The 144179-nt window shown below is 36.2% G+C and overlaps 2 protein-coding genes across 3 annotated transcripts in view; one reads left to right on the top strand and one right to left on the bottom strand.

The window, feature by feature from the left end:
• Positions 1–28328, bottom strand: part of Rheb (Ras homolog enriched in brain) — a 146220-nt gene extending 117892 nt beyond the window's left edge. The window contains exons 1-2 of the mRNA XM_090402874.1: positions 28180–28328; positions 8911–8982 (exon numbers count right to left, since the gene is read on the bottom strand). Coding sequence (XP_090259000.1) covers positions 8911–8982; positions 28180–28228 — 121 coding nt within the window. The 5' untranslated portion in view covers positions 28229–28328. The remainder of the gene's footprint in view (positions 1–8910; positions 8983–28179) is intronic.
• Positions 28329–51386: 23058 nt separating this feature from the next.
• LOC150100299 (FAST kinase domain-containing protein 2, mitochondrial-like) lies at positions 51387–142822 on the top strand. Of its 2 annotated transcripts, XM_090402970.1 has the most exons (10): positions 51393–51520; positions 53462–53617; positions 59937–60121; positions 72306–72435; positions 76915–77311; positions 89648–90281; positions 108034–108267; positions 113531–113639; positions 130096–130210; positions 142620–142822. In XM_090402970.1, the coding sequence occupies exons 3-10, from the start codon at positions 59941–59943 to the stop codon at positions 142746–142748; spliced, it is 1929 nt and encodes a 642-aa protein (XP_090259096.1). In that variant the 5' UTR covers positions 51393–51520; positions 53462–53617; positions 59937–59940; the 3' UTR covers positions 142749–142822. The 2 variants fall into 2 exon arrangements, with proteins under 2 accessions (XP_090259095.1, XP_090259096.1); XM_090402969.1 differs by lacking the exon at positions 53462–53617 and having other exon boundaries at positions 51387–51520.
• The last annotated feature ends 1357 nt before the right edge of the window (positions 142823–144179 follow it).

The raw sequence follows: 144179 nt of genomic DNA, 5'->3' as shown, positions 1-144179 counted from the left end.
GAAATGCCAGGGCTATCTCAGATGCTATGCAGCCCCACAGCAAGCAAGATCCAGGATCATGGGGGGTGAGAGACTTATTGCAACACCATTGACCCTTGCAGGCAAGCCCACTCAAATGATCCTGACTGGACCCATTCAAGACCATCCATGTTGCTGAAGCAGAGGTCAAAATAGTGCAGGACTACCAGGATTCTCCCCCACCCCACCCCCCCTTTCCAGGTGTCCACAGGTTGCACCGCATGGCAAACATAGCAGCAGGGCATTGGATCCCAGTGATGGTGGTCTGGAAGAAAGGATAGTAAAAAGACTCATTGAGGATTACTATTTATCGAGGAACTTGAATGCAGGCCTGATCATATCCATTAGCAATCAACGAATTTTAAATTTTATGTTACTTAGTTCCTCCCAAAGATGGGATAAAGCAGAAGAGATAGAGAGTTTGGTACAAGAGAATTTTGGTAACATCCATCTTCTGTAATAGATACAAAAAGAAGTGTACGTATCAGCTAGTAAAATATCAGAAAAATAACACAGACAATAACTCTGTTTACAAAGTTAAACTGTTATTCATTTTTAGAACTACTGTTTATATATAAAGGTTTAATCATAATAGCTTCTGTTTGAACATCATGTTTTTCACTTCCCTTAAGAGTAAGGTCTGTCTTACACCTGATTGAATATTAAACCATTTGTGCATATCATGAAATACTATTTTCCAATTTACAAGCTATGTGTTGCTCTAAGATTCCATTTATATCATAACATTGTGTTTTAAATGGTTTATCCCATAGTGCTTTATCACAATTTTTGAATATCAGCAAAACTTAAAGTTCACTAAGTCTGCACTGTGACAACATCACTATGCCTGGCTAATGCACGGAGCATTGAGAATCCATGGTTAGTACCTGACTCAAGATGTAAAATTATGTTGTTCAGAGAAACAATAAAGACCAACTGGACTGACCATATGGAACTGACTGATCAGACAAGGAAATCATAAACTTTGAAACAACATGACAAACATAGCAACTCCACTTGGAACGTAAGATCATTACATTCAAAAGTTGAACTAATTGAAGAAATTAATGAAAGAAATATTAAAATAGTAGCATTATCTGAAACTAAAAACGAAAGAAAAGAAATGGATTCTTTGTACAAAAATAAGTAATAGCATACAGTCCACTAAGGAAGAAAGGGCAAATGTGGGAGCAACAAGGACACTGAATTAACCTCCCTACCGGCCAAAATGGATGAAACAGTGAGACCAAATTCTTATCCATGTTATTCAATGGGTGTTACAGAATCGTATCCAGATTTAGCTGGGCATCTATAGCCGTCATGGCCAGTTGGAGGGTTAACAGTATCAGTTAAACATAACAGAATGTAACTACATATCAAAGAATCATTCATATATGATTAAAGATAAAAGGACAAACTTATAGGTGTGAAGAGGAGAAACCAGAAACAGAAATAAATGCATTCTACAAAGAATTACAATAAACTATAGATAAAATAAAACCAACAGAAATTTATTATATCAAAGATTTAGATGCACAAATTGGGAACCAGATAATACTGGGAACAAGCCAAAGATTTAATGAACCAGTGCAAAATAAAAATGAAATTAAATTACTGCAGTTCTGTACAGATAATGAACTGAGAATAAATATTACATTCTACCAACATAAAGAAAATCACAAACAGCATGGAGAAGTATCTTGGGAAACTTATCAACAATAGATTTATAATGAATAGAAACATTAAACCTGAAGAAATAAATGCTATCTGAGTTCTAACACCTGCTAATGTGGGAACTGACTGTGTATTACTTATTGGAAATTAAGATTCAGAAAAGTAATAGATTAATAAGATTAAAGGGAGAAAAAAGTTTAAGGTATATCTTTTACAGGAAGAAAGTATTAAAGCACTATATCAGCAAAGAACAGAAAAGCAGTTTAACAAAAACAATTTTAATGAAAACAGAACTGAATGAAATCTGAGAAATCTTTAAACATAATATTAAATATAGAGCATATGAAGCCTTAGGAGAGAAACAAGTTGGAAATAATAGAAAGAGAAAAAAAAAAGAAGCCTTTTTAACATATTTACAATATCTTGTAGATATGCTAAAAAGGCTTTTTTTTTTCTAATGAAGAAAAGTATAACAGACAAAAGAAATTAAAACAACTAGTAATAAAATCTGGAAAATTAAATAAGAATTATGGGATAACTATTCAAAATAGCTTGAACGTGACTTTTATGGTACACAGAAGCAAATATGTGGATTAATTAGAACCCAAAGAGCTGAATTATGTGTATATAAATTCACCTTAACTGAACAAAAATGTTGGGTAGAACACTTTAATAAACATTATGAAGACAAAGAAAAGTGTTACCTTAAAACCTGAAAGATGAAGAAAGAAATAACATCACAACAAATAGAAAACATTTTAAGAAAAAATAGAAAAAAAAACAGCCAGAATAGACAAAACATAGAATGAGTTATTAAATATGAAGAAAAAGAAACAGTAATTCAGTTAAGCTATTTAAAACAAAAAAAAAAAGAAAAAAAGTGCATTTTCTGAAAAACAAATACCAGATGAATGAAGAAAAAATATCAGTGCCAGTTTTTAAAAAAGAATATAAAGCAGGTCCAAATAATTACAAAGGAAAATCAATCTATTACTAACCACCTTGAAAATCTGTACAAAACTTATCCAAGAAATTATAAATGAATCTAATATTAAACAATGAACAACAAGGTTTTAGATCTCGAGGATGATGCACAGATGCAATATTTGCTGTGAAACAACTGACAGAAAATTCAATAGAAAACATAACATTCTTTTTATGTATTATTTAAATTAAGGGGATATTAAATCCCACATTATTTCAAAGCTGAATAAGAAACTCAACGATCGGAATCAAAGAGTTTCATGCCAAATATAGTAAACTATAAAAATTTCGGCGGATTGTAGCGTAAGCTAAAGCACATAGTTCAACACTAGGGCAACTCATTGCAAAAGTGGGTAAAGTTCTGATCACTATTCTTAGTATTACCCATAATGTAAAACCCATCTCCTAGGAGATGTATGATGTTATACATTATGGTGGAAGGTCACTACCCAGATTTCGACCTTTATTGAGGTCTCATCAGTGAGTAGGTAGACCAGGTAATACTGAGGTTATAGCGAAAAGAACTTATATATTTTGCTATACGAGTTACCTATAAATTACTTAAATAAAAGAGCCAATAGGCTTCACTTCGGCGATGTATCACATTATTTAAATTAAGGGGATATTAAATCCCACATTATTTCAAAGCCAAACTCTTTGATTCCGATCTTTGAGTTTCTTATTCGGCTTTGAAATAATGTGGGATTTAATATCCCCTTAATTTAAATAATGATACATCACTGAAGTGAAGCCTATTGGCTTTTTTATTTAAGTTCTTTTTATGTATTTTATAGATCTACATAAAACACTCAATAATATAAAATTACAAGATATTTTAAATATAATAGTGAAGAGCTTTATTTTTTAAAAACGAAGATAGTAAAGCTTATCAAAGATATTTGTACAGATAATAAATGTGTAATAAGGTACTGCAATAATGAAACAAAAGAAATTGAAATGAAGAAAGGAATTAAATAAGGTGACTCATTAAGTCCTCCACTGTTCAATATTTTAATGGATGAAATAGTAATAGATAAGTTAAATGAAATAAAAACTGATAATAGTATACTAAATCTAATCTGCTATGCATATGATGTAGTAATGCTAGCAGACACAGATGATTTACAAAGTGGCATTTCATTTCATTTCTAACAGATTTGCCAAAAATATAACATGGAAATATCAACAGAATACTAATCAAAAGTGTTTTGGTTTGATCAACCAATCAGGTGTCAGCTGGAAATAAACAGAAAAATAATTGAACAAGTGGTAAATTTCAAATATTTAGGAATTCAGATCAATTCAGAAAGAATAACACAAAATGAAATAAAAGAGCAAACACTTATGGCAAACAAAATTTCTGGATGTTTAAACAGACAACATGGAAAAAATAAGAATCTAAATACTGCAACCACTGCACTAAATACTGCGAGACAAGTATAAATAAAAGTATTAATAAGACCAATTTCAACTTATGCATCTGAAACATTTAAGATCAAACAAACACTACTACAGACATGAAAACTCTTAGGAAAATTGCATGAAAAACAAAATTTGATAAAATAAGAAATGAAGAAATATACAAAAAGGTGTCTTACAACATAAATAAATGGGGAAAGAATGCAAAAAGAACAATCAGACAAATATAAAAATGGAAACCACATAGTGAAAGACCACAAAAATGGTGGAAAGATGGATTGCAATAAACATTGTCTTAACAGGTATGAAACCTGAGGTGGAAGATGAGACTCACATTCACTTTTTATGATTACTTTTTTTTTACATTTACTGATATGATGTGAATGCTAATCCAATCAACTTGGATTTGATCTCATGACCAAGCCTTCTGGATTATGTAGCAGTCATAAACTCCATTACTTTTAGCATTTCAAGTTTAATATTGATTCCGCTGCTTTTTAAATTTATTCACCAAGGCTGTAATTATGTGTATGATTATATTTTTAACTAAGTGGATTACATGTTTATTGCATGCACATTCTTCAACATGCATACAAAGAAACTGTCACCAAACAGTGTGTAACAAAAATTTCTTACCTAACATCACTCACTAGTTCCTATTTGAGGTTCAAGCTTATTATGTAGATTGTTACTCCACTGAAGAAAGTAAAAATGCGATAGACTTTTTCTAGAATCTACTTCAGCCCTCAAACTACCCAAATCCCAACGAACATGGCTGCATCAAAGTTGCATTCTGGGAAATTCTCATCTGCAGGAAATCAGCCCAACAGCCAAAAATGTATAATCAAGCTCAGGCCTTCCTGTATTTTTCTCCTTTCTCAGTCTCACCTATTGATACTGATGAACTTTTGAGTACATGTCTATACTATTATATAGTTCCTCCTGATGAAGCCAATTTAATTTGTGAAATATCAGAATTAATAATTAAATCTTCCAGATTATGTGCAGTCACAAGGATGACAAATTGTAAACTATTACACTCTTAGGATAAAAAAAATAAAATTATACGGCTGTCAATAAGATACCCAGGTTTTGGATATGGATAAGTATCAATGAGATTAATGTTGCAATAACATAGAAGAACCTCAGCACTCTCTTGAAGAGGTATTTAACTTTGAAGATATTTAAGAATCTTGAGAATTATGCAAGGACACAGACTTGTGATGACACTTAAAACGAATATATGGTTGTTTTAAGATACATTTTTCTGAGATATGTTCTTGTAGCTAATCATATTTTGGACAAATGAGCTGATCAACCAGTTAAAAAATTGTATCTCACAACACTAATCATATGTGTCTGTATGTCTGTATATTGATTAAATGTCAAGTTTAGTCCTGCAGAAGATGAGATGAGTACTACCACAGAACTCTTTGGAATGATGCAATTTTTAAGATCCTACTAGTGTAATAATTATCAACCTGGTGCCTTTGCAATTACACTTAAATGGCCATCATTTATATCACATACTTTCAGTGTATATTTGAATTTTCTACTGTTCTCTACACTGAAGATAGTTTGCAATATACGAACTGAAATATCTATGTTGTTTCAATTGAAACAGCTTAATTTTATTAAAATACCTCTACTGTAATTATGTATATATAACGATATTGCATCAGGAATCAAAAGATGGCAATCTTTACAACATTAGCTTTCTTTTAACTTTATAACTTCAAAAAGTATTTCATATCTCTATGAGCTATTAGAAGTTGCAACAAAGCAAAAAGAATTGTTAAATGAAATAACTGTAATGTAAGTGAGGACACAGATAACTAGAGGTTAATAGAACAACATTTGGGTGAGTGGGTCTGTGTGTGCAATGAATACAGATATGACAGAGGCTAGTTTCTGTGTTGAATAAAACAAGTGGATAAGAGTGCTGATTTAAATGAAATTACTCTAATATGAAAGTTTGATGCTTTAAAAGAACAGCAATGTAGATAAAACTCAACAAATTTCTTGCATTTTCTTCATTACAGTCCATTACAGAAATACTCAAGGAACTTATGTTAATGCAAACACAACAGGTGGTGTCTACCTTCCTACCTGCTGAAGAAGCTGTTCTTTTTATGTTTTAAACTGGCTCACTAAATACAGCACACCCTCCCACAGACAATCCACTGGCAAGTTCAGCTCTTCTATGAAGGAATTCCAAAATGCTTGGAACTGAGACATGTAATGAATCTTCTGATCATTAAATATCTGTATATAAAGATGTGCTATTATTTTCCTGTCCTTTATACTTTGTTACATTTCCCTAATATTTCCACACCTAGAGAAATGGCACACTGCACATTTACAGAAATTTGATGTTAAGTGAAGAAATACTACCTGTGACCTCTTCATGAATGATTAAGTTAGAAATCACTGCAACAGAAGAATATACAGAATGAAATATAAGTAATTAGTTTTCATTGTCCATCAGCAAGAATAATGATGTTTTTCAATTTTATTTTCATGTTTTTATTACTAGAATTTGCATAATATAAACAATGCAAAACATAGAAATAAACTTAGAGAATTTTTTTTATTTTATTGCTGCAAGCAAAATTAGACAAATATCATGTAATATTTGAAGTGAATAATTAATCATGGTTTGAACATGAAAATGCAAGACATTTATTATATTGTGGCCAAAAGTAAACAGTTTGAAGTTTACAAATAATGTAGATGGAACTGTTATGAAGAAATGAAAGTGTCATAGATTGGTTGTCATTTCCTCGAAATGTTTGTAGTGATTGTGCTATAGAAAATAGAGTTTGATAGGAAGAAAAGTAGTTATTTACACAGGCTAAGTTACTTTCAGGAAGGTCATATAATTTCTCTTTATAAAAAGAAAAAAAAAAAAAAAAACTCCATATTATCAGCATTACCTGTTTTTACAATTATTTTATGTGTGCAATATTTGCCATTTTTTCTGGTTCTCACTTTGCTTGTTTCTTTTTCAAAATTCATTTTTGTTTTCAATTTTTCTAGCATTCTGTGTGGCAGCATGCCAATCACATGCATGATGTCACTTATGGTGACATCACACATCTTTGACACACCTTCACAATAGCTCTGTCAACTCAATCATGTGACTTTGCTAATTTAGTGAGTATCAAAGACAGGACCATCATATAGCAGTACTGAAGGACACATCAATCCTAAATGTGTTCAAGATGAGTATGATAAGTAATGCAATCTCCACAATGAGATAACTGATTCTGTGGAGACTTGGGAATAATACTAATACAACATTACTACCATCTTCAGATTAACATTCAATAAAGACTTGTTTAGCCACTCAAAAGACTTCTTTTCCATCAAAGAGTTCACTAAATTAATCATTCATGTAACTAGCCTTACACAGGAACCACTACATCAGAAAGGAAGAACATGGATGCCACAGCCTTTTTATTCACTGCACAGGTCTTTCTGAGCATGACTTGGAAACACAATATAGCACTGACTGGAAAAATACTAGGCTGCAGCATTGCACCAAGAAATTACATGAAAGAAAATTCAAAGAAGCACATGAAAATTTCAGATGGACTTAAGATTCACTCTACACACATCTGATCCATTTAATAAATCAAAATAAAACAGCATGGTGACCAAGTTTAAGATTTCTGTAACGTTTGGTTATAATAATGAGAATCCTTACTTCTAGTATCCACATACTCTGTAACCCATAACTAGCTTATAGACTGATCTTACCCCCCCCCCTTATATATAAAGGACCAAGTTGAAGCTCACAACAATAAATTTATTAATGAAATTTATTGTTGATAGCTATCAACAATAAATTTCAGCATAACCTTAAGCCTGAGAAACAAATGTACACAACACATCAGTTTGTTTCTCAGTCCTAAGCTTAACTGTTAGCCTAAAGAGCAATGTCTAGTTGTTAAAATTTTAAATATGATGAATTTTCTTTTATAAAACAAAAAACTAAGCCTTCAATTATAGCTCAATCACATTTGAAACTTTTTACCACTGGCTGTGAAGACTAATCTAGATTGTACAGTTTAGCCATATTGTAATTTACCATCATGCCATAACTGATTAACTGTTGTCACATGTGTGTATATATATTGTATATATGTATGTACTCCATATGACAACCTTGATATCCAGATCAAGGTTGAAATGTTCGTATAATAATTTTAATGGAAGTTGTGTCTACAAATTTGTTGCAATGCAAGTAGCGAGAGAGAAATCATACATAAAATCAAGGCATGTGTAGTCCTTGTAGAAATGGCATTTCCATCCATAGTGCTAGGCTGTCCAAAGGTTCCAAGTTCGAATCTAGTTTTCAATTTTCCCAGTTTTTTTTTTTTTTCCCCCCAATAAACTCAAGAAAATGGACTACAGAACACACACTTTTTCAAACAAAAATATATTGCATTTGGGACCATGATGTGCAGGCACTTTCCTGCCTCTTTTCACTGGATGCCATTAAGTTTAGTGATAATCTTGAGCCAGCTATTTGATTGGCTACAGTGGAGATTGACAGGCAGTCCTTCAGTCTCCAAAAGTTAGGTCTAAAACGTCCTATTTCCTACTCTCTTATGGGGAATAAAATGTTTTTTTTTTTTTTTTTTTTTTTTTTTTTTAACACATAGGTCAAGTAACTGTTACAGGAGAATAAAGACCAGTATATTTCCACATGCATATTCACACTGATACACTATATTAGAACAAGTAATGAATGACCTGTGCTATTCAGAATTTTGTTGTTTTTTATTTAAAAAGGAAAAAAGCACTTACTATTTTCAATTGTAGGTTCATATGAATCAACAAATCTTCCCTCTACAAACTGTATTGTTAATGATGATTTTCCTAGAAAATAATCAGATCATTCATATATACATTATGAATCAAAGTAAGTTTATAAAATCACACTACATAAGAATAATAACTTTCCAACAACTGCATTCAGAAGTTCTGCATGTGATCACCACTTTAAGGTGTAAAATATGTACCACCTTACACATTTGAAAATTAAGATTTCTAAATAAATAACAAAAACTGCAGCTTTGATTATGTTACTGCCTATTATGAAAGAAATGTATTGTATCATTATAGATATTACTGCTACATGGATATATCCATGGAGTCTGTAGACTCATCGAGGGAGGATCTAAATATTATGCCAAGCATTATCCAACATTCACATCATATCTATTATACTCTGCTTTGAACTCATTCATAATTGCAGCACCCACAACAGATGGCAACCTATTCCACTCCACTCATTCACTACTTCTTTCACCACACATCATTCCTGCTTCCTATGCAGGGTTCGCGTGTTACTTGGATGCGACTTCTTTTTGTTAGTACCACTCCAAGACCGGCTAACTTGGCTATGGCTGAGGAAGGTCCTCAAATTCCTCACGTCTTTGACAGGAATCAAACCTGGGACACTCCTTCCCCAGTCATATGGTTGTGAAGCGCAAAGCCACTAGGCTAACTGCACGGACCCACTCATTCACTACTCTCCAAGCAAAAAAAAAATCTAACATCCTTGCTATCCATACTCCTGCTCAATTTCCAAGATGGACCTAGTTCTGCAAACACCAGACCTGTTCTGAAAAATTTTCTCTGTATTGATCCTGCAAAAATCCTTCAGAAATTTTTGAGGAATATTTTTGTATATTTCAATCACATTACCCCCTTGTTTGCCCCATCAACCAATTTCTGTAATCCATAAACCTTTAACCTATCCTCCTAAGTTACTTTCTCTGGATCTATCACATTAAACTAACATCCATTCTCCTTTGCCCATACCGCTAGTCTATTTAAATCATCCTGCCACCATCTTGGTCACTGGCCTTTGGATCCTCTCCATCTCATTCCCAAAAAACCAGATTTGTACACAGTAATCAAGAAAGAAGCCTTAGAAATAAGAATGACTTCCTATCTCTGCTTGTTAGTGTGCTCTTCAATAATTGTATTCCTATGAGTTATCCTGACCACTTTAGCAATATGCTCCCCAAACTTCAGCTCTATATTTACTACATCCCCAAATTCCTTGCTTCTATGTCCTGGAGTACAGCTCCATGAATATGGTACACTGCTGTTAATCTTTTCACCATAAAATCATAACCTTACACTTTGCTACATTAAACTGACATCCATTCTCCATTGCCCATACTGCCAGTTTATTTAAATTATCCTGCAAAATTTTTAGCATTTTTGTTGATTATTGCTCTACTTAATTTTGCATCACCAGCAAACAACTGAATATTTCTTCTCATACCATTCCCTACATCATTAATGTATAAATGAAATAATAGTGGCTCAAGTATAGAGCCATGCAGTAAAGCAATAGTCACAGGACTTATAATTGACTATTTTTTAATAAATGCCTGGTATCTCTCTATTGGCTTCTTATGTGCATTCAACTTCATATCTAACCCCCCATTTGCTGAAATTTACTCATCAGAATTTCATACAGTACTTTAGCAATATGCTTCCCATTCTCTTTTCTGTTCATCTTTTGTAACAATAAACATGAAACTAAGGCTAAATAAGTACAATGGCTTTGCAGTTAAAAAAAAAAAAAAATAAATAAATAAAATAAAATAACTCAAAAATCACACAAAGCAAATTTTGCATATTCAACCTTACCATCACCCATGGCATCAGCACAGTGGCGTAGCTAAAGCTGTTGCTGCCCCTCTCAATACACACCAAAAATACTACAAAAAGTCAAAACGACGTATAGGGAAATAAATTAAAACACTATGTTTATTTTTGAAGTAAAACTTTAATTTCGACATTCAAAAATTTATTTTTCTTTCTTTTCTGTTAGCAAAATCAATGACATTGTCGAAATCTATGTCATAGTAATGTAGGTAATTCTTAATCAAATTTTATTTAGAAAAACTGCTCTCACAACTATCAACACTTACAGCAATTGTGAGGAAAATTCGCAGTAGTATTACAATATTTAAAAATGAGTTCTCGAGACAGTATTTTAGAATTAACTGCAAAGGTTCAAAGTGCTGCCCGGGGCAGACCACCTCCCCTAGCTACGCCACTGCATCAGCAGTAACTTAAATAACATGCATCATCATCTTCAGTCATCCAAACCCAATGTTCTGTTTCTGACAACTTCAAATTTCTACTAAGACAACCATGCTCATCTTAACTGCCAAATTATAACCTGCATGCTTTCTGCCATAAGGGAGGTGCCTGTGCTTTTGTGCATTCTGATATTCCTTGCCAAAAGGATGCCTAACCTAGAATCTCACCTTTTTGACCTACAGTGGGGTTTTAAATTTCTTTGCCATATTTTGTTTCCTATCTGCTGCCTCTACTGGAATCTCAATTCTGAAAATCATTCTGACTTCTTTGATTCCTAAAGCTCTATTTCATTCAGTCAAAATTTCCAAACAGTGAAGTCATCCTTCTTAGTGATTCCAATGTCCACAATTCTAACTGGCTTCCTTTTTCAAATTTCACTGATCAAGCTGGAAGAGAGGCAGAAATTGTTGCTGTAAGAAATAACTTAAAACAGATCATCTCCTACCAGAATTCCTGACAATCTTCTTCACTCATCCAACACTGAATTTCTTCTTAATTAGTTCTCCTTCCAGGTACTCTGTTCAGGTGACTGCTCCTCTTAGCCATGGTGGAACATTCTTCCTTCAGCCATTCACAACCTTATATGCTCTGGTTGTGAATTTGCATTACAACAATGCAAAGTGGAAGGACTTACATGACTTCTATTCCTCATTTTCATGGTCAGACTAATGTTTTCATTCTTCAGATCCAGATAGTTGTGATCTTGTTACAGAAATAATCTATATTGGAATGGAAACTTTCATTCATCACTCTGTTCAAATTTTCCCACCCATATCTAAATCATGGTTCTTCCAGCGCTGTCCAAGAAAAACAGTCTTTCCCAAGTGGCCAAGAGACCAAAACGTTAGTTTTTTTCACAGCTTACATAGCAGCCTGCAACTTGTAAAACCCCCATTAAAAGGGCAAAGTCTAAATTCAACAAGGATAAACATAGATAATTCACACTGCTTGTGAAACTGGCAGTGTCTTCTGGTCCCTCACCACAGCTGTTAGGCACAACTTTTGTTCCTCTATGATACCTCCTCTATCTCACCCTAATGGTAGCATTGTAAAATCACCTAAGAGACAAGGCTGATGCCTTGGCTTTGTTCATCTCCTCCAACTCCTACATAGATTACTATGGTAAATCAGCTCCTTTGCCTAGAATATTGCACCTCATGCCTACTTCAAGTTCCACCAAAGACATCAGAAAAATCTCAAATAACTGACACCACAAAGAGAGCTGGTCTGATGGAATCCCACCCACTGTGCTCCTGAACAAACACCTGTTCTCCATCATCTAATCACTAAACTGTACTCAGCTGGCATCCACCCTTCAGCATGGAAGAAAGCTCATAAAACCAGTTTGCCATCAAGCTATCGACCTATTGCTGTTACATCAGTTTTGTCTAAAGTAATGGAGAAGGTTATCAACAGTCAGCTTCTTCAACACATTGAAAACTGCTATCTAATTAGTGATCACCAGTATGGATTTCATTACTCCAGATCCACAGGAGACCTCTTGGTCTAAGTCATGTACCTTTGGACCCATTCCATGGAAAAGTTTGGAGAAATCTTTATTGACATCTCTAAGAATTTTGATTGGATAGCCATGGCATCAAGGGCTTCTCAGTAAACATCATTTGGACTGTCTTCATCCTTGTGTAAATGGATTGCCAGTTTTCTCTTATTATCATATGAGATAATTGTGGAAGAGACTTTCCTGTCAATACTGGTGTCCCTCAGTTTCTGTCACATCATCCACCCTCTTCTTGATTTATATAAACAACCTGCTCTCACTGACTGCAAACCCTATTAATAGTTTTGCTAATGATAGCACACTCCACTCTTCTTACTCATATGACAAGCCTTGCAAATGCCTCCCATTTCTACAGGAACTCTAACAGCTGCTCTACATACCTTTACAATTGAACTGCATACTCACTGAACCTGCTACTCCCAGTCATCTTTCATTTCTACCACCCAAATCCTGTGGAACAGCCTCCCTCATAAAGCATTTCCAAAAAAAACTATAATCTCCAACACTTCAAGAATATCAACAGATTACTCTACTCATGACCCTGCCTACACAGCATTTTTTACTATAGGCTTTTGTCTTTTGTGTATGGGAAAAATATGGAAGAAAAAAGTTGCTTTCACACTTATTCTTTATGCATTACATGTTGATCATTAGATATGAAGGATCTTGCTCTTCTGTCTCACATAAAATTTTGCAATCTATTAATAAGTCACATGATCAGATACATGGAGAATTAAAAAAATAATTAAATATGGTGCCATTATCCAAAGCAGCACACTCAGTTTTATAACTGCCTCTAATTATATATGAATACAAATATATATTTGTATAAAATGACTTAATGAGGAGCACTGCTTTGCACAAGTTCAGCTTTTATATTAACTGAAATTACCCAATGTATTAATATGAAAACATTTCAGAATGCTACTTTTATTTTATTTTCTAAGAATCTCTATGAGTAAGAATTTCATCATGAATTTTTCATTTAATACTATATACCAAATAGATGGGCCTCCACAGCTCAGTTGGTATTGATGATTTCCTTTGGATGGAAAGATCTTGGTTCAAATTCCATCTATGATATGAAGAACATTTTTGTAAAGGCTACAAAAGCTTTTCAACTACAGGTGAACTAAAAGCTGGTCTCCTATAGAGGTGGCAAGATTTTTCCTCTTGTAAACTCATGTTTTTCAGGGCACAGGTTAGAAGAACACATACAAAATTTAGTCATAATACAACACATGACCACAACACAAAAGTATGGTCATAAGATACTAATAAAGCCTCATAGTCTTTGTTGCTTCATTGTAAACCCAAACAATCAACATATAAAACAAAAACTCTTTCCATTTTTTTTTTTTTGGCAGGCAGTATACCAAATAAAAACAAATATAGGCCTATTCCTCAGTCAATTGAACATACAAGAAATATCAAGGTAGGTTAAGATTGAAAAAAGCTTGTCCAAATAGCAACTGCTTCTGCTCTCTCACCAAAGCTGTTGGTTGTAACATGCCTAATTGTTCCCATCCTCACTACACTTGAGTGGTTCAACATCATCAACAATGGAATAAATCAATCTCCTGGCTTCTTAGTTTTCCTCCAATTCTTGCATAATTCACTATGGCAAACATCCCACTGCCATCCTCACACTCGACATCTGAAAATTAGCCCATGTTCCCTATTCCTAAGGCGGCTGAAAAATTATCAAATCACCATGCAATTTTTCTTGCCTAACGTTCCCTGCTAAGCCAGGGAAGCAAAGGTGCAAGTCACATCTTCTGAGCAAATTGGTTGCCTTGGGCAGTGGAGGGAAGGAAAGAATTTTGGAAAAAAATTTCAAAACATACTTTATATTTATAAGCTCTCAAGTTATTATCAAAACAAATTTAAAAAGTAACTTAGCATGAGCTACTATCAGTTCCTACCTGTTTTTATCATTTGACCATGCACTTCATTAGTGTCATTTCTGACAAGTGAAAGACTGAGTTGTGCATGGCCACATAATGGCCACCACACAACATCAGCAAAACAATTGCCAGTATGAATTCCATCAGTTGATCGAAAGAAACAATTTAAGTAAGCAGAACCCATCTTTTGACAAATATGATTTTTTTGCCACTAAGTGGTGAAGAATGCTGTGTTCAAGATCGCCATGAAAAGACAAGTTTAAATTTTAAAACTGTGTGTGGCAGTAGTGATAATTTGTTATTTAAATGCTGCTGTTGTATGATAACTGTGATCGGTAGGCTGCATTCAGTGTAGTTCAAGTTCTGTATTTATTAATTTCTTTGTGTTTCTGGTGTGTAGCTTTGAGCATGAATAAAATGGCAGTGAGACAAACTGATGCAAAAGATGAATGCAAGTGGCACGGTACCTCACCATTTTTTTGAAAATGGTGAGGTACCTTGAATGCAACATGTATGCTTGGAGAGAGAGAGAGAGTGAAGATATTTATGTGGAGAGGATTAATAGGAAAGATGAGAGTTTGGGTGTGCAAGAAATGTAACATGCATATGGATTATGAGATACTGAATGTGAGTAGCAGCAGGCAAAAGATGTTGAAGCTACAGGAGTAAATGTTGACAGTAAAACAGAGGGTAAAAGTTCAGGCGAGTTAGCAATCCTGAGTGGTAAGGCAGTATGCATATATGGCAGCGTTAGCAGAGGCAGTTAATAAGAGAGCAGGCATAGCTGGCGGCAAGTTAGTAACGATGAACAGTAACACACCATAGGTGCAAGGTAGTGAAAATGCAATTGGTGTAAATGGCAGTGAGAAAGTAATTGAAAGATGACAGTGCAGTTGGTAAAGATGAGTCAAGAGAATGAACTGAGAAGAATTACAGATTTGCATGGAAACGCAAGGAAGAATGGAGACAAAAGATTTGAAAGAAATATCAACTCATTTGAGAGTAGCAATGTATGAGGATTCAATAATTATTTAGTGAGTGAAAAGGTGCACATGGTTTGTTTTCTGGGAGGCAGAATGAGCAGGGTGATTGAATCACATAAGAGGAGTAAAAGAGTTAACAGTGGTAGATGGCACAAATGATTTGACTGGTAACAAGGAGAAAGTAAGGATAGATGTCAAGAGGCTCAGTCAAGCATGTTGCCCAGGTATGATGAGTGAAGGCAAGTGAAGATTATGGTATGCTAGCAGAGTTGCATGAGGAGAAAGGAGTTCATTTTGTGAACATGTGGAAAGAATTTGAGGGATGGATAGAGCTATATAAAAGAGATTAGCTACATTTAAATGGATGTGGTGCGAGTCAGTTGGAGAAACTGAAAGAGAATAATGGCTGAAGTGAATGGAAGAACTTGGGAAGAAAGATGTTGTGGAAGAGCAGGATAGTAAGGTAGAAGATGTTTGTGAATGGAGAGGTGAGTGGCACAAGTGAAGAGAATGAGAAAGAAGAAACACAAGGTGAACAGGAAAATGGAAGGTGGGGAGGGGAGTCATAGGTGAACAGAGAGACACTGTGTGAGAAGTGTAGATGATGGCTTTGGGAGTAGATATGCGAGTACACAAGAATTGATTAAGATTCTCAAGGATGCACATCCAAGAAGTGGGATCAGTGGTACTTATTATAGGAACAGAAACAAGCTCATGTATATGTTTACAAATGTTAGTATTTATTCAAAATAAGGAGAATGAAACTGTAGAATTGATAGTTCATTTTCCCAAAAACTGTTGGAATAAGTGAGACATGGTTGAACAAGGATGACATTCTGGAAATAGAGACTGAGAGATATATAGTCTTTTGTGAAGACAGACAAGGCAAAAAAGGAAGGAGCACTATTGATGATGGCAGAGGAGTTGTATCCATCTAGGGTGGAGATGAAAGGAGCAAATAGTGATACTGGTTTTGAAGCCGTATGGCATGAAGTAGAGGTGGACAGGATGAAATGTTAAGTATGGTGTTGCTATAGACCTAGTAAGGTGGAAGGCAGTGAGAAGCAAATGTTTAGGCAAATTTGTCTGGCTAATAATAAAAGGGCAATCTTTATGGGTGATTTCAATTATAGTAATATAGACTGGAATGCTGGAACCAAAGAGAATGAATTTGAGTTTTTGAGGGACAACTAACTTAAGCAGTAAATAACAAAGGACAAAACATGGGTCAAGGGTCTTGGATGTGATCATCTCATCAGAAGATATTATTGTAAATGAAGTATCACATCTTCTTCCAGTTGGTGACAGTAATCATGAAGTGATCACTATGGTGGTGGCTAGCCATATCAGGACTTTTGTGAGAAAAGGTTATACATGGAACTATAAGGCAGGTGATTATGACAAACTCAGGAGGTGGACTGTAGTGATATCAGGGAATGAGGAACTGGAGAGGAAGGAAATCAGTGCTACCTGATACCCACTCAGGAACTATCTAGAATAGACAATGACAGAGTGTATCCCAAAGGTCAGGAGATTAAATAAGGTAGGGATAAAATGATGACTGAAAAAGTAAAGCTGCAAACTTGTTGAGAAAAGCATTGTGATAGCAGCACAAGATGAGTGGCAATAATCCAGCCTGCTTGGCCGAGTGGTTAGTGTACCCACTCTCCAACCAATAGGTCGCAGGTTTAAATCCCACCGTGGGTATGGATGTTTGTAATTGTCTTCAGGTGAGAGATGAATTTCATCGCCCAGTGTGAGACCACCTCCCCGCTTATTGGAGGCCTGAAGTGGCTTGAAAAAGTATTATGTTTGGTCCCTAGAGCAGTTTCCAGACTATGTAAAAATAAATAAAACTCTAAGCCCACCTACAGTGCAAAACATACTGTAGGTTTATAATAACCTTTTTTGGGTGGGAACCACACATAAAAAATCATGAGTACAAAGAGCATGCAAGGAAGGTGACTCACTTGGTAAGGGTAGTAGTGAAAGTGCAGTATGAGCACCAGTTAGCAAATGAGGCTAAAAGAAATCCTAGGTAGTTTTTTTTTCAATATGTGGCCAGTAGAAGGATGAATAATTATGGGAGGATGATGTTTGGTTAGTGATAATGGGAGAATGGTAAACACTGAGGAGGACATAGAAGAGATGTTAAATGAGCAATTCATTAACGCATCCCTTCCTTGTGATTGCAGAACTTGAGAGCAATTGGAATGGGAGAAGGAACAACTGATGGCAAGTGAGTGAGCAGGAGGTATATAAGAAATTGAGTAAACTTGATGCTAACAAAGCAAAGGGACTTGATATATTACTGCATATCATGATGGAATGTTTCAGGGAGTTAACAACAGCTTTAACTTATTTTTTTAACATGAGTATTAGATTGTCCCAAGTTCCAAAGGAGTGGAAAGAGGAAAAACTTGTTCTACTACCTTTAAGCAGTGATAAGATGAAGGCTTCGAATTATAGGCCAATCTGCTTGTCTGGAGTGATTGTCAACGTGCTAGAGAAGCTAATGAGGATAAGGATTGACAACTGGGTTGACAGCAACAGAATTTTCTCTTTAATAGATGTGTTTTAGCAATCTGATTACTTATTATAACGATGTGATGAATACACTGGACAAGGGGGGGGTGATGCATATACAAGTAGTATATTTAGATTTTGCAAAGGGGGTTCAATAGATTCCCACAAGACAAGTAGTTAAATTGCTGATGGAGTTGGACAGGAGATCAGTGCATTGGATTGGAGATTGGCTGATAGATATCAGCAATTTTGTATGTGGGAGTGATATCCCAGAAGAGTAAAGTCAATAGTGGTGTGTCCCAGGGGTCTGTTTTGAGATCATTATTGTTTAATTTATATGTAAATGACATTGCAAAGGGCTTAAATGTTATATACAGTAGTTTGAAGATGATGCAAAGTTGAAGAGTTATGACAGATGTAGCCTGCAAGAGGACTTGAATACTGTATGAATATGCAAGTGTGTGGGGATGTCAGTGTAATGTAGCAAAGTGTAAGGTTTTAAAATTTGGGAAGCAAAGATGAGATGTCCGAGTATAGAATTGATGGGAATATCTTAGAGGAGTGAAGGAGATGAAAGATCTGGGGATGATGGAGATAGGGACTTTGAAATTTCGTGGACATTTTGCTAAGATTGTGAAGATAATACACAGCAGATTATGAAAATGATGCAGAAAACACCAACATGTAGGAGTAAGGATGTTATGATTCTACTGAATAAGGCTCTGATCAGACTGCACATAGATGACTGTGCACAGATTTGGTCAATGGGTCTCAAAGGGATGAAGACATGTTGGAAAGGGTTCAGAGACAATTGGGTGGGTTTCTGGTCTCAGGGATGTAGAGTATGAAGGCAGATTGAAGAAATGCAAATTGCAGACTCTAACAGAAAGAAAGGCGGGGGGGGGGGGGAATGACTGAGATATAAAAGTTGGTAAAGGGTTACTTGATTAATGTGGATCAAACTTTTCATAGAATGAGTGGAGACGAGGAGAACAAGAAGCCACCCCCAGAAGCTGTAATAAAAGGGGTGAGGTGTAGGTTTTTTTGCATGAAGAGTTGCAAGTGATTAGAATGCACTGCATGAAAGTGCAGTGAATGCATTTAAGTCAAGGTATGATGAGCTATGCATGTCAGAGCAGGACCTTCACCATGAGTGTCTTAACTACATGGACTTTTGATGATGATAATAACATATCTCCAAGGTATTTAATCAGGTCTGAAACAAAGGTCTGCTAAATAAGCTTATATCATCCAGCCTGCCTTCTGTAAATGGATTGCCAGCTTTCTGAGTGGATGCACATTATGTGATGTGGATCATTATCAAACTTGGCAAATAATGCTCGGCTGCAGTTTTGCTTATGACAGTACACTGCACTCCTCTTAATCTGACTAATCCTGCACCACACAAATTACTGCAATCTCCAGAATAACTTTAATACATTAAATTCTGATCTCTAAACCATATTACAAAGGAGTAAAACACAAAATTATTGTAGGAGTTTTTTAATATGTATAATGAAAAATATCATGTACAAAAAGAAGTTTAGATGGTATATACTATAATCAGTGAAAAAAATAAATATTTATGGAAAGTTTGTTCACAGAAATTATGTCTATGAGTTTTTGTTATGCGAATATTTCTGTATATACAGTAAAACCCCAAAGTTAAGGGGTAGGCGGGACCAACAAAAAGCGCATAAGTCGAATTCGCATAACTCGGGGTATAATTTTGCATGTAATTTATATATACAAACATACAATTGGGACTAAAGGTTTACAAAAACACCTATATTTTTTAAGAAATATAATCATAATTGTAGTTTTTCGTACATAAAAAAAGAAAGTTATTTCGATGTCGGTGGTTTCATAAAATCTAATAGATTTGTCTGACGGCATAATGTCTTTTTCTTGGAATGCAAAATTTCTTCATAGTAAGCCAATGATTTTTTTATTCCTTGCCTGGTGGCTACAATTCGTTCCTCGTTAGAATCTATGTCCTCCAAAATCTGTAAACCTTTATTTTATGATTGTTCTTACTGTGGATTCCTGTAGATCAAACGTCTTTGCTAGCTCACAAATTTTCATTCCACCTTCAAAATCCTTAATAATGTTGAGTTTTGTTTCCAAAGTCAATGTTTTTCTTTTCTTGTTAGCTGTAGAAGAATCGGACTTGCTTCTTTTGGATGACATTATTATTTTTTGTGATAAAATTTTTATTAAGAACATAACATTAAACAATCACAAGGTTTGTATACTATAAAAATTGTGTATGAATGGAGACCGCACGAAACATGTCAGTGCTTGTTCACAGCATGTGCGACACTGGTGAATGCGGCCGGCGCCTGAAAGATACGACTAGTGGTGAGGCATGAAGTGGGATGGGAATACATACATATAAGAAAACCGCATAACTCCGGATTCACGTACGTTGGGGTATGACTGTATTTCTCTATTCACACATGATGATGAAGGGAAAATATACCTAGTCTGTGAAAGGTACTAATACTTTACAGTTTTAGAACTTTGAAAGTCTAATAAAAAAAAAAGAGAAAAAAAAAACTGGACAATCACCTAATTAAGCAAAGTGAGACAGTGGATGTCTACTGTGGAGAGAAAAACTGAGATAATGTTTCTTCCATTTTAATTTTGATTATTTTTTTTAATACACTGGTGTGTCATTTCATTATGTAATTACATTTAATTTTATTTCAAATCACTTAACTTTAAATTTGGACTTTAACTGTAATCTTATTTATTTTAACCATTCACTAGGTGGCATCCAGGATGTGACTCAGCTCTAAGTAGAATTAACATTCCTTGTTGTAGCTTCATCTTGTGATCATGCCAATGCACTAATGATGATCAGTTAGTTTCTGTTTCAAATATTTGCAGTAATAAAATTACTATATTCTTGTGAATACTTATGTATAATAATACATTTTTAATGTCTGTGTGTTAGGGTAACAGAAGATCATGAGAACTAATCCTAGTGGTTAATGTGGAATATTGAAAACAGGATCAAGAACTGTTTCATGAACATTCACATCTGAGAATTTACAATGTTCCACAATCTCTATCAAAGTAAATTACATGGGAAAAGCCCTGGAAGTAATAGAAAAAATTATAAGCATGCTATGTTAGACACCACTGATGATAGTTTATCTATAGCAACTAGAATTATATCAACTTATGATATTGTAGTCATCTAAAAGTAAAATTTTTGCATTTTAATTATTTGGGTTGCATAATAACATATCTACTAAAAACAAAGGTATCAATGAAAAAAAGAATTACAGAAAATCTGTGGAACAATTAAAAAAAAAAATATTGAATAAAAAAAAATTAAAAAAAAGACAAACTCAACTTAAATTTTATAATAAGGTAATGGTCACTCCCACTCAATGATATAGTTCAGAAACATGGGCCGTTAAAAGGAAAAATCAAAGTAAAATACAGGAAGCAGAAATGTAATTAAGAACAATTACATACAAAATTAGATCATATAAAAATGAAGACATTAGAAGAGAGTTAGGTATTTACAACTTAAATATCAAGGAACATAGAGAGAGAGAGAAAAAAAAATGGAACAGATATTTATTTAGGATGGAAAGATAGCAACTGCCAAAAGAAGGAGCTTCTTCTGGATAAATATAAAAAAGAGAAAGACCAGCTGCAAAATAGGAAGACCAATGAAGCAAGAAAAGTTAAATGCCTAATTCTTGATGAAAAAAAAAAAAAGATTATCTATTCAAAGTGACAATGGTGGATTGTGAAGGACATCTCCTCTATTCTAATCACTATTGCAGTCAGGATGCAAGTAGTACATTTTTTATTAATTTGGCATTTTGAAGACTTGGAAAGAAATATATGTTCATTATTTGTAACTTAATTCAATTCTAAGTTTGGAATAACTTAATTGCAAAGAGTACACAATACCTCTACAGGAAATGTTTGTAAAGAAGAAGCTCCCATCACAACTATGTATATACTGAATATCCTTGCTTTGAAGTCAAACTCACTGAAAAGGTCACCCACAGTGAGCCAAGATTTTTTAATGGCATCTCCTCTATCCCAAAAGCCTAACCTAAAGTCTTCTAGACTGGTTGAAAATACACACTTTTGATACCAGTATGAATACCTTTCTTTGGACATGGTCATTCTTTCATACTTCACATTCTACATATAGGTACTGGTGATTATTCATAATGTTTCATTGTATTAACAATACAGGAAAATAAATATTTATTGAATTTAATAGTTCACTAGATTTCTAACCAGCATCTGAGCACAAATTACAACTGCGATAAACACACAGTATTCAATCAGATTGTTGTATAAACAAGTTCAAACAATACATCCAGCTAGAAACACTCATCTGTTCTCCTAAGTATTAGTAGATATACATATCCTTTATACATATCCTGAAATGTATAAAGTTCCTTGTGCCTGTAATAATTTGGCCTACTTTAGATGACTACTAAATCTCTTACATCTACCTTGAACATAAAAACTGCATCTGTACAGCAAGTCACAACTAGAAGACCATGTTCTAGATATTTCTTCACACAGAAAGGAATGGGGGGGGGGGAACTGTGATATATAGAAGTCTCTATATATCACAGTGACGAACAGTATGGATTCCGCCACTTGTAATTTACAGCTGATCTTGTTGCTTTCACCACTCACCTATGGACTCAAGATCTGGTTGCAGAGCAGGGAAGGCAGACTATAGGATGGCAATTTGGTGAGAAACTCATGTGGCTGCCCTTGACATTTCAAAGGCATTTGATCGAGTTCAGCACACAGGCCTACTAACCAAATTGCCATCCTATAGTCTGCCTTCCCTGTTCTGCAACTGGATCACTCACTATGTGTCATGGTGGATGGCTTACTCTCCTCAGATTTCCCCACCAATGCAGGAGTACCCTAGGGTTCTGTTCTTTCACCCACCTCTCCTCCACTTGTATATAAACAAGCTGCTCTCAGAGATTTCCAATCCTATCCATACTTTGCTGAGTGACAGTACACTCCATTCTTCTTTTTCATTCGACAAACCTGTTAGTGATCAAGTATTACAATCCTCAAGATTCACCATGAACCTGAACTCAGATCTAGCTATATCTCAGTGGAGCAAGGACAACCTTGTAAACTTCAATGCCACCAAAACTCAGTTCTGTCTCATCTCTTTCAAGAAAGGGCTTGCATCCCTCCCACCTTACCTACAGTAATACTCGGATAACCAAACATGATAAGATCTCTTCTTGGACTGACTTGCACCTCTGATCTTTCCTGGCACAACCATATTTAAATTTGGTTGTGCCAGGTTGTGCATATAGCTTCCGCAGCAGCCAAAAAAAACTGTACTTTTTCGCTCGCACAAGACACTACTTCACACCTGCTAATGATCTATACAAAGCTCAAATCTTCTTAGCCATGGAATATTGCTCCCATACTTGAGGTGGTGCACCAAAATCCTCTCTAAGATCGCTTGATTTTATCCAGAAGAGGGCAATCTGACTAGTGAATGATTCCTCTCTCAAAGACCCACTACAATCCCTCTCTCATAGACGTTCAGTTTCTGCCTTGTGCCTCTTCTACAGGTACTTAGGTACTTTCATGGACAGTGCTCTGCTGAGTTGGCCACTATTATTCCTCCACTCTCCTCTAAAATCATTAAAACAAGAGCCACTGCTAACTAACACCCTTTTACCGTCCATCTTGAAACTCACTGAACCAACCTCATTGCCTCCTTTTTCATTCCACTTACTTTTGTCCTTTGAAACAGTCTCTCCCACACTGCCTTCCCCAAAGATTCAACCCTCAGCTGTTCACACAAAATGTTAACAGACTCCTACTTTTTTTTTTTTCTATTTCTCTTGCCTATATCACACTAGTGTGGGCAAGTTAGCATTTAGTGTGTAGACCACACACATATATATATTGGGTAAAAATTTACAGTCCTTGTGCAGTTTTAAATTTTCATAACCTCTGTTCTATACATAACGCAATCTGTAAAAAATAGAAACATAATTTAACAAAGTTTAGCATGTACCAAGTGTAATTCATTTATTTATTGCTTCAAAGAAGAGAGGGAGTAAATGTGCTGTGGGTGGCTGAGTTAATGTCAGTACAAAATATTTAGAACCCATTACAAACATGTATCACACAGGAATTCCATAACTAACTAGATGAATAAGTTTAAAGCAGTGGTTCCCAAAGTGGGCAGTACTGCTCCCTTGGAGGCACTGGTACGATCCAGGGTAGCAGTAGTGGCCTCATGAGCAAAAGGGGGCTTTGAATTGAAGTAAAGGGTGGTGAAAACATAAAGGACAAATATTAGGTACTAAAAAAAAATTTTTAAAGTTATATCATCAAAAATTTTGATAATATAACTGTTGTATAACGTACGTAAAGGTTGTAATGGTTGCTTTATTTTCCAAGGAAATGTACAAATGCAAGTTATTACAGCCAATCAGCACTGAAGTCCAACAACAGATCTTAAGTGTTGGTAGGCATGCACTTTCAAGTGATCAGGATTTTACAAATCTAGTACACATCGGCAGGAACATGTGCATGTTATAACTTGTTCACTGTATAATACTATAAATATGTGAGACGTATGACATCAGTTTTAGATTGTTTCTGAATTGTGTGACAAGCAGTTAGCAATTTGATGTAGTGCATATTCAATACCTAGTCGGAATCTTACTTACACGAATTACACACAAAGCAAATTATTGTTGTCCCAATAAAGTTTTTTTTTTTTTTTTTTTTTTTTTTACAGATACTATCATGGTGAACCCAAGAAGAAATATAGATAATATAATACTGAATATTTGAAATATGGCTTTATTCAGTCACCTACAAACAAAATATTGCCAATGTGCCTGATTTGCCAAAAAGTTTTTTTTCAAATGAATCTATGAAGCCTTCAAGACTAGATAAAAAGTTCATGCTGATAAAAAAGATAAGGATTTATCGTATTTTCAAGCACTTAAAGAAAAATTTTTGAAACAACCAACATTGACAGTATGTTTTCAGTAGTATCCAAACTAGATGATGATGATTGGTTGTGCGCCACTTACATTTCCTTACTGATTGCTAAATCTGGAAAACCACATAATGTTGATGAAGAACTAATCTTACCTGCTGTTAGTGAGGTCATATGTACTGTACTGCACAAGCCAGCCTCTGATATTATCATGAAAATTCCTTTGAGAAATAATACAGTGCAACGAAGAATTGATGAAATGGTCCAGGATGTTGAACACTCATTCTTCTTCTCTTCTGCTCATGGTGGGTTGAGTTCTTCAAAGCCAAATTTTTGCCATTTCTTTCTATCTGCCATTCTTTTTATGAAGTTCTATTATATAGTTTAAGTGGGTGCTTTCTTCAATGGTGTCAATCCATTTCTTTCTTAGTCTTCCTCTGCTGGGCTGTCCTTCAATTCTACCATTTAATAACATGTTTGGTAGTCTTTCTGGGTTCATTCTAGAAACATGTCCAAACCAGCTTAGTTGGCTCTTTTTTAGTGCTGTAATTATTGTGTCTTTAAAGTCAAGTTCTTCTCTGACTTTTTTCATTTGTTTGTTTTTTCTGTCCAGTTCGTTCTATTGCTTTTTCTTAGGCATTTCATTTCAAAAGCACTGAGTTTATCCGTTTCTTTTTTTCCTTAAGATCCAGCATTCTAAGGCATAGAGTACTGTGGGAATTATCATTGTTTTATATATCTTTAATTTGAGTTTTTTGGTTAATCTTTTATTGTTCCATATTTTTTGTAGTCTGCCCATTATTATCCATCCATTACTGAGTCTGTGTTTGACGGTTTCAAAATAGTTTAGATCTTCGGTAATCACTGATCCTAGGTAATGGAACTGCTTTACTTGTTCTATAATATTGTTTCCTATTTTCATTTGGATTGCTTCCCTTTTTCTTCCTATTACCATTAGTTTTGTTTTACTAAAATTGATTTTCATATCATATTTGTTACTTGTTTGATGCAGCTTGGTCAGCATATTTTCTCATTTTTCTTGGCTGTCTGTAGTGATAACTATGTCATCAGCATATTTTAAATGTGTTATATTTCTTCCATTTATAGTTATGCCTTCACACAACTGTAGTCCTTGGTCTACTAGTTCTTTTAGGTACAGGTTGAATAAATATGGTGACAATGGACAGCCATGCATAACTCCTTTTTTAATTGCTATTTGATCTGTTTCTATGTTTTTGTAATTCACTATTGCTTATGTTTCTGAATAGTAATTCTTAATACAATTTAATAGGTATTTGTCAAGCCCTCTGTTTTCTCGAATTTTAATGAGTTTGCTTCTGTTTATTGAGTCAAAAGCTTGTTTCAATAAAACAGCAGTAGTTTTTTATTTTTGTCTCTCATAAGATCTGCTAATCTGTTTAATGACTCATTATGTATTTAAAAATAACCCAACTCTCTACAACTTGTCTACTTTACCAGGAAATGAAGCCCTACCTTTAGCATATGTATGCATAAAAGAAGAAAAAATTTGTCAAGAATTATTAATTGCTAAAAATTTGCTAATTGACACAGAATCAATATTTCATGCATTGGAAGAGTTTTTTTTAAATAAAAAGAAATCCCTCTAAATAATATCTTGTCAGTTTCTACCGAAGATGCACCAGTGATGGTAGGGCACTATTGCGGTTTTATTGCATAGTTCAAAGAGACAGTGCTAAATGTATTCACTGTACAGTGCGTGATTCACCGTCAACATTTAGTTGCCAAAGGATGCCCGTTTAAATCGATTTTATACGCTTTCACTCTGCTACAGTTTTTAGAAAACAGAGATGATTCTTTACAAGCTAACTTGATTAATTTTAAAAGTGACATAGCCTATTTGACTGACTTGTATAACAAATTTAATGAAACAAATCTACAGCTCCAAGGAGATGAGCTGAATTTAATAAAAACAAAAGATGTTATTTCTGCATTTGTGTCAAAACTTGTCCTGTACAGACAAAACTTAGGACGAGGAGAATTCAGCCAGTTACACATTATAACACTGAATTGACAACCATTGTACTCTGCTCAAGCTGCCAATTTATTTAAATTAGCTTGTAAGATATCTATATCACCTTAATCAACTACTGTTCTCCCTAGTTTTGCATCATTGGCAAACAACTGAATATCCATCATCAAATCTTCTGCTATATCATTAAATTTTGTTTCCAATGCATGAAATGAAACACGTCTGAACTACAGTTTATCCTTCGAATGGGGATGATTTAGGTTGGAAGCGAGTACTGGACTATAAATCTTTATAAAGGTTTCAAATGATGGAGAGTTAGTCAAACACTCAGGATTTTTAATGTAGTTTAAAATGGCCTCCCAGAGTCTTCGGACTTAGTGGAGGAATCACGTAATAAAAACAATTTTCATCACTGCTCAAAACATTAACACGCTCAATTATGACACTTTGTTGCTCTCATTGTTTTTGCATCGGTCGTAATTACAATTTTTTTTAAAAAAAAACTTATCCAGCTCCCTTTTTCCTACATTTACGAATTCTACATTCGAGATATTTTTTCATTTATTTTAAAAACTGATTTCTAAATTAATTCGCAAAAGCTAATTAATGCACATTAAAAAAAAAAAACAGCTTACATCCATAAAATCAGTCGTATTCTGGATATGCAGACAAGCATTTAGATTAATTGTTTATATTACATCATACTACAAGCGATCTAAGTGGCGTACGAGAAACATCATCTATATCATCATTAATGTGATTAGCACTAAAACCAGTTTACCGACGAAAAAAATACTCTGCATGAATTCTACATTCTTCTTAAATGAACACTTCGAATGTCAAATAAATTCTCAATTTACAACTTTCAGTTCTAACAATCATTTTCTCAAATAAATATAAACTACGTGGTTTTCCTGCAGATCAAAGGTAGGCATTAAAGACGAATGCAGAACGCTCCTGAGATCCATGAGATTAAAAACATATTTAAATAAAATGCCATTAAAACTTGCCTACTGAACGAAATCCCATTATCGCTATTTTTCTCTGTTTTGGAGGCATATTTGCAAAATCACTTTCAATTCCTTTTACACAATTTAAAAACACATTACAATTAAATTCTTATGTTTATGTAACCCACTTCCAAGTGGATATAAAACCTTGATAAGTAACATACAGCGCCACGTGACTGCCTAAATTCTCTTATGTCTATCTCCATTCGCCAGAAATAATTCTACAAGATAAGAGCAACTAACTCAGCAGAAAATCGATTTCATATTTATATATAATATGATGATAATATGTAAATATATATATATATATATATAATATTCATCTAAGCTTGATTTGCTTCTTCAGTCTTAAGTAAAAGGCTAGTTATATTTCACTAATTCGAGCCTTACCCAACGGCGTATGAGTTGTGGAAATATATATATATATATATATATATATATCATGGCCCCCACAAGGGTAGGGCTGACAGGGCTCTAGCCTGGGGACCAGGAATTAGGGGGCCTGTTTTGTTGGGTCGGCCAGTTAAGTGAGACTAACAAAAGACAAAAAGAAACTTTATAAAATAAGAATGAATATGTGCTGAGAAGGACTACTAGCTTTTTGAAATCGTTTCCAACCCATTTTCCATCTTTTCAGACTTATGGTTACGCTTCTGAACTTCCAAATCGAAAGGATTTACTTTAGTTTTCGGTTTTCGTTAGTCTCACTTTCTATGCACGCCGTCGTTTCAATGCCGACGCTGCCCCGATGTTACCAGCACACTACCCTACCGTGCCTATGCTACGGATGCTGAGAGAATTTTATTTTATTCATAAAAGATAAAGCTTTATTTGATAGTTTTAGTAGGTTAAGTTGATCTCAAGAAACTGAACATTTTCTACAAAATTCTTTATTTGAGAAGGATTTGTCTTATTTGATTAAAATTTTGCTAGTTAGTAAAAGAAAATATAAAGCTTTTTCAGTTGATTTTTTTTTATGAAACAAACTTAATTTTTTTTTCCGACGCTGCACTGATGTTACCGGCACACTTCCCTACCGTGCCTATGCTACGGATGCTGAGAGAATTTTATTTTATTCATAAAAGAGAAAGCTTTATTTGATAGTTTTAGGGTTAAGTTGATCTCAAGAAACTGAACATTTTCTACAAGATTCGTTATTTGAGAAGGATTTGTCTTATTTGATTAAAATTTTGCTAGTTAGTAAAAGAAAATATAAAGCTTTTTCAGTTGATTTTTTTGTATGAAACAAACTTAATTTTTTTTTCCAGATCATACAAATTTGAGATATTAAAAATATTTAAATAAATTGCTCTTAAGCAAGCAAAGATGTTCTAGTTAAAATAAATAAAATCCCAATGTCTGATTCAAAGTACAAACATAAGTCCGGAGCTCAGAGGAGGAAACTTAAATCCGAGAGAGAGAAAATCGAAAGCATCACGGGGTCATCAATTCATAACCAAATTTTTAAAATCTGAAAATGAAAAGGATATAGTTCACAGTACTGATCATAGTGAAGGTGGTGATAATGTTTTTGACATTGAAATCCAAACAGAATATCTGTGTCAAATCGAAACGATAAAGCAGTCGAAAGTCAAGCGACTGTTACATGTGAACCTCTTGCAACTGAAGAAAAGGCCGCAAGTGAAAAAACCTGCAGGAGAAGTGACTATGGAAGAATATGATACAGTTGATGCTTCAGTTGCAGGCCCTGTTGAAAAATCTGATATAAAATATGATTACCCTAGTATTTGGCCCAGAGTAATCTCAAACAACATGCGGCAAGAGATAGTATGAACAATCAGCTTTCAAGAATTCCAAAATATTTATAGGGAATTGCCAAGAGATCTTAATGGTATGAAATTTTAAGATTTTGTGCTCTATACGAAAGATAAAAGAACAAGAGATTATTTTCCAAGAGAATGGTTAACATTGTGTGTATCGAAAGAAAATCTTTATTGTCTACCATGTCGTATTTTTTGAGACTCTAATAACGAAAACTTAAGCAGTTTAGCCCAAGAAGGATTTTCGCCTAGATATAAGCATTGGAAAAAGTTGTATGGTGTTGCCTCTTCACGAAAATAGCCGAACACAGAAAACAATATCTGGCTTGGATATCCCTTTTGCAGTCGTTGAAAGGACATGGAATCGATAAAGACTTAGAACTACAAATTCATTATGAAACAAATAAGTGGATTGCACTTCTGCAATGGATTGTAGATGTAACGTTATTTTTATCATCCGGAGGCTTAGCATTTCAAGGAGAGAACACGAAGATTAGAGATGTTCATAATGGGAATTTCTTAAGTATATTAGATATAGCCAAGCACGGCTTAATCCCCTGGTAATTTTCTGCATCGAAAATTATTTGGCTAAGCTTTTGTGTTATCATTTAAACTAATTGATCATAAATCCTGTAGAGCGATGTGGTGTCCTTAACCTGAGAGACAGGTAGGAGGCCTGCCAAAAATCCTGGCCTGAGGGGACGTTTCAGGATGTGGGGGCCCTATTATATATATATATATATATATATATATATATATATATATATATACAGAGGGGGCTAAAAAGTTCAATAAACACGTAGAACAAAAATTACATTCAAGCAACTGATATAACCACAAGAAACAACATATTTTAAAATCCTTTAACTCCCATGTTTCATTAAATTCTTTGTTCTTTTAGGATATTTTAAAAAAATGTCATAGTGATTATCACACTTGCGCTCTCTTAAAGCTTCTTAATCATCTGCTACTGAACAAACTTTAGATACAAATACTTGGCAAGATATGAAAGATATGTACTAACTAGAAAATTTGAAGATTTAAAGTTAGAACTTCAAAAGTTACTCTCATCAAAATTTCACATCTCTCCTTATAAGAGTATTATTAACAATTCCAATTACTATCTTTCAAATGTTGGAAAGGTTCTCAATAAAGGTCTTAATTTTGTTGCGTCACCAAGATGTATTCCAAAGGAAATGTTACTTACAAAACCAGAGAAAGTAAGTTCATATTTTCCACCTCAAAAAGTCAATTTACTTAGTATGGAATCCATCTTCACAATTAACGATGAACAACCTCCGGTAGATAATGTTACTATTGCAGAAAGTCAAGCAGTAAAGAATCTCCAGAAAAACGAGGATGTTAAAATTCTTCCTTCAGACAAAGGTAAGAACTCTACTGTAATTCTAGATACGGAAGAATTCAATAAACATGTTACAACTACTACAAAAAGATACGTATTCAATTCTAGAAAGGGGATCCAAATCGAGACCTTCATAATCGCACTAACAATCACCTGAGAACCATTGCAGAATTCCTTCGATTTTTCAGATTATCTCTTTGTTCACTTCGTCCTCTCACCCCACCACCACGATTATATGGTTCGCCTAAAATACACAAGGAAAACACTCCACTAAGACACATTGTGGAAGACATTGATTCTTCCACATACAAGCATTAAAACATTTGGCCAATATCTTAAAGAGTTTATCAGGCTCGAGTGCCTCCGTTCTCACTTTTGCACACGTAGATTTCTGTGGTTAGGATGTTCTGTGGAAAGTTTTCGGTATTGTGACTACATTATAATATAAGGAATTTATTAAAAATAAACAAATAAAACCCGACAAATTTCGTGCATCGTAAGAATTACATCATCAGGGGTAAACATAAAAGTTTTACACAATAAAAGTCTATTAGCTATTAATTACACATATAACATCACAATTGTTAATTAATTGATAAACCAGAATACTAGTGATACATTTGTTACTGTATGCGTATTGGAACATTGCTAGTTATTGCTATCATGTTCTGTGGTATCATGAGTGCTATATCCTAGGTCCGTCGCAGTTAAATGGATGAAAACAGACCATAGTTGATATAAAATTAAGCCTTGATTTTTATTGCATTGTGTAGGGCAGTGGTCTCCAAAGTGTGGTACGCGTACCCCAGGGGGTACGTCAAAAAAAGGGCGACACTGCACACATAATCGTCAGTGGCAAAGCTGTCATGTTTGTTAAAACTAGGGAGTAAATCTCTTACTTCTTATCACTGCCTTTGTTTGTAGAGCATCTTGACAAGCCCAACTAGAGAAAGAAAATTGCTTAGTTAGCCTACTATCTACAGGTGACACCACAGTTGTATTAATTATCGAATTACCAAATATTGAAATAAATTAAACTTGGAACCAGATCTTCGTATCGCAGTATCAGAAGCCATCAAACCAGAATTTCAAGAAATTATGAAAGAAATGCAAGGCCATTGTTCACATTAAATATTGTAATAAATATGTTTGTAAGCTGTTAATAATAAAAATAATGTGTAAAAATATCTAGCTTTTTTAATTATTATATGATGATACAAGGCATATTTCCTCTTTATAATACTTATTACAATAGATTTTTTCTCAATCAATTGGGGGTACGCGCTATTTATTTTTTCTGTCTTGAGAGTACGCGATCAAATAGGTTTGGAGATCAGTGGTGTAGGAAACGTAGGCATTTGTGAGGCTTCTTTAAATTTTTTTGTGAAAGAGTTACTATCAGTATATGATATTTTTGTTTGTTGCCAGAGTACTGCATGACCAATAGTAGTTGTGTGGAATGCCAAGCTTGATTGATGCTCTGTTTTTTTCGACGTCTTTTACGTGTTCGGACATGCGGATCCCGAAATTCCTGTCTGGCCTACATAACAAATGTCACAAGAGCAATGAATCTCATAGACGCCTACTTTTGTTCATTGGATGATGTGGAGGTTTTGGTGGATGTAGGAATCTTAAGATTTTTTGTAAATGTAAAAATAGTCACTTTTATGTTGTACTTGCGGAGAAAAGCAACCACTTTATCCGTGACAAAAATCACGGATAAAGAATGCAATCAACGTGACTGCATTCTTGAAATCTTGTTTAAGTATCACTTAAATATCAGTGTTATTCCCCTCTTTACTAATGTCCCCACAGAAGAGGTTTTAATTCTTTTAAAAGATAGGTTATTAAAAAAGTTATATCATCCTAACCCATTGCAAAAATTCTGGTTACTTTCTTTTTAGAAATATTATTTACAAACAGAACTTTGTCTAGGTCATGAGTAAATCATTATATCTCATCTCATTCATCTTCCTTTTACCTTGCGGTGTCGAGGGTTTATTAATCATCGGACCTCAAACCGTTCACAGGACAAGGTGGTCAGCCCTATGTCCCGGTGTACCTATGTCAGTAGCGTAATCGAATCCAGGACACTCCCTCCCCAGTCATATGGTTGCGAAGCGCACAGCCACGACCCACTAGGCTAGCTGAGCTGACATCATTATATCTTATATTACTAAATTTATTTTTTGAACTTTTGAGGAAAAATCAATCATTTCATTCCCATTAAATCCAAGAGTTATAGTATATTGACGATCTTCTCTTAATTTAAAGCTATGGACTAGATTCTTTAAAAGAGTTCCTGAACCATCTGAACAATAAATAGTCGCTAATGCAGTTTACCTGAAAATTAAAAATTTAAGGTTCTCACTCATTCCTGGATGTCAAACTCACTCATTTCTCAAAAAAACTGAAGATCCCTATTTATAGAAAAGCCAAACGTACCAACAGATATCTTTATTGCATTCTCATCATTACCTCCCCAAAAGCTTGGCATCATTTCTACATTAGGTAAATATGCTCAGTCCTTCCTATGTTAGGAAGAAGAAGAAGAAGAAGAGATCGCCAAAGAACTATAGTTTCTTCTCACAACCTTTCAGAAAAATGGCTATCCTAAACAGCTACGTTTAATCCTCCTGCTCACCGTACTGAAGATAAAACTGATGTACAAGGCTTTATATCTCTGTCGTATATCTGCTCTGTTTCACCAAAATTAGAGAAAATTTCTCAAGAAATTTAATATATACACTTCTTTTACTCCTCTATCCAAACTTCTTTCCTTACTGGGTACACCTAAACCGAAACAAGATAGCCTGAGGTATCCAGGGTTTATCGCCTTGTCGTAACTGCAGTGTGTCCTATTTTGGTCAGACGGAGAGCTCCTGTGATTAAAGAATATGTGAGACAGATCTCATATGGCAGAACTACAGCCAGCGGATTATCTAATCAGGTTCTTAATTCTGCTCACCCTCACGATGAACTATAACTAATCTGATTGTCAATCTTCAGCTATCCAGCTTGACGTACAGGAAATCATGCATGCATTATTTCGTGTACGCCAAGCTGGACTTTTGTGTACCCCAACAATACTATGGCATCAAGAACTGCTTCAAATATCAGCAGTTCGTTAGGGAGATAATTTATAGCTTTTGTTCTCTTGTAATGCATATTTTTTGCATTTCTCTTTTCATGTTTTAGGCGCAATGAAATCTTCTAAGTGCATGAAACTAGTTATGCGTTCCAATAATAAACAGGTTTTTCTGGTTTAGTATTTCTCAGCTTCACGTTATTATATTTCTTATATATGCATGCTCTGTATATTTATATTCAGAATATATCCTCTTATTGCATTATTGGTGAGAATAAACTGGCTAAGGAACTCCTGTTTCTAAAGAAAACCTTTCCACAAAACAGCTGCAAAGTGTACACCGTCTGAAGACTTCATAATATACAACCCACTCATTACTTTACTGTATATTAGCTCGATTACTGTGAAACACGCAAAAACCCCCTAGAGAATATGAAATCGGAGCAGTAGTCACACCTTGAAATAATATGGGACCACTGCTTGGATCAGTAAAATCTCGACACGATTCGCTAAAATATTCAGGGATTTACCGATTCCGGTGTGCAGTAGGACATCATACTATGGACAGATTGAGAAATCTATTGAACAACGCACTAAACAGCATAGTGGAGATTTCAAAAAAGAAGTGAGATGTCAGTTTTGACATTATATGTACAGTCTTCAGGTGAACCATAAAACGTCTGAGAGAGAGAGACAGAGAGACATCAAGTCTTATAAATTGTGTCTAAATTGTTAAACCGTTGTTATGAAAAAAACCGTAACAAAAACAAAAATTTCGAATTCTTTAGAAATGGCATATTAGAAATAGAAATAGAAATATTTAAGTGTTCGATTAGATGTAATCAGAACACTTAAATATAAAGCGTTGTGACATACGAATGCCTCCTAAATAAAACTAAACTCAGTGCGAACACGAATAGCAATAAAACGCCTGTCTAGATAATTTAAAATCATCAGAATGCTCCATGACTATATAATGCTTATGGATTTGCTAATCTTTGAAGTTAGTTTATTTGTTAATTACTTTTCGTTTATACACCTCAAGGAGAAATGTCTTATGTAAGTATGGCGAACTGTTGTGTTGAAATAGACTAATTATTTCTGTGCAATTACTGGTTACGTTACTGTTATTTAAACTGTCATATATTTATCAGTGCGCCAGCAAGTCTCCTTTCAAATTTATTATTATTATTATTACTTTATTCATACAATTGATAAACATTCAAAACAAGATGTCATTCAAACAATAGTTTGACAGGTGATAGAGAGCTATTCAGATTCTGCCCAAGAATCTAAGAATAGTTTGTCAGGTAGTGTCGTGAAATTTGGACTCTTCTAGTTAGTGTAGCTTTTGTAGATCAGATGTAATCAGTTCGTTGATGTTTAATTCTCGTGAATAGTTGGACAGCTTTTTAGGGAATCAAACCAAGTGCACAGATAACTATTGGGATGGGACTGGTTTATTTAAGACACACCCCACCAACTTCGATTGCCGAAACTCAATTTTTTTTTGTTTCAATAATTTGTTGTTGATGTTGTTATCGGTAGATACTGAGAATCTGAAAATCTAAACTTGTCAATATTAATAATTGTAATGTCAGATCAATGTGTTCCAGTTTGTATTCTAAACTCCCAGAGAATTTTTGTTGTTTCGTTATTCAGTACTGTCTCCATTTTATGCTGCCAGTAGTTATCAGAAGTAGGGAAATCACTTTTGCATACATACCAATGAACTGTTTTTGCCGCTTGATCATTGCGGTATTTATAATCAGTTTGAGCTATCTTGCTGCAGGCACTAATAAGGTGCTCTAGGGTCTCATCTTTCTGATCGCATAATCTGCATTTACTGTTATTACTGATGCTCATAATTTTGCTTTGATTGTATTAGTTTGTAACGCCTGTGCTTTAGTCAGCTAAAATGAATCCCGCTGTCTCTTTCGTAATATATCCACATTGTTGCCATTGTCACGTCAATTTCTTCCTCAGTATTTCGATGAAATTGGTAAAAAGGAAGGGTTTAATTTTCCAGCGCACATATCAGCTATTTCGCTGTTCCTTTTTGTATTCGGAATTGTTTCCTATGGCTTTTAGAAAGTATTGTTGTGAAACGGCTTGAAGAATTTTCTCAGTGCTGTTGACGATGTAATTTTTCAAATAATTTCATCTTCTTCCACAGTCTGTCTCACTTGCAGCAGACCCGGTCCACCTATGCTTCTTGGTAGGTACAGCCGAGCAACCACATTTCGTGGATTTTCGAGTTTTGCTGTCCAATTTGTCCAGGTGAAGGCCTGTACAAATTAGTCTTCACCTGGACAAATGGCATAATTGATTATATCAAATCAATTATTCCAGCTGGGTATTGGATCAGTGGTATAGTTTAAGATTTCATTGATATAATTGTGCCTAATCCATTGTGTTGTTTTCAGAATATTTCTTACTCTTTTGGTGTATTACGCTGCTGGCTGTTGTTTAACTACGAGTGCAGAATCACTGGTTTCTAATGTTCCTAGTTATTTGTAATGTTTATTAGCTGAAATTTCTGTGATTTATATTTCTCCTGATGAAGAAAATTACTAGCAGCATTAATTTTTCTTCATTTAATAGATAAAATTGTAAATTAATCCCAACCAAGTTTCATTTTAATGTTTTGAATGAAAACAAGAATCATGTTCAGCAATGAATCTATTTGTTGTGCTTTTTTTCCATATAACTTCAAGTAAAACATATACAGCTGATTAGAAATTATTTTAGTATATAATATTTAGGAATTGAAGCCTGTGTATCTCAGTGGATGTGACGTTTGCATACCTCGGCCCTTGGCCACATGAAGGAAGATTTGATTTCAAGTCTAGTCGGCGACTAGAGGAAATTTTTCTAAGCCTTTTTTCGACAGGTTCCCGAGTTAGTCGATCTCTGGCACGGGTAAGCGGGTTTTTTCTCCCGTTAACTCGGGTTTTTCGTCCCGTAAACTCAAGAAAATCCATAGAACCAGATTATTTCAGACATTAAATACGAGTTTTAGGGTTAGGGACCACGAGATAGCGGCACTTGTTGAGCCGTCACTCTTCACTGGGTGCCTCTTAATTAGTAATAGCCAGGGGAGATTGAACTGCCCACTCAGTCTCCAAAAGTTAGATAGAGCTAAAAACGGACTGGCTTACTCCCTATAAATACGGGAATAAAAAGGCTTTAGCTGATTTTTTTATTTATTTAGGAATTCCATATCCAAGATTTGTTTTCTTCAAAATCATAGACAACGGTATTAGAGAAATAGTGGCAGTGAATCACTTTGGAAAATTCCACGTTTAATGTTAATGCCTTCGAATTGTTCATTAATAAATATTAATATTAAAGTTGTTTTCCTTGATTTCATAGCAGCAGCCAGAAACCAGCATATGTTTCTGATGATTCCAAATATTTATGATTCCAATTACCTTCCACACTACTGATTTTAGGATTCAGTAGGGTAGAAGGTAATTTAATGCTTTCTTGTAGTCTACCCATGTCATGTTTAAGCTCGTTTCATCTTTATGAATATCTGAAGATCATTTTATCAATCAAGATCTGGTCTTTTGTTCCTCTAGATTTTTTAAAAAATTTCCTTATTATGCAAACAGATTAATCTGATTATCTGTACGAAGTTATCTATGAATTGCTGTGATTTCAGTGCACAGTATAATCGCACTTAGTAGGCATGATTTTAGGCGATAGTTATTGGGTCCGCACCTTTATGTTGCATAAAGAGAAAATGCAGCAGATATTATCCAGTCTTTGACTTAGCGTGAATGCAACAAATATTTAAATTATTCTGTCATTCGACCACGTAGATGGTTTAGATGCTTTAGCCAAAATCCATGTAGTCGATCTTTTCCACGTAAGCACTTCTTTTCTTTTCTTTTTCTAACTTGCTTCACCTTTTCTTTAGTAATAACGATATTTTCCACTTGTTTTTTTTTTTTTCATTTCTGATTCTATTACCTTAATCCACGAGGCATCTTTATTATGTTCCATCGGTTTCTTCCAGATTGACTTCCAAAATTCAAATGTTCTTTTTCTAGTGAATGGTTCTTTGAATTTATATTTCCTTGTAGAGATTGAAAGAAGTGACGCCGGTTTAGTTGAAATTGCATGTCTTGTACATATTGGTCGATGCATGCTTCATGTCTTTTTTAATTTTCTGTGAAGTCGTAATAATCCTTGCTTTAGCTGATCACTAACTTCAGCAATTGTTTTGTTGAACAAATTATATGTATTTATGAATTGGTTTTAAATAAAAAATAAATCAGCTAACGCCATTTGTTCCCTTACAACCATAACCATAACATCACTGGCCAAAGAGTGAAGTAAGATGCTTTTTTATTCTCCGTTATCTGATAGGGACGAATTGAAGTGGAAATATTTATGAGCTGTGAGCTCACCCTGGGGAGGGGGGACACGGAGATTACTCGTCGTTGCTAGTATATAGGATGGCGTTTGGTGTCTTGTTTTTGAAGAGGTCAGTTTCGTCGTAGCTTGTTGCCTGTTTCTGTTGAGATCTTTGAGAAGTATTTTGCAGCTGTAGTTTGCAGGAAGGAGTAGATGTAAGGAATGTTTGTATCTCCGTGCAGTTGGACTTTCTGAGCAATTCGTTCTGAGCAGTTGATCTTTCTGAGCAATAAATACAAAATGTTATATTCAGGCAATGACAATCAAGGAAAAGAAGGAGTAGCCATAGGATTCAACAGTAAACACGAGGCTAATCTTCTTGAATCGCAGGCAGTCTCAAGTAGGATAATGTGCGCAAGTATCAGAATTGGACAATGAGACTTATTTGCGCTTACGGTCCCACAAAAAGCTCTATAAAGATAAAAGTGGAAGAATTTTTTCAGGCTCTACAGAAAGCTACTGACACAATGAAAAAATAAAAGTTGTCCTTGTTGGGGATCTAAATAACGGAGTAGGAAGTGATTTTCAGACATACAAAAATATTTTGGGAAAACATGAAGAAAAGAGCAAAGCTATTAATAATGGCAATAACCTATTGGACCTCTGAGTAGAACAAGGACTGGTTATTACTAACACCATGTTCCAACATAAAAATATGCATAAATTCACATGGAGAGAAGAGGCAAGAAGTAAGAAAATTCTCATTGACTATGTTATTGTTGATAGTGATGTTTTCTTGCTGGTGCAGGACGCTAGAGTGTAGAGAGCTTTTGAAATTAGAATTGATCACTATTTAGTCTTGAGCAGGATAAAATTGAATTCCATATTGAAAAGAATAATATGTAAGAAGGTTTCAAAGCGTATAAAAGTTGAGCAGCTCTAAGATGAGAACTGTAGACTAAAACACACAAATTTTATTGAATTAAAAATGAAAGAGTTTCAGAACAGAAACTAAACCTTGGAGAGTCAGTGGCAAGCCTTGAAGAAAACCCTTATTGATTCAGCCAGAGAGGCATGTGGTGAGATTGTCTGCAAGAATAGAAAAATCAGAATTCCATGATGGACACAGGAAGTAAAAGATGCAGTGAAGAAAAAGAAGAAAGCATATAAAAAGTTCCTGGCAAATAAGTCAGCTTTTACTCTTACAGAATACAGAGACAAATGTAAGAAAGCTAAACAGTGTGTAAAATTAGTTAAACAAAAGTTATGGGAGGACTTTGGCAAGAACGTCGAAAACAAATATCAAGAAGGTGGCAAAATATTCTGGCGATTGTTGAAGAAGCTCCAAAATGGAGGAAAGAGTGCTGTAAAAGGAATCACAGATGATAAAGATGACATGAAAACAGGAGAAAAAGATATCCTTGAAGTATCGAGTAATTACTTCAAACAAATTGCTAAATGAAACAAGCAGTTATAGCACAGTGGTAAAACACACTCAACAGGCATACAGTCAGCAATACATATCCGTACTTGAAGTTGAAAAAGCCATCAAAGGCTTGAAATGTGAAAAGGCAGCAGAAGCAGATGATATTCTACCACAAATGCTTAAGTATGGTGGTATAAGATTCTTACAGCGGCTGCACTGCATTGTTCAGAAAACGTAGGAGGGACGAATTCCCGATGATTGGAGTAGAGCTCTCATAATACACATATTTAAAAACGGAAATAATACTGAACGTGAGAACTACAGAGGTATTTGTCTACTGGGTGTTTCTGGTAAGATTTATACCATTATACTTGAGAAACGGTTGAGAAGAATTGTGGCTCAAAAGCTTAGTGAAGAACAAGTTGGATTTAGGCCAAATAGAGGCTGTCAGGATCGGATCTTCACTTTACGACAATTAGTTGAGATATCATGGGAATATAACAAAGATCTGTATTTAAGTTTTGTCGATCTGAAAATGGCATATGACAAGGTGCCAAGAGAGAAGCTATTCAATACGCTACAGTTATGTGGTGTCAATGGAATTATATCAAGCAATACTTAGTTTTTATTTGAGTTTTATGTTGGCAATTAGGATTGAAGGAAGTACAGGAAGCTGGTTTAATGTTAAATCTGGTGTGAAACAAGGATGTACATCGTCCCCTCTGCTATTCATTTATCTATATGGATCATATAATGAAGGAAATGATATCATTCCTGATATCAAAATTGGAGATGTTAATGTCAGCACTTTGCTTTATGCATACCATGTTATACTTCTAAATAAATCTGTTACAAGCTTATAAGATTCCCAGACTAAATTGAATAACTGTTGTAATAGATATGGTATGAAGGTCAGCAATAAATTGAGAAAGACAATGAAAATAGGCAGAATCGTTGAAAATGTCAACGGTGTTGTGAACAGAAAACCTGTGGAACAAGTAAAACATTTCATCTACTTAGGCACGATTTTTACTGAAGATGGTAAATTAAATATTCAAGTAGAACAGAATCAACAAAGCTGGTATGGTAGGACGTGAATTGAATAAATTCATATGGAATAAGAGAGAAATTAGTCTTAACACTAAATTAGCTGTATACAAGACAGTGTTCAAACCAATTTTAAGTTTTGGATCTGAGTCAGAAGTAAAACACTTGACCAAAGACTAGAGACCGAACATATTAGAGTCCTGAGAAAGATCTGAGGCGTGAAGAGATGGCATCAATGGCAATCTTCTTCTTCTTCTTCTTCTTTCACTTTGCCTTATCCCATGTTAAACGGGGTCGGCGCACCAATCTTTAACCTTCCTCTTCCAAGTTCTCCGGTCCAGAGCATCCTTCGGACTCCATCCTTTCTCCGTAAGAGCCTCTGTCATCTTATCCTTCCACCTGAGCTTGGGCCTGCCTCTTTTCCTCCTTCCCTCCAACTCCATATACTCCACTCGTTTACCAACATACTCCTCACCTTTCCTCTCAACATGTCCAAACCACGTCAGCCTACTTTCTTGTATCTTCTTGCCAATTGGTACCACCTTAACCGCCCCTCTGATGTAGTCATTCCTTATCCTGTCCTTCTTTGTCGCACCACTCATCCATCTTAACATCCGCATCTCCGCTACCTCCATCTTCCTCTCCTGTGCCTTGGTTATAGGCCACGTCTCCGCACCATGGAGCATCGCCGGCCTCACCACCATCTTATAGAGCTTTTTTTCCTCTTACAACTCACTCTCTTGTCGCACAGGACCCCGCTCATCTTCCTCCAATTCATCCAACTGCATGTTATTCGGTGCTGTATTTCCTCATCCAGGTCACCATTCCTCTCGACAACCAACCCAAGGCACTTAGATTTCTTCCCTGAAATTAGCCTTTCACCCTGCTGTCGTATGACGATATCCTCGTCACTCCCCGTTGACATATATTCAGTCTTCACCCGGTTAATTCTCATGCAGCTTTTCTCTAATGCCTTTCTCCACTCTTCCAGGGTATTTTCAAGCTTCTCTCGGGATGATTCGCATAGAACAATGTCATCGGCAAACAGCATGCTCCATGGTGACTCCTTCTAGTACATCCATGACCAGGTTAAAGAGGTAGGGGCTCAGGAACCCTTCTGTTATGCCGACACTAGACCTGACCTGAGTTTCTGTTCCCTCATACATCTCCTTCACCAACCTCACGTACTTCTCCGACACCCCCCCCCCCCACTTCTTCCTCATACACCTCCATACCTCCTGCCTGGCCGCTCTGTCGTATGCCTTTTACAGGAATGGCAATATCATATTGAAATGAGGATATTATGGAAGAACTTGACATTGCATACAGGAATGCCTTAACAGGACTAATCTCAGACGGTATGGCCAATTAAATACAATGGGCAAGGGGAAAATTAGCGAAACAAGCGTTCTCTGTCAGGTTGGCAGGTAAACGACCGAGAGGAAGACCAAGATATAGGTAGATGATAGAAATATAAGATCTGATAATGATGGAGTCTTGACAGGTAACAGACTGTTTTGGAGGAAAATTGTAGATAGGAAGTTAGGAATGATGTAAATTTTTCATATAGTGCTATCATATCCTGTACACCCTTTGAGGATACATGGCAGGAATTTGATCATGATGATGATGATAGAGGGTAAAGTTGTGCGATTGTTTTAGATGCTTTTGCGCATAAGACTTTGATGCGTGTTTTGAAAGTTAATCTTTTGTCTAATATTACCCCAAGATATTTTGTTTCTGTTTGCCAGGAGATATTGGTGTTGATTAGATAAATTTCCCCCTTTAGGTGTTGCCAATCTTCTGGTGAAAAGTATGGCTATACTCTTTTAGGGATTGACTTGTAATCTCCACTTGGAGAACCATTGTTCTAGTTTTAGTAGATTTTCTTGCAGTTTTTTTGGTTACGAGATGTGGCTGCAGAGATCTGGCTAGTACTGCTGTGTCATCCGCACAGAGTGCTAAAGTGGATGACATTGGGTTGTGCGGGATGTCTGTCATACATATCGAGAATAAGATCGATGCCAGTAGGGAACCTTGGGTAATTCACGGTGAGATCCGTCGCTGACTTGAAACTGTTCAGTTTATTTTGACTTGTATGTGTCTGTCCTGGAGGTATGCCTGCTGAGATGAGTTTGTGTAGTAATCCTAAGTGCCATATCTTATCAAAAGCTTTTGCTATGTCGAGGAACACTGCTGCAGTGTGATGATGCCAATGTAGCAAATTATTTGATGGATGGTTGTAAGCTGCATACTCAGTACCCACAACCTCAGTTTCTCAGCTGAGGTTGTGGATACTACTGTTCCTATGAGCTCTAGATTTCTGGTTGATGGGTTGGTTACAGAGTGGTAATCGGTGTGATTCTTTATTAAAATGGCGGTGCCACCTCATCTGTAATTTAGTCTGTCTTTTCTGTGGAGCCGGTATCCTCTAAGTTTGGCGGTGCCTTCTGGTATTACCTGAGATTCATTTATGAAGATGATGTCTGGATTGTATCTCACTGCGAATTCTCGGAGTTCCAGAACCTTGTTTCTAAGTCCGGTTGCGTTCCACGTGATGATCTGTAGCGAATCTGGGATGCTTTTGTATTTATGCATTTATGAGAGCTGCTAGGATGGATTGGGTTTCTTGTAGAAATCTTTTTCTGGAGTCCGACGTGGGGTTAGATTTGTTAAAGTCCTGCAGTATATTTGCGAGGGAGTTTGTAATGAAGGCTACTAAATTTGGGTGGTATTGTTCCTCAGTTACCTTTGTTAAGCTGACTATGTCTGCCGTTTGTGGTTTGCTTCGATCGTGGCTTCTGGTTGCGGCAGTTGGTTATCTATCGTGTTTTGTAGACCTCTGGTGGGTTGAGGAACTGGGACTACTGCTACTGGTTTTTGTTGTTAACAGATCGTCTGTTATTTGGGTGTGTTGCATACATCCTTTGTAGTTTGCTGAATAAGGGCCCTGCAGTTTGCACATTTAGCCAGGGTGGATTTTGGCTTGGTGCAGGTGTTTGTGGTGTGGCTCTCACCGCATTTTAAGCACTTCTGTTCAGCTTTACATAATCTCTGTGCATGACCATACTTTTGGAGCCTGTGGCACTGTCCTGATGAGGCCCTTTTTCTTAATGGTTCTGGGCTGAATTTTAACCCGCAAATTGATGTTAGGTCGTATATGTTTTTCTATACCTGATGGATCTCTACTAAGACGAGTAGCATCGGACTTTAATCCACTCTGGTCATTCTGCTGACCTTGATGGGTGGTAGATCTTGGGATCAGAGATCGGCGTCTATGTCGTCTCTCTATGTATGTGCTCTGATACTCCACAGAGAACCAACTTCAGGCTCCTCTCCGAGTCCAGGGTGATGGTGTGGTGTTGTATACCTTTATTGTCTAGCTCCTTTGGTAGTCCATTATAGTGGCCGGCTGGATTTTGATGCCATCGTCCAAATTCTTTGCTGTTGTGTACGCTATTTGTAGACTAGTCATGGTGGCCCTTAGTTCCGTCCACCTGTTCTTTTCTCTTAAGATAATTGGAGGCAATTTCTCTTTAGTGGAGGCAGGGGAGTCAGAGTTGTGTACGTCTTCCTCGATATCTTCATCTGTAAGTGGTTCTGTCGTCTGTATTTTGCGTTTTTTCCACGTGTGGGTCTCACCTTGGTCCTTGCGTGATTGGAGACCACCAAATCGAGTTTTTCCTCTGTGTTAGCAGTATTATTGTTTTTCTCATCGTCCCTCGTTGTGAAGTACAGGTTCAAATAGTCTAGCTATTCCACTTCAAATTTTTTGAGTAGGCTTAGCGCCAGTCCTTTGTCCAGTCTTTCTATCAGGACATCCTTGTCTATTCCGTTCAGAATTACGTCTAGTTGAATTTGATGGGGGGGGGGGGGTTCTGGACCTGCCTTGTCCCTTTCTTCCACCAAGTGTAGGTCGACATTTGGAATCTCCTTCGGGGGGCGGAAGACAACTGACGGGCACAAGTAGAGGTAAGAGGAAAGGGCCTGGGAAACTTGTGTGAAAAGCCAAAAGTTTACCTCAAACTGGGCGGGTGCTGGAAGTTGCATAGGCTTGAACAGTCTTCAGATTCACTTCGCTATCTCGCTAGTAATAGTTCTTTAAATAAAGAAGAGCAGAATAATCAGACTCGAAATATCAGTTCTTTGTAACTCATTATCAGATGGAGGCATTACAATTTTCAAGCAGAATTCTGCTAATCTCTTTTCCTCCTTTACCACGGACAGACATCTTTACGAACACAGATAACAGGATTACTAACGAGAGTCAATCTGTTCCCTTATAACATTAACATTAACATTTCTGGCTAGATGGGTGAAGCAGAATTGCTTTTCATATTCCCCTTTGTCTTGTAATGAAAGAACTTTGAATGAAGTGTTTGTGAGCTAGATGCTCGCCCATTGAAGGCAGTGAAGTTAGTTGTGTTCAGCTGAACTTAAGATGGACTTTGGTCTTTTATATTTGTAACGTTCTGCTTCATTATATTCCGAGGCTCCCTTGATTAACGGGTTTGGATGGTTCGTAAAGAACTTCTGAGCTAGATTTAGGAGAAGGGAAGAGATATAAGGGATATTAACTTCTCTATGGATCTGGGTGTTTCTTATAAACCAAGGGGAAATCCAGAATCAACCTTAGGCACTTATTCTGTAATCTCCGAAGTTTAGAATGCTTGAATTCGCGGTACGGCTCCACGCTGGGGATGCGTAAGTGAAGACCGGTCGAATTACCATCTTGTAAATTGTTAATTTTGTTTGCGTGTCCACTTTACTTTGTCTGTTGATCATAGGTTATAGCTGTGCTAAGAGGTTGGATGTCTTTGTGGTAATGTAACTAATATGTTTGCTGAATAGGAGTTTACTATCAAGAATCACTCTAAGATATTTAACTTCAGTCTGCCATGGAATCTTTACTCCCAATAAATAAATATCCTCCATGGTATGGATTTTCTTTCTGGTAAACAATATAGCTGAGCGTTTCTGGAGGGTAACTTGGATCCTCCATTCTGCCTTCCACTTTTCTAAAATGTGTATGCTGGTTTGGAGTCATTTAGTTGCCAGTTTTGGGCTCAGTGATCCTGCCATCAGTGCAGTATCATCTGCATATAATGCAGTGAATATTGTTCTTGGGTTCAGAGGGATGTCTGCTACATAGATTGAGAACAGGAGAGGTGCCAGAAGAGATCCCTGAGGTACGCCTGCCGAGAACCTGCGTCTGGTCGAAACCGTTTCGCCGACCCTGACCTGCATAAGTCTGTCTTTCAGGTAAGAATGTATTCTTTTTATTAACTTGACTGGCAAGTTAAATTTTATCAGTTTGTAGAGAAGGCCTTGATGACATACTTTGTCAAACGCCTTCTCTGCGTCGATGAAGATGGCAGCTGTATTGAGTTTCCAGTTAAAACCTTTAGTACTGATTTCTACCAGCCGGTGCACTTGTTGAGCTGTATTATGGGCCTTACGGAAGTCGAACTGGTCGCTATGCAAATTTCCAAAGTTATCTGTTTCTGCTTGGAATCTTGTGGCTTTTGGGTAGGTGAGGATTTTTTCCTGGCTTCTTCAATGGCATGATGATGACTGTTTTTCATGTAGTAGGGAAATGCTGGAATCTAAAGATGGCATTTGTAATGTTGACGAGATGAACCATGGCCTTTCTTGGAAGTAGTTTTACTATTCTGTTAGTTATGCCATCAGGTCCTGGAGCTTTTTTACTGTTTAGATGGGAGATGATATTTATCATTTCTGCCGGATTTGTGGGCGTGATAGGTTTGGTGTTAAGAGTGTTCTCTCTTAAGGTTGTCCTAACATGACGATGAATCTTGTACATAAGGTTGATATTTAGATTTGTATAAGATGGATTGCATTGAGATTCTAGGTTATCTACTAGTGCTTCGGCTTTCTCTTCATCTTTGTGAACTGTCCCTTTCTTGGTTTGTATAGGGGGGTATGAGTTGCTTTTTGGTGAGGATCGCTCTTACGAATTTCCATACAGAATGATCTTCAGTATTGATGTTAGCCAATTTGGTTTCCCATTGAAGGTTTCTGTGTTTTTGAAGAGCTTCCCAGACCTGTCTGTTTAGATTATTCAATACTGTTTTACCTTGTGGGGCTCTAGTATTGTGGTATCTCTTTCTGGCTCTTTTTATTTGTCTGATTAGCTCCATGATTTCTTCAGGGATACGGTTGGTTGTGTGGAAGACATTGTATTGTCTGACTGATTCTATTGCTTTCTGAATCTGTATGGTTAAGTTATTTACTGCTGTGTCAATCTCTTCCTTTTTACTGATATTGGGCACCAGACCAATATGATCGGGAAGAACCTTGGCTAACTTGTCCCATGGTATGAATGTGTTCAGAGGAGAGAATTGTTCTGATGAACCTAGATTAAGTACTATGGGACTGTGGTCAGAAAATAATTCGTTGACTGATTCCAATTTAAAACGGTATCTTAAATTTTTAAAAATGACAACGTCTAGTACATCCGAGCTACCTGAAGGGCAAGTGGGTGGGCTCGGTAGGGCTGGCCACAACAACAGAGTTGAGCATGTCCCTTATAGGGAGTAGGCGAAGCCTTTATACCCTATCTAGCTTTTAGAGACTGAGTGGGCAGTTCAATCTTTATCGTTAGTCAATCAGAGATAGCTGGCCCATATCTATCACTTATTATACACAGCAAAAAGATGAAGAGGCTGGCAAACAAGTGCTGCCATCTCTTGGTACCTAACCCTAACAGGATATGTTACTATCCGAAATAATGTGAGCACTACGGTCGATTTTCTTGAATTTACGGAACGAAAAACCCGAGTTTCCGGGAGGAAAATCCGCTTGCCCGTGCCAGAGATCGTCTAACTCGGGTATCAGTCGAAAATAGGCTCAGAAATTTCCTCCAGTCGGCGACTAGACTTGAACTTAAGTCTAACTTTGAGCGACCAAGCGCAGAGGACGCAAGCGCTTCTTCCACTGAGCTACACAGGCTGAATTTGTTTTTGATATTATTATTTTTTAGCTGTCCATCTTTAAGATTCTTTAATTTGCTCGTATTATCTCGAAGTTTTATTATTATTATTATTATTATTACGTGACACCTCCAAGAAGTCCAAGGACTCATGGTGGGAGGGCACACTACTCTAATTCGCTAAATACATCTCATCCTCTCCACTACTACTTAATTCTCCAACTACGATATTACTACCATCAACACCAACAACAGTATTTTTTGTCTGTAAATTGCGTATGTTCTGGAGGCCGATTTGTCTGTACGCGGGATGAAACACCCGCGTTTCCGGGAGAAAAAACCCTGCTGTCACCGTATGAGATCGGCTAACTCATCTTCAACTGAAAAGCTTTTATATGGATTCCCCTCCTCACGACGAGAATCGAAACCAGGTTTATCAACTTTTTGTACCAGGAGGGTTTTCCATGGCGTAGCTTGCTTCGTCTTTGGTGTTGCGGTTTGCAACCAAGTTTCATTGTAAAGATATAGGATGTTTTGTGTAAAAGCTAATGTTTTCTTTAATCTTTTTTTTTTAATCACATCATTTACATGTAACAGGAGGTGATTTAACTTAGATTTGTGTAAGTGTATTAATGTTCATAGTCATACGGCCATGTGTGGAGTTTGTATATTCCAATATTCCAATTTTGATTTTACCCTGTACTTCTCTTAAAATATTCTGAGCTATGTCGTTAGCTTGAAGATCACTGAGTTGAATTTTGACTTTAGATAGTTTATCTTCTGATGATTTTTGATACTGATAATCATGTTGGCCTATTGCATAACTCTTGCAGTTCAAGTTCAGTAAATAATTTGTTGACGAAAATTAAATCCTTTTGGTCCATAAGCTTTTGTTCTGTTATTGTCGATTTCGGGAATTTTTGTTTAAAAAAAACACACACACATACGCTTTCTAAAACTTCGTTTTTCTGGTGTTCTTTCTTTGTTCTTAATGCTTCTGGTGCTTCTATGTGGATAGAGATATAACAAACGACTTCCTGGCTTTTCACATTCAAACGTTGAACGATTTTCGGATTTTGTAAATAATAATGTACAATAAGAATGTTTCAATCGGACAAGTATTCAAATAGCTGAAAAGACAGTTGCACTATTCTATTCAGCAGTGCTGAGGCTGAAAGTGGTTTCAGTTTAATGAACATAATTTACAAAGTGCGAGAAATAGTTTAACAATAGATCACATATCGGATTTAATAACGATTCATTTGAGACGTATCGTTATTTGAGATGCAACTCCGTTTGTGAAGTCATGATTAAATCCAAGTCATGAATTGGCTATGGATACAAGAGCTCAGCAAAAGAACACATTAACTCATTTTCTGAGAATTAAATTAAACTTGCCAAAATATTATATTCTTGTTTAATCTTTTATCCAAGTGTAAGTGCACAAAGTTTGTGCGTTGTATATCTTCGCAACAAGGCTACTTGTACGAGATGATAACTTTCAGTTAATTTCCTTAGTATCCCATAATGCAAAGTGCATTGTGAGATACCCTTGAGTTTGCATAACAATAAGCATATGGGAAGAATTATTACTTCGACTAGTTTAAACTTTTATTAAGATCAGTGGCTTCTGCACTACGTCAACTGTGGTATCATATCTGGGTGTGGTTCCCACTGTAGAATCCTCAGTAAATGTCGAAATCGTCTGGGTGGTGACCTCTCTGATAATGCATAGCATTATACCCACCTGCAAAGATGTATGGTCTCCATTATGGAATGCGAAGGCAATTGATGTAAATTCTTTAGCCTCTCTATACAGGCTAAAGAATTTACATTCATGTGCACAAATTACTTCATGTGCACACACTCTGCTTACACTTGGATAAAAGGTTAAATAAGAATGTAATCTCTTTGCCGGTTTAATTTTATTTGCAGTCAAGTGAAAAAATTTCCTTCTTTTCCCGAGAATCAATTTTAATTACAATAAAAATAGTTTTACTATTGTTTGAACTGTTTGTATTCGAAATTGTTGTAAATCAGTAAAAACCTATAATAAATATATATACACATACTGCTGACTTTTTAATTTAATTTTTTTTTTTTTGATTTAGCGAGCCGATTGTTAAAACTAATCAGTACACACAACTGGATCTACAGTTGATTTTCTCCTGTTGCGAAGTGTTTCCAAGAAGGGAAATCTCACTCTCCTCTGTAAGTAGATCGACTAAATCAGAAACTAGTTGAAAAAAAAAAAAGAAAAAAAAAAGCCTATATAAAGTTCCAATAGTCGGCGACTAGGATCGAATTTATAACCCGTCTCTTTCTACATAAGAACACACGTTAACAAATATTTCGGTTATCAGATCGGAAGAAACCTGTTAGAAGTACAATAATAGATAGTGGAATGCAAGTATTCAGAGAAATGCTTTCAATAATAAGGGTACTTATTATTACTTACGCTAGGGCTATCCAACCTTAGGTAATCCGAGTGCCGCATTAGAAAAAAAATTATCCGAGGGCCGCATCACAATGCATATCTAGTTATTTGGTGACCAGCAGCGACAGAACCTCGAAAGCTGAACAAATGAACAACGCTAATTGCTCAATAATCGCGCGCTCTCGTTCCCCGTGAGCGCCCGGAGCATGCGCGTTGGAGCAAAAAGTGTAAGAACGCTTCTTTGACACATCTAAAATTTGAAAAATACGTGGGTATATAGTGCTGTAAAAACACCAAATAAAATGATCAACATCGAGATTATCGATTAGTGATAGAATTAAAATATCTAACGCGCCTTCAATTCAAATTTATTTTATTTTTTTCGCTTGTGAAAATCAAAAGCCACAGGCGGGTCGCATGCGGCCCGCGGGCAATACTTTAGACAACCATGACTTATGCAATCACAGATTGTTAGGATAACAGTTTTAGTTATTATTATTATTATGTGACACCTTTAGGAGTCCAAAGACTCATCGAGGGAGAGTGTGTCAACAGCATGAAACGATTGTGGGTCCTTGCAACTACTAACCGCGCTCAAACTTGCTTAACTTTTTACAATCCATTAGTAGCAGAGGCTCCACCAATCGACCAACCTTTGCTGGCAAATTTACCATTGGTGGAGAGGAATAGTTACGTTACAAATCTTTAGAGGGCACTTATAACACTATTCAAGTTACACAATAAAGAAGGATAAAAGTGAGAGATTAGAATCATGTGTTTTCATTTAGTTGAAGTAACTATTTTTCGTATGTGCTTTAGCGAAGTTTGAGATGTGTAGAGTGTTTTAATATGAAACTGTGATGTGGAATATTTTATGTGCATGTAAGAGTGATTCGTTATTATTGCATAGATATATATAGGTATAGGATCACTTTAACCCCTTGCAGCTAAAAAGTATAATAAATGAGTGCTCTTTTTCTCTACAGTTATATAATATATACTAGTTTTTTGTTTTTTTTCAGCAAGTAAAAAGACACTCAAACCGGCCAGAAAAATAAAATTAACAGACAATGCGCTAGTGTCATAGCTATTGTTTGTTTCAGCTAAAAACAAAACGACTTTCCATTACTTGCACATTCAAACATATAATGTTTGAATAGTTTCCTTTCTTTTAATAAAATGGGGATATGGATTGATATATGACACAACATTACTGTTAGTAAAAAAAAAAAAAATGTATCTCAAAATTAAATTAGTGGCATTTTTACAAATTTTTACTTAATACATCTAAATTATGCTTAATATTTGCCTTACCAAGGCAAATATTAAGTATAATTTATTAAAGCAATTAATATTCTCATGTTGGTGAATTGCTCTCAAATTTGTGTAGTTATATATATACACATGCTCCTGTTCACATTATTTTAAGGGAGCAGGTAGAATAATTTCCTGCAGTAGAGTAGAGTAGATTTGAATATGGAGTGCATTTGGTGATTAACTACCACTGCTCAGGAGAGTATATTTAATTATCCATTTTTCTTATCTTCCTGAAGTATCCAAACATTACTGTTATCAAGGATGTGCTTATAATAGTAGACTTCTGTCATGTTCAGAGATATCAGAGAATGCTCAGATATGTGATGCTTAACTTTAATTAATATTCAGTAACTTTATCCACTTCTTGGTAAAACTCTGCCCTACATAAACTCACTGTTTGGGCTATGCTCTGCAGATGATGTGTTCTCCATATGGCCTGGATATTCTCAACATTTTTCTTAATACATCTAAATAGTCAACATCCCAGGATCTGGTTCATCGAAAAGGAAAACAGTCTTCCCTTTTCTGATTATATGCCAGCCTGATAGAGCCATGGCATTCTCAAAGTACAGAAGCCCACACATACGGCTAGATATATTCACAACAGCCCCCCCCCCAACAATATGGGATTATAAAAATCCTATATAAAAAGATAAAATTAATCAGTTCTGATGACAATGCCCTAACTACTGAATTTGACTACATTCTCAGCACTTTCTTAATCAGTGACTATAGTCCCCACAACATCTGAAAAAAAAAAAAAATTAAATCTCCATAACCACAACTTTGCTCTTCCCTTTCAGAACATAGACTTCACAAAATCAATCGGCATTCCATACCTGGGCACATCTGAAAAAAAATAATAAAATTCCTAAAGCAGAGATTACTCAAGATCTATCACAATTCCATATATCTGGGATGTATCATGGCAATATCATATTAAAAACGAGGATATTAGGAAAGAACTTAACATTGTCAGCCTCCAAGAATGTGTTAGCAGAACTAATCCCAGGTGGTATGGTCACTTAAACAGAATGGAAGAGGAAAAATTAGCAAAACAAGTATTCTCTGCCAGGTTGGTAGGAAAAAGACCCAAAGGACCACTAAGGTATTGGTGGATTGATACAGTAAAAAGTGCCTTGGAAGGCAGAAATATAAGATCTGATAATGTTGACGTCTTGACAGGTAACATTGATTTGGAGGAAAGTTGTAGATAGGAAGTTAGTAATAATGTAAGTCTTTCATATAGTACTATCATATCCGGTACGTCAGGAATTTGATAATGAAAACAGGCCCTTGTTATATTCTCATCTGTTTATCTTAAAATAAAAATCTGATCCTGACAGCCTTTATTTGGCCTGAACCCAGCTTGTTCTTCTCCATGTTTCTCTTCCACAATATTTTATAACTTTTTCAAGTATACTTGCATTACCTTACCAGGAACACTCATTAATGAAATGCCTTTATAATTCTCACATTCAGTTTTATTTCCCATTTTTTTTATAGATGGATGCAATGAGAGCTCTACTCCAGTCATCTGGAATTCAACCCTCTTGGCCATTAAAACTTTTATACCTCCATATTTGATCATTCTTGATTGAATATTATCTGCTCAAGCTGTCCGTATTTTAAGATTTAATGGCTTTTCTACCTCAAGTATTGGTATGTACTCCTGATTGCATTCCTTTTGAATTTTTTTTTTTTTTTAAATTAAAAAAAATTTTTTTTTATACCACTGTGCTGTCAATGTTTGTTTCATTTAGCAATTTTCAAAGTAATTACTTCAGACATTTAGAATTTCTTTATCTTCAGTTTTCATGTTGCCTTTATCATCTCTGATTCCTTTAGAGTATAAGCTTTTTCAATAGCTTCCAGAATATTTTGCCACCTTCCTGATATGTATTTTCTCTGTTCTGACCCAAGTCTTCCTATGACTTCTGTTTAGCTAGTTTTACTTCATTACATTTTTCTGTGTATTCTCTTTGACCACATTCTAAGTTCCTTGCCAGAAACCTTTTATACACTTTCTTCTTTTTCTTGGCACTCACCTTTAACTTCCTGGGTGCACCATTCTTTTGATATTTCTTTTCTTGCAGACAATCTTACCAAATGCTTCTCTTGCTGAATTAATCATTATCTTCACGGTCTGTTATTGAGTCTTTAAGGTTTGGTTCTTGTTTTGAAACATTATCATTTTTACGTGAATAATATGTGTATTTGAGTCAACACTTTACTTCTCAAATCTGCTCAACTTTAATTTTTTTTTTAAAAAAATCTCTTACTCACTTTTCTTTTTTCTTTTTTTTTTTTATGATTTTCAGCTTTATTTAATCTCACTTTACAGTAATAGCTGAGTTGGATAAAGGAATTGATATTATGGTGATACTGCTGGACATTGCAATGCTTTTGACAAGATACTGCATGAACTCTGATAAATAAATTACAGCACATGGCCATGGATATGAAGTAGTTTCTTCAGAAGTAGAGTTCAGTAGAAGGCCTGTGACTAGTGTCACACCACAGGGCTCTGTATTTGGACCACTACCATTTAATTTGTATATTAATGATATAGAAATGAACAGAGGGGAAATATTCACTTGTTTGCAAATGATGCAAAATTGGGTAGGGTTTTTGGGTTAATAAAGATGTTAAAATTTTACAGGATTATTTAAAATGGCATTATGGACGAGGAGAACAAATGTCAGTTTAATGTGCAAAGTGTGAGGTTTATGCATTTTGGAGTGAAAATATTACCAACCGTGTACTGTATCGATGGAACTCTGCTCCAGGAAATTGACGAAGCCAGGGATTTGGGGTTATTGCGATAGGAAGTTGAAATTTAGAGGCATATTTCAAAAGTAGCTAAAACAGCTCATTGGATTACTTGGTTTTTGAAGAAAGCTGTAATTGGCAGAGATAGATTATTGTACCTCTTTATAGACCTTGATAAGACCCTGTCTTGACTACTGCATGCGGATCTGGTCACCTGGGTTTCTTTGGGATGAGGAGGTTGAAAGATCCAGAGGCAAGTAACCAAGATGGTGGCAGGTCTGTGGAATCCACCTTATGAGGATCATTTAAAGATTTGTGGGTTACAGAAATTGTTGAAAGTTAATTAAAAAAAGGTGGCAAACCTTTTGGCAACTCCTATAGGTAAAGATGACCTTGCTACTGCTTCTGCCTGGTATCTCCAACTCTGGGCCTGGCTCCCACTGAAGAGACCTCAATAAAGGTCAAAACTAGTCTGGCTAGTGGCCAATCCCTTAATGCATAAGTGTATATACATATCCACAAGGAGATGTGTTTTGCATTATGGAAGATACTGGGATAGGAGTGTTGGTAGCTTGCTCCACCTTTGCTACGAGTTGCCTTGGTGTTGTACTACTTACCCAGGTAAGATAGTACAACACTATATTCAGTCCTGAAGATATTTTCAGACGTAAACTTTGTTTGCTCTCACTGGATAAAGGATTAAACTAAATTTATTATAGTCTAACCTAGTGAAAAATAAACTTTTAACATCTTTCTCTAAATCCAGAGTAATTTAATTAAAAAAAAAGGTGGCAAACCTTTTGGCAACTCCTATAGGTAAAGATGATCTTGCTACTGCTTCTGCCTGGTATCTCCAACTCTGGGCCTGGCTCCCACTGAAGAGACCTCAATAATGGTCGAAACTAGTCTGGGTAGTGGCCAATCCCTTAATGCATAATAGAGTATGCATATCCACAAGGAGATGTGTTTTGCATTATCGGAGATACTGGGATAGGAGTGTTGGTGGCTTGCTCCATCTTTGCTACGAGTTGCCTTGGTGTTGTACTACTTACCCAGGTAAGATAGTACAACACTATATTCAGTCCTGAAGATATTTTCAGGCGCAAACTTTGTTTGCTCTCTCACTAGGATAAAGGATTAAACTAAATTTATCATGTTACAGAAATTGGTTGACAGATGAAAAAGGGTTGATGAAGACATACAGATTACTGAAAGATTTTTACAGCATTAATACAGAGGAAAATTTTCAGAATAGGTCTGGCAGCAGGAATACTATGGGCCATCCTTGGAAATTGAGCAAGGTGTGAGGACTAGATATTTTGCTTGGAGAGCTGTGAATGAATGAATGAATGGAATAGATTGCCATAGTCTGTTGTGAGTGTGAATCTGAATGAGTTCAAAGCAAAGTTTGATAGACATTGTGTGAATATTGGATAGTGCTTGGCATAATGTGTAGTCTCCCTCAATGAATCTGTGTACTCCATGAAGTGTCCGTGTAATAATAATAATTTTTTCCTACCCAAAATCAAAGGGTGATCACATCCTATTTCCAGTTCTCTGTGTACTGAGCCAGCTATCAGTAATCAATAAAAATATTGCTATCAACAATAACACAGTCAATGAGACTTTTCTTAATTCTTGTCAACTCTTCATGTGAATTTTTGTACATCTTTATGTTGGAACATGGTTTTATTATGTCTTAAACAAAATTACACTGGCACTTACCATTAATATTATCTTTTCTACATTTGCTCAAAATATTTCTTTATGTTTGTGTAGTAATCATTTCCTACTCTTCTGTTGAGATCTCCAACAAGAACCAACTTTTTTTCTTTGTGTTAGCTGCTGTTTGTAATGTCTCAAAAAATTCAAAGAATACTCTTCCACTACAGATTAAACTCGTATGGGCTTATGATTTGAGTTATCCAGAGGAGAGAGGACCTGAACAGTGTACCTGAAAGGAGAGCTGGTTAAGTAAAGATTTAGATTGTTGGATCACTGGAGAGAATTGTTTGGTATTCTGATTGGTAGATGAACAGTTTGCTTTCAGTCATTTTTTACAAAAAATACTTCAGCTTCTCTTCCATTTGGTTGGAATCGGATAAAGGGAGTCATTTGAAGATGTTCATATCATCATCATCAAATTGCTTTTATATACACTCAAGGGATTTATTGGATACTGTGGTAGTATTACATCTTAAGTGTTTAAATTATTGCCAATCTTCTGTTGGCATTTTCCCTCCATATTAGCTCAGAAATATTTTACTGGATGGTGGTATTAATATTGAATACATGCCATGGTATACCTGTCCTGGTCATATAATATCTTTTGACAATAGACAGAACCCAGAAATACAGTCCAGAAGAACCAAAGTATGGACTCATTACTGGAGATGGGAGATAGGGAATGTTAATTTGTGTGTACCTCTTATAAGGAAGATGATGGATTGCATAATGTTGTTGGCATTGACTTACAATGCCCTTGAGATCCAAAGGATGAGGTGAAGAGATGAGATCATGGAATTAGTAGGAAGCAACTGGATTTATGACACATCACAAAGCACAAAATTTATGACAAACCATAAGTTAGCATCTAGATTACAAATAAAATCAATTGATTCTTTGGTTGCAAACAGGAAGTCACTAAAATTTCCTTTATGGGCTCTTAAGGGGCAGTCTTATATAAGATGTCACAATGATTGCTTCTCAGCTCCACAGTCACAGTTTGGGGGAACCGCACTGTCTCATTTGTGAAAAGCGTTGGCACATCTATCATGTCCCGTTCTGATTTTATTCAGGGATGACCATATCACCGAGAAATGCCCTGGTTTTGAATTGCACAGTAATTCAAAACGAGGGCATTTCTCTGTCATACATGGTATAGTGTGGCACACTGCTGGTGATTCTTCAAACCACCTTGCCAATCGGGCATCATTCATGCAGAAGTTGCCAGAAGCACCTCTGCAGTTCTTAGTTGAGGTTTTCTAGAACGAAGTCTGTTGATATTAAGGTCTTCAAGGTCAGAGTGGATAGGAAGTTGTTTATTGGATATGATCTTGTATCCTTGAAGAAGTGCATTTGATCTATGTAGCTTTGGTGGTGTGATATGATTCAGAATCGGGAGCCAATAAATAGTTGATTTAATCATGCATGAGATCAGGTGCATGGTGTTATTCACCTGTGCATGTATAAGTTTCACATGGGCACTATTCTTCCAAACTGGAGTGCAGTATTCTGCAGTGATACTGCTGAATACTGGTCCAGCAGACAAGGCCAAGAGCTGAGCATCTCAGTATTTTAGCAGTACCACCTCAAGATGTGCTGCAGAGTTTTTGTATTATATTATTTCTCAAACCTCCATATCTCAGTCAGTATAGATGAAGCTCTTTGGTCGGAAAGACCTTGGTTCGATTCCCATCAGTGATATGAGAAACCTTTATCTGGTGTCTTTCAACTAAAGGTGAGTTAGCCAGTCTCATACAGAGGTGGGGGGGGGTCACCCAGAAACTCGGGTTTTTCGTTCCCCCAGAACAGGCAAACCGGCCCTGTGAAAACACTTTTCTATAGACATAGGACATTTCAGGAATAACGAGTAACCAACCTATTCTGTAGGATTTCGGTTCCGAATACCTAAATGGTTAAATGTGTAAGGCTATGTGTGAGCATAAATTAGGATAGGATAAGATTATTTCTCATTTTCAGTTTTTCAGCTATTTTAGATAGGTGAGTTTTGTACGATAACATCCTGTCAAGGATGACTCCGAGATGCGCTTATCACTGCACCCACAAATCTATTGTAATTGCCACTGGAAAGGGACTATCCATCCTAGGCATTTATCAAGTTTTTCAGAGAAAGCAGGCTAATTGGCCTTCTTAAAGTTCCACTGTGGCTGGGGACTGAAGAGACTAATGGGATTTGAGAGCCAACCTCTACGATAATTTGGCAGTGCTGGCTATGTGGGAATTCTGTCAGGACCTGTCTACAGGCTGGTGGGGGCTGTTTAAATCTGTCAGAGGTGGCAAAAAGTCAGGGTTGTAACCCTATCTCTAGACTGCTGACTGAAATGTGCTTGCAGTGCTTACCATTAAAAATAAGGTGCATTTCATGTAACTCAGCCCTAAGTAACTAAGATTCCTCCATGCTAGTCGTTATCTCAGTATTTCCATCATTCATGGTGGCTATTAAAATCACCTATATACACAGCTAGGTGAGTATATGGGTAGAGTACTTGTGCCAGCCATGAGGAAGTTGGTGGTTTATAAATATTGGAAATTGTTACGTTATAACTTTGATGTCCTTGTCCATAGAAGCTGAAAGTAAGTATGCATTATTGATGGTATTTCTAATATATGTAGCGATCCCATATGATGAGTCAAATGTTGCTCCAAGGACATTATATCCTGGAATTTTTCCTTTTTTCCATAATTGTTCATTTTTTGCATGGGTTTCCTGTATTGCAACCAGCTCAATGTCGTTATTCAAATACTGGCATTTAGCCCAGCTTATATTTTTCATATTGACTTGGCATATTCGAACACTGTCCAAGTTTTCTGGTCCTGTGGTCCTTGAGGGGGCGTAGGGCTTGACTCATATTCATTTAATCCTTGTGAGTGTACTGATCAGACGATCTTGCAGATTATTTGGGCATCAGGATTTACTAGTTCATTTAGCATTATCCAGGATGCACCATGAGGAGGCAAACTAGCTGTACACTACTGGATGAGGATGGTCCATGAGAGGGAGTAGTAGAGGTGCGTTTATCACCTGATAAGCACACCTCTGAATTGAGGAAGAGATCTTTGCCCATGAGGGTGAGAGCTCTGATGTGCTTTTCCATATCAGAGTTTGAATGATAAATATTGTATGGTGAAGTTCCACTTCAAGCGAGAAAGCAAGGAATCGAGATGATAGTGAGTTGTGTAGTACATGGGACACTACACTTCACTTATTATGCAAAAGTTGTATTAGCAGCATGAAAGGGTGCATTGACCAGTCTTTGTCTGGATTTCTATCCATATATCTTATTACTTGAATACCTGGATAATAAGGAAACAGAGAGATTGTATTTGCATCTTATTCACAAAGATTTCAAACTGTAAATAGATTGATATATATTCTATAATTTTTCTTACAGAATTTCTTCTTTTCTATTTATTTATTTATTTATTTTTTGAAACTGCTCAAATATTTTTACTATGCCTCTTTTAGGAAAATGTTTGGCAGAATTTTATCTCATGAAGTTATCAGATTTGGAAGATTCTGTCCAGCAGCCATATTAGGGATTCCTTCATCTGCAGCTTCTTTCTATACCCAGGTTGGCATACAGCTCACAGCAAAAGATAAAGCTCTTACACCTGTATTACATGGTGGTACATATGAACATGTTGAGAAAGGTAAGCATTAATAGCATTTTAAGTACTTTCGTGTAGTAAAACTTAGACAAAATTTTAGAAACAAAAGCTGCTTATAGAGTGATTAGACATATTTGTAAATTCAAGAAGAATCACTAATGTTTATTCTCTCCACCAGTGTTGTTCTTTGCCTTCATTGGTAGCATATATGAAAGAGAAATAACTTAGGCAATAACCGAGTATTGCAAGGTTTTTTATATGGGGAAAAAACAAAAGGAATGGAAAGTCCTGCCACAGCATAGCCATGGATAGGATTTGAAGTTAGGATGCATTTGAGTCAGTTTCCTGTTTGGTCATTCATTGTGTATCATGATGGATGGCTTCCTATTTTCAGATTTCTCTAGCATTTAGAAGAAATTTGCTGAAGAAAGAAAGCTGTTCACTCTAAAATGTCTAAAACAACATGGGTTTCACCAAACCTTTTCATAGCATGTGTTCTAGATGGATTTGTATTAGTAAGGAAATCCTCTGTTGATTATGAGTGGTAGAATCCATATTGGTGATTTTTGATAATTGGTGGGCGTCAAAGGGTCATTAACTAATTGGTGGTGAAGGAGTTGACTGTTGACAACATTCTCCATTATTTTTGATAGAACTGATATAAATATAATGTAACATTGGCTTGATGGCTGGAGAGGGAAGGATATCAGATGTGAAAGATTGTGAAGCTGATATAGGATGGGTTTTTCATTCAAGAGCACGTGTTAAGCACAACTGGGAGAGAGGAAATGCCATCAGGATCGGAAAATTTTGCTATCTAAGCTGTTCAGGATTCATGTCTTTCTGATGAAAGTTTAGATAAAACAATGTAATACTTGGTAAAGTAGGTGTAGATTAGATGAAGGATGGAATTCCTGGTAAAGTGGAGGATATTGTGTCTTGTTCATCAGTGCAGGTCACCCTCATCATTGGGTGAAACTTCTGCTTTTCCTTTCCATAGTTAGACACTGTTTCCTGTTTTACTGATCCAATGTATGTCACAAAAATGATCCTCACTGGCATTGAAGGCTTTCTATCCTCGTTCTACCCAAAATTTCATCCACTCTCCAAGCTCTGGTGAAATTGAAGAAAGGACTAAGCACTTGCTACATGTTGCTTGTAACAAGAATCCCTATTTCATACTGGCTGTGCTGAAGCATGCAATAAATGGACAACAACCATCAGCAAATTCATATTTGACTTCATAAAGGCCAATAGCAGAAACTCACCTTTTTTCCAAATTAAAGCCACGATCTTGCAAAGACCATGAGGTGTAGCTGTGCTCACCTGTACTTAAATCCTTATTTTCTCATAAAGATGACACCATTGTTATAGTATGTACAGATAAAGCTAACCTCTTAGCATCACTCTACTCTAACTCCTGCATAGATGGCTAAGGTAAATCATCTTCTAGCACCCTTCCATTTAAGATCCTGTTTATGGGAGGAAACTAGTGATGGTACTGGCCCTTTTTATTCTTCCTCTGAAATACTTTTCTTCCCATATTATTTGCTCTACTTCTGAGTCCTTTTCACTCTCTTTATATTCCAGATCACTATCACTGGGATCCACACCTTGCTACTGTGTTTGCCATGCAGTGCACCTGTGGAAATCCAGCAAGGGGAGCCTAGTAGTCTTGCACCACTTTGACCCAGCTTTGGCAAGACAGGTAGACTTGGATGGCTTTTGCCAGGACCAGTGGGATAGCGGGCTTTCCTGCAAAGGTCAGTGGTGTTACATTGTCTTCTTCCCCATTGTCTAAGAACAGGGAACAATGCTTGCATGGTGCCAATATGGCATCTGGGTTAGCCTTGGCGTTCCACTCCTGAGCTCAGTCATTACTTGCCAGACAGCAGGTGGCCATGTGTGACTCTAAGCTGTGTGGGAAGTGATGGCACCAAACCAACTTTCGAGAATGAGTAATTTTTCATCCTCTTGTTTATCAGGTTCCTTAGCAAGTTCTAACCAAGTTTGAATAACAAAAACAAGAAACAGAAAACAGAGATATCAGCAAACATACCATATTTCTTAATTACACATTCAACTGACAAACAACCACTTAAGAAAATGTCAGCCTTCTTCATTTGGAAAAGATCTCCAAAATTTGTCCAGAAGCTCATTTGAAGACATCCTTGTTGAAACAGTAGCCTAGGCACAATTAGAGCAACTTTTTTTTTTTATTTTTTATTCAACATCTGTTGGAGGAATACCAATCATCATCATCATCCCACAAAGCTTCAAACTTTTCTCAAGGAGTAATATTGAAGTGGGGGCCCTTATCATGTTCATCGTGTGCTCTAAATTGAAGGACCAAGGAGGAGTGACAATAATGAGAATCCTCATAAACGAGGGTGGCCTGAAAAGTTCTCAGCCTCAACCATAGATGGCAACACTATTGGCAAGATTTTTTTTTTTTTTTTTTTCTAAGTTGGTACATCTGTCGTAAGCATCCATGTGAAATTGCAAGTCATTCAGTCAAGTAGTTTGTTTTATACAGCTGTCTGAAGCAAAAGTGTTGTCTGTATCCCTTGAAATGGATAAAATTGAGTATGCAGTTATAAAATTCTTTGTAAAAGAAGGTTTAACGCCAAAAGAAATTCATTCGAAGTTCATAAAAGCTTATGGGCACTCTTCTCCTTCATTTTCGACAATTAAGAAATGGGCTGCCGAGTTTAAACGTGGCTGTAAGAAGATGATCCATGTGAAGGACGTCCAAAAAGTGTAACAACACCAGAAATTATTGATCAGTCAGTACACGACATGGTATTGGATGACCAGCGAGTCAAAGTGCATGAAAGAATTGCAAATGAAAAAGCTTTGCGCAAGATGGGTGCCATGCTTGCTCACAGCAGATCAAAAATGCACTCTCATGAAAATCTCCGAACAGTGCGTGGAGCATTTTAACAAGAATAAAACTGATTGTGTGCATCAATTTATTACTATGGATAAGACTTGGATTCACCATTACACACCAGAATCCAAAAGAATGGACAGAAGCCGGTTGTTCAGCGCCAAAGAAGACAAGGTCATGGCATTGGTGTTTTGGGATGCTAAAGGCAATTTGTTTATTAATTATCTTGAAAAGGGTAAAACAATAACTGGAGAATATTATTCTAATCTTTTAACCAGACTAGACAAAAAAATTCTTGAGAAAAGACCCGGTTTGCAGAAAAAAAAATCTTTCATCAGGACAATGAACGTGCTCACAAAGGTGTTTTGGCAGTGAGAAAATTAAGGGATCTGCACTATGAATTGTTGGAACATCCACCCTATTCCTCAGATTTCACTTCCTCTGACTGCTGTCTCTTTCCAAAACTAAAACTCTTCCTCACTGGTCAGCGTTTTTCTTCGAATCAAGAGGTGATTGCAGCTGTAGAGGGGTATTTTGCAGATCTTACTGAGAACCACTACAGGGATGGGATAATGGTGCTGGAGCATCACTGGAATAAATGTATTAGTCTTAAAGGAGAGATTATGTTGAAAAATAAAAATAATTTTGAAATTACTAATTATAACGAAGAGCCAAAGGCTTCAATTCGGCGTCATGAACTTATTTATGTTATAAATTCGTTTTTTCATTGTTAGGCCGAGAACTTTTTAGACCACCATCGTATAATATCAACTCTTATGTTTGTCAGCCTGGTTTACCAAGTGGTTAGCATACCCTCTCTCCAACCAACAGGCTGTGAGCTCGAATCCTGCTATGAAAATGGTTATTGTTTGGGATTATCTTTAGATTCAGGCCTCTAATAAATGGGGTAGTGTGAAATGGCTTGAAAAAGTCCCATGGTTGGTATCTTGAGCAGGGTTTCCAGATATGTAAAAAAATAAATGAAAATACCAAAAATAAAAATAAAATAAAAAATAAAAATTCCTAGCCTGCCTACAATATAAAATGTACTATAGGTTTACAAATAGCCTTTCATTGGTGGGAGCAACATAAAATATGAGAGTTGATTAAGGGTAATTATGTAGACACAGGTGAAAAAATTATTTAATTAAGATAGATTAACTACAAATATTTTAATTCACATATAGTGGATCATCATCAATATAGTTGGAATTTTAAAAAATTTCCACCAAAAAAATTAAAACAATGTTGGAAAGACTGCTTTGAATCAGTTTTCCCTATGGACTGCAAAAAGTAGCCATAATAATACCTATCAAAGAGATGATGCAGAAACTCATCATCATCATCATCAAATTCCTGCCATGTACCCTCAAGGGGTGTACAGGATATGACAGTACTACATGAAAAAATTACATCATTACTAACTTCCTATCTACAATTTTCCTCCAAATCAGTCTGTTACTTGTCAAGACTCCAACATTATCAGATCTTATATTTCTATCGTCTAAGGCACTTTGTACCGTATCAATCCACCTATATCTTGGTCTTCTTCTGAGTCGTTTTCCTGCCAACCTGGCAGAGAACACTTGTTTTGCTAATCTTTCCTCTCCCATTCTATTTAAGTGACCATACCATCTGAGATTAGCTCTGCTAACACATTCCTGGATGCTGACAATGTCAAGTTCTTTCCTAATATCCTCATTTTTAATATGATATTGCCATTGATGCCATCTGTTCACGCCTCTAATCTTTCTCAGGACTCTCATATCTGCGGTCTCTAGTCTTTGGTCAAGTGTTTTACTTCTGACCCAGCTCTCAGATCCATAAGTTAAAATTGGTTTGAACACAGTCTTGTATACAGCTAATTTAGTGTTCCGACTAATTTCTTTCTTATTCCATATGAATTTATTCAATTGACTTCCCACCATACCAGCTTTGCTGATTCTGTTGTCTATTTCTATATTTAGTTTACCATCTTCAGTAAAAATTGTGCCTAAGTAGCTGAAATGTTTTACTTGTTCCACAGGTTCTCCATTCACAACACAGTTGACATTTTCAATGATTCTGCCTATTTTCATTGTCTTTGTCTTTTTATTGCTGACCTTCATACCATATCTATTACAACAGCTATTCAATTTAGTCAGAGAATCTTGCAGACTTGTAGCGGATTTATTTAGAAGTATAACATCATCCGCATAAAGCAAAGAGCTGACATTAACATCTCCAATTTTGATATCAGGTTTAATACCACATTCCTTCATAATGTGATCCATATAGATAATGAATAACAGAGGGGATAATGTACATCCTTGTCTCACACCAGATTTAACATTAAACCATCTTCCTGTACTTCCTTCAATTCTAACTGCTGACTCACAACTCAAATAAAGACTAAGTATTGCTTGATATAATGCCCCATTGACACCATATAACTGCAGCGTATTGAATAGCTTCTCTCTTGGCACCTTGTCATATGCCTTTTCCAAATCGACAAAACTTAAATACAGATCTTTGTTATATTCCCATGCTTTCTCGACTATTTGTCGTAAAGTGAAGATCTGATCCTGACAGCCTCTATTTGGCCTGAATCCAGCTTGTTCTTCACCAAGCTTTTCTTCCACAATTCTTCTCAACCGTTTCTCAAGTATACTTGCATAGATCTTGCCAGGAACACTCAGTAGGGAAATACCTCTGTAATTCTCACATTCAGTTTTATTTCCCTTTTTATATATGGGTACTATGAGAGCTCTAGTCCAATCATCGGGAATTCGTCCCTCTGTCCAGGCTTTCTGAACTATGCAGTGCAGCCACTGTAAGACTCTTATACCACCATACTTCAGCATTTCTGATCGAATATCATCTACTCCTGCTGCCTTTCCACATTTCAAGCCTTTGATGGCTTTTTCTACTTCAAGTATGGATATGTATTCCTGACTGCATGCCTGGTCAGTGTTGTTTATCACTGTGCTGTCATCACTGCTTGTTTCATTTAGCAGTTTTTCAAAGTAATTACTCCATACTTCAAGGATATCTTTTTCTCCTGTTTTCATTTCACCTTTATCATCTCTAATTCCTTTTACAGCACTCTTTCCTCCATTCCTAAGCTTCTTCAACAACCTCCAGAATATTTTGCCACCTTCTTGATATTTATTTTCTATATTCTTGCCAAAGTCCTCCCATGACTTTTGTTTAGCTAGTTTTACACACTGTTTAGCTTTCTTACATTTGTCTCTGTATTCTGTAAGAGTAAAAGCTGACTTATTTGCCAGGAACTTTTGATATGCTTTCTTCTTTTCCTTCACTGCCTCTTTAACTTCCTGTGTCCACCAGGGAGTTCTGATTTTTTTATCTTTGCACACAACCTCACCACATGCCTCTCTGGCAGAATCAATCAGTGTTTCCTTCAGAGTTTGCCACTGAATCTCCAAGGTTTGATTCCTGTTCTCAAACTCTTTCATTTTCTTTTCAATAAAATTTCTGTATTTTAGTCTACAGTTTACATCCGAGAGCTGCTCAACTTTTATTCGCTTTAAAACTTTCTTACATGTTATTCTTTTCAATATGAAATTCAATTTTATCCTGCTCAAGACTAAATAGTGATCACTTCCAATTTCAAATCCTCTGTACACTCTGGTGTCCTGCACCAGGGAGAAAACATCACTATCAACAATAACATAGTCAATGAGACTTTTCTTATTCCTAGCCTCTTCTCTCCATGTGAATTTGTGCACATTTTTATGTTGGAACATGGTGTTAGTAATAACCAGTCCATGTCCTGAGCAGAAATCCAACAGATATTTGCCATTATTATTAGCTTTGCTCTTTTCTCCAAATTTTCCCAAAATATTTTCGTATGTCTCACAATCATTTCCTACTCTGCTATTTAGATCCCCAACAAGGACCAACTTTTCCTTTTTCATTGTGTCAGTTGCTTTTTCTAAAGCCTCAAAAAATTCCTCCACTTCTACCTTAGTAGAACCTTCTGTGGGACCATAGGCACAAATAAGTCTCATTGTCCAGTTCCCCATTCTCATATTTGCCCACATTACTCTACTTGAGACTGACTGCCATTCAAGAAGATTAGCCTCGTATTTTGTGTTGAATACTATGGCTACTCCTTCTTTTCCTTGATTGTTATTGCCTGAATATAACATTTTGTATTTATTGCTCAGAAAGATCTCACCAGTTTTGGTCTTTTTTGTTTCAGTCACCCCTATTATGTCGATCTGGTACTTATCTAATTCCTCAGCTAGCTCCATTTCTTTGCCATTCAGGCTTCTTACGTTGATAGTACCGATCTTTAACTCTGGTGATGTTGAGTTGGGGTTTGTTTTCAGATTTGTTCCAGTAGCTGACTTTTCGCTGTTCGCCCTGGTTCCCTGGCGAAAACAACGGGAGCCTTGTTTAACCGGGCGACGCCCCAGCCGGCATGAAATTTTGTCATGTTGTACCATCATTTTTTATTTTGGTTTAACCAATAAGAATACAATTTGGTCGGCTAAATCCCAAATTGCCAGCCCATCCTCGTTCGTTCAGTATCAAAGTAGATACCCAACAGGGTGCACCACGAGAAGGTGAGGATTGGACATTAGGTCAGAAGCCTTGGTCGGTTCTCCGCATTCCTTTAAAGGCTATGTGGAGGTCTCCTCTCAGTTATGCAGCTTTGACCCTTAAGCAGAAACTGCTAGATTGAATTGGTGAGAGAGAGAAAATAAACGGGAAGTCATCAATTTACTGGCCTGCCTTCTTCTGAATAGCAGAAGATACAGATTTAATGTTCATAATAAAAATGCAAGGAATTACTAGTGAAAGTTAATGAAACCTGCCCGCTAACTATTTAAAAAGCATTGTGCAAGTGCTGAATTATCATCATCAAATTCCTGATATGTACCTTCAAAGGGTTTACAGGATATGATAGTACTACATGAAAAATTTATATAAATTTTAACTTCATATCTACAATTTTCCTCCAAATCAATCTGTTACCTGTCAAGATTCCGACATTATCAGATCTTATATTTCTATCTTCTAAGGCACTTTGTACCGTATCAATCCAGCTATATCTTTGTCTTCCTCTGGGACTTTTTCCTACCAACTTGTCAGTGAACACTTGTTTTGTTAATCTTTATTCTCCCATTCTGTTTAAGTGACCATACCACCTGAGATTAGCTTAGCTAACACATTCCTGGATGCTAATCATGTCAAGTTCTTTTCTAATATTTTTGTTTTTAATATGATATTGCCATTGATGCCATCTGTTCATGCCCCTAATCTTTCCAGGACTCGCATATCAGTGGTCTCTAGTCTTTCATCAAGTGTTTTATTTCTAATCCAGCTCTCAGATCCATAAGTTAAAATTGGTTTGAACACTGTCTAGCATACAGCTAATTTAGTGTTTTGACTAATTTTTTTTTTTTTTTTACATCACACCTCCAGGGAGCCCAAAGACTCATTGAGGGAGGGCATCTACTCTGGAACTCTTCGTCTCACTACTCCACCAACCTTCATTATCTAACACCAACGCCATCTACTGCCGACTACCACTAGTACTTTCACAGACAATCACAAACATTCATGCCCACAGCGTGATTCGAAAGCAGCCTTTTGGCTGGAAAGCAGATACGCTGACCACTCAGCCAACCAGGCCGGCTGTCTTATGTCTAATTTCTCTCTTATTCCATATAAACTTATTCACTTGACTTCCTATTATACCAGCTTTGTTGATTCTGTTGTCTATTTACATATTTAATTTACTAAATTCACTAAAAAAATCGTGCCTAAGTAGCTGAAATGTTTTACTTGTTCTGTAGGTTCTCCATTCACAATGCTGTTGATATTTTCAATGCTTCTGCTTATTTTCATTGTCTTCATCGAGCTATTGCTGATTTTCATACCAAATTTATTACAACAATTATTCAGTTTAGTCAGGGAATCTTGCAGACTTGTAGCAGATTTATTTAGAAGTATAACATCATCTACATTAAGTAAAGAGCTGACATTAACATCTCCAATTTTGATATCAGGTTTAATACCACTTTTCTTCATAATGTGATCCATATACATAATGAATAAGAGAGCAGATAATGTACATCCTTGTCTGACACCAGATTTAACATTAAACCATTGAAGTCTCCCACTGAAAAGACCTCAATAAAGGTCGAAACTAGTGTGGGTAGTGGCCCTTCCCTTAATGCATAACATTATTCATATCCGCAAGGAGATGTGTTTTGCATTATGGGAGATACTGAGATAGGAGTGTTGGTAGCTTGCTCCACCTTTGCAAGGAGTCGCCTGGTGTTGTACCACTTTACCCGTCCTGAAGATACTTTCAGGCGCAAACTTTGTTTGCACACACGTGGATAAAGGATTAAACTAAATTTATTATAGTCTGACCAAGTGAAAAATAAACTTTTAATATTAAACCATCTTCCTGTACTTCCTTCAATTCTAACTGCCGACTTACAATTCAAGATTTATATTATATCAAGCAAGATTAAGTATTGCTTGATATAATGTCCCATTGACACCATATAACTGTAGCGTATTGAATAGCTTCTCTCTTGGCATCCTTGTTATATGCCTTTTCCAGATCAACAAAACTTAAATACAGATCTTTGTTACATTCCCATGATTTCTCAACTATTTGTCGTAAAGTGAAGATCTGATCTTGACAGCCTCTATTTGGCCTGAATTCAGCTTGTTCTTCGCCAAGGTTTTCTTCCACAATTCTTCTCAACCGTTTCTCCAGTATACTTGCATAAATCTTACCAGGAACACTCAGTAGGGAAATACCTCTGTAATTCTTACATTCAGTTTTATTTCCCTTTTTATATATGGGTACTATGAGAGCTCTATTTCAATCATCAGGAATTCATCCCTCTGTCCAGACCTTCTGAACTATGCAGTGCAGCCATTGTAAGACTTGTATACCTCCATACTTGAGCATTTCTGGTCGAATATCATCTACTCCAGCTGCCTTTCCACATTTCAGGCTTTTGATGGCTTTTTCTACTTCAGGTATGGATATATATTCCTGACTGCATGCCTGGTCAGTGTTTTTTGCCACTGTGCTGTCATCACTGCTTGTTTCATTTAGCAATTTTTTGAAGTAATTTACTCCATCCTTCAAGGATATCTTTTTCTCCAGTTTTGATGTCACCTTTATCATCTGTAATTCCTTTTACAACACTCTTTCCTCCATTTCTGAGATTCTTCGACAACCTCCAGAATATTTTACCACCTTCTTGATATTTATTTTCTATGTTCTTACCAAAGTCCTCCCATGACTTTTGTTTAGCTAGTTTTACACATTGTTTAGCTTTCTTACATTTGTCTCTGTATTCTTTGAGAGCACAAGCTGACTTATTTGCAAGGAATTTTTGATATGCTTTCTTCTTTTCCTTCACTGCCTCTTTAACTTCCTGTGTCCACCATGGAGTTCTGATTATTCTGTCATTGCAGACAAACTCACCACATGCCTCTCTGGCTAAATTAATCAATGTTTTCTTCAGTGCTTACCACTGAATCTCCAAGGTTTGGTTCCTGTTCTCAAACTCTTTCATTTTTTCTTCAATAATCTTTGTGTATGTTAGACTACAGTTCACATCTGAGAGCTGCTCAACTTTTATTCACTTTAAAACTTTCTTATATGTTCTTATTTTCAATATGAATTCAATTTTATCTTGCTCAGGACTTAAATGGTAGTCACTTCCAATTTCAAATCCTCTGTACACTCTAATGTCCTGCACCAGAGAGAAAACATCACTATCAACAATAACATACTCATTGAGACTTTTCTTATTTCTTGCCTCTTCTCTCCATCTGAATTTGTTCACATTTTTATGTTGTAACATGGTGTTAGTCCATGTTACATGTAACCAGTCCATGTCCTGAGCAGAAATCCAACAGGTATTTGCCATTATTATTAGCTTTGCTCTTTTCTCGAAGTTTTCCCAAAATATTTTTGTATGTCTGACAATCATTTCAGAGTTTTTTAGATCTTCAACAAGGATCAACTTTTCATTTTTCTTTGTGTCAGTTGCTTTCTCTAAAGCTTCAAAAAATTCCTCCACATCTACCTTAGTAGAATCTTCTGTGGAGCCATAGGCACAAATAAGTCTCATTGTCTAGTTCCCCATTCTGATATTTGCCCATATCATTCTACTTGAACTTTCCTGCCATTCAAGAAGATTAGCTTCATATTTAGTGTTGAATACTATGGCTACTTCTTTTCTTTGATTGTCATTGCCTGAATATAACATTTAGTATTTATTGCTCAGAAAGATCTCACCAGTTTTTTTTTTTGTTTGTTTGTTTGTTTGTTTCAGTCACCCCTATTATATCGATCTGGTACTTATTCGATTTCTCAGCTAGCTCCATTTCTTTGCTTCAGTCTTCATATGTTGATAGTACCAATCTTGAACTCTGGTGATGTTGTGTTGTGTTTTAGGATTTGTTCCAGTAGCTGACTTTTTACTGTTCATCCTGGTTCCCTAACGAAAACAACAGGTGCCTTGTTTAACCGGGTAACGCCGCAGCTGACATGAAATTCTGTTATGTTGTAAAGATATAATTCAGCACCTTAAAATGTCAGGTGCTGAATTATATCTTTATATATTGCTTAACTTTTTTTTTTTTTAATTGTCATGTTTTATTTTTATTTTTTCTAGTTTGGAAAATAGTAATATAATTTTTACTAATTTAGAAATCCTAAAAAAAAGTGTTATTTGACTATTAATGTTTCTAACAATGGTATGGATGTTAATTATTTTTCATTTTGAAGTTTAAAGGAGAAAATATGCATCTAGAGATAATAATTACTAATTAAATTTATTTAGCTAATAAATTGCTATGCTAATATTTTACCTTGGTCACAAGGCATCTTAATGGGTACAAAAAATATAACTAAGCATGTAGTTATGTAAACATGTAGACATGCTAGATTAATTCGGTTGCCTCACTTTACTTAAAATATGGAAGACCGTTAATTTGAGATCTGCAGTAAGTTTTCATCACTGACCCATACAGGGCAGTTGCTAGGACTTGAGGATCCTTCCTTTCATACTCTGTTTGGCTTCCTGCTTGTGTGTCTGCATGCACATGCATAGTTATATATATTTTGTGTACATGGAGATGCCTTGGTGACCAAATACAAAATAGGATTTAGTAATTTATTAGTTAAATAGATTTATTTAGTAGTTGTTATCTCTAGACATCTGTTTTTGCCATTAAACTTCATAACATGAATGAGTATTAATTTATATATTTTTATCATTCTTGGATTCAAGAAGTTTGCAGTTATGTTTAAAATTAAAAATATTTATTTTTTATTTTTAGATGTACTGGCAGAACAGCTTCAGAAAGCCAGTTCCATAGAAAGGATGTATGAACTTATATCTTTACATCACAGTATTATGAATAATAGGCACCTGGTAATGGCATTTAGTTCATTGTATAATCTTGTAAAGTAAGTAACTGAAAAATTCTTGTATAAATTTCTAGTTTGAATTAAGCAAGCATATCATACATGAGTGTATATTATACTTGAGATTATATGGTATTTTATACAACCTGTAAAGAAGCTTATGCAGCACAGGTAAAATTGAAGTTCTTATGCACCCAGAGGCACATTTCTATAAAGAATTTGTGAAGCTGAAGAAAGGCTATTCTTGTATTCTTGAAAGTCACAAAGTTGATATCAGGATTATGGAATATAGATTACAAAGATAGATTGAGAGTATATGAACTGCAGACACTGATAGACAAAAAAAAAAAGAGGGATGATATGATAGATGTATATAAACTTTTGAGAGGGCATTATAGGACATCGATTAATAAAATTTTTCATTATATAGAAGGTGGGGAGAAGACAAAGGGACTTCCATCGAAGTTAAGTTTGCAGTTAAAAAAGGGAGTAAGAGCTAGATTTTTCTCTGATAGAAGAGTGAGTGGAACGGTTTGCCTGTTGAAGTAGTAAGGGCACCTAATGTGAATCAGTTTAAGAGAAGAGTATGATAGCTGGTGTGACTGATATATTGTCTATCTCAATCACTACTTGTGACTCCCTGGAGTCCCTCCCACAGAAAGAAATCAATGCTTGATAAATCAGGTGAGCACGAGGGCCATGCAGCACGTCCACCATGCCCAATCCATCAAGTCCCAAAGGATCTATCCAAATACTGATGCACAGAAATGCCAAAATGGGCTGGAAACCCATCATGTTGGAACCACATCTGCCGATTTACTGAAAATTGGAACATTGTTCAGTAAATCTGGCAGAACTTCTTCCAGAAAGGTCTGATACTTATGGGATTCCAGTCGGGGTGGTAACAGGTATGGGCTGACTAAACAGTTAACGACGATACCTGCCCATACATTAATAGCGAAGTGGTGTTGTGCAGCATGTGATCCCACAGTGTGTGGGTTTTCATGGGCCCACACATGAGCATTGTGGTGATTGAAGACTGACCCCTTCGCAGGTAAAGGAAGCTTCATCCGTGAACAAAACAAAAGTTGGAAAATCCGTCTATGGCACTTTTCTGTAGAAATAACTGAAATTCCACACATCGAGGATAATCTTTGGCCATTAGTAATTGGGTCCCTTGCAGACGAATTGGATGTAAGGACTCAGAGTGCAAAATGAGCAATACACTGGATTGAGATACTCCTTTAGCAGAGGCAACAGCATGTGTGCTTGTCTCTGGATTATTGTCCATCGCATGCAACACCTCCACTTCCATGGCAGGATTTCACGTCGATCGTGGCTGCCCACTATCATGCCTGCGATCCCTGAATGATTCATAGTCACACAAATTCTGATGCAAATGCGCAAACATTTGGTAATGCGGTACACATCTGTTTGGGTACCTTTCGCAATAGATTCGTACAGTGGCTCATCCATTACCGTCAGCTAACCCGTAAACAAGGTGCATGTCTGCCATCTCAGCGTTCATAAAACGACACATGTTCTTCGTACGACGTCGAAAGCTTGAATGAGGAAGCCGCAGTTGCTCACCTGGAGTGCTTCTGAACAGAGCCACCTATCACTTTTGGTCATGCTATGTGAATATGGTTGATTTTGATGTTCTCTACCTCCCTTCAAAGTTTGTACTTGGAATTTTGAACACCCTGTATATAGGATGATCATGATTAAAGTATTCCTGTTTAAGCCCTTGTGGAGCACCACCCAGTGTTCCAAATGCTGTGAAACTTTGCAGGAATATATTGTGTATCATGCAGAAGCGATATCTGAGAAAACAGAGTAGTTGCAAAATTCACCACCAGGGGGCACTACGTGTTGTATTGAATGTAGATATACTATTTACTCTGTGTAAGAAGAAGGAGAAAAATGCCTCAAGCATAAATAACACATTTTTATTCATTTCCATTATGCATTAATGGGCTGTACTGTTCAGTGTGCTGCCCTTCCCAGTATGCTACAAACTGCATCCTTTGCACAGTGTGTTCAATGGCAGAATGCAGCTGGTCAGGACTGATGTTGCACACGTGCTGCATTATGCCATCTTTCATCGCTGGCAAGTTATCAGAAGCACTCACTCTGTCTTCTGTGAAATGTTCTCGAGGCATCCAACATGAAAATGATTGAATCCATGTACAGGTGCTACTCTAGCTGTGGTACACCAAAATTGTTTATCATATCGCAATACCTCTCCCACTAACTGAGCAGTTCACAGGACACCACTGGCAAATGACCTCAAAGAAGGTCCAATGATAAATGAAGCTGTAAACTTGCACCAGACAATAACTTTGGGTGAATGCAAAGGAATTTGTTGGATTGCATGCAAATTTTGCATAGCCCATACCTGGAAATTGTGAGTATTCACAGCTCCATTTAGGTGAGAGTGAGCCTCATCTCTCCACAAAATCGTCCAACTCCACTCAAGCAAAGAATGTTAAAGTCAATGGCAGTCAACTTTCATAGTCTTGCTAGTGCAACTCCGTGTCAGGATTATCTTGAATGGGTAGAAATGCAGAATCTTCCATGGAATTTTCCAGACAGTTGTGTTAAGGCACATCCACGTGTCTTGATACAGAATGTGCACTGCAGGAACCAATGCTGTTATTCATGGCCTGCTACACAATGGCAGTAGCAACTTCCTTCATTTGTTGTAAACTGATTGGTTTGCGACCTCTGCCAGGCCTAACTCCCTACAATCCTGTTTCTTTAAAGTGACTAATCATTCATCGCAGAGCACATGGAGATAGTGGACCTTGTCAACATTTGTTCAGACAGTGCAATTTGCAGAGTGTATCAACAGCATTGCAATTGTTTAGGTAGTACAGCTTCACGAGGCAAAGCACACTGAGGCAAGGTTAGTGCCATCACTGTGGATGGTATTAACAATCAGAATGAAGGGAAAAATCCCATGTCCATCTTTTTATACCCTTCTGGCACCTGCCGAGTTGCATGATTTGCAAATTCTATGCATTGGTGTTTACAATGCCCTCTGGTGGTGAATTTTGGAGCTAATCTGTTTCCCCTCAAATATTGCTTCCGCATTATGTACAACAACGTATTTCTGCAAAGTTTCACAGCATTTGGATCATTGGATGATGCTTTACGAGGCCTTAAACAGGGATACTTTAATTTTGATTACCCTGTATATATATATATATATATATATATATATATCATTATCAGTAAAGAAATGTTAAGTGTTTTACTTTTTTTTTTTTTTTATTCTCACATTTCAGCGATGCTATGTCTTTTTAGTGGGTTATGAAAAATCTCACAGTGCATTGCTAAGAAACCACTAGATTAGATTTTTTTTATTCGGTTCGAAAAAAAAAAAAAATAAATTTCTGCCATTATGGAACAGAAATGCTGTCTTAGACAATGAAAATAATTTTTGATTAAACTGGCAAATAAATGAGTTGGAAGGAAATTCATGAGAACTTAGTAATGAAATTATTAGTTAAAGCAGCCTGTATTTCTTGAAGATACATTTTAGGACATGATGATGATGGTATTGATTACACATCAATAATCATAGTTTCAGACAAATATGAAATTAACAGTTGTTACAAGATATTATTGTTGTAATTTTATATGAATTTTAAGAAATGATATTTCTAACAGGTTAAACCTATTCAAGCATTATGTCTGTTATCCAGTGAAAGTGCGTAGCACTTTCAAAATCTTTGCAAAGAAGGAAGAACTCAAATTAAAGAGAGAGCTATGTTATATAATGACTTTCAGAAAAATTATATACCATCTGAGCATTTGTTTTTCTGGTTCATCAGAGTATCTGTCGCTTTTCAAACTATTCAGATGGGAGCTGGAAAGTATAGCAGAAGGCTATACTTTCCAGCCATTTTGATACTTATAAAGATTACTTTTTTTTCCCCTCTATGTTGTAGTGAAATAATTCTAGTGCCATACACAGTGATGCACTCTTCTTCAGTGGTGCTTACTTCTTCCAACTACCTTCAAAACATGCATTATTTTGAAGGTAGTTTAACAAAACAATGTGGTTCCCCTGCTTTTTGATAGGACCAAGTACTAACACACCTCCAAATAACAGCTCCATGTGATAAGTTCTTTAAACAGGAATAAAGTTTTGGAGCCATGACTTCACCTTATATTTTTTCTTCCACCAGTGATATCTTTAGGGAATTTTTAATATTTTATTTCTGAACTTTTTTGTATCTTTAGTTTCCTTGAGACTACATTTAATAAGAAGCAAGTCTTCAGATATCAAGTAACAATGTTATTGTTTTAATAGCTAACTAGCATAAAGTAGCATTTTCTTTAACTTAAATTTGGTTTTTCATTTTTGAATAAATAGATATTGTTATAATATAATAATATATCTTTTAGCACATAACTTGTTAGTAAGTTAATATGAATTTTAACTTCAATTTCTTGCATATGTGTCTCCCTGTTGCATTTCTGAATTCTAAAGAAAAATATTTTAATTTACAGGCACAATTCTCATCAGTGTGAAGGATTATCATCACATCCTGCCTTTTCAGTGTTATGTCAGCAGACAACGAAAAGAATCCGTTATTTTGATGCTGATGAAATTATCACAATTTTTAGACTATTGTGTTATTATAGAGTTCCTTCAAAATCTGCTTTAACAAGTGCTCTTCTGCAAATGTTGAGACATCAGATAAATGATCTGACTTTAGATCAGCTTAATTTTCTGGATTATCTTTTGTTAAAACAAGAATCAACTCTATTGGTTGATAGTTTACTGATTGCATTACCTTTGGTATTTCAAGCACAGTTTCACCAGCAGTTGGATTCTGATAACTTAAAGGAAGTCATAAACTGTTTAACATATGTATCCAAGAAAAAACTTTCTGGGTGTTATCAGGTAAGAAAAAATAATTAATTCATCTATCTGTTTTTATTGCTATGCATTGTTATAAATTTATGTCTACATATGATGCATTAAAAAAACAACTTTAAAATCTTCTTAGTAAAAAAAAAAAAAAAGGAAATCACTATTTGAGAGCTAGTTTACTTTTCCATTAAGCAGTTTCTGTATTGGTATCAGGGCCTCCTAATCCATTGGCCCTAAATGGGCTATAGTTCAGATGCGCCATTGATCCAAGGACACTTAATAACTGAGTATGTTGAATTAAATAAAAATGTACAATGTCGATATATTTTAAAATAAAATTTTTTGCAATGAAAGTTATTTAATTAATTACATATCCACGTACATACATCTTCAAGGCCCACCTTTCCTAATTGGGTTGTGGAGGCAACAGCTCAACAACGATCCTCTGCCACCAAGCTCAGGTGTTCTGGTGGGATTCCCAAACGTGTCCACCCAAGTTTTGGATATAATCTATCCAGTGAGTCCTTGGCCTTCCATGTGGCCTCCCACCCTCTGGCTTGGCAAAGAGGGCCTGCTGAGGGAGCCTCTCTTGTGGCATTCTGACCAGGTGCCCGTACTAACGTAACTGTGATCTCTCAACACGGAGAAGCAACGGAGTATCGAGGGTTTCCCGAATTGCAGAGCTTCTGACTCTGTCGAGTCTTGTCAGCCCCACAACCCCCCCCCCCCTCGAAGGAACCTCATTTCAGCCGCTTGGATTCGTGTCCATATTCTTTCAGTCATTACCGAACGGCCAAGCTCCCGCAATATTAAGCTAGCTAAGCCAATTCGAGTATCGAGCTCTACATCCCATTTTCCATCATTCATGAATATGAACCCAAGGTATTTAAACTTCTCCACCTGCCTCATTGGGACTCCACTTACTTGTAGAGTACACTGGGATGGTTGTCTTGAGACCACAAATGTTTCAGTTTTGGCCACTGATCTTCAAGGTTTATAGGTTTATAAAAGTTTCAGTTATATCATCTGCACTTTCTCCTATAATATCAATACCATCTGCATACCCCAAGAATGATGCAGAGCATGATACAGTACATTTTGTTGTTTCTCGAATTACTTTTTCTAAAGCTATGTTGAAGAGTATAGGTGATATCGCATCTCCTTGTTTTAAACCTGTGGAGATGTTGAATGGTCTGACAATATGTTGTTAGCGAGGACTGTACGTTGATTTTCTTGTACACACATTTTGACCAGTCTGATTAATTTTCTGGTATTCCAGATTCCTTTAGGATATTCCATAGACTGTCTTGATGTATGTTATCATATGCTTTTTGGAAGTCAATGAAGAGATTATGACTTTTTTAATTGTATTCCCAATTTTTCTCTAGAAATTGGGAATCACTTCATGACATTTGGAAGTCATTAATGCGTAACATTCATGACATCTTCTATTTATTTACACAACAATGTATAGGCTACTCATGATGTGCCTAAGAACACATGTGACTAAACTATTAATCTAGTATTTTTCAATTCATGAAAATAACAGATGTTGGTAAACATTTTGAATTTTTTTTATTTGTATAAAATATCTTTCTGATATACATAGACAGCGAATGTCAGAGAAATGTAAATTCAGTTTTAATGAATAAAAAAAGTCTACAAGTCAAACCTGGTTAATTATTCAAGTTGATAGAAATATTCTACTGATGTACATGTATTTGGTTTCTATGGACACTATTTCATTTGCTCTGCTTATCTAAAAAGTACTCATGTTAATGTTTAATGGAGAAAACAAATCTAGATTTTATTTATTTATTTATTATTTTTTTATGTTGGGCCTATACTTGAGATGTTGATGTTTAATGGAGAAAACACATCTATATAATAATTAACTAAATTTATTTAGCTAGCAAATTATTAAGCCAGTATTTTGCTTTGGTCAGTGAAGCATCTTCATGGGCACAAAGAAATACACCTAAGCACATGCACACTAGCAGAAAGGCAAACACAGACTAAGTGTGAATGCAGGATTCCACACTCCTAACTAGCACCCTCTACGGGTTTAGTGATGGTATCTTGCTCTCAAAATGACAGTCTTTCTGGTTTTGGGTAAAGTGCCACAGCTGAATTTGGTCAGATTTGGTAAAGGTTATAATGGTATGGCAGCTTTTAGAAATGATCTCTTTGGTTTATGTCTACATTTGTATAAAGTGGAGGCTTTGTTCCTTAGAATCTGGTGATTTGTATCCATACATGGTCTGCTACTCCAGAGTGGCTGAAGTGCAGGATATTTGAGGATTTTCCTTTGTCCATTTGGAGAAACACAGATATGTATTATTGCACTACAGCCACTCTGGGATAGCCAACTATGCCATGGATATGAATCACCAGATCCAGTGCATCAAAACTCCCATTTATACAGGAGCATATATTATAAATCAGAGAGAATTAAACTCGCCAAGAAATTACATTCTTGTTTACTCTTTTATCCAAGTTTAAGCAAACAAATTTTGCATGTGATGAAATAATCTTCTTGTTTAATCTTTTATCTAAGTTTAAGCAAACAAATTTTCCAAGTGATTAAATGATATTCTTGTTTAATCTTTTATCTAGGTGTAAGTAAACAAAGTTTGCATGCAATTAAATTACATTCTTGTTTAATCCTTTATCCAAATGTAAGCAAGAAAATCATGCAAACTTTATTTGCTTTATACTTGTATAAATAAGTGAACAAAGGAAAGAATATAATATCGCCACTAGTGTCACAAGTGAACATAGCAGTGTTTTTAAATTATGCTAAGAAAAGTGTTTTTAAATAGTGTATAATGTGGCTTTTTATCGTATAATTGTGCTTCATTTTTTTTTCATGTTAGATACAGGCATCCTTCTGTAGTGTTTGTTGTTGGAATTTTTTTTGTTTGTGTTTTGCTACTTGTTTGTTCCTGCTGCTTCTGCTTTCTGAAAATGGTGTCAGTAATGAAACACACATGTGTGGCATGGAAAGCTTCAGCATTAAGATCAGATTCTGCTTTGGATTTTTCCCAGTGGATGCTTTGTGAAAATTGTTTCGTATATATATGCACCAAAACATGTGAAAGACTTGTGGACTGTTGGAGTTAACGAAAAGAAGGGAAGCATTAATATATTGAAAAGGGCATTGATAGGTTAGAGCATTTCGAAATGGCAGCTAGCATCGAGACCATAGCAGAAGAGCTTAAACAGAAAATGGTGAAAATGAAAAGTGAAAGGAAGCATCTGGAAGAGATTAAACATCTAAAGAAGAGACTGATAGATGTGAATCAGAAGGACAAAAAAAAGAGTAAAGGATAATCGTATATGATTGTACAGGAACTGGATCATTAGAGGTGTGATGACTAATAAAGTACACAAAGATTGCCTTCTGGTGGAACATTAAAACAAATAACTAATGCTTTGCAGAAAAGGAAAGAGTGGGCATCAGAATTAGGTGCTTGGAGAAAGTGTTGTTTAGTGAGAGTTTGGAAGTGCAAAACCAGGGAAACTAGAGATATTGGAGGGGGAGAGCAATCAAGTATGTCTCTAGCCACCCCTGGGATAGAGAAGTATGAGTGCAGGAATGATTATGAAAAGCTGAGTGCAGTTTCCCAGGTTTTGAATCTGAATGGGCAGGTAATGGCATTAGTTCGAATTCGAAATTATGCTGAAACATTTGGTTGTGAGATTTGTTTAATCCTCAACATAGCTGTTCCTACAGCAGTTTGATAGAAATGTGGTAGGTGGAGTTTAGTCAAGTCTCCCATTCAAGGTCATCTCTCCTGGCACAACTATTGTAAAAATATAATCAAGAGAAAACCAGAGTATCCGGAGATAAAATTAATACGACTTGGGACACAACTGAAACAGATTTGAAAGAAGAAAACTTGAACGACTCATGAGATGTTGAAGTGCATGAATGCCCAAGGTATCAGAAATAAAAGAGAAGAGTTTTTAGCATTGGTCAGCTCAACTTGGCCAAAAATCATTGGTATCAGCGAGACTTGGTTGTCTGAGAATGATGTAGTTACAGGGATAGAATGTAATAGATATTGTATTTTCAGAGAAGATAGAAGAAATAGGGTAGAGGGGTATTATTAATGATAGCTGAAGAACTTCAACCAACAAAAATAGAAGTTAAGGAAGATTATAGATCTGATTGAAATAATTCATTTGAGGCTGTCTGGTGTGAGATAGAGGCCAGTAGGATATATATTGTTAGCTGCTGCTATAGACCTGGGGATCCAGAAAAAATGTGGATGACATGCATCAGAGATTAGCACAATACGAGTGCAGTCCGAGCAATTATCATGGGAGACTTCAACTATGGTGATATAAATTGGAAGGAGGAAAGGACACATGGCAAAATGAAAATGGAATTTATACAGTTACTTAAGGGGTAATTTCCTGAAACAGCACATGATGGAAGGGACCAAGTGTTTGAGCGTGTTGGTAATAGTATCAGATCTGTTTATAACTGCAGCAGTAACTCTACCTTCAACCGGGGAAAGTGACCATGCAGTCTTATCCTGGAACATTGCTCAACATGCGGAAATTTCAGTAAAGAATGAGTTACTCAAAAAAGTTGCTTCCTAACTTTGTCATAATGGCAAAGTTAGGAGGCAACTAGGAGCAGTGCCACGGCATAAGAAACTGCATGGAATGAATGTCATTATTGCATGGAAGCAGTCAAGGATTGTTTCAGCAAGGCAGTATCAGAGTGTATACCCAGGGTCAGGAGGATAAATCGAGTAGGGATTAAGTGGATGATTAGCAATATAAAGCAAGAGGTAGGAGGGAAAAGGCATTGTGAAAGAAATATTAACACGATGATCAGCATGCCCATGAGCAGTATAAAGCACAAGCAAGAACTAGTGGTAAGGAAGACTAAATCAGATTTAGATAGAAAATTAGCTAAGCAAGCCAAAGTTTTTTTTTTTTTTGCTATGTAGCAAGAGAAAGAATGATTATGGAAAGATAACTGTACTCAGTGCTGATAATAGAAAAGTAAGAAGAAATAGTTCAGTTACTAAGTGATCACTTTGCAAGGGTATATCTGTTGGTGACTGCATGCAAATATAGCAGTTGGCCTGGTATGTCTGCTCGTGTGCTACAAGAATGTACAAGTGAACTGGCAGTGCCTCTGACAAAGTTCTTTGATCAAAGTCTCAGCTCTGGCAAGGTTCAAAGGGAGTGGAAAGAGGGTAAGATAATTCTATTACATAAAGGTGGCTCCAAGACAGAAGTAGCAAATTACAGACCAATTACCTCTGGAGTAGTGGTTAAAGTATTGGAAAAGTTGGTTATAAGTAAAATTCGGGAATGGGTGGATAGGAATATGATACTTTATAGGGGGCAGCATGGCTTTGTAAAAGGCAGGTCTTGCCTCAGTAATTTATTCACATTTTATAATAAGGTGATAGCAGAATTGGATACAAGAAATGGCTACGCCATGATACTGCTGGACTTTGCAAAGGCATTTGACAACATACTGCATGGAAAACTATTACATAAGTTAGAGCAAATGGGAATGGATATGAGGTTGATGGCATGGATGGGGGGGGGGGCTGATAGATAGACAGACATCAGTGGAATCAATTAATTGGTATATTAATGATAATACAAAAGATTTGAAAGGGAACATTCAGTTGTTTGCCAATGATGCAAAACTTGGGAGGGCAATGGCTGATAAAGGTGATGTAGATATCTTACAAGCTGATTTAAATAAATCGGCAGTGAGGGCAAAGGACAATAGTTGTCAATTCGATGTTGCAAAATGTAAGGTAATGCACTTAGGGATGAAAAGATTACACACTTCATGTCATATTGATGGTAGTAATAGTTTACAGGAGATTGATAAGGCTAGGGATCTGGGGGTGATGGTGGATACTCATCCCTCGATAAGTCTTTGGACTCCCTGGAGGTGTCTAATAATAATAATAGTGATTGAAATTCAGACGACATATTTCAAGAGTCGGCAGAATAACTCAGAGGATTACTTGGATGCTGAAGAGCGCATTGACAATTAAAGATAGGGAGGTTATTATTCCTCTTAATAAGGTTATGATTTGGCCACATGTTGACTACTGTGCACAGATTTGGTCACCTGCGTTTCTTGGGGATCAGGAGGTTGTAGATAGGATTCAGTTCAGAGACGAATGACCAAGCTGGTGGCAGGTCTGTAGAATGCTCCCTATGAGAATACATTGAGAGGATGTGGGCAGGGGGGGGGTTTGCAGAGTTTGGCTGACAGGCAGAGATGATGTGCAGTCTAGTTTCTTTTCTTGGAGTGATGAATGAGTGGGATGGGTTATCAGAGGTGGTTGTGAGCACCTCAAGAGGGAATAGGTTTAGAGAGATGTATGATGGGTATTGTTTTAATGAATAGAGTGGGTCTCCTGCGATGAGTCTTTTGACTACATGGAGTGCCCATATAAATAATAATATATGAGATTAGTTAATTCACCTTCATTTGAAAAAAAGTCCATATAAAGTATTTCTTAATTGAATGGTGCATTACATACAAACAAATAAGTTGCTTTCCAAAAGGATAGAATTGTAGGAATGAATGAGCATTACAACAATACTATGTTAGCTGAAAATGAAAGCTTGGTAATTATTGTTTGAGGAAAATGTCAGAATTATACGAGGTAGTTTCTAAAAGTTTCCAGCCTTACATGCAAAATTCATGCTAATGTTCAAATGCAGTGCATGACCATCTATGGGGAGGTTAGTATACAAGTTTCAATTCTCTACCTGCGTCAGTTGGAGGCACTCATTTGACTAACATGTGGCATGCTAAGTGGCTGTAATGTTAAAAATTGAGTACCGTGCTGTGATAAAGTTTTTCACCAAAGAAGTGTTTTCTCCAATTACTATCAAACAGTGATCAGATGGTGTTTATGGGGGAAGCTTCTCCTTCATATTCCACTGTGAAGGAATGGGTAAACAGTTTCGCCTAGGAAGAGAGAGCATTGAAGATGATTCTCGTGATGGTCGGCCTATAGAAGTGATGATGGTAATACATATAACACAATAGACAAAAAATTTAGTTTACATTATTACATTATTATTACTATTATTGTTACAGGCTACTCTAAGGAGTCCTTAAACTCATCAAGGGAGGCCTTAAACATTCATGTCAAGAAGTATCCAACATTTTCATGGTATCTATCATACTTTGCTTTGAACTCATTCACAGTCATGGTTCGCAACAGACTCTGGCAACCTATTCCACTTATTCACTACTCTCCAAGCAAATAACCTAGTTCTAACAGCCTTGCTAACTACATTCTTACCCAGTTTCTATGGATGGCCCCTAGCTCTCCCACCACCAGACCAGTTCTGAACAATTTCTTCTGAATTAATTTTGTAAAAATCCCCCATCTCAATCATATCACTCCTTTTCTGTATACCAACCAGTTTCTGTAACCCACAGATCTTCAACCTGTTTTTGTAAGATTCATTCCATAGACCTGCTATCATCTTGGTCATTTGCATCTGGATCCTCTCCATCTCATCACTAAGAAACTCTGGTGCCCAGATCTGCATCTTATCAAGGCTCAGTAAAGAGGAACATTAACCTGCTTGTCTGCTCATTAAAGTATTCTTCAGTAACCAAGTGATCTGATGAGCTGCTTTAGCCACTTTTGCTCTGTGCTCCCTAAACTTTAACTCCATATCCACTAACATCCCCAAGTCTCTGGCTTTGTCAATTTCCTGAAGTACCACCAATGTGGTATAGCCGGTGATCTTTTCACCCCCAAAATGCATAACCTTACATTTTACCACATTAAACCGACATCCATTCTACTTTGCCCAGTCTACCAATCCAAATCATCCTGCAAAATTTTGACATCATCTGTATTAACTATTGCTCTACCCAACGTTGCATCATCAGCAAATAACTGAACAGTTCCTCTCAGATCCTTTCCTATATCATCAAGGTATACACTAAACAGTAGCGATCCTAGAACAGAACCCCGTGGCACACCACTAGTCACAATCCATCCCCATGTTTTGCAGTTTACTGATTAAAATTCCATGTAGTATCCTGTCAAAGGCCTTGACAGATTCCAGCAGTATCACTATAAACCCATTACCTTTATCCAACTCAGCTGTTACTGTATTATAAAACGTGAACAAGTTACTGAGGCATGACCTACCCTGCACAAAAACCATGCTGCCCCATGCAGTATCCCATTTCCATCTATCCCTTCTTGTATTTTGCTCTTGACCAACTTCTCCAGTACTTGGACAACAACTCCTGATATGCTGATCGGTCAGTAATTTGCTATATCAGTCTTGGAGCAGCCTCCTTTTTGCAATGGAACTATTTCCTACCCCCCCCCTCCCCTCAGGACTAACCCAGAGCTGAGACTTAGAATAAACAACATGGTCAAGGGCACTGATAATTCATTCACCACTTCATGTAAAACTCAAGCTGGTATACCATCCAATCCCATAGCTGTATTCATATTAAGGTTCTGTAATATGCTAAGCACCTCCATTTCATTTACCTCAGTTCCCATATAAGCCTTTGGCTCTCTTGTTCCTGCAATATCTCCACCTGGATGATATACTCTTGCAAAGTGTTCACTTAGTAATTCTACTATTTTGACTGATTCAGTTACCTCCCTACCATCAGCATTCATTAAAATCATTCTGCCATATAACATTCTTTCTTTTACTTGCAGCATATAATTGAGTATATAAGGACAGATTGAGAGAATGTAAGTTGCAGTGCCTTATGAATAGAAGGAAGAGGGGGGAAATATGATTGAGACATATAAGCTAGTCAGGGGGGGTTGTTACTGGGTCGACATGGAAGAGATTTTTCTTAGAATGATAGAGGGAGTAGAACAAGAGGCCATTGCATTGCTGGAAGCTGTATAAGGAGAGTGCGAGCAGAGGAGTGAGGAGTAGGTTCTTTGCATGGAGAGTGGTTGGTAAGTGGAATGCATTGCCTGAGTGTGTTGTGGGTGTAGACACATTGAATCAGTTTAAAGCATGGTTGGTTGAGCACTGTGTGCAAGTGTGTGCCTCCCACAATGAGTCTCCTACTCCATGGAGGTCAGATGTTAATAAGAATATCAAAAAAAACTGTTTGGGATTATCTTTAGCCTACATTGGTAACTTCCTTTCATACTCTGCTTTTGCCTTTCTTACTACACTTGTTAACATTCTGGCCTGTGCCTGCCGGTCACCTTTCTCTGTAAATTCCCTCCACAATTGTTTCCTTTTTTTTTTTTTTTTTTTTTTTCAGCTCCAGCTTAATGATGATATTCATCCATTTAACTCACACTTGATTTACTCTCCTGATTCTAGGTATGCAGTATGCCATTACCTCCCTCAAACACTCCTTTACTACTTCCCATGCACTATCAACATCCAGCTCTTGCAGTTTTTACATTCCATCGCACTAATCCAAGAAATCTCCTAAGCTTGTCATACTTACCAGCCCATTAATTCCACATATATCCTGTCTTAACTGAAAATTCCATATATTTAGCCATCTCCCAGATCAAGACCGTATGATCACTCTCTCACCAATTGGTGGCAACGTGGTCATATTCATTATAGACAAATTCTCAGATGCAATTACTAGTTCGAGCACTCTCGAATCCCTAGTATATTTCATTACATGCTGTCTCAAGTAATTATCCCGTAGTAACTGCATAAAATCCATTTTCTTCCTACCATGTGTCCTCTCCTCCTTCCAATCTATTTTCCCATAGTAGAAATCCCCCATAATAATTACCTATCCTCCACTAATTTAGTCTATTTGCCGATGTATACTATCTCCGTCATCTTTTCAATCCACTGGTATATAGCAGCATCCAACTACATATTTTATTCTGCTGGCCTCAATCTCACACTAGATAGCCTCAAATGTGTTATTTATAATGGCTTGCAGTTGAACTTCTATTCTCTTTGGTTGCAGTTCATCAGCTCTCATCAATAACCCCCCCCCCATTCTTTTTTTTTCTATCCTCCCTGAACACACTATACCCTTCACATTCTATCCCACTAACCATATCATCTACTCTTAGCCATGTCTCATTAATTCCAATATCCTTTGGCCAGGATGGACTAACCAATGCTAAAAATTCCTTCTGCTTGTTCTGAATACTCATGGCATTGTGTACATAAAGTGCAAAAGCTGCTTAGGCCCACCACTGTCCTGATGCTTTATACTAACTATCTCATTCTGGTTTGTTATACTAACTTGGCATATTACACACATTCTGACACTTAACTGCCTCACTGATGTCTGCATATCCACTCAGCAGCCCCCCCCCCCCTCAATTCCCTAGTTTCCCTGATTCTGCACATCCACTTTCTCTTAATTCAACAATATTTTTCCAGTCTACAAACACCAAATCCATTCAGATGCAAACCATCCTTGTATGTCCTTTCGCTGGCTGAACTCATTCCACACATCCACAAACCCCACACCACTCCTCCTGCATAACATACACTTTGAGTTATTTGCTATTATGGCCCTCCTTCTCAGCTCTACTCTGTCATACCGTGGCAACAGACTCACTATCTTAACTCTCTCACTTTTTTTCTTTTGCCACTTCCAGTAATTCTTTCATGTCCTCTCTCATGTTATACTTTCCTCCTTTCTATTAGTATTCATATTCTGTGTTCTTGGATAGTTTGACAAATGGTAACCATATATATTGAAGCATAGCCAAGATTTTATGTATGCAGTGTGACAACTCCATTGCATTGGCAACAACACAAGAGAAAGTGCTTACTTTGACTATCTGTCTGTAGTTTCTGTGCAATGAGTATTTTAGACAAACATACCATAGACAACTTTCTAATAGTGGCAGCAGGAAAGTGACACAATATATTTCAGAGATATAGGTAGTCTTTTTATACCCAAAATAGATAAAAATGATCAACATTAGAAATAATGTCAGCTGAATCAAAACACATTTATTCAGTCTAAAGTAGGCTATAAGGTCGCAGTCTCAAAATTGCATGTACTAAGACTGTGCACATAGTTTTATAGAAACATTTCAATTTGCATTTTAACTTCTTCAAATAATTTATCATCCTTCATGAATAAAATAATAAATAAATAAATAAAAATCTTCAAAAACATTGAGTTTAGCATTTTGCCATGGATGAACAGAATGAAGACAAAGAATATCTGTAAAGTTTTATATACAATGCTGTCTTTCATACACATGATCTTATCGAATAGGCATTACTGTGTGTGTGTGAGTGAGAGAGAGAGAGAGCCTACAGTTGCCCCAGTCCTGAAGATACTTCAGGCGCAAACTTTGTTTGCTTGCACTTGAATAAAGGATTAAACTAAATATATATTATAGTCTAACCAAGTGAAAAAAAACTTCCAACAATCAATTTCTGGTACAGCACCATGTAATTGCAGTTCAGTTATCAGGATGGCAATTTTCCTTACCAATGTGGTCGAATAAATGTTAGATTACTGTATATGTCATAACCAAGTGAAAAATAAACTTTCAACATCTTTCTCTAAATCCAGAGTAATTTAATAAAAAGGTGGCACACTGTTTGGCAACTCCTATAGGTAGAGTTGACCTTGCTAATGCTTTTGCCTGCTATCTCCACTTGGGCCTGGCTCCCACTGAAGAGACCTCAGTAAAGGTCGAAACTAGTCTGGGTAGTGGCCCTTCCCTTAATGCATAACATTATACATATCTGCAAGGAGATGTGTTTTGCATTATGGGCGATACTGAGATAGGAGTGATATTAGCTTGCTCCACCTTTGCAACGAGTTGCCCGGTGTTGTACCACCTTACCCCAGTCCTGAAGATACTTTCAGGTGCAAACTTTGTTTGTTCACATTTGGATAAAGGATTAAACTAAATTTATTATAATGTATATGTCATAGTTTGAAAATGCAGCCTCTTAAAATTCAAACCAGTTTGGTGCACTTTTTTTTCTGTTTTCTGTATATCGTAATAAACACACCGTATTAGTAGTTTACTATATATGAAACAGTCAGCTTTTACCATAGAAAACTTGTAGGGACTGTAGGAATAGCAAATTCCATAGAGCATAGTAGCTAGCTTGCTATAATAAATTTGCTTTAAAAGAGTCATACTTATGGAGCATTTTATGGTACCTGTTTGTAGTTAATTATAGTGAGAGAGAATTTAATATAGTAAGAGTCAAGTGCATATTTTACTATTGTTTTACTTTGTGGGCTGAGGAAATTTTAGGAGTAATTTTAGAAAAAGTTCACTGACTGTAAATGCCTTGAATTTATTGTTCTTGTTATTCAAATTATATAGTTTTATTGAAAGTAATGCACATGACAATTTGCTTATAAAATGTTTTTAATTTCAGAAATTAGTGGAAGTGTTACTGCAAAAATCTGTGCTATTGTCAACTCAGCAGGCCTATTCAGTACTAATTTCATTGCTACACATACCGTCTGATGTGAAAGGCCATGAAGAACTTCTTGATGCATCTCTTACTACTGTTTCTTCGAACATATGTCAACTGACCATTCTTCAGATTGTACATATACTTAGATTTTTATACAAGAGAAACTTCTTTTCTAAGCAATTGTTCACTGCTGTTTCAGAAAGAGTTTTATCACAGAAGTGGGACTTTTTATCCTCATATTCTGTACTGCGTGTATTTACAAGATTTGAATTTGTATCAAAAGATTTGTTGGAGTATATATCAGAACAGATTATAAATCAACCAGATGCTGTATATCATAAATATGTTTCTGTCTTGACTTTAGTAGAAGCATTTGCACTTATTGGATATCAGCCTGATGATGGTAACACGTTTTGGGATGTGTTATGTATGGATAAAGAAAAACTTTTTCTGTTTAAAAAGTCATATCCTGCTCTATATGTGAAATTTGTAAGCAGTTTGGCAATATTAGGATATTATCCTAATGATCTGCTATCAACAGTTTTATGTAATGATTTTTTAAGCCATAAGTGTTTACCACATCAAGAAAAAGGTTTGTTAATTCTTTATTAACAATTTCTTATATATCAGTTGTATCAAAAAGTATATGCAATTGTATCTTATATCACCCCTTCTACAATAGGTTTTAAACATATATTTATTTTATTTAATTAATTTTTTTTTTTTTTATGTTGAGCTCATACACGAGAGGTTGGTCGATCAATCTAGAGTACATTAGTACCATATATGGGTAGTGGGTTGAGAAAGGAGAAACTTATTTACATTTGATTTAAAAGCCTGTATATATTGTATTCCTTGGAAAATACATCAGGGGGAAGACTGTTCCACAGTACAGCAGTAGAAACTTGTTTGTGGAGTTCAAGGTGTACTGTGAAAGGATATTGGACTGCAGCTGCATGTGTTCCAATGGGCTTAGAACTGTGTGGGGGAATTGAATTATTGATGCTATTTCAGATGAACTTTTGCCATGGAAATATTTATAGAATATACAAATTGCAGAAACCAAATGTCTGCAAAAGTGGGAGGAAGTGAGTTGGTAAGAGATGTCATTAAATCAGTCTAATTGCTCTCCTCTGTATTGAGTCAAACATTTTGAGGGAGCTCTTAGGGCCCCACTCCAAATGTGAGAGCAGTATTTGGAAGCTGGACAGATTAGTGATTTGTATAGGGTTAACAGCTGTTCAAAGGTGCAGTAACGTCTTGAGTGAAAGAGAGATCCTAGTTTTTTAGAAGCTGAGAATGCATTGGTTGTGATGTGTTTTTGTCAGGAGAGGCTTAATGTCAAGGTAATTCCAAGAGATCTCATCTTGTCTAGAAATTTGAGTGTTATCAAAAATAATACAGGGAGAAAATGGTTCTTTTTTTGTGAGAAACAGAACTGGGTTTTACTAGCATTGAAAGTGACGATATCTGAGCCCATTGGAGGATGGCTTGGAGATCAGAAATGAGAGCAGTGGTGGTTAATATTTTGTAGGTTGAGGTGAGTTGCATAGAGTAAGGTTTATCAAATGAAAGGGAGGAGTGCAATGTGCTGTCATCTGCAAACCTGTGTATTGGGTTTTAGGTCAACTGAAGTAGGTCATTGATATAGAGAAGGAAGAGGGTTGGTGAAAGAACAGAACCTTGTGGAACCTGGGCATTAGTTGAATGGTGAGAGGATAAGGAACCATCTACTCACTCGTAATGTGTGTGTGTGTGTGTCCAGACAGAAACCTGGTAATCCAACTGCAGAAGTCCTGAGACAGACCAAATGATGGGAGTTTGCTTAGTAAGCCTTTGTGCCAGACCCAGTCAAAAACTTTGGAGATATTACTTGAGATTCGCCAAACTTCTTCACGGCATTTGTCCAGAGATGGGTGATATATGTGAGTAGATCTCATGGAATTCATACTGGTGGTCATTTATTAGTTGGGTGCCTTTAAGGTAATGTTGGAGTTGGGAATTATTGATTTTCTCCATGACTTTAGATATGACTGAGGTAAGTGAGATAGGCAGGGTTAGATGGCAGTGATTTGTCACCCTCCTTGGGAATGGATTGAATATAGGCCAGTTTCTAGACTGTGAGATAGATACCAGTGGAGTAAGAAAGTATATACAGGTGGCATAGGACAGTAGTCAGTTCTGGTGCACAAGCCTTCAGGACAATTGGAGAATTGCCATTGTAAAATTTTTCTCCTTTATTTTATTCTTACTATTTTCTCTATATTTAGTCTATATTCTCTTATCTTCAATATCTCTCTTGGCCGATCTATACTTACAAGAACGATGCTAGTGGTTTGTGGGACAAAGGAAATACTAATGGCGGATACCTATTCCTTTGTCTCACACTGGTTCTAATTCCTTTTTTGGATTCAGGGAAAATTTATTTTTCACTGCGCCACCCCGAATCCTAGATTAACAGATAGTGTAAAATCGAGGAACCAGAACATAGTTTAGCATACAATCTTATGTTATTAGGAGTTACGTAGTAAGTAGTACGTAGTACGACTACGTACTACGTAGTCGTAGCCTCTCTCTAAATTAATCTCCCGCTATGGTCCGTAATTTATGAGCAAGTGCAACAGAGAAGAAAATCAGGCAAGTCATCAGTTAAACATAAAGAACAAAACATTTAATTCAATTGAAACATTGTACATTCTATGAATGAGCACTAATTTACTTAGATTCTCAATATGTATCTTAGCATGCATGACAAAGAACTTCAGTTAAGGCTTACAATCTGCACTTGAAAAATTACACTTATTCATTAATACTAAGGACAATTATTAGCTGAATTACTAAACTAGCTTCATGTGCTCTTAAACAATTTCTTCTCACAAAATTCTCATAACCCTTTCTATCATTAAAAGACAATTCTTAGGCACCATGTGCTCTCAATTAATTTACTTAACAAAATACTCAAAATTCTCATTATTACTTTATCATTCAAAGAAGCATTCTCTAGAGTCTTTCCTAAATTTTACATATATTCTTCTAATACACATATACACATAATAAAACATGGATTGTACGTTACCAATTGCTGTGGAATTATCTGGCCACTTTTCATATCTCGTCTGGACAATTACTTTCGAACGTGGAGTAATATCTCCACATTCCTTCTGCTTTCGCTGAGGCATTCTTCATAGGTTCAATCTGCACTTCTGCCGCTGAAAATAGATAGACATTGTTCCATGGTGAACTCGTTCAACATCATAACGACATCTCCGTAAGCATCGGTGAATACCTTCTGCTGGGCTGGTCGCCGACCTGTAAATTGTTGGGAAATCTAGAGCAAAGTTCCTCCATCATTGTCTCGAATCTGTGGGGAACGAGGGGACGCCACGAGGAGGCTACACACACATCAGCAAGATAGCCCGAAAACTCCTGAGCGAAACTCCGCACAAGAGTAAGTCTAAAACTCAGCCTAAAGAACAAGAGCACAAGAGAGTCTTCTAAGCATTGCACGACTTTTTAAATTGCGCACCACACGTTTACTTCACGTCATTGATTATACCTCCCATTTTTCTCAGCGTCACCTCACGTCACCAGTACTGCACGCCACACACAGAAATCTTAGCCTACTCTTCTGCGTGTATGAGTGTGTGTGTGTGTGGGGGGGGAACTTATTTGCTTACGAAAGGTGCACCTGTATGCACGTGTTTCGATTCCGTCCATTTCTATTTAATCGGATTATCTCTTTCACCCAGCAATTTATAAGTACTTACACTTAAGCAGTTTAGCAATTCTCAAATACTTTATAATATCACATATTAAATGAAGGATTCTCAGTTTAGTAACATTTTAGTGAAATTTACAAGAGTTTTGTATATTTTGGTATACATCAATAATTGATTCAAATTTGCAAGCCCATGTTAAGTCTGAAGGAAACATAATTTAATTTAATTTTTGTCTAATTCAGAACTTAACACCTTCATGGCCATGAGACTTTTTTTGTGTCTAATAGAGTTGGGTAAAAGACAATGTTTTTTGGATCTCTTTCTGGCAAAAGGATATATGGTGCATTGTATTGAGCAGCTGGAATGGTTGGGGAGGGGGGAAAGTGTGAAGCCAAGAGATTGGCTTTTTCGTGGGTAATGATGATGCAATAGAGCCATCTGGGTATGATGGGGTGGGAATAGTGTTGGGCAAAAGTTACAGCCAATTGCTTTGGCAAGAAAACAAAAGGCTCGGCTGCCATTTGGGCAGGCTGCTAGTTTCCTGCTTTTTGCTCTTTCAAATCTGTTTTGGAAGCATTGATAGTTTTCTTGCATCTGTTCCGGGCTATACGCACTAAAGGAAGATGGAGTTCTTGATGTAAGTTAATTGTGTTATGCTTGATTTTTCATTTACAGCCTTGGCACATCTTATGGAGAAGCAGAGTTTAGTTAGGGGATGGTAGTTCAGAGTAGTGTAGAGAATGTATGTTTCCATCCCAGTGAGGATTACGTTGGTGATATGTTGGTGCAAATTTTTTTTGTTGGAAGGCTTGTAACAATAGTTCAGCCATGGAAATGAGGCATAGCAGTCAGAGAGGCTGTCCCACTTGGCACTGTTATAATGCCAAACTATTGTATGGGAGTGGCTGTGTAAGCATTGCTGCATGGGGGCAGAGATGAGCACTTGATTGTGGTCAGAATTACCCAGGGGGCTCACTTTATTCACTGTGTATTTGGAAGGGTCATTGGTGAGGAAGAGATGTAGGGTGTTTGGGGAGTGGTTTGAGTTATCTGTATTCTGATTGGCATGTGAACAATTTGTGTAAGGTGATTAGTGATGGTAAATATTTCAGCATCTCTGCCTGCAAGATCTGTGCAATTGGAGAAGGAATGCCAGTTGGACATTAACATCTCCTAAGAGGATGATTTCACTGTTAAGAAAGTGGGAATGGAGAAAACCAATTTTTAAGGGGAGGAAATTAAAGAGCTCAGAGTGGTTGGTGGCATTAGGGGAGTGATAGACACAGCAAATGAATTTGACTTAGTGGGGAAGGAATATTTTCAACCAAAAAGGTCAAAAAATCAAAAAGATTCTAGGTTGGCTTTGCTCTGGCAAGTCATGTCCGAGTGGATATATGTGCAGACACTACCCTTGGGTCAAAAGGAGTTAAAGTAGTTTGAGATGTATAGTGCTAGGGGGAGGTGAGATTTGAGTTTCTGCCAAAAGAGTAGGTGGGGGCTTGGTAGACAGAAGATGGTAGTGGACACTATTAAGGTTGGAGTTGAGGCCACAGATGTTAGTGAAGTGGATAAGGTTCTGTGGGATATATATATTTGACTACAGGGGTCTTGTACATTTCCTATGCAGTGCTTCCATACTGGCCTCCATGGTGGCTATTAGTGGTGTCACTTGATTTTTGTACTAATTTAACTTATTTGTAGTCAGTGATCCAACTGTTGTCTCCATTTTGGTGTTTTTCTTCAAGTTGTCTAAGAAGATAACATCTTTCTTCTCTTTGGACAAATGTTAAGTCAGGACGAGCACGTATGCGTGATTGGGCAGGTGTCCTTGATCTCGTTATTAATCACTGTTATTGGATGTGCTTGTCGGTGTTTACAGGTCACTTTCACGAGACATGGAAAGTTCGTTCCATCTTTTTTTTTATTTATGGGTCCAAAACAATGGCACCTGATGAGATTTCTAGAATCGAAGTTTCATTCTCCTGCCAATCTGTTGATGTCTTCTTTTAGTGGTTTACCATTTTCGATCGCAAAGTTCAAAATAACAGCGTTGGATCTCTTGTTTTCACTCATGATCAAGTCATGCCATTGATGCGATTTAGTCATGCAATAGCAGGCAAGGTTGCACTTGCGTCACAGCGCTGATCATCGAGTAGCTTAGCTTTCAACATTCTTGGATTTTACCCATGAGTTGTTATTGTCGAGTCCGTTTGAAGAGCTTCTAGATATGAACGTAGACCTGTAGAACTGCTTTGGAAACCTATTGAACTTTGATGGAGTAGAGCTTTTCTATATTGGGTTATTGTCAGTTTTCTGTAGAGCATATCTATTCCATATCTATCCTTGTCCTGCAGTTGCTGGACAAGGATAGATATGGAAAGGTGTTAGTTTGATTCCTGGATAGTTCTTGCATATTTCATAGCTTTTAGTACTGTCCGGATGAATTTTCATGCCTTCAAAATGTTCCATCCTTAGTCTGGTGATGACTGTGGTTATTTCTCTATTTTCATTAATTTCTCTGATTTCATTCTTCTTGATAGTTTGTTTTACCAATCTTATTTTTGCAACAGAGTTAGCATCAGTTAGTGATAGTGGGTGTGATTTTTGAGGTATCATGCTTCTTTGGTTAGTCTGTCTGTTCTCTCATTGCCTTCAATATTTACATGGGGTAATCCATTACAGTGTACAGTTCTTATTTTTCAAATTTAAAGTCGTTAGCTGTGTGAGTTTTGTTTTTCCATTTCTTAATGCTTCAAGTGCAGAATTTGAGTCACTGTAGATGGTTATTCCTTCTATTGTGTTTATTACTGTTCTCATAGGAAGGCATTATACATTGGTTATACATGCTTACTAAATAACTTAAGGAATTCACAATGTCAAATAGAATATAAATTAAACTTGAATAAATATTTCCAATATTTTGGCAACGTCATGTTGCCACCTTCACAGGAACTTAAAATAAAGACACGTGCACACAGGCATTACACACAGTAAATGAAGAAGAAGCGAGGAAGCTATTGTTTCTCCTAAAAGTCCTGATGGTGCCCCCTAGCGGACTATGTAGGTATTCTTGGCCTTTGGGCTGAAGGTCTTCTGATGTATATCTCCCAAATTTGGGACAGTCTCATGCAACCAGATTTGTTGCAGTTTGGCATATTTCTTAGGGCTGAGGCTGATTCCATGAAAAGTTTTTCAAATTTAAATTTGTTACAGTGTATTACTGTAGCTTTCTTCCACCGTATTCTTTGGTGGGTATCCAGAGCATAGTCTGCAAGACCAGAGTTGCTGTACTGGTGAAAACGGATGTAGTCCTTGTGTTCTGAAATTCTGATATTCGCTGTCCTGCCTGTTTGGCCAAAGTAGGACAGCTTACAGCTGCAAGTGACCTGATATACACCAGGTAGGTCTAAGGGAAATGGTTGGTTTTTACTGGAGCGGATAAGGGAAGTCAATTTTCTGTATGGTCTTTAACAAGAGATCAAGTCATGTTTTTTTTAAGATTTTGGCAATTTTTTCCAAGATGCCTCAGATGTAAGGAATGGTGATTGATTTAGAGTAATCCTTGTTGTGAAGGGGGGAGGGGGTTTATTGGTCTCAATATTTTTTGGGGGTGGGTAGCTGAGAAAGTGTTGAAGATGTAGTTTAGTTCAGTGGTTAGGGCATTGTCATTTGAACAGATTAGTATAGCCCTGTTGTATAGTGTCTTAATAACTCCATATTGTTGTGAGGTGGGGGGGCGAGATTGTTGGTGGATGTATCTGCCTGTATATGTGGGTTTTCTATAAACTGAGAAAATCGAGGTTCCATCAGGTTGGCGTGACTAGTGTGTCTAGGAAAGGGAAGCTATTGTTTTCCTCTTTTTCCAGGGTGAAGGTGATTCAGGGGTGGTTGTTTAAGTATGTTAAGAAGGAGAGGAGCATGTCAGAGCCATGTGGCCAAATAGCGAACACATCATAAATGTAGTGAAGCCATATGGTTGGTTTTTGTGGGGCAGAGTTTAAGGCTTTCAAAAGTCTCCATAAAGTAGTTGGCCAAGGGAGGGGAGAGCGGTGAGCCCATGGCTGTCCCTTCTATTTGTTTGTAGAATTTTTCTTGCCAAATGAAATAGCCTGAGTTCATTGTGAACTGAAATAGGACTGAGATATTGGGAGGAAATTTAGCTTGGATTAACTCTAAGGTTAATCGAGGGGAGGTCCCCTCCCCCTAAGAAACACAAAATGTATCATACCATTCCTTAAACTCATTGACCGTTCTCTAAATTAGCTCTAAAGTTTCCTTAAGTGGGACATTTGTGAATAAGGAGGAGATGTCAAAACTGCCCATTATGTCAGTATGTTGGAGTGTAAGGTTTTCTATGCTGGCTTTGAAGTGGGCTGAGTTTTTTTTATGTGTGATGGTGTGTTGCCAGTATAGTGTGTGAGCGCTTTGGCCAAATGTTTAGCTAATTTGTATGTGGGGGAATCAATGCCATCCACTATGGGATGTAATGACATATTTTCTTTATGTATTTTTGGGAGTCTATATATATGGGGGTGGGGTATGGAATTGAACGGTTTTAATTTGTTAGTAACTTCTACACGCCAGGAAGTGACCCTTCTTAAGGAGCCTATGGAGTTTTCTAATTTGTGAGTTGGTGGGATTGTATTCAATAGGGAAGTAAGTAGCATGATCTAATAATATATCATTAAGCTTACCTGTGTAGTCCATTTGGTTAAGTACTACTGTGGCATTTCACTTATCTGCTTTGGTGATTACTATTTCTTTGTTTTTCTTCATTTCCTGCAGAGCTTTATAAATACTTATTGGATATGTTGGTTTTTGGTGGTCTTGCTTTCGTGAGAACATGAGCTACATCTAGTCTAATATTGTTGGCGATGTGGTTTGGAGGGTGGCAGATCCTGCGTTCAATTTGGATCATTATATCCTTGGCCTTTATTTTTCTGGGAGCAATGGTGAAGTTGTGGCCATGTGAAAGATCGTTGAGTGCTTCAGGCTTCAAATTAAGTGAATTAAGGTTGACCACAGTGTTGGTTGGAAGTTTAGGTTCGGAGGTAGAGTTCTTTTTTATTTCTCAAATTTCTTGATATGTCGACCTTGTATTTTTTCAAATTCTTTATCCCCAGCAGTGCACGAGACATCGTATAAAATTGACCAAATCTCATGATTTAACGTGCTAGAAAGCTCTTCTTGAAGCGCCCGAATAGCTAAGTTTGCTACCCCTCCAAAAAATATTGAAACCAATAAACCAAAACCCCCCTCCCCCCTTCACAACACTGATTACTCTAAATCCATCACCATTCCCTACAACCGAGGCACCTTGGAAAAAATTACCAAAATCTTAAAAAAACATGACTTGACCTCTTGTTACAGACCATATAGAAAATTGGCTTCATTTATCCACTCCACTAAAGACCAACCACTTCCCCTAGACCTACCTGGCATATACCAGGTCCCTTGCAGCTGTAAGCTGTCCTACTTTGGCCAAACAGGCAGGACAGTGAATATTGGAATTTCAGAACACAAGGACTACATCTGTTTTCACCAGTACAGCCACTCTGGTCTTGCAGACTATGCTCTGGATACATGCCACAGAATACGGTGGAAGAAAGCTACAGTAATACATGTAGCAAATTCAGATTTGGAAGACTTTTCATGGAATCAGCCTCAGCCCTAAGAAACATGCCAGACCTCAACAAATTTGGTTGCATGAGACTGCTCCAAATTTGGGAGAGATACATCAGAAGACCTTCAGCCCAATGTCCAAGAATACCTATATAGCCCACTAGAGGGCATCAGGACTTTTAGGAGAAACAATAGCTTCCTCGCTTCTTCCTCATTTACTGTGTGTAGTGCCTGCATGCATGTGTCTTTATTTTAAATTCCTGTGAAAATGGCAAATATGGTGAAATATTGGAAATATATATTAAAGTTTAATTTAATTTATATTCTGTTGTATGTTGTGAATTCCTTAAGTTATTTAGTAAGCAGAGATAGAACTTGAGAGCTACTTCTATGACTGTTAATTCACAAGTGAAGTTTGAAGCTATTTTGCTAGCTAGTTGATTTGCATTTCCTTGCCTCCAGGTAGAGTTAGAAAAACCCCTGAACCTCGTTGGTTGAGTGCTTCATCAGATGATCCATCAGTATAAGCAATGGCATGGTTTAGATTATTTAAGTTATGTTTAGTGTTAAGTCCTTTTCTTTTATTTTCATGCTGTGAATCCTGTTTGAACAAGGTGCTAGGAGATTTAAGTTAATCGTTGTATTTTTTCTAGTATAATGGAAAAGAATGGCTCAAAAGTCAAAAGATCAACTTAGAGAACCTGCCCATTGAAATAAGCAGAGGACAGGTGTTCAAAGTCAATCTGTTTTCTAATTTCATGATCATATTGTAAAGTAGATGACCTCTTTAGTCTAGATTTTCCAGTCCAGGCATCGAAAGTCCTGAGTGAGATGTGATCCTGTTGTTGGCTCCTGATTCTGTTAGTGAATTTAACTGTGGAGTTTTTTTCTCTCTTCTAGTATGTGAAGCCCACACTTTTGTTGAGCTTTTAAATTATTTGTGGATGAGACTGCACCTGTAATAATTTTTGCTGCTCTTGATTGTACTCTGTCAAATTTTTCTTTTGAGCTAGTAGAAGCTGGAGCTCAGATTGATGAGGCATATTCCATGGTGGGTCGTATGAGTGCCGTGTATATAGTTTTGAGTGTCTCTGGTTTTGCAACCCCACTTTGTTCCATAAAACCTTTTGATGATATAAGCTTTTTAAGAACTTTATTAGATATATTTGTAATATGTAAATTTCTAGGGTTAGGTCTCAGTATTTTGGAGACTCTGTTTTTCCTATTTTGGTATTATATATTTTGATTTGGGGATTGTAATTATGTCCATTTTTTCTATCAGTGGAGAAGATATTTAGTTTTGTTTTTTCCAGGTTTATCTGTAATTTAAGTTCCTTTGCCCATCTTTCTAAGCCTGTTATTGAATTATTTAGGACTTTTTTCAGATTGTTGAGGATTACTGCTTATATGCCAAATTGCTATATCATTTGCATAGCATGCTATTTTTGTGTTATTTATTATGTGAGGATGAATATCATTCATATAGATGAGAAATAGGAGTGGGCTTAAAACAGAACCTTGTGGGACTCCAGCCCAAGTTCGATGCATGTTGGAATAAATTCCATTAACTTTTACTTTCATTTTTCTTCCGTTCATGAAATCTGAAATCCAAATTAATGCACCCCCCCCCCCTTATTCCAGTATCCTGTGCAGTTTTTATTAACTTTTGTCTCCAAACACAATCAAAGGCAGCAGTAAGATCCAAGAAGATTGTTGTTGTCTTCTTTGGTGGTTTTTCTTGAAAGCCACCTTTGATTGATTGGCAAAGATATAAAATAATTGCTCTTCTGTACTGTGTTGAGACCTGTATACAGTTTGGTAGAAGTTGATCTTGTTATTTTCTAAGAGCCAGTTCATAAGTCTAGTATGTATCATTCTTTCATTTAGTTTACAGAGAGTACTAGTCAAAGGTATTGGTCTGTAGTTTTTGCATTAACTAGGATTTTTGTTATAATAAATTTAGTTTAATCCTTTATCCAAGTGTGAGCAAACAAAGTTTGCGCCTGAAAGTATCTTCAGGACTAAGGTAAGGTGGTACAACACCGGGCAACTCATTGCAAAGGTGGAGCAAGCTCACAACACTCCTATCTCAGTATCTCCCATAATGCAAAACACATCTCCTTGCGGATATGTATAATGTTATGTATTAAGGGGAGGGCCACTACTCAGACTAGTTTCGACCTTTATTGAGGTCTCTTCGGTGGAAGCCAACCCCGAGTGGAGATAGCAGGCAGAAGCATTAGCAAGGTCAACTCTACCTATAGGAGTTGCCAAATGGTGTGCCACCTTTTTATTAAATTACTCTGAATTTAGAGAAAGATGTTGAAAGTTTATATTTCACTTGGTTAGACTATAATAAATTTAGTTTAATCCTTTATCCAAGTGTGAGCAAACAAAGTTTGCGCCTGAAAGTATCTTCAGGACTGGGGTAAGGTGGTACCGGGCAACTCGTTGCAAAGGTGGAGCAAGATCACGACACTCCTATCTCAGTATCTCCCATAATGCAAAACACATCTCCTTGTGGATATGTATAATGTTATGCATTAAGGGGAGGCCCACTACCCAGACTAGTTTCGACCTTTATTGAGGTCTCTTCAGTGGGAGCCAGGTCCGAGTGGAGATACCAGGCAGAAGCATTAGCAAGGTCATCTCCACCAAGGATTTTTGTTAAGTTTTAGTAAGGGTATAATGACTGATGTTTTCCAGATTTTTAGCAGTTTACCTGTATTCCAGGAAGTGTTAAATATCTTCAGAAGGCAGTTTTTGGCTATTTCTCCCATGTTTTTAATCATATCTCCAAAGATAAGATCAATTCCAGGTAATTTGTCAGGGTCAATTTGACTAATTGCTGTTTCTAATTCTGTCATTGTGAGATCCTTAGTTAAAGATGTCTTCAGAAGGATAAGTTCTGGATTGTATTAGCAGATGTTCTGCAATTTTCCTGCACCTTTTGTCTTCTTTGTTGTATTGCAGCTTGCTTGCATTCAAGTAATATTTGGCTAGTAAATTTGCCATCTGTTTGTTTGTTGCTGCTGTATTGGTCCCTGAGGAGACTGTGTTTGAAGAGTGATCAGTATCCAGAAGTGTTGCGTTGTTTGATAATCTGATGATGTTCCAGTGTTGTGAGTCTTTTCTTGGATCTAGTTTATAGCAGAATTCTTCTCACTTTTTTTGTTTGCAGTTTGAAATTTCATCTTCAATTTTTTTGAGTTAATTCTATTAACTTCTTTCTGTTTTCTTCTGTATTATTTTTTTTTAATTGTTCGTTGATAATATCTCTTTCAGTGATCATAGCATTGATATTATGATCTTTCCAAAACGGAACCCAATTGTTTTTCCTGAGTCCTCTGGGAATTGAAATTTTTGCAGTTCTCTGTATGTTGTTAGTTAATTCTAGTAGTTGCTGATCAAGTTCTTTACTAGTGGATATGCCAGTGCAATAAGTTTCTAATAGTTGTGTGTATTTAGGCCAATTTGCTTTTCTGAAGTTCCAAGATCTCTTTGTCTGTGGTTTTGGGTCTAACTGCAAATTAATGGTTGTGATAATAGGTCTATGATTACTGATGGCATTCTTTAGTATTTCCACTGGGTAAGATTTGCAGTTTCATAATCTACTGCTGTGATGTCTAATGCTGATTCTGTACCCCCTTTTTCCAAAAATATGTATTTTGCTTGTTGTTTATGATCTCAAGGTTTAGATCAACAGTTATGTCCTCTATTTGTGCTCCTTTCCTAACTAGCTGTGGCAAGCCCCAAGTTGGGCTTTTGGCATTCAGATCTCCTAAAAGAATCTTTGTATCTGATATTGTTTGACTAAGTTGCTTAAGTAGTTCTGTGTTTATATCTATGCCGGCCTGGTTGGCCAAGTGGTTAGTGTATCCACTCTCCAGCCAAAAGGCTGCAGGTTCAAATCCCGCTGTGGGCATGGATGTTTGTGATTATCTGTGAAAATATTAGTGGTGATGGTCGGCAGTAGATGGCGTTGGTGTAAATGATGAAGGTAGTTGTGGATTGGTGGAGACAGAGAATTGTAGAGTAGGTGCCCTCCCTCGATGAGTCTTTGGACTCCTTGGAGGTGTTATGAAATAATAATAATGTTATCTGGTTGATATGCATTGACTATTGTAATAATGCATTTTGGTAGAAATATCTTGACTGCTTGAGCCTCTGTATTACTATTTATATTGCTCTATGTAGTTGATATGATTTCTTTATATTTAATGTTGGTCCGCAAGAGTACCTACTAGTACATTCTGGTGGAGGTCTAGCAGTACCTACTGCTAGGCCTCCACCAGAATGATCCTGTCCGTGTTTCCTTAGTGTTGAATAGCCTTTGATTTGGAGCTTCAGATTTTGATTTAGTTTCGTTTCTTGTAAACATGCAATGTGGGTGTTATTTTTGTATAAAATGTTCTTAAGCTCTTCCATCTTTTTTTGAGTGCCATTGATGTTATTAAGCTGAAGTATGTTGAGAGTCCTCGTAGCATATTTCTCATCGAGATCCTGGACTGCAATTCTCGACATGTTGGCTGCCCTGGACACAGTAGCATGTGTCCTCATAGCATATTTCTCATTGAGATCCCGGACTGCAGTTCTCGATGCATCAGCTACACCCCAGACCCTGTAGTATGTTTCTGATCAGAACAGACGCTCTTCATGACCATTTGCAGCTTCTTATATTTTGGTACTACAGTAACAAGTGTAAAGATTCCTTCTTTCTGTGGTCAGACTATTACAGAAATTATCCATGTCGCAATGAAGGTCTTCATTCCCCACTCTATTCAATATTCCCACTCAATATTCAACTGGCGATTTTCCAGGAAGTATGCCAGCGCTGCCAGAAAGCAACATAAGTAGCTTAAGACAGAAATTCCAAATTCATTCACAGCCTTCACTGAAGTCCAAAATATGTGTAAAATAATCATTAATCAGGCTATGTCTGAGCCTAAAATTTAAGAATATAGAAGGCCATCATACCTTCTTGTCTAAAGCTGTTGGACACAATTTCTGCCCATCTTTGCAACCATCTGTTCTTCATCTAGATGGTAAGCAGTAGTGCAACATCAACCAGAGCTGATGCTGAGTTCCTGGCATCCAATTTCTGCATAGTTAACCAAGGCAAATCACTTCCTATAGCCTTCTGTCAAAAAAGACCTCAGAAGAATCCTGAACAACCTGGATAACAACAAAGCTTCTGGTTGTGAGGATCTCACCAATTATGTTTGAGAGATGTACTTGAACTAACAACCATTCTTTATCATCTCTCTCTCTGCACTCTCCTGCAGAATAGAAACATGCCTATATACAGTAATTTCAAAAAAGAAAAAAGGAGACAAGTTTAATGGAGAAGGTCATCAACAGTCAGCTTTTTCAACACCCAAAAAACTTTCGTCTAATCAGTGACTCCAAGTCAATATGGATTCTGCCATTTAAGATCCATAACATATTTTCTCGCCTACATCACCTAATGTGCCATAAAATGGTTTGTAGAAACTTGTGCTGTTGTACTTTATATTTCCAAGGTATATGATAAGATTTGGCATCAAAAGCTGCTCAGCCAATTACATTATTAATTACAATTAATAATGTAATTGGATTGCCAGTTTCTCTTGGATCATTCACTGCATATTGTAGTGAAGGGTGTTCTCTCTTCAGATTTTTTACTAATGTAGGTATTCCTCCCTCAATGCTCTGTTATTTCATTCAGCCACTCACTGCATTTATATGTAAGTGACTTTCTCTCACTGAACTCAAACTTTATCCACAGTTGTTGCTGATGATTGCACTCTCTTTACTCATACACAAGACTTGACACAATGTTTAAACATCTCAATCTTCAAAATCATCTACAGTAAGTACCCTAAATACTATCTCCACACAGTCTTTCAATGGGCAATAACACATCATTTTAAGGCATCCTTTTTCACTCAAGATGCTACTTTTCATCTGTCCACTTACTTACTTGGTACAAATCCCAAATCTGTCCAACCTTGGAATACTGCTGCTCTCAAATTTGTAGTAGTCCACCTAAAACCTCTCTAAATATTCATGATACCATTCAGAAGTGAGAATTTCAGCTGATTGATGACCCTTCTCTCAAACAGAATATTTTCAGCCATTATCTCATAGACAGTCAGTTTCACATTGTCTCTTCTGCAGGTATTTCCAAGGCTGAATTGGGATCCCTTGAAGAAGGAGAGGAATTTCTCAAATATTTATAAAGAACAGCTGACATAAAGGAAAAGTTATTTTTTTTTTTGGAGACCTGAAGAACAAAATAGGAAATAATCCCAGACATACAGAAATGTTTATAGAAGATTTCAAGAAATTACCAGCAATTACCAGCACCAACAACCAGCATAAATTCGCTGATATATTTGTTGCATATTTGTTCTATCTCGCTTTCTTCTTTACAGTCGTCTTTTAATTATGTTCTCTAATAGAGCCTGGTTCAACCTGATGCAGCAAACTCCTGTTATCTATATTATATGCACCCTGAATTCACTTGTGAAAATTAAATCTCCTGATAGATAAATTCATCAGATTACATCTAACCAACCAGTTCTTATAATTATCATGATACAATCTCTCTCAGAACATTTGAGTCTTCACATTAAATTAAAACCTTGGCGACTAAAATTGGGAGCTGTAATCCAATATTGGTCTCACTAAAGACTTATTATTATTATGTAACACCTCCAGAGAGTCCAAAGACTCATCGAGGGAGGGCACCTACTCTACAACTCTCCACCTACAACTAACTGCAACCACACCAATGCCATCTACCGCCCACTACCATCACTAGTATTTCCACAGACAATCATAAACATCCATACCCATGGCGGGATTCAGACCTGCAGCCTTTCGGTTGGAGAGCAGATATGCTAACCACTTGGCCAACCAGGCAGACTTGTATCATTACTTTCTTTTTTGTATAAGTGAAACTTCTTTTAATTAAGAAGATGTACAGTTTGCAGATGTATGGAGTGAATTTAATATGCAAAAGATGATATATATGTGACTTGATGAATTGCACTTGAATGGATTTAGAATTAGGTATCTGTAGAAAGTGCTGTTCTGTGAGAGTTTGGAAGTGCAAGGTGATACATACTATTGTTAGGGAAGATGCAGTTAAACAGCCTTAAAGCAACTGAGTGTGGGAGTGAGAATGATCAAAAAATGCTGAATCTCAAATGTGAATGGGCAGTCAATACACAACATACAAGGTTATATTGTGGTTCAAGAGGATATCTCAGTTTGCATGTACTAATGCTAGGATCATTCAGAATTGGTGGTGGAAAGCCTCCCTTAAAGGGTGCAGGAGGTGATCAAAGCCAAAGGTGGACATGCCTGATATTAGGGTTCGCCTGCTGGTGAACCATAATATCGGGTATGTTCTCTCAATATCAGTTGTAAATTGCTAAAGTGTCGGACAATTATTGGTAGATTTATAGTTAGTTGCTGCTACAGGCAGGGTGGAGGGGGATATGCAAAGGAAGATGTGGACAACATAGATCAGCAGATTAGCACAGAGTGCAGGTCATGTAATTATATGGAAGGGAATTTATCTATGGGATACGTAGATTGGAAGGGAAAAAAAAGGTCATTGAAGGAAATGGAATTTATACAGCTGTTAAAAGATATGTTAGTTAATTGAAATGTAAGTGGACATTTAAATAAAAATTAATACAATGGAACACTTACATTAGAATTATAATAGCATCAAATTATCAAGAGCTTTGGCATTAATTTGAAATTAAACAAAGCATAAGTAATATAATAAAGACTCAACAGCAAGAACATGGATTGGTTTTCTCTTCTTGGGTTGGCTTTCGCATTTAGCCTATCCTGGCATAAACACATCACTTTCATAGGCTCTTCATCCTTCAAAATGCTTGACATTCATTTTTGTTTTAAATAGCACTCTTCTGCTCTCCTATGAAGTATTGACTATGACTAACACTATGAAGTATTAAGAGATGAGCAGACGATCCTTAGTAGATGATCAGAACTAAGGTTGCTTAGATTCAATACTTATAAAAAACTGAAATCCACCCAACCTTATGATGTTCTCATATTTGGAGGTGACCACCAAAAACCTCCCTCAGAATGCTTGATTATTATCCAGCATTCTGTAATAATCAAATAGCTGTTTTCTTAACTGCATCTATGTAGAAGAGAACTATTCATTTAATAGATGATCCCCTCCACACACGCACGTACACGTGCGTGCGCGCGCACACACACACACACACACTTCCTCAACTTGCTTTCCTGTAGACATTCTATTTCTTTGCATTATGTCTTTTCTATCGGTATTTATATGGATGCTGCTCCACTGAACTGCCAATACTCTTCCTCCACTATCTCTAATGATATATGAACATGAGTAGTTGCTAGTCAATATCCATATATGGCTAACTCATCAAACCAACTTCTCATCCTCTTCCTTTATTCCATATATCTGTGCTTTGGAATAGTCTTCCCCATACTGTTTACCCCAAACTCTTCAAGAAAAATATTAACAGATTCTTTTCTTCCCTCTCTAATCACTTCCATGTTTGAGGTTGATAAAAAAATAATAATAAATAAACAATAATAAATGAATAAAAAATAAAATATTGTGCATATGGATTTACTCTAATTTTTCTCAAGATTTCAGTTACTTTTTTTATACAAACAGCAGTATAGATAATCCACATTGTTATTCAGTTCTAACTGAATCTTTTTTTTTTAATTATTTGATGTCACTTTTTTAATGGTGAGTCAGATTGTGTTAACAGTATTTTTTTTTCCAATTTTATTTTAGTTGAGCTAGTTTTGTTGTACACAGTAGATGAAGACATTGAAACATCGCATTAAGATTTTATCTTATTTTGTCTTACCTTTTCATAACTATAAGAATAACTTAAAAATATGGAAATGACTCACTCAAAAAATCTATTAAAATTAATATACTTACAACTGAAATATTCACCAGGCTTTTTTTTCCCCGTCATATAGAGAAAGAAAAGAAACTGATAGAGTATTTGCGTTTTCTACACTGGGCACTTAAACTTGAAAATTCTGGCTATGTGGGACCTGATATCCCCCGTTATTTCTTGAATGAAGCAATAAATACTGATGTAGAAAATCAGTGCTCCGATTCTCTCTCTTTAGAGAAATGTTTAGAGGTTGGATTAGGTGGAGCTTCATATTATCTGAGCAGAGTGTGGACAAAATATGGACATTTCTTGGGTAAGTGTGAAAGGAAGTTTCTGTATTTTATTTGTATGAGTTTTACAATTAACTCTCATTATAACAGACTCACAGATAGCAAAAGAATGATTTATTTAAGCAGATTTGCTATGAATTTTCTTCAGAAAAGCATTGAGCTCTACAACTTTGGTCAAAACCTTTTGTTAGTTTGTAATAGTGAATGATTACTGTAATACATTTGTTATAGTGACATGTAACTATACTACAATATAATGAAAAAATACATTGCACTTATTCAAAGTTTTGAAGTTGTTAAAAAATCATTCTTGTCAAAGTTTTCTGAAATAATAAACTGCAAGGAATGAAATAAATATTTTAACTAAACTACACATTTATAAGCCAATGATGTTTTTGTTAGCTCAAGCTAGCCATTTATCTGTGCACTTAGATGCCACACTCAGATAAAGGCAGAAATAAATGATCTGAGAACTATTCTAGATAGATGTTTGCTCCTCATGGCAACCTTCTGTAATTAGTGTAAATTTTTTATATATGTTGTACAATTTATATCGTTGGTTTTGTTATTGTTAAAATTATATATGTATTGCATATATATTATTTGTTAGTTTTGTTTGTCGTCGACTGCACCTTTGTACTACCCTAAGTTTTACTGTGCCTTAACTTCTATCAACACTACACAGATAAGACATTAATCTGTTTACCAGTTAATTCTACCCCTGCCATTAAACAGACCTAAAGTTGTCAGCCTATTTAATAAATGCAGTTCACCAACTCTTGCACAAATCAATCAGAAAAAAAAAAATTTTTTTTATCGACTGCGCCATTCTGAATGAATTAATATAGTTTGAGAGTTAAGGTGAGGAAAATAGGAAATTTCAACTATACACAATTTTACCTTAATGAAAGTCGTAGCTAACCAAAATTTAATATGCACAGGTTCGCTAATTTTTTGATGATAGTGTATTGGCTAGAGAACAGGCAAGGTAGTTGCAAAACAACACATTTTATTCTGCACATTTTACAAGTAAAAGAAAAAATGTATATGGCAGAATGATTTTAAAGAATGCCGATGGTAGGGAGGTAACCGAATCAGTTGATATAGTTGAATTACTGAATGAGCACTTTGCAAGAATATATCTTCCAGGTGGTGACATTGCAGAAATGAATGAACCAATAGATTATACAGGAATTGTGGTGAATGAAGTGGAGGTGAGTAGTTTATTGCAAAACCTCAATGTCAATACATCTGTGGGATTGGATGGTATACCAGCTCGTGTCGTACGTGAAGCGGCTAAAGAATTGTCAGTACCCTTGACCATTTTGTTTACTTTGAGTCTCGGGTCTGGGTTAGTCCTGAGGGGGTGGAAAGAGGGGAAAATGGTTCCACTGCATAAAGGAGGTTCCAAGACTGCTGTTGTAAATTATCGACCGATTAGCATATCAGGAATCGTTGTCAAGGTCTTGGAGAAATTAGTCAAGAGAAGAATACAGGATTGGATAGATGAAAATGGGATACTGTATGGGGGGACAACATGGTTTTGTGAAGGGTAGATCATGCCTCAGTAACTTGCTCACATTTTATAACACAGTGACGGCTGAACTGGATAAGGGTAATGGGTTTACAGTGATTCTACTGAACCTTGCCAAGGCTTTTGACAGGATACCACACGGAACTCTAATCAGTAAACTGGAGCAGATGGGGATGGATATAGGGTTGGTGAGATGGATAGGAGGGCGGTTGATGGAGAGATACCAGAGAGTGGTTTATTCAGGAGTAGAGTCCAAAAGACTGCTTGTGACTAGTGGTGTGCCACACGATTCTGTTCTTGGACCACTACTTTTCAATTTGTTCATTAACGATATAGGAAAGGATCTGAGAGGAAGTGTTCACTTGCTTGCTGATGATGCAAAGTTGGGTAGAGCAATTGTGAGTGCACAGGATGTCAAAATTTTGCAGGATGATTTGGATAGTTTGGAGGACTTGGCTAGGTAAAATGGATGTCAATTTAATGGGGCAAAGTGTAAGGTTATGCATTTAGGAGTGAAAAGATTAGCAGCAGTATATCACATTGGTGGAGCCATACTCCAGGAGATTGATGAGGTCAGGGATTTGGGAGTGGTGGTGGATAGGGAGTTGAAGTTTAGGGGGCACATTGCAAAAGTGGCTAAATCAGCTCATCAAATCACTTGGTTGCTGAAAAATACTTTAACAAGCAGAGACAAACAAGTTATTGTTCCACTATATCGAGCCTTGATAAGACCCCATCTAGACTACTGTGCCCAGATATGGGCGCCAGGGTTTCTTCTTGATGCGGAGGAGGTGGAGAGGATCCGGAGACAAGTGACCAAGATGATAGCAGGTCTGTGGAATGAACCTTATGAGAACAGGCTGAAAATTTGTGGGTTGCAAAAATTGGTTGATAGGCAGAAAAGGGGTGATATGATTGAGACATTCAAATTACTGAAGGGTTTCTATAGGATTAATCCAGAAGATATTTTTGAGAATAGGACTGGTGGTGGGAGGACTAGGGGCCATACATAGAAGCTGGGCAAGAATGTGGTTAGCAGGGTGTTAGAGCTAGGTTTTTTACTCGGAGAGTGGTGAATGAGCGGAATAAGGTGCCAGAGTCTGTTGTGGGTGCTATGACAGTGAATGAGTTCAAGGCGAGTATCTATCATTCACACAGTATGATAGATACTGTGTGAATGTCGAATAATTGTTCTTGACATGATGTTAGGGCCTCTCTCGATGAGTCTGTCGACTTCTTGGAGTTGCCCGAAATAATAATAATAATAATTCTAATCAAAAAAAGTATAATACACATACAAATAAGAGAAGTAATCTCTCTAAGCCCTTTCACTTATTAGGAAGGTAATATTAACATTCAATGCACTCATTGCTTATTTACTTCAATTTACAATACCAACTAACTTGACTTAAACAAATAGTAGTTCCCTATATCACAACTAAGCACATATTCATTCATTAAACTAACAAGATAATATTTACTTCCCTTAAAGACAATGACTTAATTACTGCTTAGTTACATACAATTCCATATAAACACACATACAATATCGATTTGTAAGCCATTGACATTAACAAAAACGGTGCTTGCTTACATAAACCCTTGGATAGACAGTCCAATCAATTAGCACAACCTTTAGTTATATTGATTCGACATTGCGTCCTGTTCCTGGGGGATTGTAGCTACTTGGATGATCCTGGTGGTCCTGATATAGAAGATTTCGGGAATTTGCTGGGGAAATTCCATAGTCACCACGAAGTCTGTGGCTACCTACCCTCTCATAGCATGTCCTTGTTTCCATGGAACCATCGTTGGGAAATACGGCCTCTAATAAACTCACGTCAGAAACATGTCCTCAGGACCGGATAGCACTGGGAACCTACTATCTGGAGATGAAAAAATCTGAGAGCAAGCCCCTTTCTGGTTTGTGTCAGTCCTCCTTTATACAACTCCCAATCCTTTGTTCTTTACAAAGTATTTTCAGGATTAGCCACCAGCACGATGACGTGATTCTTGTCCCCTCCATTCTTGGCACCTTTTTCTAACATCGCATGACCTTGTAACCTCTTGACGTTGCTTCGTCATTGCAATAATCTGGGTTAATCCCTTACTTATCGTTTTACATACAGGTCAATATACATAGATATTTTATGCACTTCTATAGCAGAATTATTTACTTGTTTTAGTACAATTTAACTTCTAAATTCAAAATATTCAGAAAACCCTGTAAAATCGGACGCAAAATAAATTTTACAAATCATAATCATGCGAGAGATTTTACAAGTGCATTTGGACAGATGACAGTTCACCAAAATATGTTCAAATCACAGATTCAGCTCTCTTACAGAAAACTGCAACAGAGCTGGTTCCAAGAACAGTTTTCACAATTTGAAATATGATTTTTACAATAACGTTTTTCAGATAGTTTTTTTTTTTTTTTTGTTTTGCCCATCTTGTGAAATGATCTGATGGACAGGGTAGTCCATTCTATCCATCCTATCCAAAATACTGTATACTGTGTTGATAGGATTACTGTAAAGACCTGGGAAGAAAAATGGCATATTGGCAAAATAATCTATTCACTTGGCCAATCCGACCACTCCTTTGCATATCTTTGATATAAGGTTGGAATGTGGTGTGGCTTGAATCCTGTTTTGGAGACCAGAGAGAGATAATCCTTTAAAGTTATTTTACCATTTGACACCTGCATTTTATGATAGGCTTATAACATTTCAGAAGTGATATTGAAATAAAATAATATGTATAGTCTGTTTTGGGTGTGGGGAGAAGGGCTTGTTATTTTAAAGAGTTTGGTAAGAGTTTATTCTCAATATCCATGTTTGATATTGAGAATGCATTTTATAGTCTTGACCTGGAAGTGACTAAGCTCAGGCATGTGGAATTTTCATTTAAGAAGGGAGGGATATGTATGTGTGAATGTTATACTAGTGGATGGGATCTGTTATGTTTCACATATGTTTTCATTTTGAAGGTTATGCTGGGTAACTTGCATAGATTTAAAAATAAAGTTACTTTGCATTCACAGTTTTTATGTGGATCATCAATAGGATATATTGTAAGCATCAAATAAGCTGACTGCAATTAGCACCCTAAACTTTCAAATATATAATATGTTTGTCAGTCAGTGCTTGTAATACAGTCAACTGTTGCTGTTGCAAAATCATAGGGGTGGGGAATAGATTATAGTGAAAAGTTTGCCTTCATGAATTTCTTTTAAAATAGCATCATTGCATGGCAACTTTGATTTGGAATTTTCAAAGAAGTGAGATTTAATTGCAGTATATCTCCTGATAAAGATGATATGGCAGTGCAGATGTCAGAAAGTCAAACAAAGCAACTGTCATTAAAAGTTTTTTTATATTTCAAGTGTTTTAAAGGTGCATAAGACTACATTACTGTCATATATCTATAGGTAGAATTCAGTATTACTGGTGTGCTTGACAATGAACAACAATGAAGATGTCTACTCTCAAGAAGCGTTCTTAATTTTTTTCATTTGAAGGTGATACAAAATTAAAAATTGATTCAACCGTAATTTTAATCATTATATCAACTGTTTGTTTAATACAAGTTTTTTATTATTATTATAATTATCTTGTAATCCTTACCTTGTCTCATTTAAGAACAATTTTACACTGAAAAACAATCGAAAAATTCAATATACCAATTATCTGTACCCGTAAGCTTTTTTTTCTCCTACATAAAATGGTTGATATTTTTTTAAATTTCAGATTTTGTTTTAATGATGAGAAAAGGTTGCATTCCAGCCCCTCTGAGGATAGCAGATTCTGCAAGTATAACATTTGTAGAGGATATTAATTGTAGTCCTCATTCTAAATTGTAAGTGCATTTTTGTTTTTTATTTGATATATTTATTTACTATTGCTGTGAGAATTTAATGGATTTTCACAATACAGTAGGGCCACAGAGAAGTAAATACTAAATTTAATGCCTGTATTTGCCTCTGGTTTCTGAGGTATTCCTATTTCAATATCTCAAAGTTATCACAGTGGAATGCAATAAAAAAAAAAAAAAGATTTGAGCTGGTGTTCTAGTGCCCTGACTGTGCACTCTAGATGCTTTATGGTCTGGGACTGCTTTGACTCAATTGTTGGAAAACCAGGGCATGAATAAGGTCAAGAGTTTTGAGTGGAGTAGGGAATAAAAGCAGTCATCCCAAATTCCAAAGTTCATTACAGGATACAAGGCCGAGATTGACTGGGAGAAGAATGATATATAGGAAAGGAAGCATTAACTGTTTATGGTTGGACTGACTTGCCAAGAGGAGAACTAACATCATCAGTGTATTTGGAGGGAAAACTGATTAAGAAAAGGTCTATGGTGTTGGGAGAATGCTGCAAATTATCTGAAATTCTGGTGGGTTGGTGAATCTATAGAAAGTAAAATATTTTAACTATTTAGGCACAATGTTCAGACTGGTGGATTGGTTGCAATTGACGAAGAAATGCATCACCAAATAAACAACGGGTGTGAAAAGAGGAATCGTAATGGGGGACTTTAATTATCCAAACATTGATTGGGTAGTCATGATAAATAAAACTGAATTTATTGAGCGGTTGTGAGACAACTTCCTCAAGCAGCATGTAACAGAAGGAACTCATGGTCAAAGAGTGTTAGATCTGATTAAAGTGTCAGGAGGTTTCAGTTAAAGATGTTAACTATTCTGCCTCCAGTTGGTGACATTGATCATGCATCACTCACTTGGTAAGTGGCTAAGTTTATGACTGTTCCATTCGGAAAAGGTTACATGCTGAACTACAAAGCAGGAAATCATGAACACTTGAGGGGTATTCTGGATTCTGTACCATGGTATCAGTTACTGGATAGGAAGGATATCGACAGTGTATGGGAAGTGTTTAAAAAATACTTAAATGATACAATATTTGAATGTGTCCCTAGAGTTCTAAGAATAAATAGAATAGAGTGAAATGGATGTATGATCTACCGTATTTGCCGGTGTATAAGATGCACCCCCCCCCCTTTTTTTTTGTACACATTTTTTAGGAAAAAAACTTTATCACTGAATGTTATAATGAATTTACAGTATTTCAAATATAAAGTAATAACTAGGTCTACTTTCAACAAATACCTAATCTAACTAGAAAAGAGTACCCACCTGTTAATCTTCTTCGTCAAAACCCAGAAATTCATCTCCAGAGCTAAATGAAGAGACACTTGAAACCTCTTCTAAATCAGAATCTGAGTCCTCATACAAATTGTCCTCATAGGTTATGTTTTTACTGTGAATTGCTTTTTTTAGATTCTCTTCCTGATTCTGCCAAGTTCTTATAATTTTCTCAGTTGGGGTGGCCCAAAATGCCTCTTTGCAGCCCTGTTTCCATGTTCTTTAGCATACACAATATTGTAGCAATGCCGACCTTTTTCAGCCATAATTTGCCAAGAAATTTAGAGAAAATTTAACGGCAAAAATTTATCACCGTTCACAACAACCACGACAACAATTGGAAAGTTTAAACTAACAGGAACACAGCAGTAATTGTCGATGACAGTGCATGCATATCCACTGAACTCTACCTAACTGGAATGCTCTCACACACTGCAAGGAAGCAAGAAAGAAATCGCGTAACTCAGAACAGAGAAAATTTCCAGAAATGAAAGTAATAAAAAAATCAGCGTATAAGATGCACCCTGTTTTTCAGACTCATTTTCAAAGAAAAAAAGTGTATCTTATATGCTGGCAAATATGGTAATTAAACAAGAGATTCATAAGAAAAAGATGATGTGGAAGGAATATTGTGTGCATAAGGATAATGTTAGTTATGATAATTATACGCAGCAGGCAAGAAGAGTTGCAACTGTATGGAAAGCTAAGTCTGAGTTGGAAAAGAAACTGGCTCTGTGAGTTAAAGACAAACCAAAACAATTCTATCATTATGCTGCAGTAAAAGAAAGAATGAATTTGAAAGAATAACTCTACTGAAAGCAGATGATATGCTGGTGACTGATGCAGAAGTGATTGTTCAACTAATGAGCAGCCAATTTGCTAAAAGCTATCAACCTGGTGTATGCAACATTGGGCTCACTGCTACCTCTTCACCATATATAAAAAAACTCCAGTGGATAAGGAGGAAGTACTAGAGCGATTGCACAAACGGTATGAGAATTCTGTAATAGGAACTGATGGAATATCAGCATGGATACTAAAAGTGTTCAGCTGAACCGGCTATATACCTTGACCAGTCTATATAATTTGAGTCTCAGAACAGGGAAGATTCCACAGGATTGGAAAAAATGTATGGTAATCCCATTGCACAAGGGTGGTGCAAAGTCCGACATATCCAACTATCAACCAATCAGTATCTCAGGAGTGGTGGTGAAGACTTTGGAAAAGTTGGTTAAGGCTTGCATTCAGAAATGGGTTGACAGAGAATCTCTGCTTTGCAACAAACAGCCTGGGTTTACAAATGAAGGTCATGTTTTAGCAACTTGCTCACATTCTATAATAATGTTACCACTAAGTTGGACCAGGGGAATGGATACACCATGATACTTTTGGATTTTGTTAAGGCTTTTGAGAGAATACAGTATGGAAGACTGTTGCACAAATTGGAGAATATGGGATTGGATCATAAACTATTGTCATGGATAAGAGGATGGCTGACTGACTGAGAGATATCAAAAAGCCATATATGAGGGTGTGTATCTGCAAGATTCAAGGTAACTAGTGATGTTCCTCAAGGATCAGTCCTTGGTCCATTGTTATTTAATCTGAATGGCTGTCATTTCAATTTTAATAAATGTAGGGTCATGCACTTTGGTGTGTGATTAGATATCCAATGTCATATTGTTTTGAGATTGTCTCTATAAAGTAATTTTTTATTCTGAGTGTTTAGTATTTACACAAGGGTTCATTCCGATTGGTGCAATGACTTTAACTGTTTCTTTTAGAATCCAGAAAATCACTGACTCAAGACCAAATACAAAAAATAGACTCATTTAATAAAATTAAAACAATATATACACTTGAAATAAAATTACATAACTACAGAATACTGGATCCAAGGCCTTCTAAAATAAATCTACACTTTAGAGATTTTCTTATCCAAAAATATTAAAATTATTCATTGTTTGACTCATCCTATTATTGGATTGTTTGATATATACTTAATCACGTTTGCCAGACTAAACACCTTGTTTTCACAGTAACAAAATGTTCATAGTCAGTTTCTTTGTTAAGGCCTTTTTCTGAAATTATAAAATTTTCTTCTTCTTTTCCATAGGATCCTTTTTTTTTCCTCTCTTATATAGCATACAATATTATTATCTCCTGTCTCACTGAAGAATAAATGTTTTTACGTCTTGCAGTTCTATTTTATGCACAATTTAATTATACCAGAGAAAAAAGTTTCTACTACTTCATAAACAGATCTAAGTTGAGTTAATTCCATCGCTTTTTCCAGTAGAAATAACAAATACGGAAGCTGTTCAATAAGCTATAAGACTATTAATACAGAAAACAGATTACCTTTAATCATCATCATTTACATGGTCTTTTTCGAAGTAACTACTGTGAGACGCGATGCATTTGTCCCAACGTTGCGTCCACTTCTTAAACACATGTGAAAGTCCATTTTTTGAGAGTTCTTTCAAAACCGCCTCTGCAGCTTTTACACGTGCTTTGTTGCTTTCGAAATGGCGGCTTCTTAGTGGTTTCTTGAGCTGAGGAAACAGCCAGAAATTGCACGGTGCGAGATCAGGACTGTATGGAGGGTGTGGTAGGATATCTGTGTTGTTCTTCTGCAAAACGTCCACTACACAACCAGCAATATGTGGCCTTGCATTATCGTGGTGCAATAAGAAGCCATTCTTCAGCAATGGATGCTTCCTTTTGACCTGCTGTACCATTGTCTGTAAAACATCCGCATAGTATGAGCGGTTTACACTATTCCCGGGTTCTACAGCGTGTTGGTAAACAATGCCTTCGTAGTCAAAAAAACATTATGGTCATAACTTTACCAGCCGATTTTACAGTTTTTGCTTTCTTGGGGAGTAGGTGAAGATGGATGCTTCCATTCACTGCTTTGTTGTTTCATTGTAGGGTCATAGTGATACAACCAAGCTTCATGTGCTGTAATGATGTGTTTTAAGAAGTTGTCGCCTTCTGGTTCAAGTCTTTCTTTCCATTCTGTGCACACATCCACTCGATGCTGCATTTGCTCCGGTGTCAAGAGTTTGGGAATCCATCGGGCGCAAACACATTTCAGTCCCAAATGTTCAGCCATGATTGAGTGAACACTTCCCACAGAAATATTCAGGACAACATGCAGCTGGTGTACTGTAATTCTGTGATCCTCCTTGATGATAATCGCTGCTGTGTTGATCATTGTCTCTGTGATGGACGTTGAAATTGTCTGTGTTGATCATTGTCTCAGTCTTCCCTCACGTTCAAGATCTTCTGCATTTTGCCTTCCTTCCTTAAAAGTTTTATGCCAGTGAAAAACACTTGCCCTCGACATTGTTTCATGGTGGAAAGCATCGTGTATCATGTTAAAAGTGTCCAATGCCGATTTTTGCAAACGCTATTCCAAGGACGCTTCCATTTCAACGACTGGTTGCGTCTAGTAGGCGCGCCGAAACAAGCTTGCGTTTAGTCACGTGACACTCTGGCACATCAGCCTGTATACGCCATCTATCAACCTCTTTTGTTAATACAGACAACAACATTTCTTTATTCCACAGAAATTAATATTGTGATGAGTGGTTTTGCGACAGTAAAATTAGTCTTATTACTTATTGAACAGCCCTCATAGATCTCGCGTCCTTAAGACAGATGAAACTTTTCAATCAGCATTTCCTCGAACATTCATTTAGAACATTGACTGCAATATCTTATTTTGTTTACCAACTGCTTGTTAACAGTCTCAACTCCTCCAGTTTAAAGACACAGTTCTACAATTCCTATGGGAATCTTCTATTAATATTCTTCCGACTGTCAAACGTAAAACTTCAAAACTTCTCGAGAGCAAAATCTTCAGTCTGTGTTCTTAAACTTCCATTAGCACTCTTGTTTTCCTCATTACCCCGATACCAAACGTCTCTTTGTCAGCTGTCAATCATCCATCACTTACATGGAGTGAGCATGCGTACTCCATGTAAGTAGCAAGCAAGAAGTTACATATAATGGCTGACCTGACACGATGTCTCCATTAGCATAACAAGAATGTCTTTATAAAACACCACACTTAATAATTTTAATTTTCCAAACTACAATAAAATGGATTGAAAGTAACATAATTATCAGAATCTAGTAAGTACATCAATTTCAAGTGGTTTCCATTTCATTTTGATAATAATGTCAAAAACAGTACATTGCAAGTGCTAGTATACGTGTTACGAAACAAAAACTAACAATGTACTAACAATATAATCGTAAAAATATTCATAATCATAATTTTAAATTATGATTATTTTTACAGTGGTGGGATTATACTAAAAGAAACTGATCAGTCTAAGGATTTTGGAGCTTTAATAGGCAGGAAGTTGAAGTTCAAGGGTCGTATAGCAAAAATTGGAAACACAGCTCAGAGAATAATGGCATTGCTGAAATGAACTTTGTCATGTAAAGATAAGATCATTTTGCCTCTTTACAAGGCCTTGATAAGCTCTCACTTGGACTATTGTGCACAGGTCTGGTTTTCATGGTGATTCTGATACAGTGGAGAAAGTGCAAAGGAGAGTGTTAAAAATGATATCAGAATTGGAATACTGATTAGGAAGTCAGATTGAGAATTTGGAGGCTGCAGACACTAGCAAACAGAAGAAAGAGGGGTGATGTGATACGATTGAGACTTACAAACTTCTGAAAGGGTTATACAGGATTTCGGCAGATGGAATTTTTCATTTAATGGCAGGTGGGGAAAGGATGCGAGGGCATCCATAGAAGTTGAGAATGAATGCTGTCAAGGGAGTTAGGTTTTAGATTTTTCTCTCATAGAGTAGTGCATGGTTGGAATGGATTGTCTTTGGATGTCGTGTGTGCAAGTAGCGTGAATGAATTCAAGAATAGCTGGTGTGAAATAGTATGGCCTACCTCGATTGGTTCCTGACTCCCTGGAGGTCTCTCTTAATAATAATAATTAGTGAAGATGGTAAATTAAATATGGAAATAGACAATAGAATAATCACAAATGGTATATGGTAGGGAGCTAGCTGAATAAATTTATATGGACTAACAGAAAAATTATTACTACTACTACCACCACCACCAGACCTCCATGGAATCAAAAATCTCATCACAGAAGGCAAACAATTTACACACAAATCCCAGCATCTGTGCTTTGACTCATTTAGTGTATCTGCATTCACTGCAATGTCAAGCAAAGCATTCCACTGACCAACCACTCTCCATGCAGAGAAACTACTCATTACGACCTTGTCCACACTCTCCTTATACAACTTCTAGGTATGTCCCCTCCCCCTTGTTCTATTCCCTTCTGCCCTTCTGCAAAAGGTCTCAATCATATCCCCTCTCTCTTTCTCCTATTCACAATGCTTTGAAAATTGCATTCCCTCAGTCCTCCGACTTTAGTCAGTCTTCTCTGGACCCCTCTCCAACATATCCTCATCACTATGAAAACCAGGAGACCAAATCTGTTCACAATAATTCATATGAGGCCTGATTAAGGCCTTATACAGTCGAATCAGAACTCTTTATTTCTACAAGTTAAGGCCCACCACATCATTGCCATAATCTGATGTGATGCCTGCACATCTTGTGCAGTGTGACCTCTGAACTTGAGATCCTTGTCTACCACTACTCCAAAGTCTCTTATCTCCTCAGCTTCCTCCGAAATTTTTACCTACCAATTGTATACTTTACATCCCGTTGTTGCCTACCAAAATTCAGAATCTTTCACTTGGTGACATTGAATTGATAGTTCCATACTGTTGCTTACTCATACAATCTATTCAATTCCTCCTGCAAAGCAACAAGTGATGAGGAATCAAGCAGCATCTGCTTAATTCCTCATCATTCTCCCCCAGTTTTGCATCATCTGCAAACAGTTGTATATCACCAGCTAAACTTATTCCAATATCAATAAACAGGTAGGCCAAGGCTGATGCTAACTCCTTGGAACATTCCCTTAAGGCATGTAGTGGCCTTATTGACTAGCTTACTTTACTTCTCTCATTTCATTTTCTACACTTGAGCTTCTGTTTCACACTCAAGATGAAACACCCTGATGAACTGCTCACTGAAAACTTCAACTATATACTGTGTAGCCGTCACTAATCTCCCACTTTCATCCATTGACAGTATCTCGCCATAATCATTCTTCCTTTTACTTACAAAATATCGAAAAAAGTCATGAGGGTTTTTTTTTGGCCTGATATGCTAATCTCTGCTTGTACTGCACTTTTATAGTTCTTACCAACTGAGTCACTTTCCTGGCCTATTTGTTATACTCTTCATACAACTGATTATTACCATTATTCGTTTTGTGCTGCCTCTAAAGTGCTCTTCCTCTTCCAGATTTCATGTTTAATACCCTCATTCATCAATTTACAACTACCTTATTCAGCCTTTTGACCTTTGGAATATACTCACATGTTGATGCTGTTATGTATTTCTTTGCCATTTCCCAAGCAACATTTATTTCCTTACTGCTCAACTCCTCATTCCATGCTATAGCTCTAAGCTGTCTCCTAAACTTGTCTTAATCACCAGCCTTGTAATTCCACATATATCCTCTCCTCACAGAAATCTGCTTATAACTAGCCACAACCCAGGTGATCGCTTCATGATTGCTCTCACCAACTGGAGGAAAGTGTGAAACCCCAATCACATCCTCTGATGAAATGATCAGATCTAAAACTCTCGATCCTTACGTGTTCTTATTTACATGCTGCCTGGGTTATCTCTCAAGAACTTGAGAAATTCATTTTAGTTGAATGAATATCAGCTTTGAATGAATAAATGAATGAAACCCAGGTAAGCATAAGAAACTGGTGTACAGCGGATATGGTGGAGGAGGGGCTAATGGGGAGTGAGCACAGATATATGAGGAATTAAATAAACTTAATGTTAATAAGGCAGTTAATAATGCTCTAGAGCAGCATTTCCCAAATGGTGGGTCCTAAAAAAAACTCGAAAACCTAGGTGTTTTGTTTTGGGGTTTTCTTTTTTTCATGAAACTCTAAAATACAAGTAAATAGCGTGTAATCTGGACTAATGAATAAATAATTTAATTAATAGACATGAAAAATGTGCTGTGTCCGCATTGCCATTTCACAGTCTCTTTGTTCGTGGTAAAGTAGCTCAACTAATGGCGAGGCTGTGCGGCAGCAACCGCACCACCAGCTGAATCATTTGGCAGTCTGGCGTTTGTTTTACTCGCCCGCCATGTTAAGCATCGAGAGAGAGCGTATTTTTTTGTATTTACTGATTACATGTACCTTGTCCTGTGGGTTTGGCTGAACAACCGTAATTGTTATAATTGTTTTTAAATAATTTTTTTCATTCTTTCTTCATCTCGCTTGCCATTACCCATTTAACGTTGGATAAATGGGTAACAAAACAGCAAACAAACAATGTGGCAGTTACAAAAATAATGAGTTCCAAGCCAAATGAGATTTCAGCTGTTATCAAGGAACATATGCTAGGACTGCAGGCAAGTCTGAAGGAATATTTCCCCCCAATCAATAGCAACAAAGCATGGATAAGGAACCCTTTTACAGTGAACACAGAATCTGAGACAGAATTGCCAGATTCAGATATTGAATCTGTAATTGTACTGTTGTGTGCACTCAAAGACATCTTCAACACAATGCCATTGATGGATTTTTGGCTGTCTTGCAGTCAGGAGTACCCAGTTTTAGCAGAAAAAAACGATAAAATTTCTAATGCCTTTTGTCACAACCTATAAGCGTGAAGCAGACTTTTCAACACTAGTTTTCTAAAAAATAAATATAGAAATCGATTGGAAGTCAAACCGGATTTAAGAATAAAGTTATCTTTTCCTCCAAACCTGAAATTTCTAGTTAACAAACAACAGTATCACACTTCTCATTAATAAATTACTTGGATTTAGTTTAATAAATTATATACATTTTTGTAAGAGTAAATGCTTCTTTATTATAATAATAATAAATGAAAACTCTATGAACATTCAAGTCTGTTTTATATTACCTATTGGCCATAAAAATTTTAGTGGGTTACGAAGATGAAGTATTAAAATAACCGAGCCATGGGGAAAAAAGTTTGGGAAATCTTGCTCTAGAGAATTAACAGCACCCTTGGCATACCTGTTTAACATGAGTTTTGTAACAGAGCAAGGTCAAAAGGAATAGAAAGTGGGGAAAAATTGTTCCACTTCACAAAAGTATATTAAAGACTAAAGCTACAGGTTATGGGTCAAGTTGTGTATCTCTCAGTTGTTGTTAAGGTGTTAGAGAGGTTGGTGAATGCTAGGATTCAGAATTGGATTGATAATAGCAGTATTCTGTATGATCGTCAGCATGGCTTTGTTAAGGGATCATGTTTTAGCAATCTGCTAATGTGTGTATTACAACAATTGGATTTTTCAGAGGCCTTTGATAGATTGCCACAAGACACAGTGATACTAAATTGAAATGAATGGGATTGGATAAGATACTAGTGAGTTGGGTTGGTGATTGGCTGTCAGATAGGTATTAACAGATTGTGTATGGGAGAGTGGTATCCCAAAAGAGCAAGGTCACTAGCAGAGGGCCATGTGGAGTGGGGGTATGTTTTGGGACCGTTATTGGTTTAACATGTGTTAATGATATTAAGACTAAGACAGGCTTTGCTGTATCTATGCAGCTGTTTGCCAATAAAGTTGGAAAGAACAATGAGGAACAGAGTAGAGTTGTGGCCTTGAATGAGGAGCTATTAGTTTAATGTCACCAAGTGCAAAGTCTTGAAATTTCATAGGCAATGTTAGGATGCAGCATAAACAATTAATGGGGAAATTTGAAGGAGATGGAAGAGATGAGAGATCTGGAAGTGGTGATGTGCAGAGACTTGAATTTCAGAGGGTCACATTATTAAAATTTTAAGAACATCGCAATACATTATGACAATGATGAGGACATGACATGCAGAAGCAAAGTGATTATGGTTTCTCTTGTATAATGCTTTTATCAGGCCATATATGGACTGCTATGGGCAAATTTGGTTGCCTGATTTTCAAGATGATGAGGATAATGTTAGAGAGGATCCATAAAAGGTTCATTAAATCAGTTTCCTGGACAGATTGATACTAAATTGATACTGAAGACAGATTGAGGTAATGCTACTTTCAGAGCATTATGATTAGAAGGAGGAGAGATATGATCGAGACATATAAGTTGGTGAGGAGTTGTTATCAGACTAATGTGGAGGTGATTTTTCATAGAGTAGAGGGAGACAAGGATAGAACAAGAAGTCCCTGGAAGCTGTAATAAGGAGGACATGAGCAAGGGAATAAGGAGCAGGTTCTTTGCATGGAGAGTGGTGAGTGCAGAAACTGTGAATGTTGGTAATCTTTTTGCTTGAGTATGGACCTCCTGTGACAAGTCTTTTGACTCTATATATAATAATAAATAATCATCATCATCATAATCATCATCAAATTCCTGACATGTACCCTCAAAGGGTGTACAGGATATGATAGTACTACATGAAAAATTTACATCATTACTAACTTCCTATCTACAATTTTCCTCCAAATCAGTTTGTTACTTGTCAAGACTCCAACATTATCAGATCTTATATTTCTATCGTCTAAGGCATTTTGTACCGTATCAATCCACCTATATCTTGGTCTTCCTCTGGGTCGTTTTCCTGCCAACCTGGCAGAAAACACTTACTTTGCTAATCTTTCCTCGCCCATTCTGTTTAAGTGACCATACCACCTGATATTAGCTCTGCTAACGCATTCCTGGATGCTTACAATGTCAAGTTCTTTCCTAATATTCTCGTTTTTAATATGATATTGTCATTGATGCCATCTGTTTACTACACTAATCATTCTCAGGACTCTCATATCTGCGGTCTCTAGTCTTTGGTCAACTGTTTTATTTCTGACCCAGCTCTCAGATCCATAAGTTAAAACTGGTTTGAACACTGTCTTGTATACAGCTAATTTAGTGTTCCGACTAATTTCTCTCTTATTCCATATGAATTTATTCAATTGACTTCCTACTATACCAGCTTTGTTGATTCTGTTGTCTATTTCCATATTTAATTTACCATCTTCACTAAATATCATGGCTAAATAGTTGAAATGTTTTACTTGTTCCACAGGTTCTCCGTTCACAACGCAGTTGACATTTTCAATGATTCTACCTATTTTCATTGTCTTTGTCTTTTTAATGCTGACCTTTATACCATATCTATTAGAACAGTTATTCAATTTAGTCAGGGAATCTTGCAAACTTGTAGTGGATTTATTTAGAAGTATAACATCGTCCACATAAAGCAAAGAGCATACATTAACATCTCAAATTTTGATAACATGTTTAATACCACTTTCCTTCATAATGTGATCCATATAGATAATGAATAACAGAGGGGATAACGTACATCCTTGTCTCACACCAGATTTAACATTAAACCATCTTCCTGTACTTCCTTCAATTCTAACTGATGACTTGCAACTCAAATAAATACTAAGTATTGCTTGATATAATGCCCCATTGACACCATATAACTGTAGCGTATTGAATAGCTTCTCTCTTGGCACCTTGTCATATACCTTTTCCAGATCGACAAAATTTAAATACAGATCTTTGTTATATTCCGATGCTTTCTCAACTATTTGTCGTAAAGTGAAGATCTGATCCTTACAGCCTCTATTTGGCCTGAATCCAGCTTGTTCTTCACCAAGTTTTTCTTTCACAATTCTTCTCAACAATTTCTCAAGTATACTGGCACAAATCTTGCCAGGAACACTCAGTAGGGAAATACCTCTGTAATTCTCACATTCAGTTTTATTTCACTTTTTATATATGGGTACTAAGAGAGCTCTACGCCAGTCATCGGGAATTCGTCCTTCTGTCCAGGCTTTCTGAACTATGCAGTGCAGCCACTGTAAGACTCTTATACCACCATACTTCAGCATTTCTGGTCGAATATCATCTACTCCTGCTGCCTTTCCACGTTTCAAGCCTTTGATGGCTTTTTCTATTTCAGGTGTGGATATGTATTCCTGACTGCATGCCTGGTCAGTGTTTTTTTACCACTGTGCTGTCATCACTGCTTGTTTCATTTAGAAATTTTTCGAAGTAATTAACTCCATACTTCAAGGATATCTTTTTCTCCTGTTTTCATCACCTTTATCATCTCTAACTCCTTTTACAGCATTCTTTCCTCTATTTATAAGCTTATTCAACAACCTCCAGAATATCTTACCACCTTCTTGATATTTATTTTCTATGTTCTTGCCAAAGGCCTCCCATGACTTTTATTTAGCTAGTTTTACAGAGTGTTTAGTTTTCTTACATTTGTCTCTAAGAGCACAAGCTGACTTATTTGGCAGGAACTTTTGATACGCTTTCTTCTTTTCCTTCACTGCCTCTTTAACTTCCTGTGTCCACCATGGAGTTATGATTTTTCTATCCTTGCAGACAACCTCACCACATGCCTCTCTGGGTGAATGAATCAGGGTTTTCTTCAAGGCTTGCCGCTGAATCTCCAAGGTTTGGTTCCTGTTCTCAAACTCTTTCTGTATTTTTATTAAATCTTTGTGTATTTTAGTCTACAGTTCACATCTGAGAGCTGCTCAACTTTTATTTGCTTTAAAACTTTCTTACATGTTATTCTTTTCAATATGAAATTCAATTTTATCCTGCTCAAGACTAAATAGTGATCACTTCCAATTTCAAATCCTCTGTACACTCTGGTGTCCTGCACCAGGGAGAAAACATCACTATCAACAATAACATAGTCAATGAGACTTTTCTTATTCCTTGCTTCTTCTCTCCATGTGAATTTGTGCACATTTTTATGTTGGAACATGGTGTTAGTAATAACTAGTCCATGTCCCGACCAGAAATCCAACAGGTATTTGCCATTATTATTAGCTTTGCTCTTTTCTCCAAATTTTCCCAAAATATCTACTTTATATTTATAATTTACTTTGCTTTATAATGATTGCCAGACATACAAATGTCTGACAATCATTTCCTACTCTGCTATTTACATCCCCAACAAGGACCAACTTTTCCTTTTTCATTGTGTCAGTTGCTTTCTCTAAAGCATCAAAAAATTCCTCCACTTCTACCTTAGTAGAACCTTCTGTGGGACCATAGGCACAAATAAGTCTCATTGTCCAATTCCCCATTCTGATATTTGCCCACATCACTCTACTTGAGACTGCCTGCCATTCAAGAAGATTCACCTCGTATTTTGTGTTGAGTACTATGGCTACTCCTTCTCTCCCTCGATTATCATTGCCTGAATATAACATTTTGTATTTATTGCTCAGAAAGATCTCACCAGTTTTTGTCTTTTTTGTTTCAGTCACCCCTATTATGTCGATCTGGTACTTATCTAATTCCTTAGCTAGCTCCATTTCTTTGCTATTCAGGCTTCTTATGTTGATAGTACTGATTTTTAACTCTGGTGTAGATAATAGTAGTGCAGATTCTGATAAACTGAATCATCCTGAAGCTCAACTCAATGCAGACATAGCATTGAGTTTGGTGTGTGTTTTTAGATTTGTTCCAGTAGCTGACATTTCGCTGTTTGCCCTGGTTCCCTGGCGAAAACAACACGGGCTTTGTTTAACTGTGCGACGCCCCAGCCAGCATGAAATTTTGTCGTGTTGTACCATCATTTTGTATATTGGTTTAAGCCAATAAGAATACAATTTGGTCGGCTAAATCCCAAATTGTCAGCCCATCCTTGTTCGTTCAGTATTGAGGTAGATACCCAACAGGGTGCATCATGAGAAGGTGCGGATTGGACATTAGGTGAGAAGCCCTGGTCGGTTCTCCGCATTCCTTTAAATGCTATGTGGAGGCCTCCTCTCAGTTATGCAGCTTTGACCCTTAAGAACTCCTTGTTGTAGGCATATGCCTTTTATTAAACTTGTTGGCATCAACCCTGTACCATAATGATTAAGACATAAATGTAATTGAATATGCACTAAAGTAGTTCCCAAAATTAAAATAGAAATAATAATAATAATTATTATTATTATTGCACAGGCACCTCCATGGAATCTTAAGACACTTTGTGGGAGATCCAAACTATGAACACAATATCTATCATACCTCTCCTTGAAATCAAACTTGTTCTTCCCCTTAGGTCAAGTGCTGAAATATCTTCTCTGCATCAATCCTATAAAATCCTTTAAGTAACGTAAATGTTTCTATCACTTTTCCCACCTACCACCACCACCACCATTTTTTGCCTGTTGACTAACTTTTGCAATATCCACAAACCCTTAAACAATCCTCATAGTGAGCATTCCACAGACCACTCACCTCTGGATCCTCTCCACCACTTCATCCCCAAGAAACCTAGGTAATCAGTCCTGAGCACAGTAATCCAGATGTTGCCATATCAAGACTATAAAGAGGATTAATAATTCCCCTATCTCTGCTTGTTAGCGTGTTCTTCAATAACCAAGTAATACTGTGAAATACCCTGGATGCTTTAGCAATATGTCCTCTAAACTTCAGCTCTCTATCTAAAACCGCCTGGCTTCATCAATTTCTTAGAGTACAGTTTCCTCTTTGTGATACACAAATTTTAATCTTAATAATATCCTGATTACAATTTGTAATAGGGCAGTTTATCCATTGTGCACAGTGCATTGTCTGCTATAGTTTTAATTTCCATCTGCTCTTCTACAGCCTGTTGGCATGTTTTGCAGAATGAAAGATCCCAGTTTTGGGGAGTTAAAAACCTTGCCACCTGAGTATGAGACAACTAACTCACCTTCATATTGGATATGGAGACTATCAACCAATAAGTGTAATTAGAGAAAAATGGATTTTATTCGTTCATGGATAACTACAAAGTTAATGAAACCTTTTTGCCACTAAAACTTGCTGCTTCTCTGGGTAAAAAATGCATGCAACAAATGCAATAAAAGCAATAAATAAACAAACAGAAGAACTGCAATTTTTGGTCTGATGTCTTTATGTCTTAATTTACATTATGTGTTAGCAAGCTCCACAGATCTTTGGTCTTTTTTTAACAATGTGATCAATTCTTCTTATAACAGCACTTTTATCCTTTAAAAACAGACAAATCAACAAGTTTAACACTCTTTAAAATAAAAAGATTTGTTTCAACTGTCACCTTACCTAATGAAAAAAGTGTCAATCAACATCTCCAATTATAACTTGACAAAAACTGGAGCTAGTATATTAAAGAAAGGTTTGAACTTTGTAGGTCATGCCTGAATACTTTCCTAAAGTCGATTTTATTTGCAATGTAGAAAAGGCCCTTTACTCGTCCAAAAATGACATCAAACTGAAGACAGCAATTTATGTCACCTTCCAAAAACCAACATTACTATTTCAGAAAAAAGGGCAGTCTCTATCATGAGAGATAAAGAAAAACTTAATGACAAACTACAAACTCTACTTCAACAACCCTGTTTGCAACAGATCTTCACAGAAACTAATACACAAATTGCTATTCTCTAATCCTGCTTCACAGCAAAATCCTGACATTCATTATGGGGCTTCAGTTTCCATTATTGGGGTAGCATCGAAGCCTATTTTCACTATATGATGTTTACTATATTCTTCTAAAAACCACAACCCCATCTCTAAATATCCTGTGGTCTATAATATTCCATGCTCATGTAGCCTTTCTTACACAAGCCAGACATCAAGAAGTTCTCAAATAAAAGAAATAACACACTGTAGATGTAAGAACAGGTAAGACATAAATAATAAGTCTAAATATGCATTTATTCCGTTTCACGTATCTTTCTCATTTGTTTGGTATTATTTCTGAACATGGTTGGTACTCGACCTAAAAAAAGGCCGAGAACACTGACTTACTTTGTTATCCACCCAAAAACTTATTTTCATACATTAAATACAAATAAACATTCTCGGTTGAAAGTTTCAATGATTTTATTTCATTCAGTTACTACAGTGTAGAATTAATGGAGCCTTATTATTCATTAATTAGTTCACGCTGTTTGATTAGTACAGGATGTGTGCACATGTTATATGAATAATTCAGTTATATGACCCATCAAGATTCTTAGAATTATATAGTAGCTGCTCAATGTATGTTATGTCCTTTTTTTTTTTTTTGTAGATTATTTTTGATATTTTTCAGAGTGGGCATTATTTTAGCAGATGAAGACTGCTATTGTAAGTTTCCACATGTTCTTAAAGGATGGATGAATTTGAAGCTTCGAACATTATCTAAATTAGATTGCTGTCCTGTAGTGGTAAGTGTACTTGTAATTTTACTGACCGGTCTTTTAAAAACAATAAGTAATACAGTTGACTCCTGTTATAGTAGTAAATGCTGTTATAATAAGCTCACTCACTATAACAAACCATTAATTAATTAATGACATGACAAAATAAGATAAACTTCCATACTGTAATACATGGTGGCACATAAGTCATAAAGGGGTTTAAAATGTGAATAACCTTTTGATTATTAAAGAAACTCCAGATTCTCTGTTTCATTATAACAAAAAAAAGTTATTAAATGTTTAAACGTCTTCTTGACTTATGGGTCACGCTATATAAAAGGAAATAAAACTGAATGTGAGAATTACAGAGGAATTTCTTTGCTGAATGTTCTAGGTAGGACTTATGCAAGTGTACTTGAGAAGAGGTTGAAAAAAATTGTGGGTGGGGAACTTGTAAGAAAAAGCTGGGTTTAGGTCAGATAGTAGTTTCAGGATCGGACTTCTTTTAACTCAAATAGTTGAGAAATTGTGGAAATATAATAAGGATCTATATTCAGATTCATGGAAAAGACATAACAAGGTGCCAAGAGAAAAGCTGTTCAAAATGCTACAATTATATGTTGCTAATGGAACACTATATCAAGCAATACACAATCTATATTTGAGTTATGCCAGCGGTTAGGATTGTAGGAAGTAGTACAAGAAGATGGTGTGATGTAAAATCATGTTTCAGACATGGGTGCACGCTGTCTCTACTGTTATTCATCTCTGTGGATCACATTATGATGAAAAGTGGCATTAAGCCTGATATTAGAATTGGAGAGGATAATGTCAGCTCGTTACTTTATTCAGATGATGTTATACTCCTAATTAAATCTAGTACAAAACTTAAGGATTCCTAAACTAAATTAAATAGCTCCTGTAACAAATTTGAGATAAAAAAAAAAATCTGCAGTAAAATGACCAAAATATGAAAATAGGCAGGTACATTGTACATATCAGCTGCATGCTGAATGGAAAAATTTATGGAACAAATAAATCATTTCAATTATTGTCACAATTTTTAGTGAAGATGGCAAATTAAATTTTGAAATAGACAACAATAAGCAAAGATGGTATTGTGAGGAGGTTATATGTCTGCTTACAAGTGTTCAAACCAGTTTTATCTAGATGTTGAATGGCAGTAAAGCGACCCCGATGAAGACCAAGATGTAGGTGGATTAATGCAGTTAGAAGTGTTTTAACACGAAAGCAAATGGACTATTTGGAAGAAAATCATTGATAAAAAGTTAATAATAATATAATCTTGTCATGTATTACTATCATAGTCCTTTACGTCCCTTGAGAATACATATCAGGAATGTACTTTCTGATGATGATTGTCAGGACTACAGCATTGTCATGTTATATTTGGTCTTCTATGGCTCTTCTGACTGATCAAGCCACCTTTCTTCCTCATTTTTTTTTTCTTTTTGCATACTGTTGTGGCATCAAATATCTGCTTTGCTAAACCTTTCCTCTCCTATTTTGTTTAAGTAACCATACTATTTTAGATTAGCTCTGCTCACACATTTGTGACTGCTACAATGTTGAATTCGTTTCTAATACTTTTTCTTGCATGTGATTCTTTTACTTTCTAACTCAACTCTCAAATCCATAAGTTAAAATTTGATTTGAACAGTGTTTTGTATACTGTATTTATTTTATTTTATTTTTTGACTAATTCTCTTGTTTCATATATGTATATTTATATGCTAGTTTAGTGTTTTAGCTAACTTTCTCTCCACCATACCAGCCTTACCTTTATTCAATTATCTATTCTGAAATTTAATTTGCCATCTTCTTTGAAATGCTAAATAGCTGAAATATTTTATTTGTTCTATGCTCCCATATAAATGCCTTAGAAGATAGAAATATAAGATCTGATAATGTTGAGTCTTGACAAGTATTAGACTGATTTGGAGGGAAATTGTAGATAGGAAGTTAGTAATGATGTAAATTTTTCATGTAGTACTATCATATCCTGTACACCCCTTGAGGATACATGGCAGGAATTTGATGATGATGACGATGTTCTCCATATATATATATATGTGTTGTATAATTTATGATTTATACCACATAATTGTAGCATATGGAACAGATCTTCTTGATACTCCTTATTGTGTGCCTTTTCCAGATCTATAAAACTTAAATACAGGTTTTTGTTATATTTCTGTGATTTCTCAATGGTTTTTCTTAAAATAAAAATCTGATTTTCATAAACTGCTATATGACGTGCATTCTTAGACATTGATTAGCACTCCTGTTGATGTTCATCATCATCGTTAAATTCCTGACATGCACCCTCAAGGGGTGTACAGGATATGATAGTACTACATGAAAAATTTACATCATTACTAACTTGCTATCTACAATTTTCCTCCAAATCAGTCTATTACTTGTCAAGACTCCAATATTATCATTATCAGATCTTATATTTCTATCGTCTAAGGCACATTTTACCGTATCAATCCACCTATATTTTGACTCTTTCTTTTGAGGTTACACAGTGATCAGCATTCATATTTATGAATAGTCATTTGATATATATCCCTTTTATTTCCCTGGATGCTGTTTGTCACTGAACTGTTCTAAATTTAAGTTGTATTAATTAGATGTATATTAATTAAAATTAAAGCATTGATTAAGAATTAATATGTTCAGAAAGAAATACTCCGAACATTAAGAATATATGCTGTACATCGGATCTTGGTCTTCCTCTGAGTCTTTTTCCTGCCAACCTGGCAGAGAACACTTGTTTTGCTAATCTTTCCTCGTCCATTCTATTCAAGTGACCATACCACCTGAGATTAGCTCTGCTAATGTATTCCTGGATGCCAACAATGTCAAGTTCTTTCCTAATATCCTCGTTTTTTATATGATATTGCCATTGATGCCATCTGTTCATGCCTCTAATCTTTCTCAGGACTCTCATATCTGCGATCTCTAGTCTTTGGTCAACTGTTTTACTTCTGACCCAGCTCTCAGATCCATAAGTTAAAACTGGTTTGAACACTGTCTTGTATACAGCTAATTTAGAGTTCTGACTAATTTCTCTCTTATTCCATATGAATTTATTCAGTTGACTTCCTACCATGCCAGCTTTGTTGATTCTGTTGTCTATTTTCATATTTGATTTACCATCTTCAGTAAAAATCGTGCCTAAGTAACTGAAATGTTTTACTTGTTCCACAGGTTCCCCGTTCACAACACAGTTGACATTTTCAACAATTCTACCTATTTTCATTGTCTTTGTCTTTTTAATGCTGACCTTCATACCATATCTATTAGAACAGTTATTCAATTTAGTCAAGGAATCTTGCAAACTTGTAGCGGATTTATTCAGAAGTATAACATTGTCTGCATAAAGCAAAGAGCTGACATTAACATCTCCAATTCTGATATCATGTTTAATACCACTTTCCTTCATAATGTGATCCATATAGATAATGAATAACAGAGGGGATAATGTACATCCTTGTCTCACACCAGATTTAACATTAAACCATCTTCCTGTACATCCTTCAATTCTAACTGCCAACTTAATAATATCATTTATATAAATGATATAATTGATATAATGTCCCATTGACACCATATAACTGTAGAGTATTGAATAGCTTCTCTCTTAACATCCTTGTCATATGCCTTTTCCACATCGACAAAAATTAAATACAGATCTTTGTTATATTCCCATACTTTCTCGACTATTTGTCGTAAAGTAAAGATCTGATCCTGACATCCTTCATTTGGCCTGAATCCAGCTTGTTCTTCACCAAGCTTTTCTTCCACAATGCTTCTCAACCGTTTCTCAAGTATACTTGCATAGATCTTGCCAGGAACACTCAGTAGGGAAATACCTCTGTAATTCTCACATTCAGTTTTATTTCCCTTTTTATATATAGGCACTATTAGAGCTCTACCCCAAACATCAGGAATTCATCCCTCTGTCCAGGCATTCTGAACTATGCAGTGCAGCCACCGTAACACTTTTATACCACCATACTTCAGAATTTATGGTTGAATATCATCTACTCCTGCTGCCTTTCCACATTTCAAGCCTTTGATGGCTTTTTCTACTTCAAGTATGGATATGTATTCCTGACTGCATGCCTGGTCAGTGTTTTTTACCACTGTGCTGTCATCAGTTCTTGTTTCATTTAGCAGTTTTTCAAAGTAATTACTCCATACTTCAAGGATATCTTTTTCTCCCATTTTCATGTCACCTTTATCATCTCTAACTCCTTTTACAGCACTCTTTCCTCCATTTCTAAGCTTCTTCAACAACCTCCAGAATATCTTACCACCTTCTTGATATTTATTTTCTATGTTCTTGCCAAAGTCCTCCCATGACTTTCGTTTAGCTAGTTTTACACAGTGTTTCGCTTTCGTACATTTGTCTCTGTATTCTCTAAGAGCACAAGCTGACTTATTTGCCAAGTACTTTTGATATGCTTTCTTCTTTTCCTTCATTGCCTCTTTAACTTCCTGTGTCCACCATGGAGTTCTGATTTTTCTATCCTTGCAGACAACCTCACCACATATCTCTCTGGCTGAATCAATCAGGGTTTTCTCTGAGGCTTGCCACTGAATCTCCAAGGTTTGGTTCCTGTTCTCAAACTCTTTCTGTATTTTTATTAAATCTTTGTGTATGTTAGTCTACATTTCACACCTGAGAGCTGCTCAACTTTTATTCGTTTTAAACTTTCTTACATGTTATTCTTTTCAATATGAAATTCAGTTTTATCCTGCTCAAGACTAAATAGTGATCGCTTCCAATTTCAAATCCTCTATACACTGTGGTGTCCTGCACTGAGGTGCAGGACACTACAGTGTATAGAGAAACATCACTATCAACAATTACATAGTCAATGAGACTTTTCTTATTCCTTGCCTCTTCTCTCCATGTGAATTTTTGCACATTTTTATGTTGGAACATGGTGTTAGTAATAACCAGTCCATGTCCTGAGCAGAAATCCAACAGGTATTTGCCATTATTATTAGCTTTGCTCTTTTCTCCAGATTTTCTCAAAATATTTTTGTATGTCTGACAATCATTTCCTACTCTGCTATTCAGATCCCTAACAAGGACCAACTTATCCTTTTTCATTGTGTCAGTTGCTTTTTCTAAAGCATCAAAAAATTTCTCACTTCTACCTTAGTAGAATTTTCTGTGGGACCATAGGCACAATTACTTATCATTGTTCAGTTCCCCATTCTCATATTTGCCCACATCACTCTACTTGAGACTGCCTACCATTCAAGAAGATTAGCCTCGTATTTTGTGTTGAATACTATAGCTACTCCTTCTTTTCCTTGATTGTCATTGCCTGAATATTACATTTTGTATTTATTGCTCAGAAATATCTCAACAGTTTTTGTCTTTTTTGTTCCAGTCACCCCTATTATGTTGATCTGGTACTTATCTAATTCCTCAGCTGGCCACATTTCCATGCCATTCAGGCTTTCTTATGTTGATAGTACCAATCTTTAACTCCAGTGATATTGAGTTGGGGTGTGTTTTCAGATTTGTTCCAGTAGCTGACTTTTCACTGTTCGCCATGGTTCACTGGCAAAAAGAACGGGGTCTTTGTTTAACCAGGCAACGCCCCAGCTGGCATGAAATTTTGTCATGTTGTACCATCATTTTTTTTTTTTATTTTAACCAAAAAGAATACAATTTTTGTCTGCTAAATCCCAAATTGCCAGCCCATCCTCGTTTGTTCAGTATCCAGGTAGATACCCAACAGGGTGCACCACGAGAAGGTGAGGATTGGACATTAGGTCAGAAGCCCTGTCAGTTCTCTGCATTCCTTTAAAGGCTATGTGGAGGTCTCCTCTCAGTTATACAGCTTTGATCCTTAAGTACCCCTCCTGTTGATGTTTAGTGGAATAAACACACACACAATCTGTAGATAATAAATACTAACTAAATTTATTTAGTGATGCTTAAGCTTCAAGGCTGTATAACTGATAAGGAGACCTCGTCATAGGTTTTTAAGGAATATGGAGAACCAACCAGGGCTTCTGACCTAATGTCCAATCCTCACCTTCTTGTGGTGCACCCTGTTAGGTATCTACCTGGATACTGAACGAACGAGGATTGCTTTATTTATTTCTGCAACTACTGTATTTCTTTTTCCTTCGCCAGTTTGTTGTCTTCTTTTCTCTAGCAGATTTTTTGTTTTCTCCAAGAGATTTTATTTTTAACCCTTTTATTTTTTATTTTTTGCAATTTTATAATGATTAAGATTTTCCTATATATTATACATTTGTGTATTTTCATTGTCATTCGTGTTATTTTTTCCTTGCAATTTCTTCTTGATATAATTTTTTGTTGGCTACTACTGTATGATTATTTATATTTACATATTTTATTTTATTTGTTTCATCTTGTAAATTTTTTCTTCTATTTTTATAGAAGAAAAAATTTCCTTTAACTATTCTGTACCATCTGTACATGTGATTACTTCCTTGCCTGTTTGATTGATGACTGAGACATCTTTCAGTATTCTTATATGAAATGATAAAATATTATCTATTTCACTTTTTTTTAAGGTTACATGGTGGTTAGCATTCATTGTAAAGAATTTATGTAGACAAAAACACGTGTTGGAGTAATTACTTTACTTATAATTAAGAAAATAACACTTGACGTTTCGACCTCTGTATTGAGGTCATCATCAGGAAAACATACATATGCTCAGGACACAAGCTGCATGATACTACATAAAAGTAAGATAAATCTAAATGTCTTGTTAATTGTTTACCTTTGTCTGACCTCTATTGGGGAAAAAAAATTTAAATAAAAATAAAAATATTACTTGATAAAATATATATAAAAATATAAATTAATTGACAAAATAAAATAAACTTTGTATGCATATCAATATAATAATATACAAATAATAATATAGTCCTCTCATATTAAGGTTTTCTTATATTTGAGGTTGTTCTGGATGCTATATATCAGTGGTGTTCAACTGTTTTTTACTATGTGAGCTACTTTTCTATAAAAAGTTATTTGGCGATCTACTGTCTTATATAGATCACATTTCCCCCAACCTGATATCTGATTACGCACAAATAAGCAACTAAAAAAAATACATAACTGAAAACTTCATTTGTGTATTCAAAAATTTATTTATCACTTTTAATTATTTTAATACAACAAATATTTTAATACAACAAAAAAAAAAACAAATATATTGGAATAAAATATATATTTCTCTATTTTGGAAAAACAACAAATTGATTACGAACTCACAAGTTACAGGAAATGCTGGTTGATTAAAAAAAAAAAAGAAAAAAAGTTAATGTGAAATTTCACATTGTTTGGATATCGCAATATTTTCATAGTCAAGGTGATATGAAGAAGTGGTCAATCACAGACAATCATCCAAATGATCATTTGTAATTTGGTTTCTTAATTGATTTTTTGTGATGCTCATATTTGAAAAATCGGATTCTGACAAGTATGTCGATCCAAAACATGACAGAATTTTTCGTGCAATATCAGTTAATATTGGGAATTTTTCATGTGCATACTTCCAAATGACTTCATTGTTTATTGATTTTAAATGTAAACTATTCTGAATATTTATTATCTCAAGTTCTACTTCAGCTTGGTTTATATCAAACAGCCCACTAATTTTATTTGAAATTTCTGTGATATTCAAGTTTTCTTGAAATGGATTATTGATAAAAGATACAATCATTTCAGTTTTATTAAAATCTTTAAATCTTGAATTTATTTCTTCCTCAACTAATTCTATTTCACGAATAAATTCTTTTAAATCATAGCGAAGCATTTCTTGATTTTGTTCAAAAAATTTTAATAAATATGGGAGATGTCTAAATTCGCAGTCATTTATATTTTTCTTTAATAAAAGTAAGTATTGTTGGAAAGTTTTTATTGAACTTAAAAATACATGTCAGTTAAATTTTTATCTCTACCTTGTAACTGTAAATTTAAATTGCTTAATTTCATATAGAAATCTACTAAAAATTATTAAGTGTAACAACCATCTTTTATCACTCAATTGTGGATAAATATCTCCTTTTTCATCAAGAAAAATTTTTATATCGTTAATACAAGAAATCTTTCTAAAAATTGACTTCTGCTGAGCCAGCGAACATTATTGTACAACAGAAGTTCCCTATCATCATCTGCCTGTAATTTAAATAATCGCCATCGCAGGGATTTTCTTCGAACAGAATTTACAATTTTAAATATAATATCCAAAATATCTTTTGTGTTTAATCTTTTATTACACAGTACTTGTTGGTGAATAATACAGTGGTACGTTAAAAAATCTGGATATTTGTCATAGTTTTTACATAATGAAATGAAGCCTGATTTATTACCTATCATTGCAGGAGCACCATCAGTAGTAATAGACACAAGTTTAAAAAGTGGAAGTTTGTGTTGTTTCACAAATTCATCAAATGCCGAAAAAATGTCTTCTCTCCTAGTCCTTCCCAATAATGGTATAATTTTCAAAAGTTCTTCTTTACTTAAATAATCTTGAAATACCATGCAAATAAATACCATTAACTGAGCAATATCAGTGAAGTCGTTTGATTCATCAAATTGTAATGAAAACACAACACACTGGTGAGTGTCTGACATTAACCTGGCCTGGAAACTTTTCTCCGGCAATTGGAACTCTTGCTTTTGGCAATTTGAAACCTTGTCTGTGGCCTAGAAGTAGTCTCTCTCTCTCTCTCTCTAGCGGCATCTCGAACCAAGAAGCTCCTTTCTGGAAGTGGGAAACTCCTCTCTCAAGCAACATGGATCCGGGCAGTCTCTCTGACGGTGACTCTGGACCAGGCGGCCTCCTCTCTGACAGCAATTCTGGAACCAGGACCCCTTCTGCTTGCTTCAGTCCCTTTTTATTAGTCCTCCTCGCATGAAGTTTGGCAACCCCCAAAGAATCGGTATGAGTCTTTCATCCTAAGTTTCAAGTTCAGCACGCCTTTTGTTCTCCTTCGCTTTCTTTTGATTGTAAGTTACCAATCGGAAAGTTGTTTGAACTCTTTCTGACTGACTTCGGATATGTTTACACTTAGTGCCTACAAGCCTTTCTCATACATACAAGTTTCAATAACAATCTTTCTAATGCCACCATGTACAGCTTCGGCAACAAAAACATTGCCTTTGTTTTTAACACTCTAACATATTTTTATTAAAGCAGTATATACAGTTGGCCTCAAAAGAGTTATTTATAAAAACATCTAATACAAACTATACCAAGACAAACAAAGTATATTTTTTTTACAATATTCACATGGGACTTAACCTAAGTAAAAAATCAATGTAATGTGCTTTGGAATATTTAAGCTACAATCGAGTTTTTACACTTTGCTTATAATTGTATTCACTCAGCTCGCTGTTTGACTTCCACTGATCCAAATTAATTCATTTACCTGGACTTATAAGAACATTACTGATTTGACAATTTTAATGAAAAATAAATAAACAATAGCAATACACTTAAAGTGAATTAAAAATAATAAGAAATAATGATAAATAAAATATTATGTTTTCAGTTTTAATTAAATTTGTAAGGAGGAATACACAAGAGATTGACCAAAAATCGCTCCGCGATCGACGGGTTGAGCACCCCTGCTATATATAATACTTTTATTTTAATTTTTTTCCATCAGAGGTCAGGCTAAGGTAAATGATTAACAAAACATTTAGATTTATCTTACTTTTGTGTAGTGTCATGTAGCTTGTGTCCTGTGCATATGTATGTTTTCCTGATGATGATGATCTCAATACAGAGATCAAAGCTTTGAGTGTTATTTTCTTAATTATAAGTAAAGTAATTACTGCAACACACGTGTGTTTTTGTCTTCATAAATTCTTCACTATGTATTTCACCTTTTTGTTTGTCCATTTGGACTATTCTTGTAAAATATGTTTATACCATTCAACTTGTTCCTCATCATGAAGTTTATCATCATATTTTCTCTTTCATTTCACTCTCTTATTCCATTTTTTCTTGTACACTTTTCAAGTTCATTTTTATTTTTTCCTAGTCATGCATTAAAATCTACCAGTACTATAGTGTAGGCTGTAGGATCCTGCTGTATTGTATTGGACACTATATATCATAGAATTCTTCAACTTCTTTATCTTCATAGCTGCTGGTTGGTGCATATGTATTTGTACTATTTTAATGGCTTTCTGTTCTGATGTTTGATATGATATGTGCTATCCAATATGACATTTCTGCATATTTAGTAACCTTGTTTGCATAATTTTGTTTATAAAGAAACCTACCTCTCTCTCTCTCTTTGACATCTTCTGGTCTTTTCCAGTAAAGCATATTTCCTGATTTTCGTGTTATTCATTCTTCTGATTTTCTTTTCACTTAGGCCTATTATATCCCATTCCATTTGTTTCGTATTCCAATTCCTCTACCCCTTTTCATCATCTGTTAATGTTCTTATGTTCTAGCGATCATGAAATTAGTTTTCTTGCCCTTGCTTTTATTATTTTGCTTTCGAGTAGCATGTCCAGTCCAATAGCTTCGTTTCTCTACTAAACTAGGTTCTCCAAGGATTGTAAAGCCCAGCAATGCAGGATATTGTGGGCTCATTCTTCTATGTAGCATATTCATGGTTTTAATGGAAGGGGGCGTGGGTTGTGTTTTCTCCCACAATGATGAATCAGCTTTGGAGAGGACTGGCAGTAGCCCACCTAACTAGAGCTATGGAATGGCATCACTGATTTTATCACTCTTGCCATCCAGAAGGATAGGTAACCTACTTCTGTTTCTACCCAACATACACTAGTGGCCAAAATTGTGGAAACCTTTTGGAAAAAAGTGTATTTTTGAGGTTTGATGGCTCATAACCACTTTTTTTTTTTTTTGGTGTAAGCTTGTAAAATGTAATAAAATTAAAGAAATGATGCAAAGAGTTGACTGGTCACTCAGTTTCTGGGTGACCAGTCAACAACAAAATAGTACTATTAAGTGAACAAGGCTACAGTTAGGAAGAAATTAGAAGAAAAATTGGTGGAAACTTAACCAAAGGTGGCATTTCTAAATTTTTCAATATAAAGAGACTCAATCACTACAAAAACCAGATTGGTAAAGGCAGGAAAAGGTGCATAACAGCAAGTGATGATAGAAGAATTGAGAGACTGTGCTTATGTGACAGAAGAAAATCATCTGGGTGTATACAAGATGAAATGTCGAATGCAAGGACTGTTCGGTGCAGACTGCAGGAATTTGGTCTAAATGCTAGAATTCCACAAAAAAAAAGCTATTTTTATGTCTCAAACAAAGGATGAGAAGATTAAACTGGGCTAAAACCTATGTTAACTGGACAGCGGAACAATGGGACAGTGTTATTTGGAGTGATGAGACCAAAATCTCCCTGTTTGGTAGTGATGGCATAAAATACATAAGGAGAAGAATCGGAGAAGATTTACATCCTGATTACATTACACATACCATGAAACACCCACTTAGTGTTATGATCTGGAGTTGTATGACATCAAAAGGTGTGGGCAGAATTTGCATGATTAATGGGAATATAAATGCCCCAAAATACATAAATGAAATACTTGAGCACGAACTGAAGCCTTACGCACGTGATCTTTTCCAAGATAACGAAGCATTTATATTTCTACAGGATTCAGCTCCATGTCATGTTGCTGCTGTGTGCAAAAAGTTGTTTCAAGATAATCATATTCCTCTGCTGGAATGGCCTGGGAACAGCCCAGACCTTAATCCAATCAAAAATCTATGGAGCCGACTAAAGAAACTTGTTAGTCAGAAGCAACCAACCAATAAAATCCAATTAATAGAAGCAATAACTCAATCTTGGTTTCACATTATATAACAGCTGCAGAACTAAAAAACTTATTCATTCCATTCCATGGGAAGGTGTTATAAGGCCGAAATTAACGCTAAAAGTTACCCAACTAAGTATTAACTCACATTGTGAGAATTTGTGTATATCTCATTTTTTCTATGTGTTTCACTTTTTTTCTTTATAACTGCTGTTCTAATAAAAAATCCTTCATAAAAGTTATTGCATTACATTCTTGATTAAATTATCTTTCCATTGATATATAATTTTATGGTATTACTCCAAAAAAAAGTGGTGTTATGAGCCATCAAACCTCAGAAATACACATTTTCCAAAAGGTTTCCACAATTTTGGTCACTAGTGCATACTGCTCTGCTTCAGAATATGATCAAGTGACCAAATAAGTTCTATAGTTTATTATATTCTGGAAAGAATTTAATGAGAAAATTTAAAAATTCAGACTTGATTTGATCCAGTGCATTTTAATCATTTTATAAAAAAAAAAACATCTCATAGCTTTAAGGCTGAATATTATTTTTAAATGTCACTTTTTATTTAACAGATAGATGCACACATTTGGAAGAATTTGCTGCAGCATGAGAGAGTTCCATATTTAATGTCTGAAATACGTTATTCCTTAAGCCAACAAGATGAAACATTTGTAAAAGACTTTTTAATTCCAAATATGTAATTAAAGTGTAAAAAAACTGTAAAAAAATTATGCTCAATGATTAAATAAAGATGTTGGTACTTTACAAGATGAAAGAGATCGGAGGAATATAAATTAAGAGTTTAATTTGATTTCATTCATCTAAATATTCATATAATTAAATGTAGATATTACATACTGCTTTTGTAGATATGATGTTAATTATAAGTGGAAATATATAATAATTTATAAGTGTTTATTATATTATTATGCGAAAAAAAATTTTTTTTTTTGCTCAGAAAGATTTATTCTCATTTAGAGAGTGTACACTATACTGCAGAGCCAGGTGAAGTATGAGGAGAGTAATAATGGCTATAAACAGGGTTCGAGAAATTATGCAAAACCATACTCGCTACACAAAAAATTTACTTGCCCAAGATCCTCATTTTTTTTTAATGATACATTCAGTAAGTTGATAGGAGTTCTACAGCTAACCACCAGCTAGTAAAATCTAATCACCAAGTGTGAGTGTATTTGTTAAGCCCTGGCAATGCACTGGTTTTTCTGTATACAAATGATAGGAGCATTAGGAATAAAGGGAATGAATTCATGCCACTGAATGACTCAATCTCTTCGAAGATCGTTGGTATCAGTGAAATTTGGTTAACCAAGAAGGATGTCTAACAGGATAGAAATTTGAGAATATTAGCATATTTCAGCAGGGTAGGGAAGATAAATAGGGTGGTGGAGTTTTACTCATGATGAGAGATGAATTGTGCCCTCTCAGGGTTGAAGAATCACAGGAGAAATAACACTAATGGCTTTGAGAGTATATGGTGTAATATACAGGGTGTTCGGGATAAATTTGACATATTTATAATTAATTATATTTTTCCGTAAGTTACATGTATTAACACACACTTCTCTTCATTTAAAAGTTTGGACCCTTCTTCATTCATATACAAGATGTCAGAAAGGATGGATAGCTGGAACCCACCTGAATCATGGAAGAGAATAACTTGTATCATGATGATTCGTGCCCGCCATCAAAATAAGGATATTACGACTGCTGCCCAATGCTCCCTGAATACAGTAAAAACAATCAGGCATGAACTAGAGACTTGCAATGGTGACTACGAGGATGTAGCAAGAAGAAAGATCCCTAGCAGACGATCTGATTGCTTTCGTACAGCAGAATTCCTCGCAAATCTGCAGGAACAGGTGTTGAAGAACCCTGGCATTGGAATTCGGGCTTTGTTCGTGGAGTTGCTAACTGTAGTCAAGCCCTGGATAACAAGGGTAGCCAATGGTAGGCCGTATGTATGGCAGCAGGATTCGGCCCCTTGCCACACCTCTGGGAAAAGTCAAAAATGGTTGTCTGAAAATTTCTACGACTTCACCAGTCCAAATGTTTGGCCTCCAAACTCCCCAGACCTTAACCCCATGGATTATTTTGTATGGGGCGCAGTTGAA

This window comes from Typopeltis vanoorti, chromosome 13 (assembly GCF_054136105.1).
Source record: "Typopeltis vanoorti isolate ZY-2024b chromosome 13, IOZ_Tvanoo_1.0, whole genome shotgun sequence".
In the NCBI taxonomy this organism is placed as follows: domain Eukaryota; kingdom Metazoa; phylum Arthropoda; class Arachnida; order Uropygi; family Thelyphonidae; genus Typopeltis; species Typopeltis vanoorti.
Note: the sequence above shows the minus strand (reverse complement) of the source record. Positions and strands in the feature narration are given on the sequence as shown.

Excerpts from the sequence above, each read along its gene's own strand:
- LOC150100299 (XM_090402969.1), top strand. Across the intron at positions 72,436-76,914 it reads TCATTGTATAATCTTGTAAA|GCACAATTCTCATCAGTGTG; the intron begins GTAAGTAACTGA and ends TTTAATTTACAG. Across the intron at positions 108,268-113,530 it reads AAAATATGGACATTTCTTGG|ATTTTGTTTTAATGATGAGA; the intron begins GTAAGTGTGAAA and ends TTTAAATTTCAG.